General features: G+C 37.6%; 1 protein-coding gene across 1 annotated transcript; it reads right to left on the minus strand.

The window, feature by feature from the left end:
* Positions 1–9867: 9867 nt before the first annotated feature.
* On the minus strand, positions 9868–62849 carry SDHAF3 (succinate dehydrogenase complex assembly factor 3). Its single transcript, XM_090287830.1, has 2 exons — positions 62639–62849; positions 9868–10097 (listed from the first exon to the last, which is right to left on the minus strand). The coding sequence occupies exons 1-2, from the start codon at positions 62810–62812 to the stop codon at positions 9894–9896; spliced, it is 378 nt and encodes a 125-aa protein (XP_090143956.1). The 5' UTR covers positions 62813–62849; the 3' UTR covers positions 9868–9893.
* Between the last annotated feature and the right edge of the window lie 48663 nt (positions 62850–111512).

Consider the following 111512-nt stretch of genomic DNA (forward strand, 5'->3'; position numbering starts at 1 on the left):
ACACATAGAGACGTGGGGCAGTGATGAGTCTGGAGAGGGCATGGAAGCTCCGCACACCTTCCCACATTCCTTGCCCTATGTACCTCTTTCATCTGGCTGTTCCTGAGTTACAGCCTTTGTAATAAATCAGTGACTTGGTGAGCAAATACGTACTCTTGAGTTCCGTGAGCCATTCTAGCAAATTAATTGAACCCAAGGAGGGGGATCATTGGAACCTCCCACCTGTATCTGGTTGGTCAGGGGCTCATGTAAGAGCCTGGGCTGTGGCTGCCATCTGAAATGTGTGTGTGGTGGTGGTGGCGGTGGGGTGGGGATCTTGTAGACCAAACCCTTAAGGTGTGGAGTGTTGTCTATGGGTAGATAACATCAGAATTGAATTGAACTTTTGGATATCCTGCTGGTGTCTGAGAATTGTGTTGGGGGAGAACCCCATACACACGTACTGTGGAATTGTGTTGGGGAACCCAGTGTAGGAAGTGAGAAAAAGGAAGCCATCAAGTCTTTGATAATGCCAGCTGGGTGATTGAATTAATAAAAAGAAGTCCAAACACTGAAGGGTAATCAGTTTGGGGGCAATAAAATGAATCAAGTTTTGATCTGTGGTTGGATTCAGAGATGTGGAACTCAAGAGGGAGAGATTTGAACTGTGGAGAGATTTGGGTACCATCAAAATACATGGTCCAGAGAGCCAAAAGAGTTGATGGAGCATCCAGGGAGAGAATGGTGTGAGGTATAAGGCCAAAACCCTAAGACCAAAATGTGAGGATGTTTGGTGTTGTTATTAAGAGTAAACAGGGTCCTGAATTTGAAAGGTACTATCAGTTTCAGATTTTGGGTCCATTTGTGTGACCTCAGAACCTCAGAAAGTTTGCTAGTCTCCTCTTTTTGGGAGAGCTGCTATCATCTAGTGTTCCCTGCCATACCTCAGTGTCTTCCTGCATAGGGGACTCTAGTCGGGCAGCCCTATTTGTTGGCATGACTTCTAGGTGACCAGTACGTAGTGCTCACCTATGAGGAAGTGACACAGGGGCACCTAAAGGCATGCAGAGTACCCTGTGAGCAACATGAGACTCTCTGACAGGGTAAGACCACTGGAAAGCAAGTGTCAAAGGTCCACTTGATGAGTACAGAACCAATAGGTGCTGACCCAACACGGGACCCATCTATCACTTTCACCAAATCAATTATATTTCCTTTGGGAGAAAGTATAATGGTGTAGTGGTTCTAAGGCACAGGCTCTAGGCAAACTAAAAATGTTCAACCTAGCTCTTGCTCATCAGCTATTTGACCTCTAGCAAGTTACTTAATTTCTCTGAGCTTCAGATTATTCATCTGTAAAATGAAGGATATAATAGCATCCCAAATCATAGAGAAATTGAGATCTAAATGAGAGAATCCAAATAAATCCCAGTGCCTGGCATATAGTAAGCACTGTTAGCTACAGGTGCTAGAGGTCATTATAGTCTCTCCTCTCCAAGTCATCCTGCATTACCAGCTGTATGATGATGGAGGTTTAACTATTTCTCCCTTGCAGTGAGCACATTATTAAGCTTTGTCATTAGAGTTATTACAGGAGGAGGGATTTCTCGCCCGAATCCAGCGTGCTGCTATTTCTGCTGCTTACGCCTGCTGTACGGCTGTCAGCAGCACGTGTGTTAGGATCTCCAATGATTTTCTCCCAGTATCATGCCCACAACCCAGTCTCTTGTCAAGCTTGTAGCCTGGACTGGTGATCACTTAACACGCCCTCCTGACAGGGACAGTGAGCATCCCAGACCCCAAAGGCACCCTGTCTACAAGTTGGTTTCCAATGCCCTGACTCATTCTGTGTGCCTGCCACCAAGCCCAGCCTGCCCGCACTCCCTAAGTTGCCCAAGGCCCTCCAGACATGCACACTGCAACTCCCCAGGCTCCAAACTGCCCTCCTGAGGAGCAGGACCCAATACACCAACTTCCACTGCAAGCCTGCTGCCTGCCCATCTCAGCACACCCACCAGACGGTAGTTTCTGCTGGTGCAGCGAATGCAGACTAACTCTAGTCTGGGCAATGCGGGAAAGGTCTCTGCTGTCCTGTGGACCACAACCATACCTTCCCCAGTGAGCTCTGAATTTAAAATTTTACTATTCTTCTACCCTGGTGCTTGGTGCTCTTTTCAGTCATCTAATGTGAGTGGCAGTGTTCACTCGATATGTCATTACTATGCAGATAGTTATTCTTTTAAAGTTGCTTAGCAACAATTACTCAATATTCAGCTCTTACGTTTTTTGCACTTAGATGATTTGAAACCCTGCAGGGTATACTATTTCAGGTACCTGGCACTGAACTCTATTATTTCTTTGCTAAAATAGCACAAGTTAATGTTAAATTTGTATAACAATAAGACATTTATTAACACATAATTGCCAACTGAGCCCAGCATTTCTGTGTTTCTGTCAGATTTAGAGATACGCAGAACACAAAATTAGTTGGAAGAAGTACATTTGTGTTTCAAATACACTAATCTTGAGGGTCAAGATGCATATCTTGATCAAATAAATTCTGAAAAATAGACTAGATAAACTTACTAGCTTCTTCAAATTCAATAATTTTATATGAATCTCATGATACTACAAAGGCCCTCGAGTCTATCCCCTATCAGGTATCTTACCAAAATAAATTAGAGGCCAAAGAGAAAATGCTAACAATCTCAGTGTTGTTCACTGAAAAACCAATTATCATATCTTTGAAACATATCAACATAAAATGGTACCAAGAACTAGAAAGAAGAAAGTGTTATATGGTGTTATAAAGATAAAACAAGTGCAACCACCAATGTAACCATTATCTTTATTTTCCCTCTCAAACAGGTGTGTTCTTATTTTACATATTGAACAAGTTCATGAAATGTTATGAATAGATAGGAACTGCGGAGAATTGGATTGTCCTAAAAGAGGAGCTAATTATGCTAAATAAAAGCTGTGTTTCATCCTTAATTAGAATAAAATAATTTTCCTGCTTTATTGGATAATTGGATATTCGGAATGGATACTCAGGAATATGTATATTTAACAATCCAGTATCATACTCAATAATTAAATGCTCTTCTTTAATAAGGCTTAATATGCCATGAGGGGTGTCAAGAATGATGATAAACATCCATATAAATATTACCCAGTCAAAATACAACATTGCAACTCAGGACCCCAGAAGACCCCGAAGTGCCCACTCTCCATCACAACCTTATTCATTACCCAGGAGGTAACCTCCCTCCTAATTTTTGTAACTGTATTTCCTTGGTTTTCTTTATGGTTTTACCACTAATATCTGCAGTCCTTACAATATTGTTTTATTTTGCATATTTCTGAACTTCATACAAGTGGATTCATGCTGTATTTGTATTTGACCTCTTTCTTCCAATCATTCAGTTTCATTGCTATAGGACTATACCATAACTTTTTATCTGTTATGTGGAGGAACATTAGGATTGTTTCTGGTTTGGAGCTGCTAAAATAAATCTTACATGTACATTCTTGTATCCTAATCCTCCACAAGTACACAAGAGCTTCTAGTGTACATATGTAAGAGTAATTTTGTGGGTTGTTAATATTAATAACAATAATATCAATAACAATGATAATATAGACATTATAGTGTTTATTGAGCTCCAGGTACTGTTCTGAGCATTTTACATAGATTAACTCATTTAAGTCTCACAAAAATCCTTTGAGGGCAAAAATTCCTTCTTGGGAAGAGGGGGAGGGGATTAATTCTTAGTTTTTAAAAAAATCTATAAAGTGACATGCTCAAGGTCATAGAATTAAAAAAATGATATTCAAATCCATGTACAGCAGGTCCATGAATAACATTGCTTCACTCAGTGTTTCATTCCATAGAAACTTTTGTTTATAACTGATTAGCCTATGGTAAAATTGGTTTTATTATACCTTGTTTTGCTTAAAGTCACAAAACCTATTAATCATGTTATCTATAGTTAGCAGCAGAATTTGTACTCAATTACACATCATAATGCAATAGTATTTATAAACATCTTCAAATATATTAGAAAACATCAAACTGTTTTCCAAAAAGGCTGTACTAATTCATACTCCCACTAGCAGAATAAGACAGTTTCCATCACTTCCTATCTTTGTCAACATTTATTACTGTCACCTTATTTTAGTCAATCTGGATGTTGTGCAATGCGATCTCACTGTGATTTATATTTGTTTCTGTATTGGAAATGAAACGAAGCATTTTTTTTTTATGTTTACAGACCAAGTGGATTTCCTTATTTGTGAATTTCTTGTTCAATTGGATTTTACATCTTTCTCACTGACAAATAGGAGTTCTTTGGATGTTCTGGATACAGTTAACCCTTCGTATCTGTGTGTTCCCCATCTGCAGATTCAACCAACTGCAGATCAAAAATATTAGGGGAAAAAAGTTATGTTTTTGCTCATGTGTACTATGTAGTTATGCCTACAACGGTTGTGTCTCTTTTTTCTTGTCCTTTTCTAAACAATACAGTATAAATATTTACATAACATTTACATTATATTAGGTATTATAATCTAGAGATGACCTGAGCATATTGGAAGATATGTGTAAATTATATGCAAATACTATGCAGTTTTATGTAAGACACTTGAGCATTCATGGATTTTGGTATCCACAGGGGGGTTTGGAACCAATTCTCACAGATACTGAGGGATGACTGTACTATTTATTTGGCCATTGTATGTAGTGCAACTATCTCTTCATACTCTGAGGCTGTCTGCACACTTCACTGCTTTTGATGGGAAAGGTTACATGTTAATGTATTCAGATTTATTCACTTTTTTCCTTTGAAGTTAGAGCTAGTTGTGTTTTATTTTAAAAATCCTCTCCCTACCCTAATATTCTCTATTATATTCTTACATACGGTATTGTGTAATAATTTTCTCTTTAACATTTCAATCTTTAATTAAAACTACAACCAATTCTAGGTACCAAAGTTCTTTTTTTACAAAACAAAAAACTGCAAGCAGTCCTTTCTCCACTGTAGGGCAGTATCACTGTTGCCATAAAGCAGCTTCCATATAATAAAATGCTACACTATCTTAACTATAGTCATAATATATTTTGATATCCAAAAGGCAGGGTAAGTCCTATTATATCATTCTTCCTAGAGTGCCTGGGTTATTCTTGGTCCTTTGCACTTCCATATTAACTTTAAAATATGCTTGTCAATTGCAAGCCATTTGGAATTTTGATGAAGATTGCATTGAAATTACAAACCATTTGGCGATAAGATATTTACCTTATTAAATGTTCCAATCTTTGAGCATGGAATAGTTTGTCTTCTTTAGTATCTAAAATTTCATAATTTTCTCCAGAGTTTTGAACATCTTTTTTGAAATTGCTTTCTAACTATTTAGTATTTGTTGATATTATTTTAATGATATTTTATAATTTTCATTTTCTATTTGTTGCTAAATAGAAATGCAATTGGTTTTGGGGTAGCAATTTTTAATCCAGCAAACTTGTTCAATTCTCCTATTCATGCTAATAATTTAAAGATTCTTTTAGATTTTCTACATATATATAGTATTATCTGAGGCTAACCATTTTGACTTGAAAAGCAATGACATTCTTGTCTTATTCCCAGCCTCAAAGAAAAGAGAGCTTTCAAGGATTCATCACTATTTTTGCTACAGATGTTGGCAGAAACCCTTTAATTAGATTGATGAAGTGCCCTTTAAACCTAGTTTGTTAAAAGTGTTTTTTATCATGAGTGGATATTGAATGTTTAGCAAATCTTTTTCCTACATGATAATTATGGTAAATTCCTTTTATTTCATTATACTTTTTCTAAAGTAAAAACAACTTTGGATTCCTGGCATAAACCTGACTAGGTCAGATGAATCATCTTTGCTGGATTTGTCTTACTAATTATTTAATTCAGGATTTTGCGCCTATGTTCCTAAGTGAAATTGGTACCAGGTATTTGCTGGTCTTGTAAAATGAGTTAGTGAGTATCCCTCTTTTTCTATTCGCTAGAAGGGATTAAATTTGGAATTACTTATTTCTTGAATAGTTGGCAGTATTCACCAAAGTTGTTTAGCCTGGAATTTTCTTTCTAGGGGTATTGAGTCAATTAACTTAATGGCTGTAGAATCATTCTTTTGTCTATTTTGGTAAACTATGCTTCTAAAAATGTGTCCATTTCTTGTACATGTTAAAAATTTATTGGCTTTAAGTTGTTCATGACATATCTACTGGAACAGCATAAACGGTTCTGTCCTTTTTCACTCCTATCATCAGTTGTGTGTACCTACTTTTTCCTTAATCAACTTTGCCAGATGTTTGTCAGTCTTAAAACTTTTTCCAAGAATAAACTTTTGATTTTTTTTATTACTTTCTGCTCTAATCTTTATTTCCTGCTATTTCCTTTGAGATTATGTCATGCTGTCTTCTATTATATTAAGCTAAATGCTTTTATTAATATTCAGCCTTTCTGCTAGACACATTTAAGGCTATCAATTTCCCCCAACTACTGTTTGAGCTACAACCCATTAATTTTAATAAGTATTTCACTAGTGTTCAGTCCCACTTATTTCTTGATTGATTCATGTGTTATTTGGAACTATGTTAACTTCTTAAAATATGGGGCTGAGTAATCACTTACTTCCACAATAACAATTTAAAATGATCCTCCTAGTGAATTGAACCTTTCATTATATGGAGTTACTTTCTTTAATCTCTAGTAATGTTTCTACCTTAACACTTTTTTCAAGTATTAATATACCTATATCAGCTTACTTTTGGTTGGTATAACTTTTGCCATCACTTCACTTTCAAACTTTTTGTATTTTATGGTTTGTGTTGTATACACTTGCTTTCATTTTTCAATCATTTTTAACAATCTGCTTTTAACTGGATAACTCAGTTCCTTTATATTAAATTGTAACTTCTGACATAATTGGGTTATATACATTAGTTTTTTTCTATTTATCCTTCCCCTTTCATGTTTCTTTTTCTCTTTACTTTTCTTATAACATTATTTTTCCTATTTAATTCTTTTCCCTCTACTAGCTTAGAACATATAGTCATTTTTATATAACAGCCACTTTTGTGGTTGTTATATAAAAATCACATTTATACTTAATCAGTTTTTTCTCCATTCTCTTCTCAGACCATCCATATTTAGTGTTTACTCCAATCACTACCCTACAAACTTATATATCATCACTTATTTTTAAATCCCTCATTTGTTTAATCCCACAAAACATAATTATTGTTCTATATAGTACATGTCCCTTTAGATTAATCAATATTTACAAGCATCTTGGTTCGTTCTTTCTTTCATCACCTTTCTTACTAACTCCAGCACATCGTTTAGAATTTCCTTTCGTAAGAACCTGGAGGTGGCAACGTTGCTCATGTTGTTGTCTGAAACTGTCTTTATCCCACCTTCGTTCTTGAAATATATTTGGTGAGTACAGAATTTGAACTTGCAAGTTATTTTCTTCTCACGTAGTACAGACAGTCATTCAACTGCTTTCTGGCTTCCATTAGTGCTGTTGAGAAGTCAGCTAAAGAAAAGTCTAGCTGAGATTGGTCTAAAGGATAAATGTAACTTTTGTTTTGGCCTTTGGCATTCTATCGTTTCACGTAGATGCTTCTTGGCATGAATTTGTTGATCAGTATTTTTCACTGATTTGAAAAATTCTCAGCAAATACTTAAAATATTGCTTCTGCCCCATTATCTATTTGAAACTATTATTGGCTATACATTAGATCCTTTTGCTTTATCCTCTACTCTTTCCTAGTTTTCAGGCTCCTTTTCTATGCTAAATCCATCCAGGATAATTTCTCCTGTCCCATTTTTCAGTCATTAATTCTCTTTTCAGGGCCATCTAATCTTCTGTTAAACCTGCCCATTAATTTATTTTTAATTTTAGTCATTCTATTTTCCATTTCGAGAACTTCTATTTGATTCTTTTTTTCAAATATGCTAGGTCAGTTTTCATAATGTCTTGCTTCCCGTAGATATCTTCAAACTTGGCTTCTATATTAAAAAAATAATAATTGTTTTATATTGTGCATGTGCTAATTCCGAAGTTGTTTTCTGGTGGTCTTTGCTGCTTTTTATTCATGATGCTAGTCTTTCTTGTGGCACTTACTTAAACATGAGGCAGTCATGTCCTAGGGAAATTACTTGTGACCCTAGCATCCTCTAAAGCTTGTTCACATGGCAGGCAGCTGGTAAGTTTCCAAAGTGAAGGTTGAAGTGTACAAGGCTCTGAGGCTTAGTCCCCCAATATGCATAATGTCACTACCCACATTCTTTTGAACAAATCAAGAAACAAAGCCAGGCCATGCCCCAAGAATTGGGAAACAGAATTCTTGATGGGAGGAGCAGCAAACTCACATTGCAAAAGGGCATCAGTACCAGGAGTGGTAGAGAACTATGGCCTTTTTGCAATGCGCCACGTGGAGTTGTCGGAATTACTGGATAACGAGGAGACCTCTAGGGAAATGGTGAAATCTAGCTGAATTCTGAAGTGGTGGACTGCATATATGTTAATATCATGCACTCGCTGAAAATGGAAGAAGAGTAAGTTTGATTTTAAATGAGTTGGAAAATCCAAATAGAATTTCAGAGATCTGAAGTTCAGAATGAGATTAAGATGTTATAGATTTAAGAAATTACTTGTGACCCTAGCATCCTCCAAAGCTTGTATTTAATAGCTTGTAGCTAATATCTGAAGCAATGGATATCTAAAGTAAGATTCCTAGAGATGAAATCCCAGAGAACACCTTTTTTTTTAAGCAGGAAAGAGAAAAATTCTAACCTAAAGGAGAGTAAGGCAGTACACAAACCGAATGAGAGTGGTTTAAAAGCAGTAAATAATAGTTAATACTATCAAACCTCACAAGAACAAATGCAAATCAATTTTTAAAGAGCTGACATAAGCTATATACCTTAAACATATACAGTGATGTGTCAATTATTTCTCAATAAAACTGGGAGTGAAAAGCCCTGATATAAATGCAATGGCACCTGAAAAATGATCACTTCAAAGATTTCATGGTAAATATGCAATAAAAGTACAAGTTGTTTTATTTTGTAATGTTTTTTAAAATTCATAAACATTTTAGGATGTGAATGGGATTACCATTTGATTTTTCCACTTTATAAAAGAACTTAAGTGTAAGAAAAATTTATAAAAATGATTTTATCTCCCCAACCATCAGGCAATAAATGAGATTCTCAAGATAAATACAGATTATGTAAGGGGTCATCAGTTATTAATGAACACTGTAGAAATGCATTGTTTGTTGTGTAACCTATTATACAAATGATAGAATAATACTGAACCTTAAAGCTTCTTTTTAACTTTTCATTATAAATAAAAAATGACTCAGGGAGAAGGGACATTTAAAACAATAATCATATATATATTACGAAAGTAGAAATGATGAAACTTTCAGGATGACAATGTAATTAAATAATAACCTTATGGAAACTTCACGTCTATATTATCTTGATATACTTATCTGATGAAGCTAAAAACATGAGACTAATGCATGAACAAGAATAGCATCCAAAACAAATTTATATATAAAAATATTTTGGCAACATTCCACAAGTTTGTCTCATTTAGAGATGTTCTTCCTTGTTTAGTCCAAAAATCAAATCCCATCCAGCAACTACTGTTACCTCAATAATGTCAAGTTCTGTCCACCAGTGATCCTGATCTATGCATTACAGAGAGCACTCACCACATCCCCAGATACAAAAAATATAATTCATGAACACTAGGTATTCTCAAAGCCTAAAAGCTAAAGAAATACATTTAAAAAACCAACGATAGTTAAAATAAGGGGTTCCAAACGTTAAATGCTTTGTAAAGCTTTATTGTAGAGACTAAAATTCTGGTTTTCTAGATTCAGTGATACTAAATTGCTTATTGGTTTTAGTGGCTTCTTGCATTAGCTCCTGTAACTGTCCTATTTGTTCATCACGGAAGTCATTAAGTTTCTCTTCTGGTAGGGCGATTCCAAAACATGCTTTTTCAATTGAATGTTGTCTGTTTTCGTTAGCTTGTTGCCATAGCACTGCTGCATACGCCTAGTAAGGAGAGAGAAAAAATAAGGTTATAGATATAAAACTAAGTTAAGATCTGTATTCACTCATTTAATTTTGGAGAACTTGAAGAATTCTAGTTCTGAGCACCTATTATTCTCCATTACGAGTCTTCTGCCTTTGATGAAACAGATACAAACAATACTATAGCCATGTCTTTACTATTTAGTGATAATTTCTGTATCTTATTTTTAGCATTTTGAGAGACTTAATAGACTTTTAGAAAAGTTCTTAACCTGGAAAGCTGGGCAGGGGAGTGAGAGTGGTCCATAGAGAGGCTTCAGAAATGTGTATAAACCAACCAAAAATCACATGCAAAATTGTATGTACACAAGCATGGCACTGTCCTGGGGGCCACAGATGCCATGAGGCTCTCAGAGGGGTCACCAACATTCTTACAGGTTTAAAAGTGGGTCTCAAAAATTTATTAAGTTCATCCCCCTGTCTTCAATTTAAAAACTAATTTAAATAACACTAGAGGAAAAAAGAAACTTTTCAAACATTAAGCCTTCGATATTTAACAACCACCTTTGTCAGGAAAAGATTCTAGCCCTGGCTAGGTGGCTCAGCTGGGTTGGAGCACTGAACCATATGCCAGAAGGCTGTGGTTTTGATTCCTGGTCGGCGTGTGTGCGGGAGGCAACTGCTCGATGTCCTCTCACATCGATGTCTTTCTCTCTCTCTCTCCCCCTTCCTCTTTCTAAAATCAGTAAATATATCCTCGAGTGAGAATTTTAAAAATTCTACATTTTTCATGCTGCAATTTTTCCTCTTATTCTGTCAACATCTTTAGCCTAATAATCCAACTACCATTGTCCTACCCAAGTAACACTCTTTTGAAGCAGATTCTCACTCTAAAAATCAATCTTAATCAGGCAGAAGGTACCAATATATTTCAATTCATGAAGTTAAAAGATTATATGGTTAAGTGAATGAATTCATTAACTCTAGATGTTACTATTCTATGTAGTTTAAGGATAATCAAATTGCTTATAAGTGCCAGCATCACCAAAGAAACTTTAATTCCAGACAGTCCAAAACTTTACTTATACTGGAAATAATATTTTCATGTTTTACAGAAATCCATTTCATATAATAACCATAAAAAAAAAAAGAACCTGCACATACCTTAAGCTTTATGAATCCCATTTCTCAACATATGCCCCAGCACAGGGTTTCTCAGCCTTGGCACTATTAACAAGTGGGACAATTTGGATAATACTTTGTATTGGGGTGGGAGTCTGTTCTTGCATTACAGGATGTCTAACAGCATCTCTGGTCTTGTCTCTACTCACCAGATGCCAGTAGCACCCGTCCCCTCAGTCTTAATCATCAAAAATGTCTCCAAACATTGCTGAGTGATCCCTGTCAGGCAGGATTGTCCCCAGCTGAAAACTATTGTCCTAAAGAAACTTTCAAACATGTAAACAAGTAGCATGCCCAGGAATATACATTGTGGCATTGCTTGTTAAAGCAGAAAAACTGAAAACTATCTAGTTTTAATAGGAGAAAGGTAAATTAAATGTAGCTTACTAGTTCTGTTTCTCATTAAAATTTTTGAAAAGGGAGAAGGCCTGTAGTACCAGTTTACAAGTAACAGGAGAACTAGAAATATTTTGGAGACTGGGTCTGCCTTCACTGTACTTTCAAATTCTCTAGTTATATATTAAATTTTGCAGCTTGAATCCAACTGATACCACTAAATTACCAGTAACAAAGTAGATAAAGTCATATTCTAATAGATTCTAATGCATGTGAAAGATAAAAGTTTAATAAAATTATCTCTACAGAAAAGTATGAGCAAACTGACTTTTCTATTGCATAGACTTTTTTAAAGAATAAAAATGAACTGCATTAGATTTACTTTTATCAGCTTTGGGAATTAATTAAACTAAAGGAATAATATCATCTAAACAAACTTACATAACACAGACAGTCCCCAACTTAAGATTTTTCAACTTTACCATAGTGCAAAAGTGATATGCATTTAGTAAATTGTGACCTTTTCCTGGGCTAGGGATATGCAGTCCAATACTGTCATGATGCCGAGCAGCAGCAGCAGCAGCGGGCCAGAGCTCCCAGCCAGCCACGCGAGCAGGAAGGCCAACAACCAGCACGCTGCAGTATACAGTGCTGCCAGCGCTTTTTGGATACTGTGTTTTCACACCCCATCATGCCTACTGTAGGAAACACCCATTTGTGTCTCCTGCCAGCAAGAGGGCAATTACTCTTGAGTTTCATTTCAAGAGTAATTGCCCAGCATGAAGGCAGCAAGTCATAATTACATAAATTGGATGATATATTAAACACATTATTATAAAATAGATTTTGTGTGAGATGATTTTGCCCAACTGTGGGCTAGTGTAAGTGTTCTGAGCACATTTAGGATAGGATAGGCCACACTATGATGTTCAGTAGGACAGCTGTATTAAATGCATTTTCAACAACAATATTTTCAACTTACAGTGGGTTTATTGGGTCAAGAAGCATCTACAATGTGTTAAATTTCACTATGGAAATACAATCAGCAAAACACAGAGTATAAAAAAACTACAAAAGCAACTTCAGTCTTAGAACTAATAAAGGACAGATTAGCAACTTTACAGTGAAGAACCCAGAAGACACCACCTTACCAAAAGATCAAAGTTAATATCACCAGTAGTAAGTGATATTGACGGCATGTACCCCCTGAGAATTACATACTGAAAATGGCACATTACCCCAGTAATGTCCTTCCTAACAATGTTCAACCTCAGTCTAATCAAAAGAAAACATCAGACAAACCTCAGTTAAGGGACACTCTACAAAACCACTGGCCAGTAGTCTTCAAATGATTTAATGTCAAAAAATAGGGAAAGGCTAATGAACTATCACAAATTAGAGAAAACCAAAGCCACATGGCAAGCACATGACATGTGGAATATTGAATCAGGCTCTAAAACAGAAAAAGAACATTAGTGTAAAAAGTGGTAAAATTAAATACACTAAAGTAGTTAATAATATTGTACCAATGTTAATTTCTTAGTTCTAATAATGGTACTATTAATTATGTAAGATGTTAACATGTGGGAAGATGTACTATTTTTGCAACTTTTCTGTAGGTGTGAAATTAACACAAAGTAAAAAGCTAAATTTTTTTAATTTCAAAAAATGATTTAACAAGCAACTAATTACAATTGTATCAATCTCTTTGGAGTCTTACTCAAACAAAAATGCTGTTAAAAAAAGATAATCAGGAAATCTTAAGCACTGATTGGATGTTTGATATTAAGAATTAATGTTAATTCTGGAGATGTAATAATGGTACTGTATTATGGTAATTTTAAAGAGACTCTTTTAGAAATAAATACTGAAATATTTGTGAATAAAGTTATATGCTTGCAATCTGCTTGAAAAGAATTTAGAGGTGAGGGGAGATGTAGCTGGGAGTACAGATGAAACAAGATTGGGTATGAGTTGATAAATGTTGAAACCAAGTGATAGGTACATGACGGTTCAGTATATTTTTTCTACATTTGTATATGTTTGAATTTTTTTCCATTAACTAAAATTTACACACACATATATAAAACATGTAATTAAAAAATAAAATTAGAAGCAAATTTAAATAAACAGGATTAACTATGTACAAATACAATTCAACTAAAACTATTGGGTTGGCCAAAAGTCTGTTTAGCTTTTTCCATAAAATGAGAGGCACATTTTTCATTTTCATCAATAACGTTACTGACTTGGATATTTTGAGTATGTCGGCTATGTCCTGCTATTGGCTTCGGCTTCTAGTGGGTAGAGGCCAGGGGTGCTGCTGAACATCTTCAAGTGCATTGGACAGCCCCAAAGCAAAGAATTATTTGGCCAAAATGTCAATAGTAATAAGAAACTTTGCTAACCACTTTTGACACAGCCGATCAGTGACAGCACCTTCTCCATACACTGCACAAATCTTTTATTGCGTTTCAGTTGCGCTTTTACCTTTCTTGAAATAATAAAGCACAATACACCAAAAATGTTACATACTTTCTTCCATCTTCAAAATTAAAGCAGCTACACAAAAATTCAAAATTTTGATCAGTTTTTTTAAATGCACGCTGAGCTGTCACAATACAATCTAACAAAATCGATTCGAATAAAGTTAAAGACAACTAAGCACTACTAGAGCCATCGTACAGAAAAAACTAAATGAACTTTTTTTTGGCCAACCCAATACTTCTGTCACTTCTAAATTTCAGCTATGGATTCTGAATTTAATTGATTTACAAATCTTTCCAGACACTGAAAAGCAACCTTTCGCCTGGTCTAACCACAAGCCTGTAACTCTAGAGAGTCCTCTCATATTGCTTTAAATTCTCAGACTGAAAATCAGAATTCTCAATTCTTTTTGTTTCAGTGAGTGAGAGATATCAAGTGTCTTCAATGCTAAATTTAATTTTTGTCAGTAAGCAAAGAAAAAAGCAAACTGCTTTATTCAGATTCAAATATGATTTTTGTCATCTCAACTTCTAAAATAGTCTTCAAATTTTTCTTCTACATTCATCAGGGTTCAAAGGGTATCTTTTCTCAATCCTGAGACCTTTATTTCCAATAAGGTCATAATGATTACAAGGGTAACAAAGTTGTGTCCCTTTTAGTTCTTGTCATTAATTAATCTTGTTTGATCCTCATTCTCTCCTGCTGCCAATTAACTATTTCTTAAGTTTCTCCTCCCTCTCTACTAAGTGTTTATTTGAGGAACACAATAAGGTTCTTTAATGAAAAAGCCTACATTTACCAGCATTTTTTTCTGTTTCTGGAAATATTTCTTAAATACCTTAGAATTATTATAATTTTTAAAGCCATACACATTTCAAAAGTCTAAGTAAAATACACCAAAATCATTTTCAAGTAGGTTTCACTACAATTTCCTCACCAAAAGAATAGGATTTAGAATTACTACTTTAGCACATGCTTGTTAACTCTGATGAAATTCATGTACCATTAAGTTACCATTTGTATTTATGGAGTGAATAGTTGTATTTGCACTACCTGCCCCACAGGCTAGCATCAAAATGGAATAAAATTCCTTATATACCTGGCATGCAAAAATTGAGACGGATTGGTCTTATGAACAAATCTGGGCCACAATTTTTAACATGGCAATAAGGAGCAGAGCTGTCAAAAAGCGAATAGAATAGGATTTCAACATGGGATGGTGATAAAGTCACAGAAAGCCAAGAATCAATATAATAGATATATGGATGCCAGAGACCTGAGACTATAAATGTGAGTAACAGTAATATCAAAGCAGAAAAGCTACTAGACCCATTCATATCTTAAAGAAATACATGTTTATTAGAAAAAAGGGAAGAATTGTTTAAATTAACTATGGTATACCGACTCTATAGATCAGTATGGAACAGTTAAAAAAGTCAAACATGGACTGACATAAAAACTTGCCCAAGACAAGTGAAAAAAGCAACTTGCAGAATATAATATAAATACAATGTTATTTGCATATGTTTTAAAAGTATGCACAAATTTATCTATGTGATAGAATGTATATACAATTACACGTATATATAAATATGAGCAGTCTTTAACATTATGTTCTGAACATCTCACCTCTGTACTGTTTTGATCTCACAATAAATATTTAAATAATTAATATTTAAGTAATTAAATGGGAGAGAAAGAAAGCAAGGAGAGAAGCTTATAAGGAGAAATTCTAGAATGGAGAAAAGTTATGTCTGGTTTTTCCTGGGTTTTCATGATATGTCATTCCAGCAGAGACCAAATCAATTTGCCTATTGTAATTAATTTGGCCATAAAGATTAAAGCAAATGAGAATTCTCATTACTTTGTTTAATCACATATCTACTATTTGCCCTTCTTTGTTCTTTAAAACAAAATTGCAACTAAACCCAAAAGTACAGTCAGAAATAATTTTTGATTCTGTAGGACAGGGATCCTCAGTCCCGGGCCGTGGACCCCAGTACTGGTCTGTGACCTGTTAGGAACCTGGCCGAGCAGCAGGAGATGAGTGGCGGGCGAGCGTAGCTTCATCTGTATTTATAGCTGCTCTGTCGCCGCGTTACTGCCTGAGCTCCGCCTTCTGTCAGATCAGCACTGGCACTGGATTCTTATAGGAGTGCGAACCCCACTTTGAACTGCGCATTCAAGGGATCTAGGTTGCGTGCTCTTTATGAGAATCTAATACCTGCTGATCTGAGGCAGTGACGCTAGCACCGGGGAGCGGCTGCAAATACAGATTATCGTTAGCAGAGAGGTTTGACTGCACAGAGACCATTAGAAATCAATTGCTTGCAGACTCATATCAAAACCCTTTCAGTGAGTGGCAAGTGACAAGTAAGCAGCGTCTGGTGGCAGGCTTTAAGTCAGAGTCCAACACTTATTTTAGCCTGTGCGTGGCCCACCCATTGCTGTATTTACCACTTCTGTCCCTGCCTCTTTCCCGCACGGTGTACTTGTCTCAGTCAGTTTTGGTAAGCACACAAGCTAACCCTAGCCAAGATGAGTAAAAAACAAACATCACTGGAGAGCCTCTTTGAAAAGGGGGAAAGACCCAATGATGAGAGAGCAGAAGACTCTAAGACTGCCAACAAAAAGAAAGCTGCATTTAAGAGTCCCACTTAAATTATGGGTTCATTGCAACAGGTGGTTCACATTCTTCAAGCCTGCTCTGTATAATATGTGGCAACTGGCTATCCAATGAAGCTATGAAACCTTCAAAACTGCTTCACCACATGGAGGCGAAGCACTCTGCATTAAAAGACAAGCCTTTGGAGTTTTTCAAAAGAACAAAACAAAACAAACAAACGAACAAAAAACGTGAACATGAAAAACAGAAGCAGTTATTGAAGGCCACCACTTCATCAAATGTGTCTGCACTAAGAGCATCATTCTTAGTGGCTAACCGCATTGCTAAAGCTAAGAAGCCATTTACCATTGGTGAAGAACTGATCCTGCCTGCTGCTGAGGACATCTGCAGTGACCTTTTAGGAGAGGCTGCAGTTCAAAAGGTGGCACGTGTTCCTCTTTCTGCTAGCACCAGAACTAGACAAATTGATGAAACAGCAGAGGACACTGAGGCACAATTGTTAGGGAGGATTAATGAGTCACCGTGGTATGCAATCCAGGTTGATGAGTCTGCTGATGTTGGCAACAAGGCAATGATGCTTGTTTTTGTGTGATGTATTTTTCAGGAGGATGTGCATGACAATGTTATGTGCACTTTTGGTGCCAACCAACACCACAGCTCCCTTTGAATAATTCAAGTCTTTGAGTGATTACATATCAGGAAAACTGGATTGGTCATTTTGTGTCGGTAGATGCAGATGGAGCAGCTGCCATGACTAGACGGCTTTCTGGTTTCACTACTTGGGTCAAAGAGGTCGCTTCTGAATGTGAGTCTATACTCTGTGTCATCCATAGAGAATGACAACTGTGTTCAAGTCAGCAGATAAAGTGGCTGCATTCAAAGCCAAACCGGAATTATGGGGATGACGCGTGAACATGGGATTTTTGACACGTCTCAAACATTAGCAGAGATTTTGAAAGAGACTGAGCCAGGGCCTTCTTTCTCCCAGCTGGTGCACGAGCACCTCTCTTGGCTTTCAAGAGTTTGAGCATTACTTCCCAACCACAAAAGACCCCCCAAACTGGGAAAGAAAAGATCCGCAACACATCTGTGAATAAGCCAGGTGAATCGACTTTGTCCGTGCTAGAAGAGGATCAACTCCTTGAGATCGCAAATGACAGTGGTCTTAAACGTATGTTTGAGACAACTTCAAATCTCCATACATTCTGAATTGAAGTCAAGGCGGAATATCCTGAGATTGCCACAAAAGCACTGAAAAGCCTGCTTCCATTTCCAACACCCTATCCTTGTTAGGCAGGGTTTTCTGCAGTGACAGCAACCAAAACGAGATTATGGATTAGACTGGACATAATCAACACACTTCATGTACCACTGTCTCCCATCACCCCCAGAGGGGACCATCTAGTTGCAGGAAAACAGGGCTCCCACTGATTCTGCACTATGGTGATCCGTATAATTATTTCACTATATAGTACCATGTTAATAGAAATAAAGTGCACAATAAATGTAATGTGCTTGAATCATCCCAAAACCATCCTCCCACACCCGGTCCATGGAAAAATTCATCTTCCACAAAACCATTCCCTGTGTCAAAAAGGTTGGGGACCACTGCTGTAAGAAATCATGATTTATGAAAATCCAAACTGTCAAACTCTCAAACTCTATAAATAAAAAGATAATTCCTTCACAGAAAGATATTCATATTTAGAAAAGCACTTATCATAGGCCCCTAAATGGTTTAAGAAGCTTCCTTCTTTGGAACTATGTAAATTCAATGATAAATTCTCTTACAAGTTAGGCATATATGGTGCTGCTTTGCCCACAATTTCCTGGAAAACTAAAATGACAGTAATTTTTCAGAGTTTTGGCAAATTAAATTATTTGTACTCCTTCAATGTAAACTCCCAAAGAGAAGGACAACTACTAGATCTAGAAGAAAAAAGTTACCTTTCTACCCAAATTATTCAATTATTGTAAGATTTTATTAGCAACACTGAATAAACAAGATTAGAGCATTTCATCAAGCTTTCCCTGGAGAACTGATTAAAAATACCATCCCTCCTCAAGGAACAAGAATAACAAAAACATCCCCCTCCATAAAGAAACCCGAAAGTTACCTGAATTATAAAAATTAAATTCAAAGACACCATGGGGATTTGAAGTACAGCTGTCCAGGTCATTAATAAAGAATATTTTATATTACAGAAAAGAGTAATCTACGTTGGCAATGATAATAAGTCTGACTTCTTGGCTGTCTTTGACCAAGTTTTATGATTTTAAAGTCATTGGTAATAGATTATTCATTTCTTTAGCACAAAAAATATCATCAAAGAATAACCTATACCATTTCTTAGCCCCCAAACACACACAATGCATTGCGCTGATTCCCAGAAAACAAACAAGAATACAAAGTAGCACTAGTAGTAGTAATAAGTGTATATCTCCGGTGGCCACAAAGCTGGGCCCCTCTGGAATCAAGTTCCCCACGTTCCTCTGCCCAGAGCAGTAAGCCAGACTCAGGACTCACCTGTGCCTCCAAGGATGAGCACAAGTGTTAGCTGCTATTTACAGCAAGGCAAAAAAAAAAAAAAAAAAAATGTGTTTGGGGTGGGGGGAAGGGCAAATACTAAAAACAAGAGCATGGAAGATTCTTGGTTAAAGAAGTCATAAAAAATGTAGACAAGATCTGGTTCAGAAATGCTCTCTACACTTACTATAAATTCCATATATCCTTGACATTTGACACATACAAATCAGATTTGTCATTATGACAGAAACGAGAAGTCAGTGCAAATAATTAAACACATTCTTACTTGAGAAATCCATCCAAAAGTTCCTAGAAGCTTAATATTAATAGCATTGTACTTAAATAATATTATATAACTTATTTTACTTAAAGGCAATCTTCCCCACCTAAAAATATATTCATATAAGTAATTTTAAAAATACATTTTCCCAATCATCTCAAAACCTATAGAGGTAGGTACATTTTAAGCTTTATATGGAAACTTTATTCTTTTGTGATATAATTTGCCTCAATAATCTGTACAATACTTCATTATGTTATAGAAATAGAATCCAACCTATAATACTATGATGCATTAACTCAGGATATTATCAAGCATTCTAATTAATTGGACATCTTTATTAGACTTAACAAATGTGTATAGTACAGGATGATTGTGAGAATTAAATTACAAAGTCAATATTTTTAAAAGGTATTTGTATAGAGGCTATAAAATACTGAAGAATTCTCTTGGTGGTTATATGTCTTCGTGAGTACTCTTACACAACGTCAAATGCCTAATTTTTAAATATACTGACTTTTTAATCTAGCTTTTTAAAGGACTTATAATTTGAAATTTTGATATTTGCACTTTATAAAAAGATCCCTACTCTTTTCAATATCTTATTTTGTACTGATGACATTTTCATTCCCTGCTAGGTGGTTCTCGAACTCTTTGGTCTCAGGACTCCTTTATACTTAGAAAAAATAAGGAACATGTTTGTTTATATGCATTATATCTAGCAACATTCACCATATTAGAAATTGAAACAGATTTTTAAATTAAGTCATTAAAAATAAGTATGTATTACCATGAGCCTCATAAACTTGATAAACTCATAAGGTAACAACACATCTTTATTAAAAATAGCTATTTGCAAAAATAATAAGCCTTTTAGGAGAGTAGCACTGAAGGGAAGTAAAAGCAAAAATCAATGACTAAAAAGCTTCTGCACAGCAAAAGAAACCATCACTAAAACAAAAGGCAACCAACTGAATGGGAGAAAATATTTACAAATGATACCTCTGATAAAGGGCTAATATTCGAAATATATAAAGAACTCATACACCTTAACAACAATAACAAACAATCCAACTAAAAAATGGGCAGAGAACCTGAACAGATGTTTTTCCCAAGAAGACATACAGATATATAAAAAGAGGCTCAACTTTACTAGCTATAAGGGGAATGCAAATCAAAGCCACAATAAGATATCATCTCACATCTGTTAGAATGACTTGTCAATAAGACAAGAAATAACAAGTGCAGGAGTGGATGTAGAGAAAAGGGAACCCTCATACACTGCTGGTGAAAATGTAAATTGGTTGCAGGCTCTATGGAAAACAGTATGGAGGTTCCTCAAAAAATTAAGAATATAGCTACCTGCAATTCCTCTTCTGAGTATCTACACAAAAGTTTTTAAAATGCTGAGTCCTAATGATATATGTATACCTATGTTCATTGCATCATTATTCACAATAGCGAAGACATGGAAACAATCTACGGTGTCCTTCAATGAATGGTTTAATAAAGAAGATTTGACAAGAATCATATTATTTGATTCATATGTAGACTATAAAATAGAAAGCAACAAAGGTACAAACAAACTCATAGACACAGACAACAGGCTGGTGGTTACCAGAGGGGAAGGCGCAACAAACATATGGTGACAGGAGACTAGACTTTGGATGATGAGCACACAATGCACTATACAGATGATGTATTACAGAACTGTACTTCTATAATGTTATTAACCAATGTCACCCTAAGAATACTCTACCCGGCAAGGATATCATTCAGAATTGAAGAAGAGATCAAGAGTTTCCCAGACAAGCAAAAGACAACGGAGTTTATCACCTCTAAAATGGCAATATGAGAAATGAAAAAGGGAATGATTTAATTTCAAAAGAAAAGGCAAAAACTGAAAATATGTGAAAGATAAAAAATGTTACTAGTAAAGGCAAACATATAGTAATGGTAGTATACCAACTACTTATAAAGCTAGTATAAAAACAATTAAAACAGCAATAAGCACATACCTATCAATAATTACTTTAAATGTAAACAGACTAAATGTTCCATTCAAAAGACACAGGATGACTGTATGGCTTAAAAAGCAAGACCCTTATATATGCTGCCTACATGAGACTCACTTCAGAACAAAGAAAATGAAACAATAATTTGAAAAGATATATTCATGCCTATGTTCACTGCAGCATTATTTAATTTAGCCATGATATGGAAGCATCTTTAGATGAATGTCTAAAGAAAAAGTGGTATGTGTGTGTGTGTGTGCATGTGTGTGTGTACAGGGTGGGCAAAAGGTTAACAGTTGTAAGAGAAATAGTGTTTATTGGTATATTATTATTTATTAATTAGTGCACTTCTTCCATACAAACAAGTGTAAACCTACTTTTGCCCACTCCTGTGTGTGTATACATATATACACATGTATGTATATGCACACTCAGCCCTGAATAAAAAACTTACCATTTGAGAAAACACAGATGGCCCTCAGGGTATTATGCTAAGTGAAATAAGTCAGAGAAAGACAAATACTGTATAATTTCACTTACATGTGGAATCTAAAATATGAAACAAGTGAATGAATAAAACAAAACAGACTCACAGATAAAGAGAATAAACTGATAGTTGCCAGAGGTTGGGTGGTGAGGGGATGTGCAAAAAGGTGAAGGGGATTAAGAGGTACAAACTTATAAATAAATCACAGGGATGTAAACTACAGTATAGGGAATAGTCAATAATATCGCAATAACTTTGTACAGTGACAGAAGGTTATTAAAACTTCTCATGGTGATCACTTCATAAGGTATACGAGATCTGTCCAGAAAAAGTTAATATAATGGGAACTGTTTGCATGACATAGATGTAACCTGGCAGCCAAGGAGAGTGGACTGGAATGTGCATGTGCGAACAATGACAACTTCACTGTACTACTCAGTGGGGGTGGTACACATCATGGAGTGAGCATGTGTACTGTGTGGCTGTCGCATTCAAAATGACTGAACAAGTAGAGCAACAAACCTGCACCAAATTTTGCATTAAGCTTCATCACAACAACACACCCACTCATGCATCAAGTCTCATACACAGTTTTTTGGTGAAACATTAAATCACCAAGGTAACTCAGGCCCCCTACAGCCCAGGTTTGGCACCCTGTGACTTCTGGCCTTTCCCAAAACTAAAATCACCTTTGAAAGGAAAGACATTTCAGACCATCGATGAGAGTCAGGAAAATACAATGGGGCAGCTGATAATGACTGGGAGAACTGTGTGAGGTCCCAAGGTGCCTACGTAGAAGGGGACTGAGGCGTCATTGTCCTAGGTACAATGTTTCTTATATCTTGTATCGTCTTTAATAAATATCTCTCTTTCATATTACATGGCTGCATACTTTCTGGACATTCTTTGTATAGATGTCAAATCACTATGTTGTATACCTGAAATTAATATGATATTGTATGTCAACTATACTTTAATTAGAGCTTTACGCTTGAGAATGAGGAAAAGGAGAAATAATTATATTAACTAACTTAAGAACATGATGCATTCAAATTATACTTTGAAATTTTTTTAGAAAAATCTTCAAGATTTTATCAAGAAAATAAAATGAGCAGTATGTTTTCTAACTGATTACTAATTTATATTCTGGATTGGATCAAAAAAAGTGTGTAACAAACTACAATTCTCAGACATTCTCCAAAGCAATCCATTAAGAGACTGAGTTACTATATCAAATTAAATAATTATTTTTTAAAAGCACATGTGAAATTGACAGTAATTTTGCATTTCCAAAGCAGGCTATTGTTACATTAAATACTACTTTGTTTCCAAATGACAAATTTTACAGAAAATTAAAATAGACTATGTCTTAAAAGTTATTTTCCTCATTTAAATATTCTAATAAACCAATGGGAGAGTGTATCATTATCATTCCACAATATTTTTATGAGTTACCCAGAAACAACATATCTATAACCAAACCAAAAGAAAAACAAAACCAAAAATAACTCAATTGCTAAAGGAGACTATATGATTAAATACATCAAAAAATGAACTTTGGCCCCGGCCAGCATGGCTCAGTTGGTTAGGCCTTATCCCAGAGAGCAAAAGGTCACCAGCTCAAGTCCCAGTCGGGGCATATCCCTGGGTTCTGGGCCTGGGCGCTGGTTGGGGAGCATGTGAGAAGCAGCCAAATGATGTTCACATCAATGTTTCTCTCCCCCTCCCTGCCTTCCCATCTAAATAAATTAAAATCTTTTTTTAAAAATGAACTTTGGGTATTTACTCTTAGGTTTAAAAAAAGAAATAACAGAAAGGGCAACAAAAATTAGTTTATAGAGCAACATGATAAAAAATGTAAAAGACATGGGAACACAATGCCAATGTATAAACTATCCACAACACACTCCCTTTTTAACTGTCTTGGCATGAAGAAGGCACTGAATGTTGTAAAATGTTATCAAGCTATTTCAAGTAAGAGAGCGCCTAGGTGAGTCAAAGGAGTGTTTACTTGTAAAACCCTTTGCACATTGTTCTGAGTATGCTTAACGAATAACTTTCAGACATGTATGTAGCTGTCCAAATTGCAAAGATGATGACTATTATATACACTATTCTACACAATCCTTTTCCATCTGGCCCCTGCTATAGTTCCCAAATAATCCCTGCTTGTTCACACATCAACAACAGGCGTATATTCCTTCTACTGGGAATGTCCTTATCCACTTCAGGGCGTAAGACTTCAAGAATCAGCTCAAGTGACACTTTCCTCTCCATGACACCGGTACCCCTGCCCCAAGTTTGCTTCTGGTGCTCCCGGCACTCTGTATGTATTTCTTACAGCACACATCTTAAGGCAGGTTATGGTACACTTTGAAGGCAAAGACCAGCAGGCAAAGGAACATGCCTAGACACATGTCTCCACATGTGTCTTCAGTCTAGTATTACCAAGCTTTAATATTTATTGAAGAGGAAAGAGGAAGGAAAAAGAAATAAAACATGTAATGTACAATGTGCTGGCCAACCAAAGCTTATGTTCTCAGTTCACCCGACAAGTTTTGTTTCACAAGAGAAAATGCCAATGTAGCAATGCAGTCTGTATTACCTCTCACATTTCACAAAAGCCCACAGAACTTGAAAAACTTGAATGAATAAGCTTGCAAGTCTAAACATCAGAATTCAAACCCGGATTGAGCCCTATAAAATGAGGCTCTTCAATGAGAATTAATATAAACGCGATTAGTTGAGGGTGATTTTCATTTCTCCTTCACACTTTACAAAATCTCCATGATCATTTAAATTTTTTCAAAATAATTTATTTGTTTATTTGTTTATTTATTTTTAGTGAGAAGGGAAAGGAGAAAGAGAGGGAGAGAAACATCACTGTGCAGTTGCCTCTCAAGCATCCCCAACTGGGGACCTGACGTGCAACTTAGTCATGTCCCCTGACTGGGAATCAAACCAGCGACACTTGGTTCACAGGCCGATGCTCAATCCGTTGAGCCACAGCAGCCAGGGCCATTTAAATTTTTTAATCAAAAAATATTTAAAAGGAAGCCAATTCTTATTACAGTATTTGAAAGTCAAATATTAATTTTCATATATATAAAATACTTTTTAAAAACGCACTACTGGAATACTAAACGGGTACTAAAATGAAAACTGTAAGAACGGTGTCACTTAAAGAACCATGAGGAGGCAGCGAACAGAAGAAAAAAAGTTTATGAGGAAATTAGCAAGCAGGGAGGAAGCCCTGCCGTGAATGGCCCGATTCCCGGGTCCTAGGGAAGGAGGGGCTGTTTTATAGGGGGGAGGAAAAAAGAAACTATCGAATTCAGTCGTTACCTCGCAGCTGTGAGTCTAGGGCTCATCAAGGCCAAACGGAGCTCGGGATGATGTACCCCACTATCATGGGAAACTCCCAGACAGCTGCAGGTGGGTGGGGAAGGGGGCATGTCATGGGAACCAAGACTGTCAAAAACAAGCAACAAAACAAACAAAAGCAGGAACATTTCTTTCAGATACCCTCATGTAAAGTCAAGAAATGTATTTTGCCAGAATATAAATAAAAATTCAACCTAAAAGCAGTTCTAAGATTGTTCATGCCTTCCTCTTTTCCTTCCTCTGTATACATGTGAAACCTGCATCACTAACACTAATAGTCTCTGAAGTAAATAATTTATCCACTGTCTCCACTTTGTTCTTGTATTTTGTTCCTTAGATTTCACCTATAAGTGAAATCATATAGTACTGGTCTTCTCTGCCTGACTTATTTCACTTAGAATAATATTCTCCAGGTCGATCTATGCTGTCACAAAAGGTAAGATTTAAACAAACAAAAATATTAACATACTCACATGGCATAAAGGGCTTGGAGGAGAATTACTTTCCTCAATAAAATCTTTACTCATTATGTTAAAATGTAAATTTAATGTATTCAGTATGCTTGCAGGATGAAAATGAAAGACCTATAATTCTTTATTAATTAAGAATTAAAGCATGTTGGTAGGATTCCTCTTTACTCAGTAGGAAGCATAAGAGAGAGTTCCAGCCTATGCAGTTATGGTCTCTTCTTGAACCTGTAGTGACCAAGATGTTTAGTAGCTATGGTGGGTTCGATCTTGCTTGCTTAAAACTGTAGTCTAGTCAGTGAGATGACCTTTGGAAAAAGATGTTAAGGTCCAGTTCAGATGACTGAAGTGTACATCAAATTTAACCACATGCAACCTGTATGTCTCTTCATTATTATAATTGAGAACTGTTAGTTATGGAAATTCTTATGGAAAGTATACAGTTTTGTGTATCATATTTAGCATAGTAAAGTTTCTGGGAAATTTATGGACATAGACATGTGAGCCTAGGTTGACTAGAAACAAAGAGGTGTATATTATGTTATAAATAGCAAATAACTATACCATTATAAATAGAAATTCTAGACTTTAATCAAAATAAAGAACAAATGGACACATTTCCATGATGGTCAATACCTGAAACAACTCAAAATGAAAACTATAAAAATAAAATTTCTGATCATTCGTAATATAGCAGCCTACATAGCAGGTCTGAAGCCCAACTGTAAGCTCTGGTTTATTTCTCATATATGTTACACTACACTGTAGTAAAATCAGCTTAAGAAAAATAATTCCCTTTTACAAAACAAATTTGCCACTTCACGTGCAGTCTTAGTCTTTCTAAATAAAAGAAGATCAGGAACATATCTTTAAAGGGATCATAAATATAATTTAACTATAAAATCTCGATAAAATGTAAATTATTAATTTCTATAATCATTCTCAATTATCATAATAATGAAGAGACATACAGGTCACGTGTGGTTAAATTTAATGTATACTCCACACAGCTGAACTGTACCTTAGGATCTTTTTCCAAAGGTAGTATGACCACCTAGAGTACATTTTTAAGCAAGCTGAGATCGAAACCACTGTAGCTACAAAAAGTCTTAGTCTCTACCGGTTCCAAGAATGAGACAGTGACTGTGTAGGCTAGACCTCTCTCTCACGTTGCCTACTGAGTCAAGAGGAACCTTACCAGCATGCTTTAATTCTCACCTCTCTCATTTCCTAGTTTTGTAAGGTTATATTAAGACATTAAGAAAATGCAGAGAGCCTTGGTTGGAGTGTCATCCCCTATGCCAAAGGGTCATGGGTTCAATCCCCAATCAGGGCACATGTCTAGGTTGCGGGTTCGATCTCTGACTGCGGCATGTATGGGAGGCAAATGATTGATGTTTCTCATATCAATGTGTCTTTCTCTCTTACCCCTTTCTCTCTGTAAAATCAATAAGTATATCCTCGGATGAGGACAAAGAGGGAGGGAGGGAGGGAGGGAAGGAGGAAGGAAGGAGGGAGGTAGGTAGGTAGGGAGGGAAGGAAGAAAAGAAGGAGGGAAGGAAGGAAGGAATGAAGGAAGGAAGGAAGGAAGGAAGGAAGGAAGGAAGGAAGGAAGGAAGGAAGGAAGGAAGGAAGGAAGGAAGGAGAAAGAAAGAGAAGAAAAAGAAAGAGGGAGGGAGAAAATGCAGAGAAGTGGGGACGCTGCATTCCACAGGGTTCATGCTCCTTTATCCCTTAACAAGTTTCCCCATTTCACTGAGTTAGGCCCTGGCCTTGTAATGAGACCAGCTTTCAAGACATGCACATAATCTCCAGTGCATATAGATGATGTTAAGCTTTTATACTATTTTCTCATACAATAAATAGAACAAGAATGTTTTAAATATACAAAATTGGGTATTTAACTCTAAAAAGAATTTCCTCAAAATCTCTATACTTCATTAATAGACAGACAAATTGTTAACATTATCTAACCAATATGCTTAGGGAAATGCTTTTGGTTTTTCTACTTTCAATACACAGCCTATAGTATAGTGTTCTCCTTTTCCAATTAAAAAAAAAATTATTACTTTGGTAAAATACACTTAGGGAGCAATTAAAACTTTCATGATCATATCCTTTCTTTTACAGTCTAATTATAGATTGATTTTTAAAAGACAAATAACTTTTAAGTCACTAGGGAGAAATTATTTTGAAATTCCCAAGAAGTTATGATTCATTCTATATTATATTTATAAATTACACTTTTGAAATTTAATGGGATTTTTTAGCAATTCTAAGTAATTAAAGCCTCTGGTATGTCCTCCTGGAAATTGGCAAACTACGTTGGAATTTTTGATAAATTTCATTCTATTGCCTTTTCATAAATGCCTGCAGGCCAGTAAATAAACAGTCATAAATATGAGAGAAGTGAAAACTGAAAGGAAAAGGAGAATGAGAAGAAATTGTTCAAGTCGATTCAGCAGAGATTAAAGCATTATTTTAATGGAAACTAGAAATAAATCACCTGAGTTTGGGGAGGGAAAAGAAGTCAGCAAAGTAAAAAAATGGTAACAGAAAAAAAGATACTGAGTTTTCAGGTCTTTGTGTCTTTTAGTACAAATCGGTGATTCTCTGATGAAAACTAAGCAGAGAAACACTGCTATTGTAGTCATTCCTTCCTCCAGTCCCAACCAACAGCAGCTAGTTGTGAAGTAGAGTCCCACAGACTATACAGTATTTTTTAAGAGCTGACAAAGAAATTGACACAAATAGATGTGTAACTGTACACCAAATTCCAAAAATTACTTTCCCATTTGAAAAAGAAAAGGAAAGTTTTACTGCACTAACTTCACAGGTTTCCTTTTACACAATGACTACATACTATTCTCCAAGCCTAAGGCCTCAGCAGCCCTTTGCTATTCTTTCTACAAATTCAACTCTAAATTCCAGAGATTCAACATTACCAAATCTAAAGCCTAATCTCAAACCCTGGCTCCTCTGCCTTTCCCTACAGTCCCATGTTTTCAACTGCCTACGGTGCATCTGTATCTGGACACGCTTCCATCAGTATTCAATGGGTAACATTCCTTGTCATTATCACCTCTCCTTTCCCAGTGTCCTCAGGATAAAATCATTCTCAAACATTAAACATCTTAGGACCAGATGTCAGCAAAAATAGTGGAATAGGGAACTCCAAAGGCTCAACTGTCCACAGACAACAGATACACTGGCAAAAACTGGCAAAACCAACTTTTTCAGAACTCTGGAAACCAATGGAAAGCCTTCAGCAACTAGGTAGACATTTAGTCAAGAAAAAAATAGCTGAATTTCAGTCAGAGAGCTCCGTGGTATTTTCACTCACTCTGGTCCTGTCCCATGCTCTCCAGATGGACAGTGGTTTTAAGACAACAGCTCACATTCCCAGTACAGGTGCCCAGTATCAGAGAGAATAAAACAGGTCTTATCCTCAAAGACATTGTAGTCAACACCGGCAACTCCTGCGGCGCACCTGAAGCCAAGCTGTATTGACTTCGTCTTTCCCTTGGACCCTTCAGCTGCGAAGAGAGGGGGGGTCTGCTGCATGGGCAACAGCAGACCCTCCATATCACCCTGCCCAGGCTCTGTAGCTTCAGTTTCACTGGAGAGGACACTCCAGCGTCATCGCAAGATGTCGACTCAACACGGGAGGAGACAGATACCGGTTATAAGCTCATCCGATTGGCGAAGGAAACGAGCGTCAGGGGTCTCCTCTGACGGTGGGAGAAGTCATCGCACCTCACTGGACAGCTACCGCCCGCCTCAAGCTGGGCAGCCCCAGCCAATTAGGTGCCGTCTCGCCATGGCTCACCTGCCCCACTGGGTGCGTGGGGATCAGAGAGGCGACTCTCGAAAAGTGGGCCACAAAACACCCGCACCAGTTAATTCCAAGCAAACAACAAGAAAGAAGCCTCCAGCTCTTCGTCTCGCTAGCTGGAACATCAGGACCATGTGCCCCGGACTTACTGCAGACCTTCCGTGGATCAATGGTGCCAGGAAAACCGCTGTCATCGATAGGGAACTGGCACGACTAAACATCGACATTGCGGCTCTACAGGAGACCTGGTTGGCCGACAACGGAACTATCAGAGAAACCAACTACACCTTCTACTGGCAAGGGAAGTCTCCGGACCAACCAAGACAGCACGGTGTTGGGTTCGCTGTGAAGAACACGCTTGTTAACTCCATAGAGCCACCCACAGGAGGCACAGAGAGATTACTTACCCTCCGATTGTCAACAACTTTCGGCCCAGTCAGCATTCTTAGCGCGTACGCCCCAACCCTCTGCGCCACCATCGAAGAGAAAGAACAGTTCTACCATGCACTGGACGAAGCGTTATCCAAGATCCCCAGAAGTAACGCTATCTCCTTGGAGACTTCAACGCAAGAGTAGGAGCCGACCACATGGCCTGGCCCACCTGCCTTGGAAACTTTGGGAGAGGAAAGATCAATGAGAATGGTCAGCGACTGCTTGAGCTTTTGTGTCACCACAGCCTGTGTGTGACAAACACATTCTTCAAGTGTAAAGAGATCCACCAGGTGTCATGGAGGCACCCCCGCTCCCGCCACTGGCACCAGCTTGACCTCGTCATCACCAGAAGAACGGATATTGGCAGCACCCTCCTCACCCGCAGCTACCACAGTGCAGACTGCGACACGGACCATGCCCTCGTGGTAAGCAAGGTGCGCATAATGCCGAAGAGGTTGCACCACTCCAAGATGAAGGGTCGCCCACGCATCAACACCAGTTGTGTCAGCAACCCAGTTAAGACCCAGCAATTCATCAACAAGATGGAAGATGCACTCGGCGAGGGAGTGGCGGCAGATGACATTATCGAATCCAATTGGTCACGTCTCCGCGACGCCATATACAACTCCGCCATTATTGCTTACGGGAAGAAAGAGCGGAAGAACGCTGACTGGTACGAGGCTCACTGGGAAGAAATGGAACCCGTGATCGAGGCTAAGAGGAAGGCCCTACTGGCTTACAAGGCCACGCCCACTTCCAGTACACTTCAAGCTCTACGGGCTGCCAGGAACAAAGTCCAGAAGACCGCCCGCCACTATGCCAACACCTATTGGCTAAACCTGTGCAGAAGCATTCAGGAAGCCGCCGATATAGGCAACGCACGAGGAATGTATGAGGGTATCAAGAAGGCAACAGGCCCAATCCCCTCCAAGATCGCCCCCCTTAAGTCCAAGACAGGTGAGGTCATCACTGACCAGGAACAGCAAATGCGGCGGTGGACCGAGCACTACCTCGAGCTGTACGCAACGAAGAACACCGTAACAGACACTGCTCTTAACGCCATCCCAGACCTACCAGTCATGGAGGAGCTAGATACCCCACCTACTGCGGCAGAGCTCAGCAAAGCCATCGACCGCCTCGCTTGCGGGAAAGCACCAGGAAGCGACGGAATTCCTCCAGAAATCCTAAAGAGCGGGAAACCAGTCCTGCTACAGCCGCTCCACCATCTACTCTGTCGCTGCTGGAAGGAGGGTTACATCCCCCAGGATATGAGAGATGCCAACATTATCACCATGTACAAGAACAAAGGAGACCGCAGCGACTGCAACAACTACCGGGGCATCTCTCTCCTCAGCGTCGTCGGCAAAGTATTCGCCCGGGTCGCTCTTGCCCGCCTGCAGACCCTTGCTTCCCGCGTCTACCCAGAGTCCCAGTGTGGCTTCAGAGCTGGCCAATCAACAGTGGACATGATCTTCTCCCTACGCCAGCTGCAGGAGAAATGTTACGAGCAGCATAAACCACTCTACCTCGCCTTTATCGACCTCATGAAGGCGTTTGATCTGGTCAGTCGAAGTGGACTCTTCAGCTTGCTACGGAAGATTGGCTGTCCACCACATCTGCTTGCTGTGGTCATGTCCTTTCACGACAACATGCACAGCACGGTGTCCTACAACGGCGCAACCTCTGAGGCCTTCCCAGTCAGCAGCGGAGTAAAGCAGGGCTGCGTCCTCGCGCCTACGCTGTTCGGAATCTTCTTCTCCATGCTCCTCCAATACGCCTTTAAGGACTGCAGCGAGGGTGTCTTCATTCACACCAGATCCGATGGCAAGCTCTACAACCTGGCCCGTCTACGAGCCAAGACCAAAGTCAAAGAGGTGCTCATCCGTGAGATGCTCTTCGCCGACGACGCAGCTTTGACATCACACTCCGAAGAGGGACTCCAGCAGCTAGTCACTTGCCTTTCCCACGCATGCAAGGAGTTCGGACTAGCCATCAGCCTGACGAAGACGAACGTTATGGCTCAAGGCATGGGGACTCCCCCATGCATCACCATCGACGGATACACCCTGGAGGTTGTCAACGACTTCACTTACCTCGGGTCCACCATCTCGAGCTCTCTGTCAGTCGACCTGGAGGTCAACCGGAGAATCGCCAGGGCAGCCACAGTTATGGCCAGACTGAACCGGCGAGCGTGGAACAATTCCAGCCTCACTGAGAAAACCAGACTGCGCATCTACCAAGCCTGCGTACTCAGCACTCTCCTCTATGGCAGCGAGACGTGGACCACCTACGCAAGGCACGAAAGGAAACTCAACAGCTTCCACATGACGTGCCTGCGACGCGTCCTGCATGTCGCCTGGCAGGATAAGGTCCCCAACACTGAGGTGCTGAAGCGAGCCAATATGAGCAGTTTGCATGCAGTTCTTAGCAAGAGACGCCTCAGGTGGCTCGGCCATGTCAAAAGAATGGATGCAGGCCGTATCCCCAAAGACCTCCTCTACGGCGAGCTAGCAGAAGGCAAGAGGTTGACAGGGCGCCCAAAACTGCGGTTCAAAGACATCTGCAAAAAGGACATGACACAATGCTCCATCAATCTCAACACATGGGAAGTTCAAGCAGACGACCGCCTAGCCTGGAGGCTCGCGGTCAGGCAAGGTACGTCACGTGCAGAGGCTGCGCGCAACGAGGAGGCGGTCCAGAAAAGATCGAGGCGGAAGCAGCGTCAACAGCAGCAACAACGGCCATCTGCCTTCACCTGTAACAAGTGCGGCAGGGATTGTCACTCCCGAATCGGACTGCACAGCCATTCTCGGCGGTGCAGATAGACTCTCGGGAAGCTACGCCATCGTCTCTCGAGACAGACGGCTGCCGACGACGACGACGACGATCCTCAAAGAATTAAGACTGTTTTTTTGTGACCTGTTTGGTGACTTCCTGGAGGAGTAGCTGAAAGGGCTTGCCTTTATCTCATCACATTGGGAACTCTCCCAGTGTTGGGGTGGGGGGCACCTAGAGTCAGCTGTCAAAAACATGTAAGGCAAGGTACAAGTCACTTATATCTAGGACAAGAGGTCACAGTGAGGTGAGGGCAAAAATCGGGCTAGCCAAAAAACTTGGAATGAAAGGCTGGTGAATCAGGTGCTTTGGGGGGTAAGAGTTCTGAAAAGCACCCACATATTTCTGGGCACTTAAAAGACCACACATGGCCACATACCTAAAATGTTGAAAAAGTAGGTGCTTAGAGAAGATCCCTTCAGGAAAGCTGCCTGAACAAGAACATCTATATACATACTTTTCAAGTGCAAGACATAAATTCTTATATTAGGCCACTGACACTTTGGGACCATTTGTTACAGAAGTTGGCATTAATTATATGAATAATATAGACCTAGAATCTAAGGATTCTAGAAGATAAACATGTTATTTTGCTATAAAATAAAGAACTTGTTTGAAGAAAAATGACTTCTTTATACTATGTTCTGTTCAATTAGATTCAGCAAATATATTTTCTTTAGATTATTAAGACACTAACAAAAACATTAAAAGGAAAAACACAAATAGAGTCTGTTTACATATGTATATATAGATACATTTCAATAAGTTATTTAGAGCAGTACATGTTGGCTACCCCCACACAATAAATCTTAAATTTCATAATACAAGTCATTAGGTAAATGGAATTTATATACTCAGATTTAATTTTGCTAGAATACATCTATCTTATAAAGAGAATTACACCTGAGTCAAAGAGTTTTATCATTAACACCTGGGAGCATTACCTGTGAAAATAACTATGGATTACTTTCAAGCTAAAAAGGAAGAATAACATAGTCAATAAAAATCTATCCAAATTGTATTCAACACCATGCAATTATTCTCCTGAATTATAATGCTGCAGGTGAGGAATTTTTGACAAGACAATAGATCTGAATAAAAAGAAAATCATTTGTAACAATGATTGTTTGAAACAATGAGAAGGCAAAGTAACAAATGGAAAAATATGCAATTGTTAAGTTAACTTGGAAAACCAAAGCCCTAAACCTGAATTCATCTTGATTACATATTTTTAAACAAAATAAATAATAGTTTCACAAAATGAGTTAAAACATATACAGCCAAAAAGGAATTCAGGAGGCAGCATCTCAAAAAATGTCAGACAGACATGAAATATTAACTTCCTTGAGCATGTTGCCATATCCCATACTTAAAAGTATTATGAATTTCTTCTTCTCACAGTAGCATCAAAATGCCTCTTACTAAATTTTGCAATTTACCCCTTTATTTAGAGATTTAACATTTACCATTATTTAATATACATTAATATACATCCAATTTTTAAATTAATATATAGTCCATAAATACCAAAATAAGTAAAATTAACACAGAATTATATACTATGTATACATGTAACATATATATTATATAAGTAATATTGTATAACATAAAAATATATTATAGCCTAAAAGCATAAGGTACATGTTTTCCTTAAAAGGATTATGGAAACTCACCCAATGCCCCCAATAAAAAAATGCACCATTTACTATCACAATTGAATAATATATGGTATCACAGATTAGCCAACTATTGCTCTATACAGAATCTATTAACTGTCAAAATGCCCAAAGGGGTATATATGCCTCACTTTATAACAAATAATATTTAGAAAGTTGCATGAATCAAATTTTGAATTATAGTAAATAAACAGAATAAATGGGTTCATTCCTAAAGAGTATGTTAATGTTTAAATTTACCTTTGGAAATAAAATAATCAGTCCTAATTAATCATGGTTTAAGTTCATATTCTGTAGACTGGGTTCCTTAAAATAATCATGGTCTATATTACTTTCTAATTATTTCTTTCTAGCAATACAGCACACATATCTTGCCATTTCAAAGAATTACTCATAAATATAGGGAAACTAGAAAGGTGTTTATAAGATGAAAAGAACAGAGATATCTTTTAAAGACAAAAGAGTGAAAGCATTTAAAATCTATATTCCAAGAGAATATAAATGTCAGCCTCCTAGAAGTGGTTTCCCAATTAACCAAGAGAAAAATTTTAAGACAAGTAGTCTAGCAATGGCTTGGATTTCTATATAAATTCCCAGGTTCTTCCTTACTGGATGTAGAAACCAGTATACATCCAGTATTGTTATCAGGAAGTAAAAGGGAACTGTCATAACAAGGATACCGTGCACAAAGGAATAATTTGAGGAAGTCTGGAGACTATAGAAAATAATTAATTTAGAAAGACAGGAAAATGGTCTTTAAAATTCTTAAGAGTTCTCTAGACCATTAGTCTTCAGAATCAGATGAGAGCACCTTGGAGATACAGAATTTGCAACAAGGGAAGAAAATAACAGAATTTTTATTTAAGTTTTTATTCAAAAAGATAAAGGAAATTTTGTTTTACCGATACTTAAATTGCAGGTTGTCAGGCCAGCCTTATAACTGTGCAACACAGTGGAAGTCATGTAGAATTCAGGCAATAAGTAATAAGAGGTTAGTTTGCCAGTTCCCCCCGCCCCTCTGCCATGCCACTGAACTAGAAAGACCTCTCCCCACACCCCCAATCTGCTCTGGAGTATGGTATCTGGATAGGCTATCGTTTGACAGGCCAGTTAACTGAATTTACAGTTTATGTTATCTAGTCTAATTAACGTCACAAAAAGTGCTTAGGAAACTTTAAAAGATATCTATAAGGAATCTTCTGGTTGAAAACAATATTAATAATGTAAACCCAAACAAAGAAAATATAGTGAAGATAATTTTTCAACTACTAGTATAAGCTTATCCTCATCAATCATATTAATGAGATCAAAACAATGGCAATGACATTTACTTCTGTGGACTTTCTTCCCCAAACCCCAGGTTATTCATGAGGAAAACATTTGACAAATCCCAATTGGAGGGCATTCTGCAAAAATAGTTGACTTGTATTCCTCAAAAGTGTTAAGATTACCAAAACCAGGGAAAGTCTTAGAAACTGTCACCATCTAGAGGAGACTAAGGGGACAAGACAATAAATACAATGTGGTCTCCTTGATGGGATCCCAGACAGAAAAAAAAGGTTATTAGATAAAAACTAAGCAAATATAAGTAAAGAATGGACTTCAGTTAGTAATACTGTATCGATACAGGTACATTAGCTGTGACAAATGCACCGTACTTTACAAAAAACAGCAATATAATCAGATCGAAAAAAGTTCAGCTCGAAATTTTTTAAAGTATCAAGACTACTTGAAATACAAATTTATATCCACTGTTGATGATAAACACTCCACCCTAAGTGTACATTATGCTTCAGATATTAGCTAATTATAAGACATTTTTAGAATTTAAAAAATGATAAATATATATCACATGATTGAAATATGCACCAAAAGCTTGGATACCACAGTTCTAGAAAATAAGTAAATTAACTAGATGTGATATTCTGTTCATACATCACCAATTACTGAGTATATACGAAATGTCAGGTGCTAGAGATACAAGCATAATCACACAATTTCTGTTTCAAAGTAGCTTATAATTTAGTGATGAAGGAGAGAAGTAAAAGGGTAACTAGCACGCAAAGTAATAATGAAGAGGAATGAGTGCTAGTAATTGCCATAAATAGAAATGAACACAGAGTCTCATGGCAGCACTTGGGCTAAGAAATGAGAGATGGGGCAGAGAAAATAGGACACGGTGCCAGCTAAGCTGAGTCAAAAAGGGTAAGATGTTGATCCAGCTAAATAGAAGGAAGGTGTTCCAGGCACAGGGACCACTACGTACAGTCATCTAGAGCTACATTATCCAACAGAGCAGTCACAAGCCAATGTGACTTGTGCATCCGAAATATAATTACTGTAGAACCTGAATTCTTCATTTTGTTTTACTTAAATTTAAGTTTAAAAACTGAAGCAGTTCTGCTTAGTTAAGATGTCATTTTCCTGAAGCTGATCTCCCCAAGTTTCAGAAGAATCACTCTTCCTGATGTTAGAATGTATACAGCTGCTACAGCAAACAAGTCAGTGTGGAGGAGTGAAAGACACACAGATCAATGGAACAGAATAGAAAACACAGAAACAGGCTTGCAAGTGGACACATATGAACCAGAAAAAGAAAGAGAGAGAAAGAGAGAGAGAGAGAGAGACACTTAACCTAATCCTCACATCATATGCAGAAGTTAATTCAAAATAGATCACGGGCTTAAATGTAAAATGTAAAACTCTAAAACTTTCAGAAAAACAGGAGAAAATCTTCAGGACCTAGGAGCAGTCCACAACCTTTTCCGGAACGGGGTGGGGGGAGTTGGGAGGCAGCTTGGTTTCAGGATCATTCAAACTCACCTCCTGCCATGCAGCCTGGTTCCCAATAGGCACGGACCAGTACAGGTCTGTGGCCCGAAGGTTGGGAACCCCTGGAGTAGGTGAAGAGTTCTTAGACTTGACACCAAAAGCATGATCCATAAGAGGAACAAATAATAAATTGGACTTTATTAAAATTAAAGCTTTTGCTCTGAAAAAGATCATATTAAGAGAATGAAAAACAAACTACAGTCTAGGAGAAATATGTACAAACCGCGTTTCTGATAAAAACCTCGAGCATATAAAGAATTTTCAAAACTCTATAGAAAAATAATCCAATTAGAAAATATGCACAAGGCAAATATAGCACACAGATGGCAAATAAGCACATGGGAAGATGCTCATCATGAGGAATCATTAGGAAAATGCAACTTAAAACACAATGAGATATCACTATACACCTTTCAAAGTGACTAAAATAAAAAAGTGACAATAAATGCTGGTGAGGATGTAGAAAACTGGATCAATCATACATTACATGGAAGTACATAAAATGGTACAGTCATTCTGAAATATAGTTTGGCAATTCCTTTTAAATGAACTTACCAAACACCCTAGCAATTGCACTCTCGGGGACTTCCCCAGAAAAAGTAAGACATTTTCATACATAAGTTTGTTTACAAATGTTCATAACAATTCTATTTATAAAAACCCAAAACTACAAACTACCTGAATGTCCTTCAGTGCATAACGTTTGGCAACGGTTAAACCAACTGTGGTACGTCTATACCACGGACGACTACTCAGCAATAAAGAGGAAGAAATATACAAAAGCAACTTGGATAAACTGCAAGTATGAAAGCAAATGTCAGAAAATTATGAACTGTATCTTTTGTTTATAATTATATAAACTCTGAATAATAAACAGATTAGTAGGTGTCAGGAGTCAGGGATAGAGGAGGGTGGGGTGGATGTCGCTACAAAGGGGTAGCTTGGAAGAGCCTTGAGGTGACAGTATAAGTCTGTATCTTCACTGTGATGGTGCTTATACAAGCAACACACATATTGCATAATTTATGTGTACACACACACGTGCATTTATAGCTAGTGAAATATGTATGAGCTTTGTGGACTGTAAACAATGCAAATTACTTGGTTTTGATGCTGTATTATAGTTATACAAGATGTTAACACTGGACAAAGTTGGGTTAAGACCCCCTTGTATATTTTTATATAACTTCTTATAAAGTTATAATGAATTCAAAATAAAGATTTTTTTTTAAAGAAACTGAACCAGCATAAAATATTTTCCCAGTAAACACTAGGTTTTGATAGGAAACAACAGTTGTATTGCACAAGATACTGTTGTATTGTACTGGGGGAGGGGAGGGCAAGCATTATTTCTAGTTTTACACACAAGCATATTACCAATCTAGTTAGTGTCTATGTATTGATTCAGCTCGGTGGTGTTTTTCTAAGCACCAATGCAATGTGCATTAGAATACTTCATGCAAGACAGCATGACTTAAAAAGTGCTATTCATCGGTAATTAAATCAAAATACTTATTATTGAAATTATAATGAACCTTTGTTTAAGCTTAAAAATAAAGTATGGGCAACTCTTTAAATTTAAAAGAAAGGCATATTATTGATGCAGGATGGAGTAGATGCAAATGTTAGTACTATGACCAAAACATTCAAAGACTGGAATGGAAGGAAGTATCACAAATTTCATGATGAATGATTTTTTGATAGAGCAGAGCAAGATAAGAAGGCTTTTTGTTTTTGTGTTGATTATTAGTATAGAGTCACTCAGCTCCGGATTCACCCAAAGCCCACTCTGTGAAATGGACCTGAACCCTTGAAATATTTTTCTTTTGCCAGATAACCCATGTTAAGCTTTGTCAATAGAGGGCACAGGAGAGACACTGCAGCAGGAAAGGGCTCTGCCCTCTCACTCCGGGGTGCTCAGGTGCGCACAGCTTTGTCCAGCACCCGCTCCTGTAGCACTCACAGCTCCTGTAGTGCCCAGTGCCCAAGAGCTCTCCTGATCACCCGCCACGAGGTCTCCAGTGAGACACCTCCCTATGAACAGCTTTCCCCGGCACCTCTGGGTGCTCATTTCTGGCAAGTTCCAAATGGCAGATTTCTAGCAAGTCCTGCCAGCATGATGCAATAGCAACTTCTCTGCCATCCAGTGAGTGAGCTATAACTGCCCTCTTCCAACAAAATCTGGATCTCAGCTGGAGAGGAGGGAATAACTCGTGTGCTCTATCTCAGCCCTAATAGTTGTGGTTGCTCCTTTTATCTGTTACTAGGGTTCTAGCCACTTCTTCCTAGGTCTTTCTATTCCAATTTCATGTTATAGTTACTAACTCTTATTAAATGTTCCTATTCAAATTACTGTGTAGTTTTCCTCTCCTGTTTGGACTCAGTCATGTAAAAAGTATTTTAAAGATAATAATGTAAACAATATTAAAAGACATTTTTAGCGAACAGCAAATTTGATTGAGTTTTATCTCAAAAGTCAAAAAAGAACCAATGAAATTAGTTACCTAAAATCAGAATTACATGTCTAATAAATAAAATTTAAACAGCTTTTAACAGGATTTGAGCTGGTAACTTTGGTCAACTATAAAAGAAAATTTTACATACAAAAGAAAATTCAGATGGAGAGACGTAAAAAAACATTTATTTCAATTTTGGAAATTTTGTTATAAAACTATGAGAAAAAATTAAACAGGATATTTTTACAAAAAGTGAAAGATCAATTAAGTCACCCAACAGTTGCCCATAAAATACAGTACCTTTCTAATAATATCTTACTTTCAACATATTGTTCTGAAATTCCATTTTCATAAATTAATTTTCCTTAAGTGGTGATACTCCCAACACTGGACACATACAAGTACCTTGTATCGTAGCTGTAGTTTTCTTACTCTTCTACATCTTAAAGTTTTGTGAGGCCCCAAATGACATAATAAGCAAAACCATGTTTCCAAAGGGAAGGAAATAAAAGGAAAAAAAATAAACAAATGGGACTGCATCAAACTAAAAAGATATTGCACAGCAAAGGAAACTATTAACAACATGAAAAGAAAACCTACTGAATGGGAGGAAAAATTTGCCAATAATACATCTAATAAGGAATTAATGTCCAAAATATATAAGGAATGCATATAACAACACCAAAAAAAAAAAAAAAAATCCAGTTAAAAAATGGGCAGAGAACCAAAAAAGACATACAGATGGCCAAAAGACATATGAAAAGGTTGTAGATTTGATTCCCAGCCAGGGGATATACCTAGGCTGCAGTTTCAATCCCTGGTTGGGGAGTGAGCAGGAGGCAATCAATTGATGTTTCTCTCTCACACTGATGTGCTTCCCTCTCTGCCCTCCACTTCCTCCTTCTCCAAAATCAAAAACATATCCTCAGGTGAGGATTTTAAAAAATTACGACAAGTATATTTGTTTTAGTAAGAACCACAAACATGAACTCAAACACAATAATGTATTTGGTAGCTATCTGCCTTGCAAAATTGTAAACTCCAAAAGCACAAAGATCATATCTTGTGAATTATTTTTACTACTATAAATTGTCAGTGTCTAGGGTGGTATATGAAACATGGTAAGCATTTAATAAATATTTACAGAATAAATGAATTTCTTAAATTAAGATGGAAAATTTCAGAGAAGACCTGACAGTGATAAAGCAGGCCAGTAACAAAACAGTCAAGAGAACATGAGATGGCCACTCAAAATTCTAGGCAAATTAATACAGAAGAATGCATGCTGAATCAATTTCCTTAATTAAAATAAAGTCAAATGAAAGTTCATATTTTGGGTTTCATATATTCATCTATAAATAATAAATAACTGCATTCCATTTCCCCTAAACTGATTAAGAAAAAATACATTTACCAAAACAATTATTTAAAGCACCATTCAGGGGAAACCCACTAAACCCTCAGAAATGGGTTAAATTATATATAAGAAATAGAAAAATGTTGTATTCTATTTTAAAATTAGTGAAAGCATTTAAAATATTTTAAATGGCAGTGATATATCTATAAGAGACAATACAAACATGAAGATTACTAGTGGAAATATGAAAAGACAAATAATATTTCAGATGAACAGAAATAGTTTTGACTTTCATTTGTCTTTCCAGATACAAGCATCTTCTGCCATCGTGTGGAAATTTTTGAAATTACACTTACACAAAAAATTCCTGTACTTTATCTGGAGTATTTGTTTCCCAATATTATAAAGGATGGATCCCGTTGTAAAGACAGTAAACACTCTTAGAAGAATTAAGTGAAAATGATCATGCACAGTTGCTCCTAGCTTCGCTCTTCTTCCTAAGAGAAAAATGGTGTTCATCTCAGCCTAAGAAAACTGTATGACACTGAATTTCTTTTTTGTTTTCAAGACTTAGCAGTTATGACTATTCTGGATTTCTACCAGTTCATGACCTTAAATTCCTTGAATACTCTTTCCTTAACTAAACAAACCCATTCTCAATTGCTTCAAAAAGAATAAAATACTTAGGAATAAACCTAACCAAGGATGTTAAAGACCTGTACTTGGAAAATTATAAGACACTGAAGGAAGAAATTGAAGTAGGTACAAATAAATGGAAGCATATACTGTGTTCATGGATAGGAAGAATTAACATCTTTAAAATGTCCATACTATTCAAAGCAATCTATAGATTCAACACAATTTCTATCAAGATTCCAATGATGTATTTCACAGAACTAGAGCAAATATTTCATACATTTATATGGAACCACAAACAGCCCTGGATAGCAACAGTGATCCTGAGAAAGAACAAAGTGGAGGAATCACACCATCTAATATCAAACTTACTATAAGGACATAGTAATCAAAACAGTATGGTACTGGCATAAAAACACACACATAGATCAATGGAACAGAATACAGAACCCATAAATAAATCCATACCTTTATAGTCAAATAATATTTGACAGTGAAAGCAAATATATACAATAAATTGTGTAGGGAAAATTGGGCAGATACATGCAGAAAAATGAAACTAGACCACTTTCTTACAGCACACCCAAGAATAAATTCAAAATGGATCAGAGACTTAATGTTAGGCTCCAAACCATAAAAATCATAGAAGAAAACAGATAGAGCAAAATCTCAGACATTACTCATAGCAATGTTTTATCAGATATATCTCCCCAGGCAAGGAAACAAAAGAAAAAATAAACAAATGGGACTACATCAAACTAAAACACTTTGCACGGCAAAGAAAAACAACAATATAAAAAGACAACCCAGAGAATGGGAAAACATATTTGCCGATACATCTAAAAAGGGGTTAATTCTCAAAATTTGTAAAAAACTTACAAAACTCATCACCAAAGAAAAACAAACAACCCAGTTTAAACATGGGCAAGGGACCTGAATAGACACTTCTCCAAAGAGAACATACAGATGGCAAATAGACATATGAAAAAATGCTCAACATCACCAATCATCAGAGAAATGTAAGCTAAAACCACAATGAGATATCTATCACCTCACATCTGTCAGAATAGCTATCATCAGTAAATCAACAAGTGACAAGTGCTGGCGAGGATGTGGACAAAAGGGAACCCTAGTGCACTGTTGGTGGGAATGCAGACTGGTGCAGCCACTGTGGAAAGCAGTATGGAGATACCTCAATAAATTAAAAATAGATCTGCCTTTTGACCCAGGAATCCCACTACTGGGAATATATCTGAAGGATCCCAAAACACTAATTCAAAAGAAGATAAGCACCCCTATGTTCATTGCAGTGTTATTTGCAATCGCCAAGATATGGAAGCAGCCCAAGTGTCCATCAGTAGGTTACTAGATAAAACAACTATGGGACATTTACACAATGAAATACTTACTATTCGGCCACGAAAAAGAATAAAATTTTACCCTTTGTTAGAGTATGGATGAACCTGGAGAACATTATGTTAAGTGAAGTAAGCCAGTCAGAGAAAGACAATACCATGTGATTTCACTCATACGTGGAATCTAATGAACAAGCCAAACAGAGACAGAATCGTAGAGCGCAGGATGACAGCTAAGGATAGGGAGAGTTAGGAGGTGGAGGCATTGAGCAAAAGGAAAAAGGACTCATGGACATGGTCAACAGTGTGGTGATTGCTGGGGGAGGGGGCTATAAGGGGACTAAATGATAATGGAAAATACAATAAACTAGAAATAAATAAAACAAAAAATAGTAAGTATAAAGCTAAAAACCACATGATTGAAAACACCATATACATCTACTTCTATAACTACAAACTAAGATACAGTAAAAACTTTGTATAAGTTCACAGTAGCCCCATTACTATTTAAGAAAATATAGCTTAAAAATATAATATAGTTTAACCTTGACATATGAACTCTTGCCACCCCTTAATTTAGGATATATAGCATATTTTGATAGCATTTAGTTGAAAAGAATAGAACTAAAATAATCTGGCTTGTCTCATCTATCAAAAGTGCCAAATCTGAATTTGTTCTTCACACTAAACTGAAATTAAATTTTCTTCTCTTCAGACACATGAATTGACATCTGTAGATAAACACTATTTAAAACTAATTTGATGTATGTAAATGCAGGTTTACACAAAGAAACAAATTATGGGCTGAATATTCACTTTACAAAAGGATTCACTAAAGAATTTCTTTAAATAGCTTGCTAGTATGCTTAAATTACAATTCAATTTAAAAAAATTAATTTGTAAACAACTTTTCAGAAATATACTCAGTATAAAAGTAGTTAAGAAATTATCAAGCTTCAAAAGCTTCTACTATTACAATCTTTGTTTCAATAGCTTGACAAATCTAGCAGGTGAAACTAATATATTAAACATAATGGCACAGGAATGTGTATTATAATTGTTCTTAAAGATATACTTTTATAACTATCCTAATAATAAGCATGACACCTGAGAACCAAAGAGCAAAGAGCCTGCTTTGCCTTCTTTGTGGAGACAAGCAGTACAAAAGAAGAAAAATCCAGAGATCCCCATCAGTGTTGCAGGTTATTTTTTGCTTTTGTTTTGCAGTTTTCTAAGAAGTGCTCTGAGATGTAGTAGACAAGGTCTGGGAAAAGGAAAGCCAAACTTGATGATCCACAACTGGAGCGTTTTGAACAACTATGGGAAGCAGGAAGAATCGTAATGGCCTCAAGTAGCCATTACTGGCAGACATCTTCCTGTTCTGTTCAGAGTTCCTCTTAAGATCAAATTCACAAACCCTGTCATCTACACTGAAGACCGAATAGATGTGGAGTAATCTGATAGCAAAGATTTACCCTGAAAATATAAGGTAGTGAGGCTGAAGGAGACACAGAAAAAGGATTTAGCTAACTCAGGAAAATCTGATGGTGCAAAGGGAATAGCTTGTTGCCTGAAAAAAAAAGGCAACAGGAGGAAGAGGAGAGGGAGGGGTTTAAGGAAGAGAGGAGAATGGAGAAATAAAACACAATATCCATCAACATTAATTCTAAAGTAGGAAAAGAACCATAATATACATCTTCGAGGTGTCTCTGACTTCCTTAGATTTAATTACAAAATTAGAATATAATCAAGTATCTCATTTTGGCATTTCCTAGCCTGTCATTTGAAAAGACAAAATACCTTAATGTGTATGTTTGGTAGCAGAACTTTACTACTTATACATAATTTGAGTTACAGTAACAATATAAAGCCTTTATATGAATAAAATAACTCTAAATAAAAAATTTAAAAAAAAAAGAATATAATCATATTGCAGTTTCCAAAAGTGCCTGAGAAATTTGAAGTGATTTTCATGAAGTAGCCAAGGCGTTATTAGCACCCTGAAACTATATCAAACTTGTACATATTTCTAAACATTTAAAGTAAGTTTCTCATTCTGTGCATCTTGCTCTTAACCTTGTAAAGGCATTTAGAGCTGTTTATGGCATTTTTTTAAGTGGTGTTAACTATGATTATTAGTTAGAACTCCTAAACAATCAACTGCACAAATCTACAGCTTATAAAATGAATAAGTAACAGATAAACTACCACGGCCTAACCTGTGAAGTGTGAGGCAGTGAACAAGATGTCTTTTGTAACGGTCACAGCTAAGACTAAGTGCTGTGAAGCCAGACCCACTGATGGTCAGGCTGATGCTACTGTAGTGGTTTTGTATATACACATGTATGTATTCGCCATGCCATCTGCTGCCATTCTTGGTTTAGAAGGAGGATGGGGAGTTCCTGTGAGAAGTGTACAGATTTTTTTATTCAATAGGAAAAGTAGTCACCACACTGAAGTTCAGAAACCTTCACTACTTAAACATACAAAATATAACAGAATGTTGAATATTGTATGTTTATAATGATGAAATATTTTTTGAAAGAAAATAAACCATTTATTTATATATTTAAAACCTACTAAAATTGAGCATAAATATTGTACTGTTTGAGAGCTTAGGAATCAAAATGCAAGTTTTAGAAATGTTTCAAGTTCCTGCGATTTAGGAGTAAAGAGCCAAAACTTGTAAATAGGATAAATATAATCCTCCTTCAGGAATTAAGCTAGTTAAATCAACACACAATGGGAAATATTACCTGAATTAATCAATTAATACATTAATAATAATAATAATAGTTTGACAGAAAGAAAGTGTTTAAAGTAAAAGTAAAGTATTACGAATGGGCTTCAGGCAGACTTGCTGATATATATTCAGCACCGTCCAGGAGAAAAGAGCAGTGAAGCAGGAGGACCCTCGATGTTTTCAACTGTAGACACGGTGAGGCCTGATGAAAAATATCTCATGCCTACTCATTTCCTGTTATTTTAATTACATGTTTACCAGGCAACATTCTAAACACTATTCAGTTTCCCAGAAAGCTTAGCAGTAGTCCACAATTCCTTACTTGCAATTCTGAAGTCAAAGAATTTTCAAAAAAATATACAAAAGCTCTTTCAGAACTTATCTGGCAGCAAATCCTGACCTAAAATAGACAAGAAACCTTTGTTTACTATACTTAATATGAAGAATTAAATGTTTTACTGATGAAACATTAATGTATTTTATTACAGGGTATACCACCTCAAATTCCACTGGGTGCTTCATAACATGCAATAATATGTCTGATTACCTTTCTAATATCTAAAAAGTTCTGAATTTTAAGACATATGAAAGAGGGTTCCCTGGATCTAAATGTATATATTCTGACTCTAGGAAAAGGAAAGCCCTCTTCACTAGCCCCCTGTCCTCCACCCACAGAAATGAGTAAATCAGCATTCCAATTTATACTTAAATATTATATAAATTTAGTGTGAATCTGATGCCAGTATCTGATCGTCTCTGGGTATTGGTAAAGTCTAATTACAGACCTACAAGATCAATTACCAGAACATATAATCACAATCCTGAGTGGCACATACCTACCTAGAATTTCTTTCCTAAGCCTACTAATTTTCAAGCCACCAAGAGAGCCTGTTTACCACCTTCCATCCTCCCTGACTGTTCTGCCAGAAGACAAACCAAGAGTTAACCAATCTCCCTTCCCAATCCTGTCTCCCTCTCAGCCTTCATGCAATCTTCCAAAATACTTAGGAAAAGATGGTCCTGGTGGGTGTGGCTCAGTGGATTGAGTGCCAGCCTGCTAACCAAAGGGTCGCCAGTTTGATTCCCAGTCAGGGCACATGCCTGGGTTGTGGGCCGGGTTCCCAGTTGGGGGCGTGTGAGAGGCAACCACATAATAATGTATCTCTCCCTCTCATTCTCTCTCCTTTCCCTTCTCTCTAAAAGTAAATAAGTAAAATCTTTAAAGAAAAGAAAAAAATGAAAAATTAAAATACAACAGATCTTTAACAGTTATTAAGTAGCAATTAATTTTGATCAAATTAAGTTTTGGAGAATCAAAGAATAGTATTTAAGTATGACCACTAAGAAATTAAACATGAGAAGGTTCTTTATGTTACTTAAAAAAGACTTAATATTATACCAGATGGATGGCCCAGATGATTCTTTTCTGATCTCAGCTTAGAGCTCTAAAAATCCTAAGTATGTCTTCTAGTGGTGAGGTAAAAAAGAGTAACTAAAGGTTAATTTAGAGTCTACACATGTTTTCAGCAGTACTTTATATAGTTTTCAATGTACAGGTTTATATATCCTTTGTCTGAATTATCCCTAAGTATTTCATATTTTCTGATAAGTATTTATAAATTCTGATTTCCAAGTTTTCATTACAAGTACACAAAAACAGTTAATTTTTATTTAGTGATCATATATCAGACAACCTTGCTAAACTGAATTATTAATTATAGATTTTTTTTGTATATTCCATCAGAGTTTCTACATAGATAATCATACTGTCTATGAATAAAGACAGTTTTATTTCTCTCTTTCCAATCTGGAGGCTTTTCAGAGCTTTTCTTCTCTTATTTTAGTGGCCATTTACAATGTTGAATACAAGTCTACACATTTCAACTTTTTTCATTTCATTTATATAACTCTGTAAGAAATCATATAAAACATATAGCTCACATAATTTATTAAGCATGAAGAAGTCTAACCTACAAAATTTAAAGGGCAAAATTTAAAAATATATTTATAAGGTACTAGTATTCAACTCATTGAATGTGTCTGCTTCAAGCGCTTTGTGACACAACACTGGCAATCAAAATATTGAGTATATCCAACTGCATTTTATAAATAACATCTATTGGCTTTCTTATAATTACTAAAGTAACATACGATCTTTGCAGAGCATATGCAAAATCTGAGGTACAAGGGGGAAAATGACATCTTTAATCCTACCACCCAAAGATAAACTGTTTATGCTCAATTGTATCAGGAGCAGTTTTCCACATCATGAATTCTTCTGAAATACTATTTCTAATAGCTGCATAATAACCACCCATTATATGGCTATGTTATAATTTCATTCTTCTTCCATCATTGGACATCCACACTGCTTTAAAATTTTCACTATTACCATAGACATGCAGTACAACAATTAACATCTTTGTACATAAGTCATTGAATGACCTCTTGTGAGAGGTAATTTTGTTCATTCTTTTATTAAAGCTGTTAATATTTTCCCTGCCCAAATAATCTTTTTATACTAATGCTATCAATCACATATCATATTAATCCCAAATACACTCTATTTGTCTTTTTGTTTAAGCTATTCTTTAATTCAGAAGGTAAAAATTTTTATGTTAATTATAACTACTATAAAGACAAATAAAATTTACTGTATTTTTATTACCATTCTATTATTATAGTAACACATAACCTTAAAACTGACAGAAAATATTAAAGAGAAAAATCAGTGGTACCAATGAAAAGTGTAAAGTGGGCTAAGCCATTTGATATTATTTTAACTCATCTCCTAATAAAATTACATCTTGGAGGTAAAAGAGAATATTTTGGTCCATCCCTAATTTCAAGGGTAAAATATCATTTCCCCTACTGAGACAACTGAGGCCCAAAGAAACCTTCCAAAAATTGCACAGAAAACATATATGTGCCTGACTAGTACAACAGTTTAACAGTTATATTGCAGCAACTTCCATTCTTATTTCATTATTGAAAAAAACCTTTGAGCTACCAGAGGCAGATCCAGGAAGAGTAGATCATTCTAAGAAGCACCAACAAACAATAGGAATCACAAAAATGGGGAGACAGAGAAACAACCCCCCATCAAAAGGAAAGGTAGAATCCCCAGAGACAGTGCTAAATGAAATAGAGGGGAGCAAAATATCACATACGGAATTCAAAACATGGATTATGGAGAAGCTGAATGAGCTCAGCAGAAACTACAAAGAACTCCAGGGAAACTACAAGAAACTCCAGAAAAACTACAAGGAACTTACAGAGAATTACAAGAGCATGAAAAAGGACATAGAAGCTATCAATAAGAGCCAGGAGGAAATGAAGAATATGATCTCTGAATTGAAGAACACAGTAGAAGAAATTAAAAGCAGGCTAGAGGAAGCAGAAGATCGGATCAGCGAGCTGGAGGACAATGTACACAAAAACACCCAGACAATGCAACAAAATGAAAAAAGACTGAACAAGACTGAAGAGGTTCTAAGACAGCTGCAGGACAACATGAAACGTAATAATATCCGTATCATAGGAATTCCAGAAGGAGAAGAAGAAGAGCAAGGCATAGAAAACCTCTTTGAAAAATTAATGACAGAAAACTTCCCTCACATGAGGAGAGAAAGAGTCACGCAAGTCCAGGAAGCTCAGAGGGTCCCAATGAAGATGAACCCCAACAGGCCCACCTCAAGACACATCATAATTAAAATGGCAACATTCCAAGACAAAGAGAGAATCCTAAAAGCAGCAAGAGAGAAACAACTAATAACATACAAGGGAGCTCCAATAAGGCTGTCATCGTATTTCTCAGCAGAAACACTATAAGCCAGAAGGGAATGGCAAAAAATATTCCAAGCAATGAAAAACAAAGGCCTACAACCTAAAATACTATACCCAGCAAAGCTCTCATTCAAAATGGAGGGTGAAATAAGGAGCTTCCAAGACAAAAGAAGGCTAAAAGAATACATCTCCACCAAACCAGCAATGCAAGAGATGCTAAAGGGTCTGCTTTAAGAAGATAAAGAAACAGAGAGAGACAGAGAAGAACACGAGTACAAAGGGGAAAAATGACAATGAATAAGTACTTATCAGTAATAACCTTAAATGTAAATGGATTAAACGCTCCAATTAAAAGACATAGGGTAGCTGAATGGATTAGAAAGAATGATCCACATATATGCTGTCTACAAGAGACCCACCTTAGAACAAAAGATCTACACAGACTGAAAGTAAAGGGATGGAAAAAGTATTTCAAGCAAATGGACATGAAAAAAAAGCTGGGTAGCAATACTTATATCAGACAAAACAGATTTCACAGCAAAGTCCATAAAAAGAGACAAAGAAGGGCATTTCATAATACTTAAGGGAAAAACCCATCAAGAAGATATAACCCTTATAAATATATATGCACCCAACTTAGGAGCACCCAAATATATAAGGAAAATGTTGAAAGACTCCAAGAAAGATACAGACAGCAACACACTCATAGTAGGGGACGTTAACACCCCATTGTCAACAATGGACAGATCTTCGAAGCAAAGAAACGCCAAAGATATTGAGGCACTGAACAACACTCTAGATCAAAGGGACTTAGTCAATATATATAGAAGTTTTCACCCCAAAGAAGCAAAATATACATACTTCTCAAGTGCACATGGAACATTTTCAAAGATAGACCACATGGTAGGACACAAAACAAGCCTTAACAAATTCAAGAAAGTGAAATTATATCAAGCATCTTCTCAGATCACAATGGCTTAAAATTGGAAATCAACCTCAAGGGAAAAACTCAAAAACATTCAAACTCATGGAGAATGAATAACATGCTATTAAATAATGAATGGGTTAACAATGACATCAAGGAAGAAATCAAAAAGTTTCTGGAAACTAATGATAATGAACACACAACAACCCAAAACCTATGGGATACAGCAAAAGCAGTCCTAAGAAGTAAGTTCATAGCATACAGGCCTACTTAAAAAAGCTAGAAGAATCTCTAATAAAAAATTTAACCCTACAGCTACAAGAACTAGAGGAAGAACAACAAGCAAAGCCCAGATCAAGTAGAAGGAAGGAAATCATCAAGATCAGAGCACAATTAAATGACATAGAGACTAAACTAACAATTCAAAAGATCAACAAAAGTAGGAGATGGTTCTTTGAAAAGATAAACAAAATTGACAAGCCTTTAACCAGGCTTATCAAGAAAAAAAGAGAGAGGACCCAAATAAATAAAATCAGAAACAAAAGAGGAGAAATCAGAACTGATACAACAGAAATACAAAGGATTGTAAGAAATTATTACGAACAACTGTATGGCAAGAAATTTGACAACCTAGAGGAAATGGACAGATTCCTGGAAACCTATAGTCTTCCCAAACTGAATCAAGAAGAAGCAGAAAGTCTAAATAGACAAATAACAGCTAGTGAAATTGAAGCAGTAATCAAAAAACTCCCAGCACACAAAAGCCCAGGACCGGATGGCTTCACAAGTGAATTCTACAAAACATTTAGGAAAGAACTAACTCCTATCCTCCTCAGACTATTCCAAAAGATACAAGAAGAGGGAAGAAGACTCCCAAACTCATTCTATGAAGCCAGTATAACCCTAATTCCAAAACCAGGTCAAGACACAACAAAGAAAGAAAACTACAGGCCAATATCGCTGATGAACATAGATGCTAAAATCCTCAACAAAATATTGGCAAACCGGATCCAGCAACACATTAGAAAGATCATACACCACGATCAAGTGGGATTCATCCCAGGGATGCAAGGATGGTTTAATATTCGCAAATCAGTAAACGTAATACACCACATAAACAAAATGAAAGACGAAAACAACATGATCATATCAATAGATGCAGAAAAAGCATTTGATAAAGTACGACACCCATTTATGATAAAAACTCTCAGCAAAATGGGAATAGAGTGAACATACCTCAACATAATAAAGGCCATATATGAGAAACCTGAAGCCAACATCATACTCAATGGGCAAAAACTGAGAGCATTCCCCCTGAGATCAGGAACAAGACAAGGATGTCGGCTCTCTCCACTCCTATTCAACATAGTCTTGGAAGTTCTAGCCACAGCAATCAGACAAGAAAGAAAAATAAAAGGCATCCAAATTGGAAAAGAGGAAGTAAAACTGTCATTATTTGCAGATGACATGATAGTGTACATAGAAAACCCTATAGACTCCACAAAAAAACTACTCAACCTAATAAGTGAATTCGGCAAAATAGCAGGATACAAGGTCAATATTAAGAAATCGAAGGCATTTTTATACACCAACAATAAAAACTCAGAGGTAGAAACTGAAAAGTCCCATTTACCATAGCAACAAGAAAAATAAAATACCTAGGAATAAACCTAACCAAGGAGGTAAAAGACCTGTACTCAGAAAACTACATAACACTGAAGAAGAAATTAAAGAAGATACAAATAAATGGAAGCATATACCATGCTCATGGATGGGAAGAATCAACATCATTAAAATGTCCATACTACCCAAAGCAATTTATAGATTCAATGCAATCCCTATTAAAATACCAGCAACATATTTCACAGACCTAGAACAAATACTTCAAAAATTTATATGGAACCAAAAAAGAGCCTGAATAACCACAGCAATTTTGAGAAAGAACACAGTAGGAGGAATCGCAATACCTGATATCAAACTATACTACAAGGCCACGGTAATCCAAACAGTCTGGTACTGGCATAAAAACAGACATATAGATCAATGGAACAGAATAGAGAGCCCAGAAATAAACCCAGGCTCATATGGTCAACTGATATTTGACAAAGGGGAAAAGAACATCAAATGGAGTGAAAAGAGCCTCTTCAACAAATGGTGTTGGGAGAACTGGACAGGGACATGCAAAAAAATGAAACTAGACCACCAACTTACACCATACAGCAGAATAAACTCAAAATGGATCAAAGACTTAAATGTAAGCCGTGATACCATAAAAGTCCTAGAGGAAAAAATAGGCAGGAAAATTTCAGATATCCCACGTAGCAACATTTTCACTGGTATATCTCCTAAGGCAAGGGAAATAAAGGAAAGAATAAACAAATGGGACTACATCAAACTAAAAAGTTTCTGCTCAAATAAAGAAAACATCAGCAAGATGAAAAGGAAACCAACCATATGGGAAAATATATTCACCAATGACATCTCAGACAAGGGATTGATCTCCAAAATATATAAAGAACTCATACGACTCAACACCAAGAAGACAGACAACCCAATTAAAAAGCGGGCAAAGGACCTGAACAAACACTTCTCCAAAGAAGACATACAGAAGGCCCATAGACATACGAAAGTATGCTCAACATCACTAGCCATCAGAGAGATGCAAATAAAAACCACAATGAGATACCACCTCACACCAGTCAGAATGGCCATCATCAACAAATCAACAAACAACTTGTGCTGGAGAGGATGCGGAGAAACGGGAACCCTGGTGCATTGCTGGTGGGAATGCAGACTGGTGCAGCCACTATAGAAAACAGTTTGGAATTTCCTCAAAAAACTAAAAATGGAACTGCCTTTTGAACCAGCAATTCCATTGCTAGGATTATACCCAAGAAATCCTGAAACACCAATTCAAAAGAATCTATGCACCCCTATGTTCATAGCAGCGCTGTTTACAATAGCCAAGTGCTGGAAACAACCTAAATGCCCATCTGTAAATGAGTGGATCAAAAAACTGTGGTACATTTACACAATGGAGTTCTATGTAGCAGAAAGAAAGAAGGAATTTCTACCATTTGCAACAACATGGATGGAACTAGAGAGAATTATGCTTAGCGAAATAAGCCAGGCAACGAAAGAAAAAATACCTTATGCTGTCACCTATTACAGGAAACTAATGAACAACACAAACAAATGAACAAAATTGAACCAGAGTTAAGTAAACAAGAAGTAGACTAACAGTAACAAGGGGGGAGGTGGGAGGGAGAGAAGGGGGTAAGAAGAGGAAGGGTCAAGTCAAAGAACATGTATAAATGACCCACGGACATGGGCAACTGAGTGGGGACTGAATGTGGGGGAAGGGAGGGGCAGGGTGCAGGGAAGCAAAGAAGAAAAAAGAAAAAAACCTTGGAGAGAAATGTGTGGCAATTAGCATCTTGGGCTAATAAACATAAAAGAAATAATAACTTAAACATAATTTAAACATTTATTATGCTAGAGGTATAGAAGATAAAAACTTGATTAAGAAGCTTTCCTTTCTCTTAGGAAAAAAAATTTAATGGAGAAAAAATAAAATATACAAATAAACCATAGCAAGCAAACAAGCAAATTTCAAAGAAAAAAATCTATAATCAATAGCTTTTGGAAACATTAATTTCCAAAACCTTATCTAGATTTTCATTAGGTAAAAAGCACAAGGTATTTGTCTATCTAGCTGTGTGATACAAAACAAGTCATTTTATTTTTATATTTCATACTTAAAATGAAAGAACTGCAGATTTCCAGCCCAAGAGGCAGACTGGGGAAATCACAGGAGCATCTTATTCTGTCCCTTCCAAAACCCCACTAAATTATACTGAAGAAACTTGTTAAAGGAATAATACTTAATGACTAAGAGAACAAGAATGGAGGAACCATTAGCAGCAAGAAATTTCAACCAATTTTTCAAGATGAAAAGAAGAATGTAACAAAACAGCTCAGAAAGAGGAAGCCACAGTTTAGAATACAAAACAGAAAATATAGCTGAAGATAAAGCTAACATTGCCAGAACCAACCTAACACAAACACCACATAGGTAAGGAAATCAGACGTGAAAAGGCAAATCCAAGGAAGAGTAATTGAAACTCTGTAACTCTGAAAGTAATTTTCCAATCAACAAGCCTACCTATATACAGAGTTCTCAGTCAGTTCTTATTGCTTTACTTGTAAATACGGACAGATAACCAAGTTCACAAGATACGTGAAACATGAAAAAGACTAAAATAAAATTGTAAATGTCCCCAGAAGAAGAGATAAATTAAGAAATAAAGAATATATTGCTCTTGCCCTGACTGGTGTGGCCAGTTTGATTCCCAGTCAGGGCACATGCAAATGATTACCAATAAATGTTTCTCTCCCTCTCTTGCTCTCCCCCTTCCTCTCTAAAATAAATAAATAAAATCTTAAAAAAAAAAAAAAAGAATATGAGGTCTGTCTAGAAAAGTCCAGCCATTGTTAATATAATGAGAAGCATTTGTGAGACATAGATGTAATCTGGCAGCCAAGCAGATTGGGCTGGAATGCACATGTGCGAACAATGACAACTTCACTGTACTAGTCAGTGAGGGCAGTAGGCATCATTGAGTGAGCATGTGTGCTGTGTGGCCATAGCACTCAAAATGAGCAAGTAGAGCAACAAATCTGCATCAAACTTTGCATTAAGTTTGAGCATTCCTCTGCAGAACTATTTGAATGATTCAGAAGCCTGCAGCTGTGGGCAACTGGTGATTGGCAGCTTCATTACGACAATGCACCCACTCATGCATCACGTCTCATGCAGAGTTTTCTGGTGAAACATCAAATCATCCAGATGACTCAGCCTCCCTATAGCCCAGATTTGACACCCTGTGACTTCTGGCCTTTCCCAAAACTAAAATCATCTTTGAAAGAAAAGAGATTTCAGACCGCTGATGAGATTCAGGAAAATGTGATGGAGCAGCTGATACTGACTGGGAGAACTGTGTGAGGTCCCAAGGTGCCTACTTTGAAGGGGACTGAGGCATCATTGTCCTACATACAATGTTTCTTGTATCTTCTTCAATAAATCTCTGTAGTTTTCATATTACATGGCTGGACACCTTCTGAACAGACCTCATATATTGTTCTTTATCATAAGCTCTCCTATACTAATTAATTTTTTAACTACATGCATAATTACTTTGATTTTTTTTTAAGTTTAAGTGCATTAACTAAAAAAAAAAAAAAAGAGTTTACTAAAGCAATGTGAAGCTCCCTTTCAGTCAATTCTAATTCGCCCTATGTAAAACTTCAGACATTTATTCTTATTATACAACCATAAAATATATTAATTTCATAAATAGTAAAGAAAACCAGTGAAATTAACATTATGCACATATAATTTTTTATCTTAAAATATGTGCAAAAACTTAAAAATTTTAAGACATGTTATGTATACATACACAATACACACACCTCTATACACACATACAGATCTGTTTTAGAAGCATATTCACTAGTATATTTATATTATTATGCTATTACCATTATTTTAAATCTGTAAATTCCAATAAATTTTAAATCATTTAAACAAAAGGAACATACCTCTGTGTTCCAATAGCATAGTTGTAAAGTAAATAATATGTAGAATATTGATAAAATATTGTGATTTTTTTAAAAAATCTTTACTTTATACATAATCATTATTAAAACACATGTCATGACACCAATAAAAGTTAAATGTTCATAAATAAAAACATCTTACAAGCTCCACTAAAAATCCAAATGTTTCAGAAGTAGAAAAAAAATAGGAACATTTTATGTTCCAAATATACAGTATTTCATATTCTCTGCTTTATCCCTTTTCAATTGTTGGTTAAGGGCCACAATATGACTAAAAATTTTTTAAAGGTAAAGCTTACTGTGTGACACATCACCATTCAATACACCATCACAAAATTACTATATTGAATAACATGCAGAATAAACAGTATGACTGAGCGGTCCCCAAATGATTCACTCATACATGGTAGAGATATCCCCCCCACACATGATCCATCTACTGAACAGAGAAGTAATTCATTCCTTTTCTTCCCCCAAGCTAAAATACAAACTACAAATCAGGATGTTAAAAAGCAACAAAATGAGGTCCCCAAATTAGGTAAGAGAGGCATACAATTATAAAAACTGCAAAATACCCATTGAACCCTAATTATACCAAGTTAAAAAAGACTCTAAATATAGGTGACTGTAACTTAATCATGCATTTTTTATCTGATGATTCACTTCAAAGTCATAAATAAGAAAAAGATGTCCCATGTGAGTTACAAATAGATGGTTACAGTGACTCTGAAGCACTTCCTCCTCTCTAAAACAAATACAACAAAATAAAACAAAAAGGCAAATGTTATAAGATCTAAGCTATCACACAAATCCAAAGAATTAAACATAATCAAGAAGGAAAACAGTATACTCCTTTGCAGAAGTAGTTAGGAACAACTAAATACAGAAGAAGATAACAGAACACTGCTAGGATCTTGTATACTACTATCTTTGACCACCTTACCCTATATTTTACCCAGTCTGGCACTTTCATACACACCTTTGGAACACCAACTACAGATAAGGAATTCCAAATCACCAGTCACAATCTGTCTCCTGAGTATTAGACCAATATATATCTTAGAACATCACCACTTGACTGCCCCACCAGAATTTTTACCATAAAATGTACCATAGTGAACTCATTCCCCACCTGCTCCTCCTACATACCTATTCTAGTTATTGGTATCACATTCTAAAACCTGAGAGTTATCCATTCCGTTTCCTCCCCTCACTAATCCTTTATCAGTCACCAAGTCAAGTCTTATTCTACCTTAAAAAGGATAGCACCCTCCTCCTCCACAGCTAACATTGACGACTTGAAAAAAAGACTGGAGAGAATAAAGAGCAGCCGCAAATGAAGCTGCCCCTCCCGGCCCCCACAGCTTTAGTTCACTAAACTAGAGTCCTCATAGTTTACAGGGGCCTCGGCGGGCCTGGTGGACACGAACTGGTCGTTTGTACCCAACCGTGGATCTGGGGAGGAGCCGTGGCACAGCGTTTGTACATACTCTGCTTCTCCGTCAGCTCCGGCCTCTCTGGGAGACTGTCTGCCTATTAGTTTAGTGTACAAACTTGTAAACAGCTGCCCTCCGCTCAGCTCAGACTAGGTTCCCTGTCCTTTTTCTTTTTACTTGCTCATTTGTAAAGTTGTCTTAATCTTTCCTAGCTTTTAACTTAGGAACCCTTTGATAGTCTTCCTTTGAGTTCGTGAGCTCTTCTCCCTGTAGCCCTGAAGGGTCACTGTGTTCTGTATGAATGCATGGCATGATACAACTAATTTAACAGTCTTTTATAAATAAAGTTTGCATTAACTATACCTGTCTCCCAAGAGACTCCATATCTGGGAGTACTGGGAAACTTTCTGTCACCTGTTCTAGGAACCAGCTGGGTATTCAGCCGGTTAAAGAAAGATTAAAACGATTTGCCTAAGAAGAAAAAAAAAAAAAGGATAGCACCTAAATCCATACTCTCCGTTCTCAGCCCCTCTGGCTTGGTTCAGGCACAAAGATATTTCAGATTACTAACAATTCTCCTTACCTTCAGTCTGGCTCATTTGTCAATCATTCCTTCATATTGCTGCTAAAGTCATCTTTCTAGAATATAATTTGAATCATTTCCACCACTGCTTAAAATCTTTCAATGATTCAAAATAAAAACTTAATCCTTAGCAGAAGATCCTGTCCCATGCTACCTCTTTTGCTTTATCTCTTCCTAATCTCCCAAATAATACATTACGTTCCAAACACATCATTGCAGGTTCTGGGGGAAAAAATCATATTGTTTCTTACATCAATACCTCTACACATGTTACTCTCTCTTTCTAGAAAGTCTTTTTTGGGACACTTTCAAGTATCTTTGACTTGCTCAAGACTCAGCTTTGACATTATATGTGGCCTTCAACTTCCTCCGCTCCCTCCTTGTTCCCATCGCATTTACAGACACCTTTTCATACCACAGGGGGATGTTAAGAACAGTATAGGAAAGGGAGTAGCCAAAGAACTTATATGCACAATCCATGGACATGAACTAAGTGGGGTGGGGGGCATGGAGGGAAAGGAGGGTACTGAGTGGAGGCGGGCAAAGGGGGAAAACTGGGACAAGTGTAATAGCATAATCAATAAGATACATTTAAAAATAAGTAATTTTAAAAAAGTAAAACATAAGCATCAAGCTTATATACTCAGATAATGGGTACCAAGTTTTTAATCATCATTGTGTCACTCTCAATTAGCTTGATCTGAACATAAGCATTCAGCTTGTAATATTCAGATAACACGTACCAAGTTTACAATCATTATTAACCAAAAACAATAGAAATTTATGCCATAACTGGTAGCATCATACATAACGAACATCAGTTAGGTGTTTTGAAGAACACACTGAACAAGGGATATCACTCTTGGTATCACCGCCCTCACTACGTTTTTCTCGCTTCCGAGTCATTGGAATCTTCTCTAGCCCTCATCCTTGAAAAAAAGAAACTAGTTCTCTCGGCAGAAACCACCCTATCTCTTCTAATTCCCAGGCTTAGACTGAGTTGCTTTTCAACTGAAAGAATTATTATTTTAACTAAATCGATCATTGGGTTTAAACTTATCTTTACCCAGTTGCTAGGTGATTAAGTCCAGGGCCCTAGTCCCATGGGTCACACTTTTCTTCATTTCAAAAATAAGTAAAAATGCTAGATCAAAAACAGGGAAGAAGAAACGATGCTTCCCTACAGAAACATTTCCAACTAATAAATTCTGGAGGAGCCCTGGTTGCTGTGGCTCAGTGGATTGAGCATTGGCCTGCAAGCCAAGTGTCGCTGGTTCGATTCCCAGTCAGGGCACATTACTAGGTTGCAGGTCAGGTCCCCAGTTGGGGGAGCGAGTGAGAGGCAACCACACAGTGATGTTTCTCTCCCTCTCCTTCTCCTTTCCCCTCTCTCTAAAACTAAATAAATAAATAAACAAACAAATAAACTATAAAATAAATAAATAAATAAATTCAGGAGGAATAAGGGAGACAAAGTCATCCCTGTAACACAATGGCAAGATCCACCAATGAATGCTAAAATTAGTTAGAAAAGTTTAAGGAGAAACAGGGTATCTGTATAGCCTGAGTATCTCCCCCAAAATATGTATTTATTTCAAAAGAGAAAAGAGTAACTTCATAGTGGAGAAACCTGGCTGATACCACAACCAAGTGGTCAAGGTTTACATCACCAGTAGTAATGTCACTGATATCATGTGTCCTCTGACATGATGTACTGAGAAGGGCACATCACCCTTGTGGTATCCTTCCCAATAATGTGTAACACCAGTCTATTCAAGGGAACACATCAGACAAACCCAAACTGAGAGATAGTCTACACAAAAACTAACCAATACTCTTCAAAATAGTGTCAAAGACATGAAAGATAAGAAGAAATTGAGAAACTGTCATAGACCAGAGGAAATTAAGGAGACAGGATGGCTAAATATTGTACAATGTAGGATCCTGGATTGGATCTTGGAACAGATAAGAAAATTAGTGGAAATACAGGCAAATGTGAATAAAGACTGTTCATAGTACTGCAGCAATTTAACTTCTTAGTTTTGAAAATTGGTTGTATAAAATGTTAACAGAAGGAGAAGCTGAGGGGAGGATGTATGGGAACCCAGCACTGTCTTTGTAACTAATGTAAGTCTAAAATTATTTCAAGAGAGTTAAGGAAAAAGAAACCCAGAAACAAAAAGCTGAATTCCTGATACTAAGCCTTCTAGGTTGAGCAACACACTTTTTATTTATAGCTGTTTTTTTTAATGCCCTCTCTTTCCTCCAGCCTACTATCAATTTACAGTGAGTTCCTATTATTTCCCTTAAAAACTTCCAAGTTCTTATACTTTAGGACCTCTCAAAGTGCATTTACTTCTTTCTAACACAGAGCTAGACTCTCCTTCCTGTCCTCCCACAAATAAATCTAGCTTAAAAGATGTCACTTAAACATCTTAATATCATATAGTTTCATTGCAATTAACAATTTACTAAGTGCTTTTAAATACATTTACATACAAAATTTTAAAGATGCAAATTGTAAATACTGTTATTTCACAGATAAGAAAATAAAACAGGAAAGATTACGTGATGTGACATTTAAACAATGTCAGAACCTGTATTTAAATCCAGTTATTCTGACTTCGAGACCATGTTACCATATTAAAAGATACTAGTCTGCATTTTAAAATATTCAAATTCCCTGGCTCCAGGCAGGCTAATTATCTGGTTGGCCAAAAAGGTCGTTTTGTTTTTTTTTCTGTAAGATGGCTCTAGTAGTGCTTAGTTGTCTTTAACTTTATTCAAAACAATTTTGTTAAATTGTATTATGACAGCTGTCATAGATGCGTGTATTTAAAAAAAATCAAAATTGGTGAATTTTTGTGCAGCCATTTAAATATTAAAAATGGAAAAAAATAAGCAACATTTTCAGATTATGATTTATTACTTCAAAAAAGGTAAAAATGCAACTGAAATGCAAAAAAAGGTTTGGGCAGTGTATGAAGAAGATACTGTGACTCATCGAACGTGTCAAAAAGTGGTGTGCAAAGTTTCGTGCTGGAGATTTCTCACTGGACAGTTGGATAGACCAGTTGAAGCTGATAGTGGTCAAGTCAAGACATTAATTGAGAACAATCAATGTTATACCACATGGAAGATAGCCAACATACTCAGAATACCCGAATCAATAAAGTTACTAATGAAAATGAAGAATGTGTCTCATTTTATAGAAAAAAAAAAACGTACGAACTTTCTGGCCAACCCAATACATCTAATACACATTATATTTAGGAAAGTTCCAAATTTCACCCTTGTCCTAAATGTCCCTATTGCAAGCTTCAATGATTCTACAATCAAGAATTCTGGTACTCTGTGACAAGGTTTTGTGTTCACCCTAACCTTCATGACTTTTAACAACAGACTTCAATCATCTCTTCAGCCATCAACATTTTAGGTTGAAGAATCACCTCTGTTTTTATACAAATACTGCTTCAAGCTTTCAAATACCTGAGATGTCACTCTAATCTCCAATTCCATTCATTTCTTGATATTTACAAATCAGAACTAGGGGCAATCCAGCAGGGTCCCCAACACCACGAAATATAATATTCTGAATATCTTTTTCCAGAGAGAGAAAGGTGTGTCTGCTTTAAATTTAAGTGCAATGATGCAGGGCAATGTAACAAAGTAATGTGACTTAAGACTCAGAAGAAACCAACTTTCACCTGACTTAAGTGACCAGAATTTTTCTCTTTCAACCCTTGTGGTCCCCCAGCCTTAACTGATTTCTGTATTAGTCAGCTGAGAACATTATTAAGGCCCAGCAGAGAGCACTTAAGTTTTAAAAATAGTATTTATGGAAACAAGCCTCTAAGTTTGAAAAGTTAGAGGTAATGAGAAAAGCACTAGTTTGTTAATAGGCGCTTGCTCCGTACAAGGCACTGGAGGGGACATAAGCTCTGAGCACCTGACGGTGATTTCTCTCATCCTCACTTCTCCAGGGCCTGGCACGGGCAGAAGCTCAGTTGAAATGAATTGCAGACGCCTGTGTAACGGGATCTGATCCGGCGAGAAACCCGTGGGAGAAACAGACGGGCTCGTGGCTCTAACTTTGGGAAGTACTGTTTGAACACCTTTGCGCTGTTTAATTCAAATGGAACAGGCTGCCGCTGGCGCGGGACCCAGGGAAACCAGCCGGCACGAGCGGTCTCTCACAGGGAAAAACTGGGACACCGCTGAGAAACCCCAAGGGGATAGAGCGAAGAACAGGGGCAGTCACTTGCCTCCCACTCCTGCAAGAAACGCCGGGCCTCGTCAGAACCAACCGTCTTATGTCTCCTAAATTCGTCCTTCACGTACTGGTCGCCCAGGGACTTAAGGTCTGGCGGCAGAGCCCGGTGCAGCAGCAAGATGCGCCGATACAAGGCCCGAACACGCGAGACGTGCGCAGCCGGCATAGCGCCGCGCGTGGACCGGAGACCACACCTGCGCAAAGGGACCACGCGTGCCAGCCCCACGCTGGGTATTCCTGAACCTGAACACTGACGGAAGAATGCGTGCGACCTTCATCCGGTTTGGTCCGCTCTAAAATCAGGACCATCCGGAAACCAGAGCTGCGACTGCAGGCGGAAAATGGGCCGGTCACTGTCTGCGCGGAGCGTGGCTTTAGTGGAGTGCTGTCAGCGCTTTGATTGCCGAAGGGCAGCGTCTGGGTCAGAAAGGGCTCCAACGACAGGATTGGCGTTGGCCGGTTGCCACCCCACAGCCATACCCCTTCATCTTTACTTTCATTTTCCCCCCCTTCCGTTCTGATAAAGGCCTGAGAAATCCTTCGTAGAAATGCCTCCTCCAGGAAGCCTTCCTTGCTTAGCTCGACCCACTTAAGATTTCTTATAGTGTTCCTGCACTCTGAGAGCGGAATCGGAGTGGGATTAACCTCTCCTTCCATGAGCCTACCAACGTACACACTTTGCACAGTGTTGTGCTTCTAATTTGTCTCCGGAAGGTATGGCCTCTTTCGTGTAATTCAAGTGAGTCCTGAGCCAGTTTTGTTAGCTCAAGTCAAATTAGCTGCAGAAAAAATCATGAGGAAGCATTTTTAAAGTATTGTTTCCGTGGCAACGATGCTGGAGATTGATTAAATAGTCTGAGATGAATAGATAGAATCAAGACGTTTACAAATCTCCACCTTTTGCAAAAGTGATGCTGAGAGTGTAACCAGTTTTCAAAGCTGACAGAAACATGACCTAGTTCTTTTCCATCACACCTTTGGTTCTTCAGCAAATCCTGATGGCTCCACCAACAAAATGTATGCAGAATTCAACCATTTTTCATCACTTCCTCCACCACAATTGCCTTTCTTTAACTGGATGTTGTGGTGGCTTCCTGTGTTCCTGCTTCTGGCCATGACCAACTTCAGTCATTATCCACCTAAAACTGTAAATCAGATGTCACTCCTCTATTCAACAAAATCCTCCAGTGGTTCTTATCAAAGTAAAACCCAAAGTCTCTCCACTTCTTAGCTCTAAATTTTTTCCTAGTGCTTTGTTCCTAGTTGACCAGTTCCAGCCACACTGGCCTTCTGCTGGTTCCTAGTTCATCTTTGAACAGGACAGGCACAGTCCCATATGAGGGCCTTGGTACTTGCTGTTCCCTCTGCTTGGGATGCTCTGCCACATATATTTTCTTAGCTAACAACTTTATTTAACTGAGCTCATTACTTCAGGCCCCCTCCAATGAGAGTCTCCCTGGCAAGTGCATTTGAAATTGCAACATCACTGCTTTCTCTCCATAACACTTACATATTTAACTTAAGTATTTGCTTATTATCTGTTCCCCAACCCCCGCTAGACCATGATCCTAGATTTAAAATTCCATGAGGGCAGGGATTTTGTGATTTTAAAGGCGTCAAGCAACTCATGACCGGTTGGTGATGAAGGGGCAAGAGTGTGGGAATTTGTGAGGTTCCCTCCCAGATCCCAGACTCTTGTCTGTGCAAACTTTTTAAAAGACAAAGACACATACCCCGCTACCAAGGGCAGGGACTTACTCATTTTATTATCCTATTCAGGGCCTACCACTGTGCCTTACAAATAGTAAGCACTCTAATATTTATTACTTTGAATGGACTTTTTCATTTTGCTTAAATTTAGGAAAAATATTTATTCAAAAGAACACAGAACATTTTCTAAAATGAATTTAATTTGGTATTATGACAAACCACATTAATGGGAAGGATTGAATGGCAGTGTGGTTATTTACCTCAGGAAATTTTTTCTAACCATACTTCATCTCTTAATATCCCTGTAAATTGAAAATTAACTCCTTGTTCCAGTTTACTTTTTTCCTGGTTTCCTTTGGGGTTAAAGTACATGTTTAATAAAGACATCTTTTAGAACCAAAGCTCTTACAAAAATGTGGGAAAAGCATTCTGCCAATGAATTAATAAAAAAGTAACAATAAAGGAAGCAATTCAGCCTAAAGGGAGCAGAAAAAGTCCACAGAGCATTGGGCAACTGATGCTCTGAAATGGCAAATGATGGGTGAGAGAGAATCCAAGATATAGTGGTGTGGTTAAGCCTTAAGGTGAGAAATCAAGCAATAACAGTGAGAATAATAATAAATGACCTTTTTTTTTCAGTGGGCTAGACTGTGAGTTACGTCTTGTGGACAAAACTTTCTCTTTGTCAAAATTTTCCATTGACCTTCCAATTTAAGCTGACCAGTTTTCCCCTTGTGGTCAAAATAACCACGAACTGAAAATAAGATCTGATTTATATGCCTTGCCGTGAATCCAGATCAGTACACTTCATGTAGGCCTTTCCTTTATCCTTCCTCTATCTGTTTTCTTTTCTTCTGTGTGAGTCAACAAGTCACTCAACCACTCTGTGCCTGCATTTTCTCACAGGTCATAGAGCTGTGTTAGGCAATTCTCATTACCTTTCAACTCTACTAGCCTAATCACGATTTCTTCCAGATTCCCTTCAAAGTTTTCTGTAAAAGTAGACACCAATACACATCCAGTGGGAAATAATTGCTTTGAGAAGATTTTAAGAAGAAAGGGGAAAACTCTCAAAACTTGATGTGGAACACATCACCTAAGCCTTTCAGGGCACACAACATATAACAACCACACTATAACCATACCCATGGGAAGAGCAAACACAGCAACTGCACAAATAGAGATGGACGAGACTGCTAGAGAAGATTTTTAACAACCAGAGAGAGAATTTTGAGGTCAAAAGAGATAGAATAAGTGAATAAGAAAACAAAAAAACTGAAAGAAAGAGAAAGGAAATGCTTGTGTGGAGCATAATTAACTGTTACTTTGTAATATGCCCTAGTCCTTGTATTAATATGTTGAAAGTAAGTCTTACTTCCAAATAGTGTTAAAGCCTTTTCCTCTACAGCAGAGGGAGAAAAAATTGATGAATGGGAGAGGCTGGGGGTGAAAAATTGGGAAACTATACATCATCAGATACAAAAACATCACACCCACAGGTTTGGCTTTGGTGGCACAAGTGGCTCAGTTTTGAATTTATGGTTGCTAACTTCCAGATTCTAAATCATTGAGAATAATGAAAGGAAAAGCCTGGGACAAGATACATCTTTGACCCAAACATCTGTCACATACTTAGAGGCCTGCAGAGATGAACAAGACTGATGAACCATGGTAATTACGTGTAGTCCCCTGAGCAACACCAAAAATGGTCTGCCATTTGCCACCTTACTTTGGAATCCCTGATAGGAACATTGCTGTGTGGAGGTGAAAATGTAAAGAGGAAGGACTTCTTTAAATATTTTTACTTGGTCTCTGAATAGTTGAGATGCAATGGTAAGAAAGCAGATAGTCTTGAAAGCTAGGATTTCAAGCAAATAAATCTGTGGAAAGTCTATTTTTTGAAAGTCAGGTTGGAAAAAAGTCAGTATATTCATGAATTTTTGAAACATTATATAAGAAGCATCAAAGAGGGACTAAATGTGTTTGTACCTGGAGAGACAAAGCCAATTGTAAGAGATGTTTTAAATGTTTACTCTTGTTAATAAACGAGTATGGAAAATCAACCAAAGTCCAGATATGCTTTGCTATGTTTGATCATTTAAAGTACTAATGATATTATTTGTCTACAGAGAAAAATACTGACCATTGCCCAGAAGCTGAAAAATCATTTGACAAATTCATCACCCATTCCTGATTTTAAAATAATAGTAACAAAAATGGAAATCAATGGATTCCTTAACACAAAAGCCAGCATCTTAGTTAATGGAAAAATATCTGACAAAACAGGCAAACTTTTGTGTAAAAGGGAAATGGGAAAAGAATGTATGTAATATTTCCTTCATTGTGCAAAAAGATACACTACAATGTGCCATGCATGAATTAACTCAACTGTCCACACTTGAGTCAATAAAGAGAGCAAGAGATTGCCTAATGTTGAAGACCAGGAGGTGGAAAGAGCTCTGGGGGTGCTACAGGCATGTGACTCTGAAGGACACTGGATTTAAGGATTAACCAGATACAGGGAAATGGGGAAAATGGGGAAATCAAAGAGGTCTTCATGCTTTCTTTTATGGAGGTGCAATTAACAAAGAAAAGTCAGGAGGGAAAACTACTTCAGTCGTATTGTGTCTGAAGCAACAGGCTACACTAAATGTTGCATTAAAAAGTTGTCTAATAGTATTAGTGTAATTTACTATTGGTCTAAGTCAGTGGTTCCCAACCTGGGCTGTATATTACAGTCACCTGGGAAATTATTTTTAAAAAATACTGATAATCAGGTTCCACTCCAAACCACTTGAATCAGAATCTCTGAGAACGGAGCGAGACATTGTTATTGCTTAGAAGCCCCTCCAGGTGATTCTAATGTGCAGCCGGGACTGAGAATCAGTGGGCTACATTTCCAGCTTGGAGACCCCTGGGCTCTGGGAAAAGTACCCAAGATAGTAAGGCACTATGTTAGAAATTGATTGCTAAATATCCAGTACTTCAACACTAAAGAGTTCCTATAACAATAGGGATAAAGATTTTTATATAGCTAACAATATTTTAAACCATAAAAGTAAAAATCATCTCTGAGGAAGAGAATGGAAAAATGAACAGAGGAGTGATATAACTCTGGGTCACATCCACATTTATAAAGCGGGAGATGATTCATAACTTGAGGGCTGTCTGAGAGTTCACTCCAAAATAATCCTGTTTCTCACAGGTGACTTTGCTATAGCACAGTGTTTCTCTGAGGAAATGGTTTAAGCTTTCCAGATAACTAATGAACATTCAGAACACAGCTTACTTAGGCGAAGTTGAAACCTCTTTTATCTTTATCTTCTCCCTTCCTAACCTCTTCCAATGCAAGCCTTCCATCAGAACTCTTGATTTTATTCCAACACTTCTGAGAGGTGGCTTCATAGTTATCCCCTCATTTTTTTCCCCCCACTGGCACCTCCAGTTATTCTCTTTATGAGATTATTCCCTTCAGCTCATGAACATTTACAAGAATTATTCACAGTGGGAAGAAAATCCCTCCATCTATTCTGCCTCCTCTCAAACTATCATCCTATCACTACACTTCCTTCCTTGGCAAACTTGAAAAAAATAATACATTTCTCCCCACTTCATCTCTTTTAACTATTATTGTCCCCACTACTCCTCTAAAATCACTTTCTTCAAAGTCACTAGTCACTTGCCTCTGACCTTCTAGAAATCTTTCTATGTTTTGGCTTTCATACATTTGTACTGTCCAGGCGATCCCACCTCCAGGGTCCCATTACCTCTGTGTTCTTAACTGGCTTTAGCTCTTCCCGCCACCAAATGGGAACACATCCAAAAGTTCAGTCCAAACACTAGCTTCGATGCCCTTGTCCTGTCTCACTCTCCCCAGCAATTGGTGATGCTCTGCTGCCCCCACCTGGCCAAGCCCATTCTAACGACTTCAGAGGCCTTTACCTGGAGAAGTGCCAGGATATTACCAAAGCTCACACACACTTCTGGCCCCTCTCAAGTTTCAGCCTTCCTCTGTAAGTACTAGATAAGTTCAAATTGGATGTCCTGTCATCCTTTCACAGTCTATATATAGCCCACGTTAAAGTCCCCATTTTTCTCCGAAGACCTTTCTCTCTCCACCCTTCCTCAATTTACCTGGACTCAGGACTCAGGACTCAGGAGGCATTTATAACATCCTCCACTCTCTTTATGTATCTTGTAATTGAGGAATCCTCGCTGAGGCCTTTTTTGTATATCAGTCATTTTTTTCCCCACTTCATTGACCCATCTACCTGGACTTATAGCCTTTATTTAAATGATTACAACAGTCTTCTAATTGGATTCCCTTTCTTCAAAACCTTCCAGAGTTTTCCCATTATCTTTAGGATAAAGTCTGTTTCCGTAGTATATAAAATTGGGTAAAAAATTACATTAAAAATAAAGACAAAACTTTCAGCTGAGCTAGTATCAATTCATTTTTTATTTCATTATACATATATGAAAGTATTTTTCATTATAATATACAATTGTATATTACACACTTTATTAATTGAGGGAAAAATTCTAAAATAATATAAGCAGGCAAATATTTCAACTTCATAATGCCATTATACTTTTAACCCACAAAAAGCAAAAGTAGGTAAATATATAACAAATGCAAAAAAAAATTCATAAGGGAAGTCAGTGACCAAATCATATTTATATTCAGCTAGATTCCTAGTCTGCTATTTTTCAACTGTGTGATCTTGGACTAGTTGTTTAAGCTTTCTGGTTTAAGATTCCTCCTCTTAAAATGAGAATAATATTATGTACCTCAAAAGCTTTTTGTTCATTTTAATTATTTAATATATAAAAGGGATTCAGACTAGTTAGTCTATAGCAAATAGGAAGTACTGATTAGTGTTAGCAATGATGATGATGATGATGATGATGATGTAAATTGATATCCTATAGAAATCATGTTTCTTACTTTAAGATTTTACTAAAATTCTTCCCACTTTAGAATAGGCCATTAATCTTAGATGTATGAACCCTAAATTCACTAAAATGATGTAATGCAATTACACTGTGACTGCCTAAATTTAACCAGAGTTTATCCCTGAGCATCTATGCACACAAGCATGATGGCTTTCCTTTGAGCAACAAAACAATTGTTCTTGAAGCGATTATCTCTTGTCAATCTGGACTGAGTTTACTGATTCAAGATAAATCCTACCTTGAGGTTAGACTCTCAACATCAATGGTAGGAACAGAACTTTTTAGTCTTGGACTATGTTGTGAAATCACTTGAATTGCTATTACTCATGCTGGCTGAGAATGACTTTGACAAATCAGGTGAAAAATTAGTGTTTAGTCTTTGTCTACCAATTCTATAGCCATGATCATGAGGAAGGAGGATCATTTATCTAGTGAATGAAAGTGGGGCCTGGATAATTCTGGAAACTACATTACTCTAAACCAGTAACTTCTTAAAAATTATTTTCAAGGTTGCCTTAAGAGTGTTTAAACAAAAAAGCATTTGTTCTTCCTTTATAAAGTAAGACTCTGTCAATAAATGGTTACAGTATTTCTTTAAAAATATAACTGCAAATATCACAGTGGTCTTAGAATTAGGCTCAAGTTCTAAAATAAATCGTAAATTTATTTAAATTACTTTATTCAGTTGACACCCAAATGGCCTTTTGGATAATCCAATAATGTTAAACAGATGAGATTATTAAAAAATGGATATATGATGGAATTATAGCCTTTCTCAAGAATGTCACAACAAATGCAGCCAATAATGAAATATACATTTCAAAGTTAGCTCAAATTGGATACTTGACAATGTTTTTAAAAAGAAAACATAAGTCTAGTCTACACTTTCTCAAGAACTGTGGCAGAATAAACATTCTATAGAGAATCTACTCTGTCATATATAGGTGTATGACATTAAAATTTTTTTTCACAAGTACTTAATTGAAAGATGTTCATAAATTTAAAATAAATCAATTTTTAAGCTATCTAGTTATAGTCCAGAATCATTATAAATTAAATTTAGACCAAACTAGAGAGAGGCCTAAAAACTTATGCAGGCTCCATAAAATGCTGCTGAAGGTACCTAAGGAAGGATTCTTCCTACTGGAGAACCTATATAATGTCCCAAGAAGATGGGTCTCAAATCCAAGAATGATTTGTTCAGAATCGGTGCTTCTCAAACTGTAATGTGCTCACTCATTATCTAGGTATCTTACTAAAATTCAGATTCGGATTCCTGTGGTCTAGGGAGGGCCCTAAACTTCTGCATCTCTGACAATTTCCCAGGCAATGCTGAGGCAGCTGGACCACAGAGCACACTTGAAGAAGCAAGGTCCTAAAACATAATCCATATCATAAGCTAACAGAGAATGACATTTTACGTCCCCAAACTTCTTATTCAGATATATATAAGGTGGATAGTTTGGGTGACTTGTAAACATTTTAAATTTCTCCAAATTTAAGTCCAATTTAAAATATTTTCATTACTGTCAAAAAGAAGTGGTATGAAAAGTGAAACAAATAACTATTATTTAAATAAAAACATCACCTGAAATGATAACATAAATTATTGAGAGCAGAGAAGAGTGGAAATAAGGCTGGAGTATAATAAACTTCGAGTTAAAGAGCCCAGGCATGAAAGAACACTACAAAAGTAAAGGCAAATCAGTCCATCAGGGGAAGTATTGTCTTAGGTCTAGGGCTTGCCTGGCCTCAGTAGATAGCTGTTGTGTGGTGTAGGGGAGTTAAGCCTTAAGTACTTAAGGCTAAAAGTATTCACGAAGGCCTATAGTTGCCTAATCAAGTTGCTTCTATGCTTTTGGATCAGCATTACATTACCCCACAGGGAATTTAAACACAACATAAACATGTATTTAAACGAACTTAGAAGAAAGCTTGTAGTCCCGTCTCCTGTTTTAATTAGATATGTCTTATATAAGAAACATACAAATGCAGACTCTGCGGTTTCCCTGGCAAGGCTGCAGCACTCAGTAAATCCACTATAATATTATTTTGTTTGCTTTTTTGCCCTTAATTAAGTTTTTAAAGTTTCCTTAGCTCTCTGTGTGGCTGCTTCAGCTTAGGCAGCCGGGCTTGTGGTGAGGGTTTGGGAGAGCGCATACCAGCAGCCCTTACCCCTCCCGGCGCCTGATCGCACTACCTCCTGTGAGGAGATAGGAAAGCAAAAGAGAAAAGACGAGGAAACATCCCCAATGCACAATAAGTGCCCTTCACAGAACCCCCTCATAGCATGCTTAAGAAAAGTCCATTATTTTCCCAGCATACTGACAGAATGAGGGACACTCAAAACTCTTCGAGTATGTGGACAGCCTTCCAAGGCTCATGGAAAACAAGAAAAGCATCCAATTTTATGATGCCAAGGTATTAAAATATTTTGCTGGCCCGAGTGCTATCTTCACCATAGATCTCTGGACTAGAGGCTCCTCTAAAAGCCAATTTCAGAGGCTGGAATCATGGCTTAGCAAAATAAGCAATGTGGAAGCAATCAATACATAGGCCTTTAACTTCTCTCTTTCTTGTTAAAGCCTCAGTGAAGAAGGCCAAGTTTGATTGATGGGTACATGCTGAATAGCTATTTAAATTAGAAAGCTGAATGGCCTCAAAACACTTGTGAGTTTTTGTCTACCTTTTTGTTTTGTTTCAGTTTGATATTAATTAGGCCCTAATTGAATGGTGCTAAAAATCAAGAGCAAGAAGGATGACAAGTGTAATATGAAGTGTGTATATGTTGATAGAGCAGGCTCCAAATATGTGTGATTGAGCTGATGGGGACTCACAGAGGACAAAAGCATATCTCTGTATACCGTTTTTATGTCTTAGGAGAATAACAGGGAATAAAACTTAATAAGTTCATGTAGTATTCTTTAATTTATGCTTCTATTCTCTAGGTTATGTACTTGATTTAAAAAAGTTAAAGTTTATATATGAACAAAGATAGACATAGGGGGAAAAAAGACTCAAAGAAATATACCTGAATGTTAGAACTGATTATTCTGAAAAATGACATTAGAAGTTACTTTTTATTTTTTCTCTTCCCTTCACCTCAGAATTTCTAAGCCTTTTAAAACAAAATCAATCAAAGAAGACTATAGTACAAGAGAGAGCATACATAATTAATAACTTTTCTTGTTGAGATTTGTTCTACAACTATTTTACATAAATTACTTAATTCAGTTATTCAGTACATTTACTAAGAATCTCCTATGTACCAAGCCCTGTGCTTGGCATTGGGATTGCACTAATATACATACATGTTTTTATCAGATATCTAGCCAAATACTGTTCACTAACCTATGGAAGGTGCTAGAAATGCAGGCTCCTTCTTACCCCTGCTTCTTTCCTAAATTCCTCCTTATTCTCCACCTTTTTTAAATGTCACTGAGAATAGAATTACACTACACAAGCTTTTCATCACTTTGTTTTCATCCTTAGTGAAAGTAATGCCACCTGATATTAGGGCATAACTGCTTTCTGCCATCAAAACACAAAGATACAGGCCTCATGTCCATCTTTTTGTGGCTTTGTGCCAAAAATCAGTAATGGTACAATGGCCTCCTCACTCCTCTGAGGCAGGGGCAGGCCTAGGGAGGTGCCGGTGAACCTCTGTTCCTCTCCCTTTTGAAGATACTCATATTTAGGAAACCCCAAAGAAAACTGTGTGAGATCAGGCTCATCAAACAGAATAAACAAAGACTGATCAAACACTCAAAGACCACAGTCTGTAAAAGATGCCTATCTAGTTAAATATAGATCTTCAAAATGGAACTTTTGTGTATGCCCTCGGTTCCAGAAGTAACCACTGTGATTATCAACTTCCAGCGATCACTGAAATTCTAATATAGTTAAGTGGCACTCCTTCACTGTCTAGGTGTAGCATGTTATTTAAAAACATCTGCTGCCAAGTCCACCCTGCTCCTTTCCACAACAGACAGCACATTAAAGAGCCTTCTTGACTGCACATTCAAGGTTCTTCCAACAAACACCTCAGCTCTTGCTCCTCCCACTCTTGTTTCTGCAGAGCTTTTCAGTCCAGTCAACGGGCCTAAGTAACTAGTCCTAGAATATGCCTCTCACATTCCCACTTTTGTCTCTTTATCCCAAAGCCCTCCTTTCTTTTTTCCATTTTATCCATCTTCCAATGAGAAGTGACATATACTTCTTTAGGAAACTCTATAAGACAGGGGTCCCCAACCCCCACGCCACAAGCAAAGCTCAACTAAGCTCCGCCTCCTGACTCCCCCCCCCACACACACACACCGCACCCCCAACAGGTCCCTGGTGCCAAAAAGGTTGAGGACTGCTGTCATAAGAGGACTTCAACTCCCAGAATGCCTTGCATCCTCGTACTCCAGTTGCTTGCCTCTATAGAATTCATTAGGCCATGAGTGGGTTTAACAGGGAAGATGGTTTGGATTGGGTGGGGCTGTCAGTCCCTGTCCACACACTCTTAGAGTATCTTCTCTTCAGCTCCTGACCATTCAATGCTATTTTGGCTTTCCTTGTCTTTTGACTGCATAAGGCAGCCCATCTAATAATGAGCCTAGGTGGACCTTCAGTGGGTCATAGGGTCGGTGCTGTTGTGTTATAGAGCACAGAACGAGTAATCCAAGCAATGGGAAATTGTTATTTTATGATCTCATTCCTCTTTAACTTTTCAAGACTGAGTCCACCCAAGTAGACTTTGTGCTCTTAGGGAGCAGGGATCATCTCAGTGTTCCTTTTATCTCTCAGAGTTTCCCAAGGCAATGCTTTGCATATGTTAAGTGGTGAACAGATAGTGTTCCTTGATTTCTTATTCAACACTATCAATAATAAAGCTGTCTCATAGAAATGCCACAAAGTAAAAAATTTGCCTTGTAAATCTGACTATCTGGCTTCTTTCCTTTTGGACCCTCAGCTGAACCTCTTTTATAGTCTAGGTGGTCTCCAATGATACTGAAGCCAGATTGATTGTTGTGGCTCGGATGAGAAAAGTGAGAGGGAAGAGAGCAAAATGTCTTCAGCGTAATTATCCCTCCTAATAGCATTTCTAAATAGGTTTTGTAACTCCATGATAATTTTGTGACAGACTGTTTATTGTCCCCTGATACTATCCTCACTTGCCCTTTTAGAAACAGAAATCTCACATTTTAATTGAATATGTGGCTGCCAAGCTGACATCATATTGTCTAGTCTTCCTTGTATCTGGGCAGAGGAATATAACCTCTAACCTACAGCCAGTCGGACATGAACAAAAGTGATATGTGCAAGTTCTGAGTCAAATCCTTTTTACTGTGTGGTTGCCTCTCACTCGTGCCCCCAACTGGGGACCTGACATGAAACCTAGTAATGTGCCCTCACTGGGAATCGAACCAGCAACACTTGGCTCACGGGCCAATGCTCAATCCACTGAGCCACAGTAGCCAGGTGAGTCAAAGCCTTTAAAAAAAGAGTTTACTTGAATTCCTTTCTATCTAGTCTACCTTGCTTTCCCTTGCCCAGGCTCAAATGCAAAGCATAAAGAGTCTGTTTTGAAGATGACAGCACCCTCTAACAGATGGCCTCACACAATGCAAGGAATCCTGAGTCCCTGAATTACTTCATGAAGCAGAGCAACCTACACACCCTAAGCTGCCAATCAAGTCTGGACTGATATATAAGGGAAATATATCATTGTATCTCATTTTGAACCACTGTATTTTCAAATCTTTATGAGAGTAACTTAGCTTGTACCTTAATTAATATGGATATTTTCCAAGTAAATGGGTGTTTTAAGAGCAACCACTCTCCCTTAATTTTGCCATAAATTTTACTTTTCAGAAACTTTTGCACAGGATCTGGCTTCTGTCTGGATTTATTTAAATATTCAATGCTGCTTAATGATATAATAACAATATAGACATGGTGCATCACCTTCACCAACTTGAGTTACAGAGTATGGTTTCTCTAGGATAAACGCCAGCAAATTTTGGCCTTTTTTCATTTTGTCTTTCTCTTACCAACAAGACTTAAATGTCACTTTATACCACACAAATTCATGCATACATCTGATGTTTTTCACCAATGTCCCGCTAGTCCAAGGCACCAGTTTTGTATGAGAGGTCTACTGTATGACTATTCTCCCAGAACAGCATTATGTCTTAAAACTGGGGTCCAAAAAAGAGCATTCCAGTCAGAGAAGCTGCCTGTCTCTTACCTCTCAATCTTAGATAGAGCATCCACCTAGTTTGCTGAAACACTTGTGCTGGCGCCCTGGGATGCCCTACCCTGAAACCTGTGCAGAGGCCTGCCATGTTGTGAGGAAGCCCAGGTTAAACCTACACGGAGGCCACAGGTAGAGGCCTCCAATACTACATACAGACGAAGATGACTGGTCAGTCTCCAGATGTCCTTGCCACCTACTGTTCCAGCTTCAGTCATTGTCAGACTCCAATCAGATGAAAAATTCTTAGCCAAAACTACCAGCTGAGCTCTTCTTGAATTGCTATCTCATAGAAACCATAAAATATTGTATGTTATCTCTAGCCTTAGGGTAGTTTGTTAGAATAGATAACTAGAGCAGTCACCAAAAATACAGAGCCTACTACCCAGTTTTACTAGGGCCCTGAGGGAAGGGGGCTTTTTTCTGACCAGAGGCCTTGCTGCTGGAGAATTTCAGCATATAGACCACAAAGTGTGAAGTTAAGAGTCTCAGTCCTTATTTACCCCTTGCTCCAACTTGCCTATAAGGGATGACTTTACACTACTCATTTGAGTTGTTCAGATTCTATAACTGCAAAAAGCCTATGCAGCTCTTAGGAAGACTGCAAGGGTCAACAGGACATAGTAGAAACAATTCTCACGGAAAGTGTTCAATAAACATCACATGTGGCTTACCCTGGCCTTGCTCAGTTGGTTGAAGCATCGTCCCGTACACCAAAAGGTTGCTGGTTTGCTCCCTGGTCCGGCTGCATGGGAGGCAACTGATAGATCTCTCTCTCTCTCTCTCTCCTTTCCTCTACCCCTCCCCTTTCCTCTCTCTCTAAAATCAATAAACATATCATCAGGTGAAGATTTTTTTTAAATATCACTTGGGGCTTGATTTCCTCATGCCTAGCTCATCTTCATCAAGGTCTTTAAAAAAAGCAAAGCTGCTTGAAATGGTTAATAATTTGATGAGTAGACTTTCTTCTAGTGAAACTCGAACAGACTCAATCAAGTCAATTGATCCTAATTAAATATCAGTCACCTTCTGACTTGTTAAAGAACAGATGAAAGCCCCTCCCCCTTCCATGATTTGCAGAGGAGACTCCTGCTTCCCATCTTAAATGCAGTCTGTAACTTCAGGGGGACAGGCCCCATTGCTTTTCAATAGAAGAAACAGTAGAAAATGTCTTCTCTCCAAAGGGCCTCTTTTATGAGCTTTGCTCTCTGTGAGATCTCAGGAAACATATGTGGTCAAGGTCATTTCTTCCAGTGCCACACCTCTTTCCAATATCCCTCCTTTGGCAGCCAGCAAGTCTTTTATAATCCCTCTGGGAATAATCACCCTAGCAACGAGGCAGGGAAGAACACATAACCATGTCCCAGGAAAGCCTTGTCTGAGGCCATCATTTAATGCCAGTCCTTGCAGAGCATGGTGACTACTGAAGAGAAATATTGCTTTGATATAGAAATCAGGCTCTGCGGCTGCTCAGCATGGGTGGCCTGACATCCAGGTGGGATAGTTCTCAACCTAGGTTACTTCTAATGTTCAAGGGTTAAAGAAAAATACTGAAAATTAATTATTTTAATATATATTCAGATATTTATCCTGCCTCTAACCAGACAGAAGCAGAGCCTGAAATAGTTCCTACCATAAAAGCTAAAATTGAGACAATTTTCTGAAAAAAAGTCTATACTTTTACATATATGCAGTATGAACTGTTCTATCATTATAAGTTTTGAGTGAAAATCTTAAGCAAGCTATTCATTAATAGTAAGACTAGCCAAACTCAATATTTTTGAAAAAAGGAAGATGGGCGCAGATCATTGATACTGCACTAATTAGGAAATTTAGTTAAATCAATATGTTGAATTCAGTAAAATTAATTTTGACTGCATCAACATCCCATAGAAAGATATAAATTTAGAATAGATTATATTTCACAGGCTATGTTTTGAGTACTATTTTGTTCATCTTCCAATATGTTTCTACAACCCCAAGCCAGGGTAGGAACACAAAGAAATTTTGTTTCTGGCTTCATTTTTCAAAAATCTAATGTAAAATGAAACTCAAATCTAAAGGATACTTTGCCTCTAATTTTGAAGGTATTAAAAACACTAATTGTTGGACATATAAAAAATATTTTTTGAAAAGATTTAATAGAGTCGAACTATTAGCAAGTTTAAAATTGACTTTTTTTTCTACTATTATAATTTTTAAGTGCTTCAGACCTTTTAATGGAAGCTTTCAGAACTGCATCCTAAGTCATTTAATTTCTGTTAACAGATCTGTCCTGGCTCCTTACTGGCATGTATTCCTGTGCCACCCACGTAGAACTCCAAATGTGGATCCAAGGACTGCTGAGCTGTGAACACTCTATTTGTATAATTCTGCCAGTGACCACCCTTAAACCTCAGAAGAATCAAAGGAAAGCAAAGATATGCTGAAACGTTAGAAAAAAAAGGAGAAAAAACAACCTTGAGGACACTTACAAGAATGTGAGTTCTCCTATACTGCACCCTGTCAAATCGGCTTCTAAGGGTCAGGACCACCAATGTGCAGGTTTTAGCTGTTGAGGCTTCTGGGCATGATCTGTGGCAAAGCTGTATACACATATGTACCAGCTTGCCGAATGCCCCACACAGAAATCAAGACTAACCACAGCTGAAAGAGGAAACCCTTGTTTGGTGCAGAGAATAGGTGAATTGTGAGCCCTGAGTCAATACATCTTCTTTTACCTTCCTCCGTCCTTAAATAGAATTTGTGTGTGTGCGCACGCACACATGCCTGTGCGCATGCATGCATGTGTGTGTGCTTTGTACCTTAAATCAGAATAAAAGGACGGGAAACAGTAGGGCCTTCCCACCCAGCAACTATGGATTAGGCAAGAGTCGAACAAAAACAATATATAGTAGTCATCTGAACCTTAACTACTGACTTTCTTGCCAACATCACCAACAACACTAAGAGCTTTGTTTCATTCTTATTTCAATTTTCAATTTCAATTTTATTCAGTGCTCTGAATTAAAGTGAGGATAACATCAGTTAATTATAAGTTAATTTTGGCATAACCTGGAATGAATTAGATGATTGCTTAGTTCACATAAATATATTGTAATCATAAATTGGGATTTTAGACTTTGAAGAGAGCTTTGAAATTATTTCCCATCTAAACCTCTCATTTTAGAGATGAAAAAAAAAAGTGAAGATCTACTGTGATTAAGTGACCTGCCCAAGGTCATACAGCTAATTAAAAGCTGAGTAAGAACTAGATTCCATGTCTCCGGCTTCCCCATCTGGTGTTTGCTTTTTCTATTACACCTCAATTTTTGATTAGGCATAATAAGAGGCAGCAGTGACCTGGATTAAACAAAATAGCAAATAAACCTGGTGTCTCCTTTCTTTGTTGTTGGGCTTTTTGAAGATGAGGTTGTTTTGTTTAGTTGTTTATTCATTTAGCTTTATATCCTCTGGAGTATTTAACACAGTGTAGATTTTCAGCACAAAGGTGTTGAGTTAAATGCGCTGAATAAATGGGGGGAAATTGACTGGTTTATCTTCTGAGGAGCAGCAGATTAATGTTACTATTAGCATTATGCACAGTGAAGGAAGACTGCCAGCCAGGTGGGGAGTGATGGGGAAAGCCGGTCTGGAATTTATATTTTCCATGTCTAGACCACAAAGAATAGACTATATGGAGGCAATACAGACTTAAAAGGAAAATACAAATAGCAATATTATTTACATTATGTGAAGAAGTCATTTATTTTTCTCATCATCCTTCTTAAGTTGCTAATGAATGGTATTCTAACATGTATGACTCTCAGAGTTGGTTCTTATTTCTCAGCTCTAACTTAAGTCATCTCCCCATTGCATGTAGTACAACTAACTCTGAGCTTATGAGGATTAAAAATAGGTGCTAATTAAAATTTTAGCAGGAGTGTCATATATGATAAAGAGCATTGGAAGTGAGAATTTGGAGGCATGGTGTAGTCCTGGACCTGTCAGTAACAAGCTGTGTGACTTTAGACCAGTACTGCAATCCCACTGGTGATTCCCATCTTCATTCCAGCTTTAGAATCATATGATTCAATTCTTTTCTTAATGAATTCACAAATACTTATAGATCAGTACCATGTTTGCTGTTCTAAAGAAGGTGACTACCTCATTTGGAGAGAGCAGACTTGGTGTGCCATGCTATCACCATCACAAATAGAAGACTTAAGTCATGTGTTGGGCAATGAAAAAGTGATGATGGAATTAAAGTATAGAACAGGGTTCTGTATCCCTATTTGGAAGGCTTTAATTAACCAGGTGGGGAGACAGAACCCTCATAGATAAGTAGTGTTCACATGAATCTTGTCCGTGCTAAGGGTCTAATAGTGTCCAGTTTTATTTGGGTGATGTATTTTTAATAAGCGCTAAATTGTGTTATATAATCTTAGACTCCACATGCATGCAGAGAGAGAGAAATGTGACCTAGAACAGAACCACATGTCCTGAAACTGGAAGACAGCTACAATTTCACCAGCCCAGGAGCCCCCTTCATACAGACAGGGCCAGTGATATAAGTGTGGTCACACAGCACTGGGTGCTCAGAAGGGCCCTACAAGTGGGGTTTAATGCCCTGTGGTTGCTGTCTTAACATTCTTACTAATATTATCTCTGTATTTAAATGTTGTGAGTGAAGTGTAATAGGACAACGGGACATGTGCCAGGATCTCTGCCCTCAGCTCCCATGTGATCTGCCTTCTTCCATCTCCCTCCATCTTCCCACATACGGTTCTCAGCAGCCTGTTCCCCTACTCTCCAGTTTCGGGCGCCCCACACACAAGCCAGTCTCCCCTCCCATGCCCCATGATGACTACTGCCCTCCCCTGCTGGCCTGAACCTGGACACAGCACTGGGGTTGGGGAGGGGGGTGGGTGATGGCCACCACCTAGCCCTGGGCTGACAGCACCAGGTGCATTCTTCTGGGTGGGGTGAGCCACTCCCCAACCCCCATAACATCCTGAGCATATTCTGGCCCTGAGGTTTAAAGATGCTTGGGGGTTGCCCACTTGCTGTGAATTGGGGTGGGCATCCCCTGCTGAGGCTCCTTGTCTGGGCTCAGTGGCTGGAAGGAGCAGAAACAGAAACTGTCTGGCCACCCGCAGCAGGCCCTTGGGCATTTGGGAGGGTCTGCCCTACACCTGTCCCTATGGGCAAGGGTGGGGGGAGGGGGGCATGAGTGGTTAGGGGTGGAGGGCGATCTCTCTTTCCCTGTCCACCCTGCCTGAGTAGGTTTATATTTGTCCCCTTTATTTTTATAAGGTGCTCTGATAGTAGCATTTAAAATCAGTGTAACAGTACAAAAATAAATGGGAAAATTCATGCTAAACATTTAATATCTCAATTTTATTTTACTTAAGATGATATTAAATAGCAAATAAAAACACTGTGATGAGGTTGAGAGAAAGACTATGGCATAAAGGAAAAACCTTCCAGTGTACCTGTAAGGGCACTTTCTTCCCTGCTTTTTTTTGTTGTTGTTGTTGTTTTGTTTATTTATTTGTTTTTTAGAGAGGGGAAAGGAGAAAGAGGGGGAGAGAAACATCATTGTGTGGTTGCCTCTCACTTGCGCCCCCAACTGGGGACCTGACATGCAACTGAGTAATGTGCCCTTACTGGGAAGCAAACCAGCGACACTTGGCTTACAGGCCAACGCTCAATCCACTGAGCCACAGCAGCCCGGGCTTCTTCCCTGCTTTTTAAACAAGGCTCCACATTTTTACTTAGCACTCGGCCTTACAAATTATGTACTCAGAAAGAGTTTGTATTATGTAGAGTATTATATATGATGAATGTATTGTGTAGAGGATTTTATTTTTTTTTTATCATGTATTACAAGTTGTGTAGTCACAAAGAGTTGTTTACCCACCAACAGAAAGAGGAATTCTAGCCTAAAAAGGTTTACTGAGTTTAGTCATGTTTATATATTACTTTCAGAAGGTTAAAGGATTTCCCTCAATCCCTAATCTCTGCCCCTTTTTTATTTTATTTTTATTTATTATTGCCTCTACCATTTCCTTGAAGACTCCTGAAACTTTCAGAAAACTTGAGTTTTCATATCCAGTGCTTGGCAACAGCTGCTCCAGTACTACTTGCAGGTGTTTAGCAATGATTTTGAGGCAAAACTATTTGCTAAGTACACATTAAGCATCAGGAAGAGAGCCCCTAGAAGGATAAGCAGCACCTGCCACAGGACGCATTGCAGTAGAGCTGAGCCTTATCTCCTCCACTAGGTCTCACGGGCTGAGACAGTGCAATTGCACTTGACGCGAAGGGGGCAAGGCAGTAAAAGTGTACAACAATCATTGTTCAATATGTATACTAAAGGAAAATATTATAGAGAGAAATCCTATTAAAATAAATCAATTATAATTATATAATATGTAGATAGCATTAAGGAACTATGAGCTGACAATTTTGTATTCTGCTGTCTTCACTTAAAACGTCAACTGCATTTGTTCTAATTTACTTGACATTTTCTTCTCTTTGGATATTAGTTGTTTCTGGTTTTGCACCCAAAACTCTTCTTTAGAGGTTTTTCTTTAGAATAGATTCCCAATTATTGGGATAAAAAATATAATACTGATAAATATTTTTAAAATAGCTTTCAGAAAAAGTTATAGAAATCCCTACTCCTACAAAATTGAGCATTTTACAGCATTCTTTCCAGCACTTAGATTTTTCCATCTAATTCATCAATTAGTCATTTTTCCAATTTAAAAGGAAATCATACCTCATTGTTGTTTTAATTTGCATTGCATTGATTACTAATAAGACAATATCTATTAGTCATTTTTAATACCTCTTTAACAGACTGTCTTTATGTCCTTCTATAAGCTTGAAAAGGCTATGATGGCAAAGGTGGGTAATATTAGCTCTGGGCTTACATCCTACCAGCACAGCAGTGCTAGCAAAAAAAAATGCTGTGTCCCAAACTGACTATAATTGGCCTGAGTAGGATAACACACACACTCCTTAACCAGTCATCACAAGTAAAGGATAGAGCAGTACTTTCATTTGTGAGGCCTGGGTAATGTGCGAACCATGACACTGGGACATGGAGTCAGCCCAGTGAAGCTGGGAACAACAAACTCCGTGGTTTAGAACAAGTCACTGAGCGACCAAGGAAAACTACATAGTTCCTAAAGATAGACATTGTAGTGTATGGTATAAGTAAGTGCATTTCCATACCCTCAATTCAGTGGGAATGCTTCGAGGCTGCAGTGAATTGAGGAACAGAATGTATTGCAAGTGATCAATTATCAAGTACTTAACTTTCCATATTCAAAAACTAATTCTCCCTTTTAGAACTAAGCATCTGCTAAAAGCAAGTATTGAACTAAGTCTATTGTACACAGTATTTTATGAAAACATCAAGTTGTATCAGGAATGCATGTCCAAACAAAACATCTCTTAACAAATCAGTCATTATGATTGTTTCCTCTGAGTGAAATTTGTCTGGAGTGAGTGAAATAGAATATAACATTTCAATGTTATTGAAATTTATAACGTCATTTTTTCCTTATATACATGAAATGCAGATACAATGGCTTCAAAATTATTTTTCCTGTCTTCCAATACATTTTTTCTGCATCTAAAAAAATACAAAATATTAAAAATAAATAAAATAAAAACCTTTGTAAAAAAATAATAATGGAAGACTATCTCTTTAAAGAGATACACTTTTAGTTTATAGGGTTCAGATGCATATAAACGATGAGAAGCTGATTAAGATGAATTTTGAGATCTTAAAGTTCAACACTGCAAAGAAATATACAATAAAAGACTTCTCTAAAAGTGTAAACAAAAGGACCACAATACATAAGGTTACTTCTTAGTTATTCAGTCTTCTTAATCACATTCCTGTCCACTTATATTTTGATCACAGAGACCACATGTCATAAAACATCAATTCACATTTATTTATGTCAGCCCTGAAGTGTCTGTTAGTATTCTAATTTTCACTGCCCCCTTTTATTGCTGGAAAAAAAAAAGTGTAGGGGCAGGGGACACACAAGGAAGCTAAGTAAGTTGCCTGAAGTCACACAATTCCTAACAGACTCAAAAACGCAAATCCTGTTTCCTCTACTCTAATCCACTAAATCCCTCCAAGAAGCATCATAACCCTCATCAATTGGATTTTCAGAGTGTGCATTCCAATGGCTAGAAACCAGGCAAATTGTAAATGCCACCAGCAAGGGCTAAATATGAATTAGTGAGCACCCGGAGCTGAACCCAACTCCTTACTCTGAACGCTCCATAGTCAGGCCATTTTTCACATACTTTCCTGAGTTCCCTGGATATTATTATAGCTCTGGAAAGAGCTGGTTGGAAAACTTGGCAGCAACTGTGCAAATAAAATGAAATGAATAAGTTTTTCTTTTAAGAGAGTTTATTTCTCCAAAACATCGGTTCAGAAGCTGTGGAAGCAGCCGTATTTAATTAAACAAATTCTAAGAAACCTCATGTTTTCAGTGGAACAGACATGGTTCTTGCCATCTGTCTTTTTGCAACTGCAGTCACCACAGAGTAGATGTGGTAAAAAGGAATCATGATTGTTTTCTTCCCTAACAAACATTTTTCATGAAAATTGTCATCATCTTAACTACTGTCAGAATGAACAATAGATAAAAAGAAGGAGAATTTCCAAGTATGTTTCTGAAAAGGTCCTGATTTCTGTGATAGGCTGTCCGTTTCCTCATTTAAAACGCTTATACAGTTGTTGCCCATTCTAACATGATCAACATTAAAAAATGGAGGCTTTTAGCCAAATGGATGAACACGTGTCTCTTGATTTTGAAGATAGCAGGGTACCTGGAAGTGCCTTGAAAACCTATAGTTAAGAAAAATGCAGAAAGATGAGATGCCACCTGTGCTATGGTACAATATAAAAGAAGTGGAGAATTGACAAGGTGACAGGATTCACTTTTCATCTTGGATAAATTACTAAGTATGTGCAGGTAGGCTTTTTGTGTTTGCAGAGTTGGAGTAGTAATAATGCTAATCAGACTCAGAGGGACATGTTATGGTTACCAGGAAAAGGGATTTTAAAAGCAAATACTTAGTAGTATTATTACCGACATTTTAGATTCTTACTTCTAAAATTATTTACAATGTAGAATCAAATAAATCCCATTCCATAAAATCTCTTGAACCTACATATTTGTCTTTATTTCTGTCATTATTACCCTAATCTAAAATGACATGGTCTCATATCAAAACTGCTTCAACACGCTCCCAACACATATCTCTGCCTCCTTTCTTGCTAAGGCTGACTTCAAGTCTTGAAAAGATGGTGGTTCTCTCTCCCAACCCCATATGTAATTTGAATAAAGTTACTTTATCTTTTAAAAAGATTTTATCATATGACTCTGGTAGACTGTTTGCTTTTTTTTTCTGGTCTTCAAGGTAAGAATATGACTTGCATTTATATAAGACTATTGTTTGATATAAAAATATCTCTGTGTTTGGGTGTCTGCATTCTGGACCATATTAAGCAGAATCTAGAACTAAGTTCTGATGAATAAAAAAAGCCATGAAGATCATAATTTCTCATTCATAAATCTTAATCAAAATTTCAAGCTCAAGAATCACTGTGCAGAATACAACAGGAATGCAACTTATATGGCACTTTATATTTTTGCAAGAGAAAATGCTTTTGAGAAGAACACATCTTTTTTGCCAACTCAGCATCTACTAACTGTTTTCTGGTGGACCATGCCTCCCCCACTGGGTATGCCCTTGAGAGGACTAAAAGCAAGGTAATGAACATGTGATCCAGGCGAGAGCAATCAGAAGCTCTCTTCCTAGAGTCTGAAAACTGAGCAAGTTTATTCATCCTGATGGCAGTGATCTTCAGAACTGTCCATTGATTCTTGCTACCTATATTCCTAGGGCTACTCTAATTCCCATCCTTTGGAGGCCAGGCTCTTTGGAGGCTACAATACCCTTCTACTAATTTCCTTTTTTGTTTAAATTAGCCAGAGTTGATTTTGGTTTGCTACTTGCAACCAGAGAACTCTAATTAATGTGAAATATGGTCAAGATGAAGGCATAGGTAAACACGCCTCACCTACACCCACAACTATAGCAAAATATACAACTAAACTACAGAACAAATTTCACCCAGAACTATCAGAAAATCAAGCTGTGTGGAAGTCTGACAACCAAGGAGTTAAAGAAGCCACGTTCCTCCAGACAGGTAGGAGGGGCGAAGTTGTGGAGTTGCAGAGAGGCACAGAGACAGGGAATGGGTGGTCACACATCCATGTATGGTGGATAAAAAATGGGAGGGATACCTTGAGAGCAAGGGATCCCAGCCCCTGTCTAGACCACCCAGCCTGGGGTCCCAGCACCAGGAAAATAAGTCTCCATAACTTCTGGCTGTAAAAACAAGTGGGAGTTGGAGTGGTGGAAAAAACTGTGTCCTCTTAAAGGGCCTGCAATGGACTTAGGACTCATGCAGACCCCCTCCCTCTGGGATTCAGCACCAGGACAACAGCTGAAGGGCACCAGTGGCATATGGGGAGAAAGTGAAGTGCAAATTGGGAGATAGCTTCTGCTCAGGCAAAATTCTAGAGGCCAGGCAGTGGCAGTGTCCCCTCTGTAAGCCCTCTTCCACACAGAACAACAGAGTGGTGACATGGGTTGCCCAGCCCTCGTGATTACCTAAAGTTCTACCCCATAAAATTTAAAGGTGTGTTAAGACAGGGAGTCAAAGCAGCTCTACCCAATACACAGAAATAAACACAAGGAGGCTGCCAAAGTGAAGAGACAAAGAAATGTGGCCCAAATGAAGGAACAGAACAAAACTCCAGAAAAAGAACTAAATGAAATAGATATGAGCAACCTATGAGATGCACAGTTCAAAACACTGGTTATCAGGATGCTCCAGGAACTCATTGGGTGCTTCAACAGCATAAAAAAGACCCAAGCAGAAATGAAGTTTGCATTAAGTGGAATAAAGAGAAATCTACAGGGAACCAGCAGTGGAGGGAATGAACCCAAGAATCAGATCAATGATTTGGAACACAAGGAAGGAAACATTCAATCAGAACAACAGGAAGAAAAAAGAATTCAAAAAAAGGAGTATAGGCTTAGGAACCTCTAGGACATCTTTAAACGTACCAACATCCAAATTATAGAGGTGCCAGACAGAGAAGAGGAAGAGCAAGAAATTGAAAACTTATTTTAAAAAATATGATGAAAGGAAACCTACCTAATTTGGTAATAGAAATAGAATTCTACTTAATACAACTGCCACACCTTTTTAGTCCCAAGACAAAGCTAATTTACCTTAAAAAAAAATACCTAAGTAGTACCATAACCTTAATTTCACAACAAAGTCATAAAATAATATAATTAAAAAGGAGAAAATCTGTAACACATGCAGTCTTGATCATTCCTTTCTTTTATGCTTTTATTTTTTTAATTTTATTAAATGTATTGTGGTGACATTGGTTAATAAGATTTTATAGGTTTCAAGTTATGCCTCTTTAGATAGAGGATGGTGCTAAGACTAGTCCAAGTTTTTCTCAAACATGCTGCCCCCCACACACACACCATTTGAGTAGTCATCGAACCTGTTATTAGTCCAAAGTGAGGCAGCTCAACCACACATTGATGTTAAGAACACCTACAGCTCAGAATTCTTGGCTCCTCTCCAGTAGTTTCAGTGTGCTAGGACTTCTTCATACAACTCTTACCATAAGTAAGGGTCTGAATGCCTTCTGCCAAGTCACCACAGGGCCTCCAGATGGGAGAGGTGGGAGAGACTTGGGGTTAATGAAACAGTGGCCATGTTCAGCTCAGTTGCTACCCAATCAACTCTCTTTTCATGATCGATCTTCTGAGAGACAAAATTCCTCTAGCTTCACATGTGACTTTCAAGTAAATATTTTATTTTCCAGCTTATTTGTAATATGAAAATTTAACCATAAAATAATGAGCTTTTGAAAAGCAAACAACAGCAAACGTATAAATCCAAAAGGATAGTATTTTAAGTAGATATTTTAAGATTATACATTTTGTGAATAGAGCAAAAAATATTTTTATAAAACCTGTGTTAGAATTAGTCTCATTATTTTTTTGGCCATCACAATATATAGTGCCAAATGAGTTTTTTGTGTCTAAAAAATCAAGTTTATCCTCAAAGAATGAAAATATGGTGATTTTTCAAATGATAGTCAAAGTTGCAGAACAATGTGTATAGGAAGATCTCATTCTGTAAAAACAAATACAAACACGTCCAAGACACATTTCTCTTCCTATTTTAATATAGCATTTTTTCATTTCTAAAAAGCTATTATTAAAATAATGATTCATCATATACTTATTGGCATCTGAGAAATGAAAAATATTATAGATAATCTAAATGTCCCCAAGTATTCCATCCTACTTTAATATTCCTTGTTATTAATATCTAAATCAAGTGGCTCAAGTTTTTATCCAATCTCTACAGTACCTAGCACCCATACCAAAAGATTCCATAGAACCCCTATCATCATCTCTTGGTCCAAATAACTGATCCAGCTACTTTCAAAATTTTATTGTTCAATTACAGTTGACATACAATATTATCTTAGTTTCAGGTGCACAACATACTGATTAAAACATTTTTATACCTTATGAAGCAATCATGCCCATTAAGTCTAGGACCCATCTGACACCATACAGCGTTTTTTACAATATTATTGACTATATTCCTTATGCTGTACTTTACATCTCTGTGACTATTTTTGTACCTGGCATTGGTATTTCTTAATCCCTTTCACCTTTTTCACCCAACCCCACTCCCATCTGGGGACCACCAATTTGTTCTTTGTATCTATGACTTTGTTTCTGTTTTGTTTGTTCATTTATTTTGTTTTTTAGGTTCCACGTATAAGTAAAATCATATGGTATTTGTCTTTCTATGACTTATTTCACTTAGCATAAAACTGTCCAGGTCCATCCATATTGACATAACTAGTTCCATTTTATCTATTGTATACAGCACACATCTTCTCTATCCATTCATCTATCAATGGACATTTAGCTCTGGCTCTTTTTGATCTGCACTCCTCACCTCACTCTCCTTTTCTGCACTTCTTCAAGTGCTTCTGCATTAACTGTCTCCATTTCCAAAACATCATTAACACAAAGCTTTATGGAAATCCACACTTTTACTGGAATTTGAGGAAAACAGAAACGTATTACAGGTCAGCACAAAATAATAAGTAACATTAAATGGAATTTTATAAATAGCAACTTTTCTTAGGCATCCCAGTCCTAGGGAATTTCTCAATGGCAATTTTACCCCTGGGTTCCATTTTCCACCATATTTTGGAGGATCTATTTCTCCCTGATTCATACATCTTTTTGAAAGTTCCTCCTTTTTCAGTTCTAGCTGCTGGAGGAAAGTCAGTATTTCTAAGACATTTTATGCAGAATAACCTCTACTCCACAACAGACTCATAATATTATTTCATTTTTTAAAAAGTTGTTTATTTACTTCAAAACAATTATGACCTGGCTGAGGGGGTTGGGTGGGGACTAGGGTGCATAGATGAAATGGATTGGACATGTGTTGATAACTGAAGCTAGTTGATAACTTCATAATACTAATCTTTCCATGTTTATAGATGTAATGCAAAAATAAAAAAGTTTTTAAAAAGATAGATAACACTTGTGGGTGAATATAAAGATGAGGTTTTTTTTGTAGAGGTAAACATCTCACTATCAGAAGTCGGTAAGTGTTTATGGGGCAACTCTTACAAATGGTAAAAAGCTGCATAGAAGCAATTACTTCCAATCCTGCTTTTTTAAAAAGCTTATTAAGGTAATTTCATAAAAGACATAAATTCATAAATATTATTGCTCTCGCTCCTCTTTCTGAAATTCTGCACATGCTATTCCCTCTACCTGGAACACGTGCCTAGTCTTCTGCCCCCACATTTACCTGCTGACTTTAGTCATATGTCAGATCTCACCTTCTTTGGAAAGCAGTTTTTCCTAGACTAACTTAGGTTCTCCTGCTATGTGCTCTCATAGCTATTTTTCCCTCCCCTTCTCAGCACTCACCACACATTAATCATATGTGTTTATGCCTCGATTGCACAGTCCCTAGGGGCAAGGACAAAACATGTCTTGTCCTGGGCGACAGCCAGAGTATTTAGCATTGTGCCCAGGATATGGAAGGCAATCAATAAACATTTGTGAATAAATGATTGAGTTGATTGAATGAAACTGGGGAAAAGCACTATCCTAGTTCTTAGTTCCTATAAAGTAGATACAATACCTATGTGTTGAAATAAGGCAGGTGAAGAAATGGGAATTTAGAATCAGGGCTGTTCAGAAAGGAAATTTAGGTTAATGTTAAGTGGATATCAAGCTGGAGAGCCCTTACCTTCTCAGTGAAGTAGGAGGTTCAGAACACAGTGAGTAAATGGGGAACAATGAAAACAAATCACATACAAACAAATTTGGATTCTTTTCAGATCTATTATATTTCCTTTCAATCTGTCATCATTGTATTCATGCATGATTTATCTGTACTGTCAATTATTATATTATATAATGTAGGAAAATTTTCCAGGAACAAAGGGCACTGAAGTATATTATTTTAAGGTAGAGCCTATTTTTTATGTGTTAATTCCGTGAAAGGATGAGCCAAAATGGTATAAGAATGGGTAATACATTGTCTGTTTTGTGATTTATGTTTTTGTACATCTTTGTGTGTGTGTGTTTGTATGACTTTTGGTGAAAAATAACTCCCTCATTGGGCTGATCTGTTGGGCATTATATAAATTTTAAAAATATCATCAAAACTCCCCCCCGCTTTTTTTTTCTTAGAATTATTGAGTTGTCAAGGTTTTCTCTGGTAATTTTCTAATATTCCCCCTACCATCACAGCAGGACTGATTTCTTTTCCCTAACTCAGAAAAAGCATTAGGCCTAGCCTTGAAATGAAGGTTTTCATAATATTTAATCTTTTTTCCTGACTTCGCTGTAGCTTAAGTCCCATTACTCCTGGTCTTGTCCTTGTTGACTAATGAGGATAATTGGTCCCTTTCCTCCTGAAAACATCCTTTTATGTATTTTGGAGAGTTATTATGGCCCTTTTCAGCTCTCTCTTCTCTAGGCAAAACAGGCCTGATTCTCTTAACCTTTCCTCACAGGGCTGATTTTGCAAACCTTTGATCATTTTTGTTCTTCCCCTCTGAACTCTCTCCAATTTGTCTGTCTCTTTTAAAGGTGGTGTCCAGGAGAGAATTCAATCCTTCATTTGAATCTTAACTGATATGTTATTAACATGGCCAATGCTTAGTGAATGTGTTATAGAATCTTAAATATTATTTGTCCAAATTCTAGTATAGAAGTTCCCTTTACTTAAAAAATAATAGACATTTTAATTCAACATTCAATGTTCTTTAAATAGTTTACAGAATAGTATACCACAGTATTTGAACAATAGTGGATAAAACTTGAGTTAGAGATACAAGATAACATTTTTAGAGTAGATGCACTTCCTAAAGAAAAATAAATAGGGCTTTTCAAATACAAGAAAGACTTCCACAAAATTCTGTCATTCTGCTCTGTTGTGTAGGATTGAATGTTTGTAAAAGACTTTATTCTTTGTTTACATTGCTTTGAGAATCTCCTGGGAGTAAGTAAACTTTCACAAAAACCCAAGTTGATCTAGAGCTTATTTCATTGATTTGCATCACAGCTTAACATTGTACTAGTAGTTACCAAAAACTATAGTCCATCAGCTGGTTGGACAAAAGGAGAAAGACCTATTCCACTTGAATGTGAGAAAAGACTAAGGAATGGTTTAGAAAAGGATAGATTTTACATTTTACGTCATTAAAAACTTAAGGTTGTACCAAAATATCTACTTAAGTTATTTCATTTGTACTATTTCTTCAAATTAAGTAATTTAGTAAACCCCCACTCCCAAAATACTACGGACAATACAAAAAGACATATAAAGCATCAACCCTTGCTTTTGCAGGGTTTGACCTCTAGCAGATGAGACTAGACAAAGAAGCATGAAATACAGTGGTACCTCGGTACTCATCGTTAATTCGTTCCAGAACTCATGACAAATGCTGAAACTAACAAGTACCAAGCAAATATTTCCCATAAGAATTTTTTCCTAGCAGGGCAGCATCATGACTCATACAAGTTCTAGCAAGTGCAACAGGTCCCAAGCAAGCGCCGAGTGCTGAAACACTTTTCTTGTCAAAATGCGACGAGTACAGGGTTTGACGAGGTCTGAAGCTGATGAGTACCGAGGTATGACTGTACTGGAAAAGCAGTTTAATGCTTCACTGAGTGGTACTAAATATAAATAAAATAGCAATTCAGTGATAAGAAGAGATAGATGGCTTTGTAGAAGATATGGGCTTACAGTGAACCTTAGAAAACAGGCAGCAGAAAAGAAAGGGAGAGAGAAGAAGACAAACAAAGGCAGGAAAGGAGAAAGTAATACGCTGGGTCTCCAGAGGACAGAGAGGAAACTGACTTGACGGGCATAAAGAAGTGAGCTGAGGAACTGTGAGGAACTAGTAAAGCAGGCCATTCTGATGAGCGTTTAAGTTCAATGTGGTGGACAACTCAGGGCACTGAAGGATTGATGAGAGTTGCTATTTGGGACGATTAGTCGGGTGGCAGCCTGCCGTGTGGATGGGACGAAGGGGGCAGTGCTAAAGCAAAGGGAGCACCTGTGAGCATTCTATCCATCACCAAGTGCTTTGGGCTGTCAAACTTGTCCTTTTAAATATTCGAGCCCAATTATTCTCCCTTTGCTATACTGCTAGGTGACTTTCATTCAAGTCAGAAAAATAGTCAATAGACATTTCAGTCTTAATCCATCAACACATGTATTTGAAGCAACTTACAGACCCAGAAAGACCATTTATGTGTGTATATTAATAGAGATTCAACTTCAAATGCTTAACTCTGATAAAACTTTTGTTGGAGAGAGAGAGAAAAGGGGCTGGGCTGGGGAGGAGAGGAAGGGAGAAAAGGGATTGGGGAAGAGAGAGAGAGACAGAGACAGAGACAGAGAGAGATGTGACCAGTAGATGTCACTCTTGCTAGCCTACCTCAGTGGGCTTAAAATAAAAGAGCTTTCAGTGCAAGAGAAAATTGTAAAATCCATAGTACTTACAGATGAAATTCTCCCCAGCCCGGCACTCCCCCACATCAAATCTCTGCTCAAAGGGTGCACTCAGGCTATCTGTCTAAAGGCATATTATAATTTCTAAAATAGGCTGGCTGCAATTGTTACATTCTTATTTTTAAGCCAGCTTCCTTCCTCAGCACTGTGGATTCTGCAGTGCTGTGTGCAGGGCCGGACCGTCACTTTTTAAGCAGCAAACCCAGTCAGTCATAGTGACTTAGTGGTTAGTGCTTTTTCAAAGGATGTAAAAATTTTTAATCACTTAATATCCGACTTGGAGTGCTTGATTTAGTTGCATGTGTCCCAGGTCAATTGCTACAGAATCCCAGAGTTCTCTGTGTTGCTGTTTCACAATGTAGCTTTTATTTAATACAGTGGGCAATTTGGAAGCTCAAAGCACCCTTTCTCATTGTTTACACAGTCCTCATTACTGAGCTTTAACGATATTTTGGACATTTAAATTATTCTACATGTTTAGGCTATAGCTTATGTTCTAAAGATAACATCGTATAACAATATGTTTTGTGTACCTAATAAAGGCTCTTAAGTAGCGTTGTATGTACTTTTTGTAAATATATACTATATTAAATACCTTATGAATATTTAATGACCATCCCCTATGGCAACTGAATTGTTTTTAACACAAATTCTTGGGGTCTTTTTCTACTCTTCAAAGATACTATTTAAATTAAGGTACTGGGAAGCCAGCCACACACTAAAGTGGAAGCCATCTTAAGTATCTGGATGTTTTGCCATCTCCTGTTTTTCTTTGGGGTGACAGATACATGTGACTTCAGCTCTTGTTTCTACCCCTGATTGTAATTTTATAAAACAGCGAAAGATGGAATATCATAAAATACAGTTTCATTGAATTAATGTGATTGAATATGAAGATGTATTTGTTCTTCAAATTCATTAGAGTGGGTATAAATTTTATCAGAAAGTTGCATTTTTCTTTGATATTTCCAAATCTTAATGTTTTTTTCCCAGGAACTTTGGAAGGCATATGGAGTCAGGTCTTCGTGCCTTGTAGAAAATAATATCTTTTTGGACTTCCGGCCAAGATGGAGGCTTAGACGGACACGCTAGGTCTCCCTCTACAACTAGAGAGGAATACAACTACTTCAAAACAAAGGATAACTAGAAATTCCAGAAAATAAAACTACACGGAAGTCCAACATATGAAGTTATAAACCAGCGGTGCCATTTGGGCAGGTAAGAGTTAAAGAGGGCAGTGCTGTTTGCGGTCGCACCCGGAGCGGCGGGCGGCGAGGAATCCCGGCTGCGCAAGCCCCTGGCGGTGCGCGACCCCGGCGAGGAGTCCCGGCTACACAAGCCCCTGGCGGTGCGCAACTCCGGCGCTGGGGAGAGCGGCCGCCGCATCGCCTTGAACAGTGAGGCCCAGGGGTACGGGAGGACGGATCCCGGTCTCCTAGCTGAATAACTGTGTGAATCCATCTTGGACCCCCGCCCCCAAAGAAAGCACCACAGGGCTGCGAAATAGGTTGCAGACAGGCAGGCACCGGTGGCTGATTTGTGACGCCAAACGGTGCCCGCCGGTCGCTGGGTCATTACGAGTACACAGGCACTGCCCCCTACAGCCGGCCCAAGAAAACAAAACGCATCTGTCAAAATGAGGCAGACAACTATAGAAATCCCGGTGGCACAGCTCACCAGACAGCAGATAGAGAACCTGACAGATGAACAGATAAGAAACCTGTCAGAGGCTCAGTTCTGGGCCATTGTTATCAGGTGGCTTACAGAATTCACAAAAGAGCAGGAAAAAGATAAGAAAGAAGCGAAAAAATTTCATAACGAAAGGAACAAAACCGCATACGAGATAGAAGGTGAGAAAAAATCCAGAGTTCATTTCAACAAACTGGAATATGGAGAAGGAACAAGCAGTCAACCAATGCAGAGAGAGGAAATGGGAAGCAACAATGAGAGGATCAGAAACCTCTGGGACAGCTATAAAAGGCCCAACATAAGAATCATTGGTTTGCCAGAGAATGAGGAAGATGAACTAGAACTTGAAAAATTGAGTGAAAATATAATAAAGGAGAACTTCCCAGACTTGGGGAAGGGAATAGACTTGCAGGTCCAGGAAGCAAGGAGAGTTCCCAAGAGACTGGACCCAGGGAGAACCACTCCAAGACACATTATAATCAAAATGTCAAAAATTAAAGATAAAGAGAGAATCTTAAAAGCAGCAAGAGAGAAGAAAAGAATTATGTAAAAAGGGGTCCCAATTAGACTATCAGCTGACTTCTCAAGGGAGACCCTACAGGCAAGAAGGGACTGGCAAGAAATATTCAAAGTAATGAAAATCCAAAACCTACAACCACGAATACTCTATCCAGCGAAATTGTCATTCAGAATAGAAGGACAGAGAAAGTGTTTCCAGGACAAAATAAAACTGAAAGAGTTCATTAGATCCAAACCACTGTTATATGAGATGTTAAAGGGACTGGTTTAAAAAAACAGAAGCTAGGGAGATGAAACAAAGGCAAACTAAATAGGCAACGAGAGTGGAAAAGGAACTGTGGGTACGGGATGCATATTGGGGGGAGGTCAACAGGGAGGGGGAATGGGGAAAGGGAGGGAGATGATATAGGAATTGGGGATCAAGGTAGGAGGGAATGGAATAGACGGAGAGAGGTTGGGAGGAACTGTATGCACAACTAATGGACATAATCTAAAAGGGGGGGACAACTGGAGGGAGGGGGGCCACCGGGTGGAGGGGAGCAGAGGGAAGGGAAATTGGCACAAATGTAATATTTTAATCAATAAAACACATTAAATCTGGAAGAAAAAAAAAGAAAATAATATCTTTTTTTTCCAGACATATGCATCTCTGGGGAACTACTTGGTCACTTCCTCAGCTGGACTTCTAATTACACAAAATCAGAGACTCATCTCGCACTGAGATTTGATGTGGGGGAGAGCTGGGTTGGGAAGAATTTCGTCTGTAAGTACTATGGATTTTACAATTTTCTCTTGCACTGTAAGCTCTTTTATTTTAAGCCCACTGAGGTAGGCTAGCAAGAGTGACATCTACTGGTCACATCTCTCTCTCTCTCTCTCTCTCTCTCTCTCTCTCTCTCTCTCTCTCTCTCTCTCTCTCTCTCATGTTCTCTCTCTCTCAGGCTCTGGGCAATGTAGAGAATTAAGAAGATTCTGAGGGCAAAGACCTTCAAGGTCCCAGACACGATGAGCTGGCCCGGAGTGTGCAAGCAGCCAGCTTTCTGAGGGAACTGTGGTATACAAAAGGAAAGTGTTCTTTCTCCCCACCTCAAGCCCTCCAAAGAAAACTTTCTTTTCTTTCCATTTAATCTAACTCACCGCAAGAACAGATCCAGGTGACAAATTCCTTGAGCAGTATCCATGCAACATGGAAGTGAATGACCAGAAAAGTTTACTTATATGTGTGTGAAGATGTGAAAAAGTACATCAATCCTAGTTTTAAATGCCCTACAGGAACTTACTTCTCTGAAACATTATATATATGAGGGGGATCTAAAAAAAACCAGAATTTATTTATAAAAAATATGTATTTATTCTTACTTGTTTAAACTTTAGTCACCTTCAAAGTACTCTCCATTTGATGCAATATAGCTATCAAGACTTTTTTCCATTGCTCAAAACAGTTTTTGGATTTATCAATTTTGATGACTTTTTGTGCTTCTGCCATTTTTTGTTTACCCTTGAGGGCTTTTTTAATCTGGAGAAACAAAAAAAAAAAGTAGGTCGGGGTGAGACCGGGTGAATAGCACGACATGGGAGTCATGCCATTTCTGGTCAACAACTGCTGAACACTCAGTGCCTCTGTGGGCAGGTGTGTTTGTAAATCACCCATCATGAAATGGGCAAAAGTGTTGAAAGAGTCTTCAAAAAAATTCACTGAAGCCGAACGAAGCCTCTCATGATAACGCCAGCTGGTACATTGATACTGATGAGTTTCTAGAAAACTCACCTAGCAGGAGAAGCCTGAACTACAAGGGGCCCACCCTCTGGAAGAGAATTCTGGTTTTTTCAGTTTCCCCATGGTACAGTGTGATGAGTTCTTATGTCGATTTTTACATTCAGATTTTTATACATTGATTTAATTTCAAAGAATGAACATACAATTCTTTTTGTAAATAAAAATGGAGATACAAAAAGAAAGAAATATTTATATTGGCAAAATAGAACAAGACTTTGAAACAATATAAATAACTTAAAAATACTTTTGATAGTGAAGAATATGGGATTGTTCTATCCGTCATAAATATGTATAAGTCAAAGGTTTATAAATCTCAAAATAACCTTATAATCATTCAGTTTTCCTCATCATTTCTTCTGTAGCAAGAAACCAAGAACCTTAAGTAATATGAAAAAACTGATATTGTGGGATCTGTATCTCAAAAAGTAAAATATCTACCACTGTTATTATGGAGACTTCATTTTATAAGGTAAACTGTTTACCCACTGATATTGTGGAGTCTGTATTTTATAAGGTACAATGTTTACTCACAAAGAGAGTTTACATATTTTCCATTAATAATACTTTCAGGAGTTTGTTACTTCTATTGTAGGTGGCCTCAAAACAACCAAAAGAAACTACTTGTAGTCCTTCCTTCTATCAGAAGCGATGAAGAGTCTTCCTAGTTTATATGATGCAATAATATTTGTAATGTAGATGGTTATTTCCACTTGAGGTCAAAATGTGGTAACAATAGAAAATTAGACATTTGGCAGAAATCCCAAGTTTTAAGCTTAAAGAAACAGAAGAACTTTTTGATCACTGGAAACTTGAAAAAAAAAAAAAAAAAAAAAACAACAACTCCAAAACTTTGTATATAACTATATTAAAATGCCTTTGCAAATTAACAATTTGTAATCTGTAGTGAAGTTAATGGAATGTCTTACTCTAAACTAAAATTTAATAGTTCAGATGGAAAGCCCAGATTAGAGGGAACAAAGCCATTAAAACTCGATGCAAGGCATCCCAGGAGACGTGTGCTCTGCATGGCCACTTGTCTGGAGTTCTCTTTGGAAATGCTCTCTGTCCGGATGCTCCCACACTCCACGTGGGCCCCATGCCAGTAGCACACCACGTCCGAGAAAAGAGAAGGGATGTGAAGTCAGGAGCTTGACTTGGCTTCCCAAATCCAAACTCTGCACGGTCAATAAGAAGGGGAAAGGGGCTTGTGGCTACACAAAGCACGTCTCATAAACTGTTTCACGGTATTTAAAACAGATTTTAAATATATTAACTGCTATACTTACGTCTGCTTATCCTTTCAGGTGTTACTGTTGCAGAGTGTGCAGGTCGTTCCCTCCATAAAAATACCCAGACAAGGGCGCTCAGGAGTGAGCAGGCTGAGTGCCGGCCTGGGCTGTGGGACCAATTCAAACAAGACACTATATGGCTAGTGGCAGCCCTCCATCCTTTACACTGTGCTCTGTCCTTTCTCCTTTCTCTCTGATATGACCCATGCACCACAAGAGGAGAGGCAGCATTGTATATTTCCTTGTGTAAATTCCAAAAAATTATCCCTCCCCCTCAAATCACACATTTGGCAGAAATAGTAAGTTAATAACATTAAATAATAACTTCTTAAATAAGTGAGTTAGTCACTGAAAAATTTTGAGATTTACAGAATTTGGTACATTTTAGAGGGGGTCCTTTCAGGCACGGTCCTCAACTGTGAATGCCGGTGACTAGTGTCAAGGCAATAATCATAGAGGCCAGAAAGAGCTGGGCTTTTTAAGTACTACTTAGCAGCTGGGGTAGAAGAACTTCTCCATGAAGCTGTGCTTGGGGGGACCTGGAATGCCCGAATAACCACCCCAATGAACATCATCTCTGCTGTCTTGCTGTAGAACTTTAAAAGTCCATCTCCTGCCCTGGCTGGTGTGGCTAAGTGGATTGAGCACTGGCCTGTGGACCAAAAGGTTGCCAGTTCAGATTCCCAGTCAAGGCACACACCTGGGTTGTAGTTCAAGTCCCCAGTTGGGGGCATGGGAGAGGCAACTGATCCATGTTTCTCTAGCACATTGTTCCTCTCCCTCTCTTTTGCCCTCCCCCTCTCTAAAAATAAATACAATATTTTTTTTAATTAAAAAAAAAAAGTCCATCTCCTCTCTGAGCTAAGATGTATAATCTCAATGGAAGTGCTATTGCCCCCAAGTGAGCAAAAATTGGATCTTGGGGGCAGAAAAAAAATCACTATATATATATATATCTATATATCTATATATATATATATAGATATATATATATACAAACAGATATTTCATAAAAGGATATTCTGCTGACTGTGGTATTCATTTTTCATGGGGAAAGAGATTAGGAAAATATGTCCATAAAGGCTTGTGTGGGAAGAGGGGCACAATGATGAAAACCAGTTGGAAAACACTGGATTCAGGCATGTTCTTTAGTAAAGTATATATCAAATTATGTTATCAGTAAAAACAGAAAAATCAAATGACTGACCAGCAATTATTGAGCAACAATATGTGCAGCATTCTATATGAGCTATTATAAGAGAGCCAAAGAGATACAAAATGTAGTTCCTTTTTAAAAAGTACTTATGTGTGTATGGATTAGTTGGATAAAGAGAATCTAACACAGAATAAATAGTTGCTGATATGGATTGCAACATCTGAATAAAAAATACTATTTAAAATACAGGGTGGGACAAAAGTAGGCTTACAGTTGTTCATATAGAAAATAATACAATAATTAATAAATAATAATAGAAGAATAATCTCTGTGTTTCATGTACTCACAATGGTAAACCTACCCTGTACTTTAATAGTGGGAAACAGTTTATGAAAAGGCCTAAATAATTGTCCAAACAATAAGGTCAAGTGTAGCTCAAAGGTAAGAAAGATAGGGTGGCGATCAGGGAGGGATTCATACAGCAAATGGGATTTGAACTGGACTCTAAAAGAGAGAAGGGGTTTGACTCAACAGAGAAGATATGAAAAAATACCCAATCGAGAAAGTAGCTTTGGGACTAGGGACTTGCATCAGAACGCAGAGTAAAACTTTCAAGCCCAGAAGGAAAATAAAGTCTCAAAGGATCAAGGAGAGAGTTTAGAGACTTAAGCCAAGTTTTGGTCAGTTTGATGGTTGCACTGGGACTTTCTTCTTCTTTTCCATTAAAAAAAAAACTACAATAGCAATTTTAGTGCATGTGAGGTGGTATCTTGTGTTTTTCTAATTTACATTTTTATTTAGTAAAACATACATAAAATTTACCATTTTAATCATTTTTAAGTGTACAGTTCAATGACATTCCATACATGCACATTATTGTACTACCATTAGAACCATCAATCTCCAGAACTTTCTCACCATTCCATACTGAAACTCTCTACCCATTAAATGATGACTGGCCCCTTCCCCTCTTCGCTAACCCCTGCTAACCACTGTTCCTCATTGTCTCTATGTATTTGACTTTTTTTATGTACGTCATATAAGTGGAATCATACAATATTTACCCTTTTGTGTGTAGCTTATTTCATTCAATATAATGTCTTCAAGGTTCATCCATGCTGTAGCATGTGTCAGAAATCTATTGCTTTTTAAGGCTGAATAATATTCCACTGTATCAAGCTCTTCCTTCTTGTTCCAACTCTCTTGATAACTGAAACTGAGAGACTAAAAGTGCAAGCATCCTTTCAAAGGCCTTAGAATACTTTAGTCATAGGGAGACCAGATTACTCCAGGTTGAACTACAGTCACTGAGAAGACCCTCTAAATAAGGGTAGATATCAAGGCTCTCAAGAAAACACCCCTTCATCCCTGACCGGTGTGGCTCTCAGCTGGTTGGATGTCATCATCCTGCAAAGCAAAAGATCACCAGTTTGATCCCTGGTCAGGGCACGTGCCTGGGTTGAGAGTTTAGCCTGGTCAATGTGTATGAGAAGCAACTGATCAATGTTTCCCTCTCACATTGATGTTTCTCTTCCTCTTTTTTTCCCTCCCTTCCCATCTCTCTAAAAATAAATAAATAAAATCTTTTTAAAAAGATACAAAAAGAGACCAAGTTACTGTAAAATGACATTAAAACAGGGAGACTAAGACATAGAAGTTTAAGTTTTCTTAACCCCAGATATATACTTAGAGCAGGAGTCTCATGGGGAAGATAAGATTGGTCATAAAAAAAAATAATGAAGAAACAAGATTTTTTTTTCTTGCACATATAATTTGCAAATTTGAGGACTTACTATTCAATACATTGCTCCTACTGTGGAAATAGCTTGCAAAGGTGGCTCAAATTTTCCATCCCTTTCTGTATTCATTTCCTTTATAATGTAAAGTTGCAGCCTCTTCCATCAGGATTTAGAGTCTATTTTTTGAATATGAGCTGGACTTATGATTTTCTTTGTCCAAAAGAACATGGTAGAAATTATGATATACCACCTTCAAGTCTAGGCCTCAAGAAGCCTTTCATTGCTTGTGTTCACTCTCCTTGACCTCTACCATCACCATGAGAAGAATCCTGACTTAGCTTGCTGGAGAAGAAAACCACATGAATTGGTTGCTTCTTGCACTCCCCCAACTGGGGACCTGGCCTGCAACCCAGGCATGTGCCCAACCAAGGATCAAACCATCAAAATTTCAATTTGCAGAATGATTCCCAACCCACTAAGCCATGCCAGTCAGGGCCTAGTCTCTTTTTGAAAGCTGCTTTATCCTTCAAATTCTCTCTCTTCCCCTGTTCCTCCTTCAGACAGCACCTCAGTGTTAGGAAGGCTCATGTGGCATCATGACAATGGGAAAGGAAAAACTTGGAGTCAAGATGTAGAAATGACCTAAATGTTCATTGATAAAAAAACAAATAAAATATATAAATATAAATATAAATATAATGGAATATTATTCTGCCTTTAAAAGGGGCTTTCCTCTTCTTCTCAGTTCAAACTCTTCAATATTATATATCTTTTCTGTCCTAGGGAAGAATTTCAAACCCTACCCATCACAGGCAGAAGATAAGTCTTACTTATACTATGGAGAAAAGTCTATGTATAAGTTGGCCAAACTTGGGTGTGAAAGCCATGGGACAACTAGAAATTAGGCATGGCCAGGGATAAAATATATCAGTGTAATATGCTCCCCTCCCCCCAAAGAAAACATTTAAAAATGAGAAAAAAAGGGGTAATCAAGGGTGATTGCAAAATGTCCTACCTCTGTGACTGGGAGAATTTTGGAGACCATCCTGCCTGAGTTGGAAGTAATGACAAAATCCTTTGAAATGTCTACATGAAGATGTATAACTGGAATTCAGGGAAGAGGTTTGAAGAAGAGAAGTAGACTCAAGGCTCGTGAGCATTGCACATGCCAAAAAGTTCGGCGCTTAGTAAGATATCCCAGGAACAAGACGCTGACAGGCTCCATGTGTGGGGAAGTCAGAGAGATGGATGGTCTTTAAAAAGCAGCAATCAGAAGACTAAGAGAAGAACCACCAAATAGTATCTTGAGGGAGGGGCCCTGCCTTTGTGATCTTTGTTTCACTAATGCATATAGGTACCTACCATTGTAGTAGACACTCAGTACTGTGTTTAGAGGAAAGAATTAATAGAAACAAGGAAGACAGGCAGGAAAGAAAGAAGAAAGACTGGATTAGGGTAGGGTAATGCCAGGAGAGCCATGTGTGGCAGACAGAACAATGGCTACCTGAAGATGCCCGTGTTTCAGTCCCTGGAACCTGTAAACATGCTATCTCATTTAGGAAATCGGACTAAGGTCACAACTCAGAGATGCGAAGATTACCCTGGATTACCTGAGTGAGCCCAATCTAATCACATGAGCCCTTTAGAGCAGAAGAGTGAGTCAGAGAGATGTGATATGAGAAGGACTCCATTCAGTGTGGCAGGTTTAGCAGAAGGAGCTATGAAATAAGCTAAGGAACACAGTGGCCTCTAGAAGCTGAGACCAGCTTTCATCTGATAGCCAGTGGAAAGCTTGGACCTCAGCCCTACAGTGACCATGAACGGTCGGTCAATCAACAACCAACTCCACAAACAGGCAATAAATTCTCCCCCGGAGCCTCCGGGAAAGAATGCAGTTTGCAGTCACCTTCATTTTAGTCTGATGAAACTGGTGACAGACTTCTTTCCTACAGAAGGTTATATTTTATACATAATAATTAATTATAAATAATGAAATGTACAAAAATTAGAAGAAGTGATTCATTTATAATTTCATATTGAAGCACAATGTTTTGTTATCAGATAAACTATATAATTTATCTGTATAATCTTAGAAACTTAATTCACTGGGCCTCGGTTTACTCATTATTAAAAACCAGATATAATACTGTACCCCGCTTACAGACAAAGGGCTATACCAGGTTACTTCTTGAAGTCCTTTCCCAGATCAAAAAGCTCTGACTCAGAGATTGTTACTTTTCCCTACATGTCCATGGGGACCTATAGCAGACCATCCTACTTTGAGATTAGGCAGAAACCAAGTCAAAATTGCAGTCCAATATAATCAAAGGCTGTTCAGATGTCTTCAGCACAGACATTAGGGATAGCAAACAGGGTTCACACGAAGCATCATTGTTTATTGTCAGTTGTCATTGTCAGTTGATTGAGGCTGCTGACTAGAGTACTGTGATAAGGAGGATTCTGAGGCCAATTCCAGGCTAACTAAATCTTGTGTTTCAGTATTGCTATCCAAGTATAGTGACTGTCAGGGGTGTAAGGAGGCAGAGTGTGGCTACGCAAACCTCATATGTACCATCTCTGCAGTGTGGGGTAAGGATGACTAAGAAGTATAAAAATTTACCATTGACATTGCTTGCTATTTCTTGGAGGAGAAAACATTTGATCTGAGCCTTGAAGTGGGTAAATTTCAGTAGAGAGGACGAGGACAGATCATGATGTTATGCCACATATATATGATATGTATGGGAAGGTGAGCAAGAACTGGTGTTAAAAAACCATAGACTGACTCTCTCAACCTCCATTCACCTTCTTTCTAGTTGTCTTCATGTACACCAAGACAGCTTGCAACTAGGATTCTGGCTGCGACGACATGCACTGTATTCCATGTAGAAAGCCGAAGTGAAGGAATGGCCATTTTCATACTCCTTTTGGTTCTTTATTGCTAGCTATAGGATATAGAAATGAGTTTTGGGGTTTTTTCCCCCTCAATCAGATTCTAGTGCCCTCCCCCTCCGCCCCAGGTTCTTTGGTTGAGAGGCAATTAATTGCCATGTTATTGATGGCAGAAGTTCCTGATCCCTGGATTGCTGCAATATGTTTTTGAGTTATATCTATCTGGTAACAACCTCCATGGTACCTTAGAAGTTGTCCTGGGAGGCCCAGCCTAGATCCTTCATTCAGCCCTTCTGACACTATTGTAAATATCCAATAGCCTGGATTGAATCCCTTGCTCTCTAAAACATCTAGAATGACTTCAGCTTTCTACACTGAATCCCAAACTAGGGGCAGAATGGTCAAAGATGCAAAGGTGGAAAAGTGTTGGTATGATCAGGGAACAAAGAGGAATTTAGCTTGATTGAAGAAATAAGATTATTTTGGGAGCTCTAGAAGTTGAAAATGGACTGGATTGATGGGCCACAGGCAGATTTTGGAAGCCTTTCATGCCACAGTGGGGAGTTCAGACTTGACTTCATCACTAGTGAGGCAGAATGGGGTGAGGTTGTTGGAGAGACTGGGGATAAGAAGACTAATTGGAGGGCTTTAGGTGGGGAGGGCCTAGAATAAGGTAGAGAGGCTGTGGGTGAGAGGAAAAAATAAATACAAGGACATGAGAAAAGGTTGAAAATTGTATGTAAGGTATAAAAAATGCAATATTCCTGACCTCCAAAGCTCATTGGATTAAAAGTACTACTTTGTCACAAAACAGCTATGAATGTAAATAGGTCAATATATATGAACATTAAGTATAATTCCAGGAGTTATGACTTCATTCAATAAAAATGAAAATTTATATTCTCCTTTGGTTTCTTCCTCAAAGTTAGACAAACTGGTTTTGATCCATCCACAGGCTCTGTCCACTGACACTGCTCCCCTTCACTGCTGAATCATTGCAGACACTGTCCAAGTAAAATATTAGTCCCTGAGATTCTGGAATAGTGCCCTTTCCTGGCAGTGTGAACCTAACAGAATAAAGGCCAAGACTGAAGAAATGTCCCCTGAGAAGTCCCGCTCCCAAGCCACCAAAGTTTCTTCCCTAGTTCCCAGGCCAGTCACATCTCTCAAGTTAGAGGCATTGTCCCTTTCTGTCAAGTATCTTCTATGCCCAAGCACAGAGCCAAGATAATTACATCTGTCATCTCATTTTACTGTTATGATCATCTTTATAATGAATATTTTCTTCATAATTACACAGATGAGGAAACTGAGGCTCAGAAAGTTTACAAAAATTTTGACCTATTCATACAATCAATTAATTTCCTCCCCTAAAACTGGAAATCAGGGTGAATTATGAGATTTAAGAGAAGACAACCAGCTAGCTCATCCTCTCCTACCCAGACAGAATGGAATCTCCTAAGTTCAGAATGTTATTGGTGAGGTAATATCTTTGTGAGATATTTTAGAAAAAATATGGAGAAAGTATTGAGACTCTTCAATTATCAAGATTTGTATAGTCCTAAAGTTTCTATCTCATCCTTTGATTACATTATTTACTGATTAAAAAGTAGGTAATTATCCTCAGACCAAATCAATTCTATTTTTTAAAGATGAAGTCTTTCAATAACTCCAGATTATGCATCAACCAACATTCACAAAACTAGAAAAATTGGTTTTTACTAATAATAATTATGTAAATAGAAAGGAGAAAAAGTAGAATTCCTAAATGATGTGGAATTTTCTGGCATGTCTGGCCTTCCACTACAGTAATTAGTTACTATTAATCTTTACATCCAATTATTTTAGGCTTAAAAAGTCAAAGAACTTAAAAAAGTTTCAGCCACTGCCTGGTCCTATAATATTGTCTAAGTTACTCTTTTATTTTCCTATTTAGTGAAAAAAAAGAATACTAAGTTTCACTGGGTCCCAGGAGTGTTGGGCAGACTAATTAATAGTTATAAAATGCTTTCAAATGCAGAATACTATATCTGTAGATGCTAACTTTTTTTCCCCCAGTAATCATGTTAACACCCTATTCATTTCGCTGGTAACTGTATAGCGCCATCATCATAATGTAATGATGTGCACCATGCAAAAGTCAGGTAAGATGATCTCATGATGCCAAGATGAAATGCTGTCAGTGTAAGTCTATAAAGATAGTATAACACTGTCAAAAATGAAAGGAAATTATGGCACTGTAAGTTCTACTACCATTAAAAGATGTTAGAAGGAAAGGGTTCCACAATCTGGGGCAATGTCTGTTATGACAGATGTGCTCAAGCAACTAAAAAGACAAACTGGCATTCCTCATCAAATTTTCTTTATCCAGAGACTTTTTATTAAACTTCTCTGTTAATATCCTACTTGAATGTCTTCAGGCCCAGAATAGGACTATGATTCTCAAGAGCAGTTTTTGTTTGAAATATTCATTGTTCTTCTAGTCTATGGTCCAGCATTAATTGTGCCTGATAGTAACTTATCTTTTTTTTTTTTTTGCAAGGGCAGGGAATACATTTTAAGTTTTGTGAAAAGTAACAGTCCTAGAAGTTTCGCTGTTTGAAGAAATCATGGCAGTAAGAGTGATATCTTTATTATACATGGCATATCTCACAGAAGAGAAATACAGCTTTCTCCCAGTCCAGTGCTCTGCTTCACTATACCAAGTTATTTCTCTCCTGGAGTCTGGAGTGACCTTTCCAGGCGGACCTGACTCACCAGAGCAAACTGGTCACATGACATGATCATCACACCAGCAGCTTTGTTCCCAAACTCATCGATCCTCTGTAATCATCATGTACCTTATGGCTTTGAATGACTTTTGTTTGCTTTATAGAGTCAGAATTACCAACAGAGAATGAAACTTTACCATTATTAAATATTTTTGCATTCTCAATACATTCTGAAAAAAGCAGTCAGAAGTGCTTTAACCAATGGCAGTGTTCCGGGAGTGTGTGGCTTTGTGCATTTGGATGTCTGTGTCTAGTTCTACCACTTACTGTTGGGTGATCTTGGATAACTTTATCTGTGCCTCAGTTACCTCATCTGTAAGGTGGGAGTAATAATAGAACCAATTTCATCAAGTTGTGAGAATTAAGTGGAATGCTATACATAATGTGCTCAGCACATTGCCTGGTACATAATAAGCACTCAAAGATTGCTTGCTAATATTATCTTCTCTCTCTTGTGTTTAGATTGGTCTCTCTTATAGTTGTAGATGTTCAACCAACACAAGTATATATGGTATAAAGAATATGAAGAGTCAAAGAAAAAAATAGAGCCCATTATTTAATGCATGGTCAGTTTAGGCACAAGCATTCATCCTCTTCATATACCAGATTTTGAAAAGTCTTAGGAAGGTCTAAGTCAAAAAGAAAACAAACCTTTCAGTATACTTTTGTGCATGTGGGAGACTCGGCTTTCAGTCCTCTCATTCTCTATTATGTGGAGGATTTGAATTAAATTATTTTTAAAATATAGAGGTGTGACTTCTGCCAAGACTATTTAAAAGATAGTAATCAAAATAAAATGAGGGCCCTGGCCAGGTGGCTCAGTTGGTTGGCATGTCATCCCATGGACCAAAAGATTGGGTTCGATTCCCGGTCAGAGCACATACATAGATTGTGGGTTCTGCTCCAGCTGAAGCACATACAGGAGGCAACTGATTGGATTCTCTCTCTCTCTCTCTCTCTCTCTCTCTCTCTCTCTCTCTCTCTCTCTCTCTCTCTCCTCCCTCTTTAAAATCAATAAACATATCCTCAGGTGAGAATTGAAAAAATGAAATAAGAGATACAGAGTCAAAACATGGAAAAAGTTAGACAAGGATTAAACTTCATTGTACTCAGGGATTCCACCAGTCTATGTGATGCCTTTGTGTGAGTTAGAAATGGATGCATGTTTCTTGGAGTAGATACAGCCCCTTGCCTGGACACACGGCTAGGCAAGTAGGTGCAGGTCAGTTTCCAGCTCCCATTCTCCCCCTCATCATGGCTCCCGTGTGCAGTGTGCAACCTGCACAACCACAGGTGGTGGTCCTGACCATCCCTATGTCCTGGGTATAGGCCCAGTAGCTCAGCCCCAAGAACTCTCAAAAATCTTTGCTCTGTCGACCATGCAAATTCCCATGATTCCAGGATACTGGATAGAACTTCCCAAAATGGCCTCCTGAAAGATTGTGGGGAGTGTTAGAAATACCCCATAAAATCATGGTCTGGCTAGGACTGTTCTGGCTTCTGCCTGTTTTCCTAGGGTAATTATTACCATTCACTTTCAAAACTGTCCTGGTTTGAAATACACAATATATGGCCATCTTACACACATCTATACAAAAGGAACTGAACATTTTGCCAGAAAAGTCTATAGACCGATGTAAGAGCTACATATGTGAATGTGAAAGCAGGCAGGGGGCTATGGTGGGGGGCGGGGGGTGGGGGATAGAGGCAAATGGTGGAATAGCATTTCTGGTTCAGTTTAATGTGTGTTGGTCATTAGTTAGTTCCAGGGACCAATTGCTCTTGACATTTAACATCAGTTATGAAAGTAAGCTTTTTATTTCTTTTTTAAAATTTCTTTGGCTCTGATGCTAATATATGCATCATATCTCAATTCACTTTCCTAAGTCATTGATGCTAATATCCAGCCATTGGATTCCAAAGAATAGTGAGATTCATTACAGTGAAAGGGGGTTGTTGATGTAAACAAACCTTACAACTCAAAGGTTTATGGCATGTGCTCTTAGGTCTCAGAATGCAAAGAAAAGGAGAGGAGCAATAGAAATGTTATTCTGGTAGCTACAGAGCCACAATTCTTTGCTTTCATTTTCCACACGGTGTAGGATTTCCAGTTTTGGAGATTCCCCATGCAATAAACCTGCTAGCCAGGTTCTAGTAAGGTTCTCACATTCCTCAGTGTAGACGGGATAACCATAGCACCTGTGCTTACAGGTTGGTGCAAAGATGAGTGAAGTAATATATATATATAACAATTAGCACATAGTAAATGCCTAATAAATGTTATTTTTTACTTTAAAAGAGTAGCAAATTTGCTTGATTCTAAAACCAAATTATGTGTGTGTGTACATACAGATCGCATTTTAACCATGGAAAATTTTAATAATCTTTGATAACAGTACAGTTTGATGTAGTGTATGTCAAATGGGAAGATAGGAAGTCAGGATTCTCATTGCCTTACATACCTCTCAAGAATATTGTGAGGGTAAGTATTAAATTATATGAGAATCCTTTGGAACTTAAAAAATGTTTAAAACTCTAAACACATTCAAGGTATTATTATGAAACTGGACTCTCTGGCCACAATTTATTAAATTCTTCATGTCGGTACTCAAGGAGTATCTTTTATTCAAAACAAATGTATCTGAAAGTGGATAGTATTTCTAAAGATCTAAACAAAATCACTAGCTGTGGTTCCTACCAGTGCTACCTCTTTCTGGTTCAACCACCTGAAGTGTGGAGGAGGTGGCAGGTGGTCTTCCATGGGCATGGGAGAGCTGAGCCAGGCGTCTCCCTTTCTCAGGCGCCCACTAACGTACAGGGACTGGGACAGAAGCTTGGGCAAGTCCAGTGGGTAGCCTCCCATGCCCATGGAGAGAGTAAAGATTTTGAGGATGGCTATAGGGGAGAAAAAGAGAGTCAGCCAGATAGGGAGAGCTGGCAGCCCCTCAAGAGCCAGCAATTCCACACCTGGATGTTCCTTGGCAGAGTGTAGGACGAAGGGGCACTCACTGGGCACTGTTCACACCAGCCCTCAAAGATAAGATGCTTGATTCCCAACAGCCATGGCTGGCTGGCAGGCAGTGCCAGCCTTCCAATAACAGATGGGGCAGGAGAGCCAATGTGGAATATGAGCAAGTTCAAATTAAATGAAAGGCAAATATATAAAAGTTGAGGACCACCCATAACAGCCTGACATAGTTACTTCTCAAGGCTACTGTGAAAGTAGAAGTGAATTATATATGAAATCCCTTTGGGAAAAACCATTTAAAGGTCTATAAAATTTGCAAAAGACATGCCAAATGTTCACCATGAGACTATGAAGTGGAATGAAGTCCAAAAACATATTAGAAAAACTTAGAGAACATTTTTTTCCTAAAATGTGATATTTAGGGCCATGTTGAATTTTAATGACCCTAGTAAAAGAAAGTCGCAAAGGAGAGAACTGTCATTAGCACCTTGTAGTCCATTCATTCCAATTTCCCTGGGAAGTGATCCCCAAAAGGCAATCCTTGGGTGGACAAGTGCTTTTTCCTAAATGCCATCCCAATGATTATTCTAATTCAGAGAGAGCAGAGTGGTTATTAATGCCTGGCTGTTTCTTTTTTGCTTTCCATTCCTGTTTCTCTTCTAATCTTTTCCATTGTTCTTATATGTTAGGGAAAAATTTCCAGGTGACTTTAATCATTAAATACAGTACTTTTACCCCAGTTTTACACCTAATTGACTAACTTCAGAAATAATTCTATTAAAAATATTATCATTGTAGCAAAGATGATCTTTTTGGTTCATCTCTTTCTCCCAATGCTAAAATATTCCCCTCCCCCTCCCCCTGCCCCCACCAAGTTTACTATGCAGGTTAACAACCATTGACCTAGCACAGTTATTCTGTAATATGACTCCGAAAATGTCTGAAACTCTTAAATGGCAAGTGTGAAAAAGATGTAAAACAGTACACCCCTGAAGCAGCGAGAAACTCAAGTAACAAAGCAGGCAATGGAGAAGTCTAGGGAAAGAATAGTGTATCCATAATATGATCAGAATTTTTCCATGTATGAATACAGCTACTCTTGCCTCTATCTGTTATTTATTTAGTTTGTTGATTTTCACTTTTGCTTTTTCCTTTGAGATGATTTAATAATGTCTGTATATATTCTGTGGCTAGTTGAAGTCCAGAGTTTCATGAAGAGAATTATCTTTTCTTACAAATTTCTTGAAACTTGTAAGAAAAATTCCAGATATCCATAAACCCCATTTTCTTTTATTTTTTTCTATTGCGATATAATTCATATACAGCATTATATTAGTTTCAGGTGTACAACATAATGATATTTATATATAGTGTACAATGATCACTCCCTGCAAGTCTAGTTAACATCCATCACCACAAATAGTTACAAATTTTTTCTTGTAATGAGAACTTTTAAGATCTTTCTTAGCAACTCTCAAATATGCAATACAGTGTTATTAACTATAGTCACCATGCTATATATTACATCCCTATGACTTAGTTTTTTAAAAAACTGGAACTTTGTACCTTTTGATCCCCTTCACCATTTCACCCACACCCACACCCCCAAAACCGATTTTAGATTAACAACAGTGTATGTAGACATGCTGCTTGCAAAGTGAGGTCTGTTGAAAAGTTTCAGCAGCAACTAATGTTTCTTGATTTCCTACTAACCAATCAAAATGCATACATCAGTTGGGGGAAACACTGCAAAAATGTGCTCAAACCATTGGGGACATGTAGTCAATACCCAAAATTGTAAACCACGATGCAGCAATAAATTTTTTAAATGTAAATGTTTATAATACTTTGCTAAATGCACCATCCAATTGCCTACTATGTTAAGACAGTGAAATAAAACTGAAGATTTCATGTTGCAAAAGTCATATTTGCCATAACTGACCATGGGCTATATAAGTTGAC

The sequence above is a fragment of the Furipterus horrens genome, unplaced genomic scaffold, assembly GCF_987537825.1.
Source record: "Furipterus horrens unplaced genomic scaffold, mFurHor1.1.pri manual_scaffold_9, whole genome shotgun sequence".
Lineage (NCBI taxonomy): Eukaryota > Metazoa > Chordata > Mammalia > Chiroptera > Furipteridae > Furipterus > Furipterus horrens.

Bases quoted from the DNA above. Each gene is read 5' to 3' on its own strand.
- SDHAF3 (XM_090287830.1), bottom strand. From the start codon at position 62,812: ATGCCGGCTGCGCACGTCTCGCGTGTTCGGGCCTTGTATCGGCGCATC. The intron at 10,098-62,638 runs GCAAGTGACTGC...TCTCCTTACTAG, and splicing joins GTTTCTTGCAGGAGTGGGAG to GCGTATGCAGCAGTGCTATG.